Source organism: Acipenser ruthenus, chromosome 25 (genome assembly GCF_902713425.1).
Source record: "Acipenser ruthenus chromosome 25, fAciRut3.2 maternal haplotype, whole genome shotgun sequence".
Taxonomy (NCBI): Eukaryota; Metazoa; Chordata; class Actinopteri; order Acipenseriformes; family Acipenseridae; genus Acipenser; species Acipenser ruthenus.
Window position 1 is genome coordinate 9,105,778 of NC_081213.1, and position 118,149 is coordinate 9,223,926.

General features: G+C 41.1%; 4 protein-coding genes and 1 pseudogene across 4 annotated transcripts in view; all 5 read right to left on the reverse strand.

Moving 5' to 3' along the window:
- LOC117962870 (cytochrome P450 2K1-like) overlaps positions 1-4,059 on the reverse strand; it is a 13,598-nt gene extending 9,539 nt beyond the window's left edge. Inside the window, exon 1 of the mRNA XM_034906537.2 lies at positions 3,706-4,059. Within this exon, the coding sequence (XP_034762428.2) occupies positions 3,706-3,906 (201 nt within the window). The 5' untranslated portion in view covers positions 3,907-4,059. The remainder of the gene's footprint in view (positions 1-3,705) is intronic.
- Positions 4,060-15,387: 11,328 nt separating this feature from the next.
- Positions 15,388-27,166, reverse strand: LOC117964107 (cytochrome P450 2K1-like). The gene is made up of 9 exons (XM_059000494.1): positions 27,056-27,166; positions 24,604-24,727; positions 23,152-23,301; positions 22,567-22,727; positions 21,851-22,027; positions 19,999-20,140; positions 19,555-19,742; positions 18,782-18,923; positions 15,388-15,858 (listed from the first exon to the last, which is right to left on the reverse strand). Exons 1-9 carry the CDS (start codon positions 27,164-27,166, stop codon positions 15,674-15,676), a joined length of 1,380 nt encoding a protein of 459 aa, XP_058856477.1. The 3' UTR covers positions 15,388-15,673.
- Positions 27,167-29,693: 2,527 nt separating this feature from the next.
- Positions 29,694-70,324, reverse strand: LOC117414081 (cytochrome P450 2K1-like). Its single transcript, XM_034023755.3, has 9 exons — positions 70,061-70,324; positions 64,242-64,407; positions 63,525-63,674; positions 63,022-63,182; positions 33,412-33,588; positions 32,405-32,546; positions 32,004-32,191; positions 31,155-31,296; positions 29,694-30,476 (listed from the first exon to the last, which is right to left on the reverse strand). Exons 1-9 carry the CDS (start codon positions 70,259-70,261, stop codon positions 30,292-30,294), a joined length of 1,512 nt encoding a protein of 503 aa, XP_033879646.3. The 5' UTR covers positions 70,262-70,324; the 3' UTR covers positions 29,694-30,291.
- Positions 70,325-75,653: 5,329 nt separating this feature from the next.
- LOC117414083 (cytochrome P450 2K1-like) lies at positions 75,654-88,829 on the reverse strand. Its single transcript, XM_059000209.1, has 9 exons — positions 88,481-88,829; positions 83,046-83,211; positions 82,142-82,291; positions 81,552-81,712; positions 80,586-80,762; positions 79,568-79,709; positions 78,964-79,151; positions 77,819-77,960; positions 75,654-77,391 (listed from the first exon to the last, which is right to left on the reverse strand). The coding sequence occupies exons 1-9, from the start codon at positions 88,679-88,681 to the stop codon at positions 77,207-77,209; spliced, it is 1,512 nt and encodes a 503-aa protein (XP_058856192.1). The 5' UTR covers positions 88,682-88,829; the 3' UTR covers positions 75,654-77,206.
- Positions 88,830-98,501: 9,672 nt separating this feature from the next.
- On the reverse strand, positions 98,502-107,486 carry LOC131701551 (cytochrome P450 2K1-like; annotated as a pseudogene).
- Between the last annotated feature and the right edge of the window lie 10,663 nt (positions 107,487-118,149).

The following is a 118,149-nucleotide window of genomic DNA, read 5'->3' on the forward strand; positions in this document are numbered from 1 at the left end:
TCATGTCATTTCCGGGGTTTCCGGGTTGTAGGCAGACTACTGACACATAAGATGCAGTGAATAACTGCTTTATTCATTCAAAGTCCAAAACACAGCAATAGGGCGACTGGCCCTTTAAATGCAAACTGAAAAACACTGTACAAAATTCAAACAAAAACCTCTCTCTCTCTCTGAGCTCTACCTTAACTTGGGCGATTTCCCTCATTTAGTCCCTGACTATAAAAGGAGAGGGCTAATTCCTTCTCCCCTCTTTCTTAAACCAAAAGGCTGTTTATAGTTGTACCTTTGTATATCCAGTTTAGCTACCAATACTCCTTGGTTTCCTTCAGTAGAGTTTGCAACCACACTCCATGCGAACACCACCAACCAAGGACTGGTTGAACTGATCTTTTATACCAGCCCTTATTAGTTAATTGTAACATGCTGTATAATTAACTCATTTTTTTTATACCCAATTGGCCTCATTAGACCATTGTCTTCTGGGAGATGTAGTTTTCTGTCCCTCTGAACTGCTTCTCTCCTCTCCACTGCACCTGTAGTGATACATGGAGTACACACTCCTAGCAATACGGGGACCAATATATCTCCCTTCTGCTATCCTACCCCATTATTCTATACCACAAATATATATATATATATATATATATATATATATATATATACACGCACACACACACATATATATGTGTGTATATATATATGTGTGTGTGTATATATATATATATATATATATATATATATATATATATATATATATATATATATAGATTGTTAGAGTAGTGTTGTTCCTTTGGGATAACAAAATACTGAGCTCAAGTCATGTGATTTCATAAAAACGCCAGGTGCTCAGTGTTTTGTATTTGAGTTGAGTTAGAACTGCCAAAATGAGTTAAAAATCTGTATAAATAGCCATTCGAAAACACATGATTTTAATTAACGCATGAACAGCGAAAGATACGACCATGCCCCGCTTGAGTAATGAAGATCGCCTGGTTGCTATCAGCATGATTGAAGGTGGCCTGTCTGTGAGAGAAGTTGCCTGGAGAATGAGATGTTCTGCTTCATCAGTCAGCAGACCAGTCCAGAGAAACCAGGAAGCCCGCTCTGTGAGGGACAGGCCACGTCCTGGAAGGCAGAGGGTCACCACACCGGCCCAGGACCATCACATCCGACTGATTCATCTGCGTAATCATTTTCAGACTGCAGTGGCTACAGCATGAGAAATTCCAAGAAGAAATAACCCGTGTATCAGCAGAATGACCGTAGCTCTTGCCGTCTGCATGCTCGGAGGCTGTTCAGGGATAACATGTTGACAAAGGAGAGACAGAATCACGGTCTTCTGTGGGACAGAGAACATTTGAGGTGGCGGCAGAGAGAGTGGTGGAGTGTTTTATTCACCGATGAATGCCGTTTTGCTCTTGACAGACCTGACGGAAGACAACGTGTGTGGAGACGTCGTGGTGAGCGTTATGCTGAGTGTTGCGTTGTTCAAGCCAACCCGTGGGGCGGTGGAAGTGTGATCATGCGGTGAGGAATCTCCTTTAACACAAGAACACCTTTGGTGCAGATTGAGGGCAACCTTACTGCTCAGCGATGCATTGACAAAGTCCTTGAGGCAACAGTTCCTGCAAGCCAATCCTGAATTGTTGATTTTCCAGCAGGACAATGCAAGACCACACAGTGCTAGGATTATAATGGCATGAAAACAATGTCGAGGTTTTGACATGGCTAGTTTTTTCTCCTGACCTGAGTCCAATAGAATATCTATTGGACCAAATCGCCAGTGCCATCCACAGGAGACAACTGCGACCAGCCAACTTTCACCTGCTGGCTGCAGCTGCACAGGAAGAGTGCTGGAACATCCCACAGCAGTCTATCCAGAGGCTGATCAGGGATATGCGTCAACGCTGCCAGGATTGTGTTAATGCTCAGGGAGGTCATACCTGATACTAAGTTTGTAGTGTTTTCATTTTGACAGTGTGTCACGTTTCATACAGAAATCTTAGCATGATTCTTTGATCTGTATTTTTGTTCACGTTTTCTGTGATTTTGTTTGATATCTATGTTTAAAATATTTGGCACCATGCCAGCTGAGGGTCCCAAGGTGGGCTGGCACCATGTCAGCTGAGGTGAAGGTCATGGCGGTCCCTCAGCGCTGTCTGGATCGTTATAATATTTTTAAGGGTCTGGGCTGCAGTCTGAGTTCTAGGTAGAAAGTGTGGGTCAGAATCTGGGCCCACTTTGTTTTCTACCCCCTATAAGCAAATACTTGATTTTACTGTCCTGCTAACGATGGATCAGCTCCCTGTTGTGAAGGGAGGTGAATACAGAATGACAATTTCGAGAGTCAAAGGGTATTGTGTGAAAAACACTATTATACACTTACTGCATTAAAGTTTTACTTCATGTTTTAAGTTCTACATTGATTTACAAACCCCATGATAGGTCTAAGGTCCTTGCTAAGATTTTTAACTCAGAAACTCCAGTGCAAGTTGTTGATTTTCTATTCCGGGAAACATTATTGTGAAGACAGCGCCATAAACGTTGCTTTAATTCAGGCCTGTGCTCAGGGGAGCTGCGGAAGGCTTGTCATTTGTTTGTTTTCTAGTTGTTCATTTGTTCGAGTAAATAACAGTGTGAATCTGTGCCAGAACTAGTGCTGGGACAAATGCAGCTTGAAAAGCATTCAGTACCAAAACTGCCCATGTTTGTATTCGTTCATATAACAGAATTATAAATGACTAAAATATATCCTAAATAAAGAAATAAATGCATAAATGCTGTCTGCATTACTAACACACTGTACAGAAGAGTGCATCTCTCATTTCTTTAACAGGTCATTTGATGGGTCGTACCAGGGTTATCAAAATCCTTCAGGGTTTTTTTTCATTTTCTATTTTTGTACTATACTTCTCTGTTTTGCTATGATTTACTTATAATTCACTGTATTCTTGAATTTGATCTTATTGTACTTTCATAAATGCTTTTATCTGTATTATGAAACTCTGTAGTGTGATATTTTATAATGCGATACTTTATAACAATTGTAAGTCTCCCTGGATAAGGGCATCTGCTAAGAAATAAATGAATAAATAAATAAATAAATAAATAAATAAATAAATAATAGCCTATGCTTTCACTGTACTTCACTACACATGTCTATGTTTTTACCATTGTAACAATTGTCTAAAGGAATTGCTATATTACACATTCATATTTCAGATCAGATTTGGGCATGATTTTCCTCCTCCTGCCTGCATGTTAGATTTATTTTCAGATGTTATTGGCACTAAGACAGCTGATTTCACTGCTGAGTAGCTGCACAAAACACTTGTTTAAATACAACTACCAATTCCCTTCTAAATGAAGGCCAATAAAATATTGAACAAGAAATACTAACCCAATGCCAAACGGGTCCATGCATGATCGTGTTGTCAGTCTGTATGTTATGCATTTTGCATTGTACATTTACAGTAGGGATGGAGGGTCAGTAATCTATTGTTTATAACACAGTACTGTAGTTAATTGCTAAGTGAACCAGAATCAGATGCCTAAAATACTTCTTCTAAAATATCTAAACTTAAGGCCAATAAAATATACGTGTTTCTCTTTCTTCAGCCCTGATGTTAAATCTGTAAAAACCTTCCCAAACTACCCACTTCAATCCTGATCTTAATGCCCTGCCTGGTCCCCAGTGCCACTCACCTTACTCAGCGTTTTGTGTGGCTGGTGCAGGTCCAAAATGTTCAGGTTCCCAATAACAGGTAGAGCCGGCGGGCCGGGGGGGAAGTTGTAATTAGACGACTTGGAGGATTTCGAGTAAAAGTATAAAAATATAAAACCAGTTAAAACTAAAGCCAGAGACACCGTGGCGGTGTGTGCTAGGAGCAGGCTAATCACAGACATGTTTGTCAGGAACACAGACACCTGGGCTCTCTGTTAATTAGCTCAGCGTTCAGAATAACGCTCCTGGGTTTGGGCAGTGTTTAAATAGAGCAGCACACACAGTGGGCGTGGCTTCAGAAGGACTTCATCAAGGTAAAGGTTGTTGATTTTTTGGAATGATTTGTAACATTATAATATTTTGAGAATGTTGGGTAAACAGGTAAGATTTTTTGCTGTTGATGTTCTGCTTTACTTTTCAAACCCTTATGACATGGAGCAGGATATTATTATATACCTAATGCATCTAGGAATAATGTGTTGGTAAATACCATATTCAAAAAATGAAATGGTTAGAAAATAAAACACATTTTATTATGTTTAAAAAAAGAAATGCAGAGATACATCGACACCTTCAATTGCTTAAATAAAAAAGCAAAAAAGACATGATATCTTTAATGTATTTACAAAATAATACAGTTGAGTTATAATACCCTGGGAATGCTTGTATAGTTAATGTAATGCACGGAGCTTGTAATAATACAGTTGAGTTATAATACCCTGGGAATGCTTGTATAGTTAATGTAATGTATGGAGCTTGTAATAATACAGTTGAGTTATAATACCCTGGGAATGCTTGTATAGTTAATGTAATGTATAGAGCTTGTTATTATTATTATTAATTGCTTAGCAGACACCCTTATCCAGGGTGACTTACAATTGTTACAAGGTATCACATTATACATTATTTCACATTATACAGATATCACATTATTTTTACATACAATTACCCATTTATACAGTTGGGTTTTTACTAGAGCAATCTAGGTAAAGTACCTTGCTCAAGGATACAGCAGCAGTGTCCCCCACCTGGGATTGAACCCACGACCCTCCGGTCAAGAGTCCAGAGCCCTAACCACTTCTTCTTCTTCTTCTTCTTCTTCTTCTTCTTCTTCTTCTTCTTCTTCTTCTTCTGTTTGTGGACTCATAAAAGTATGAAATGCTGCCATGCCAAGAAACAAACAAACTGAGGAGACTTAACATGGTACAATTATACACACAGTGACAGGGAGGATTTGCATCAACAAAATGGATTATTAAGTGAAAACCTGATGTAAGTGGATACAAACCAATTAGATTAAACACTGATTTGAATCATTAATCTACTGGAACCCTACAGTCTGTATCCTTTCACCTAGTGCAGTGGGAGGGCTCATTGAGACCTGACACAATTAGCACACCCACTGTCTCCTAACCTACCTTTCACACAGTCAATAATCCTACTAATAAACTTCATAACATAGGCTGCTGTTAACTTTACCACAGTAAACTTCCAGGTAGGGCACAGGTATGGCACTTGTATGAAATCTTGAATGAAAGGAAGCTGCTGAATAAGTTGCTATAAATACTGTAATACAGGCACTTTACTGCAGTTAGGAATGAGCAGCTTTTCAGATTCTTCTGTTTATTCAGCTGTTTTTGAATGCAAGTTATTAACGGGAGGAAGGACTGTGTACTAAAGCTACCTCTATTCAAAAATGAAATGGCCTTCCTTTCTGTGTGAGAAAACAGAACATATTTTAAAAAGTGTGTCCCCTTATAAAAGAGTACCAAAATGCTGCCAGAGAGATGCAGCTTGTATATATTGCTGAATGCATTTAATTTGCAGAACAAACTGTTGTGTGAGGGACATATTCTAACACAAAAGTGTGGGCAGTATATGGCAGGTGCTTTAAGACACTGTGTTTAGATCATTAAACATTGACTCCAGTGAGTTTGTTCAGTTAGGTCACTCTTTTTTTGAAATGCAGGTCAGTGCTGGCGCCTTTTCCCCAGTGCAGTGTGCATGAGTCTGTCACATGCATGAGTCTGTCACACAGAGCCCTGGCACTGCTCTCAGGAATGTTCCATTGAGACCTTCACTCACAGGGGCCGCTGCTAGCTGCACTCATACCAACAGCAAAGAGAGGCTGTGTAGCATCAGACACAGCAGCTGCAACACTGACAATGTATTACCTCCCACCGTGATGAAACTTGCTATTGAGCACAATTTATTGGGAGTATCAGATTGTGAGGCTATAAGGAGGTGTCTCTGTCTGTACATCCATCCGGCTCTCTGTCACACTTACACTGTAACATGCATCTTGAGATCACAAGTTATTCCACTTACTGCAAAGCAGTCATTTTATTATACTCTGATACTAACATCTCATTTGTGTGCCTAATGAAGCTCTTAAATACCACTTATCCAATTCCAGTAAACTATTCATTGCTATTGTATTTCCTAATCTATACTATATTATACATTATGGGTCATGGTCATCAACCTTTTAATTGCACGGTTAGCTGAAATTTTTATTCTTTTTGTTTACTTGCTTCAGGAAATCTGGTAAAATTCCAGTCTGTGTTGATAAGCCTGTGTCAATGCACTATTACATGAGCTCAGGAGCCTCTTAATCCAGTCTGTGTTGATAAGCCTGTGTCAATGCACTATTACATGAGCTCAGGAGCCTCTTAATCCAGTCTGTGTTGATAAGCCTGTGTCAATGCACTATTACATGAGCTCAGGAGCCTATGAAAAAGACCTAGGAGTTTATGTTGACTCAGAAATGTGCTGACTCAGATATGTGGGTAAGTGTTGAATTTTCAGGCAAGTAATGTTAAAACTTTACAATGCATTAGTAAGACCTCATCTAGAATACTGTGTTCAGTTCTGGTCACCTCGATACAAAAAGGATACTGCTGCTCTAGAAAGAGTACAAAGAAGAGCGACCAGAATTATTCCGGGTTTAAAAGGCATGTCATATGCAGACAGGCTAAAAGAATTGAATCTATTCAGTCTTGAACAAAGAAGATTACGCGGCGATCTGATTCAAGCATTCAAAACTCTAAAAGGTATTGACATCGTCGACCCAAGGGATTTTTCAATCTGAAAAAAGAAACAAGAACCAGGGGTCAGAAATTGAGATTAGATAAAGGGGCATTCAGAAGAGAAAATAGGAGGCACTTTCTTTACATAGAGAATTGTGGAGTCTGGACGTGGCAATCCCCAAAACCAATGCTCAGGTGAGGTCTCTATGGAGTTAGCTGGTTATTACCAAAGATTCATCCCTGAGTATGCCACAATGGTCAATCCCTTAGCTGACCTCAACAGAAAAAGTGCACCAAATTCAATTAAGTGGTCAATAGAGTGGTCAGGGTGCTTTTGATATTGTTAAGCAGAGACTGCCACACCGATGCGTCGGATGTCGGTTTGGGTGCAGTCTTGTCCCAAACAGTAGACAGAGTAGAATACCCCATCTTGTACATCAGTAAAAAAAAATGCGCCCTCGGGAGCGCAACTACTCCGTGGTCAAAAATGTGTTTTGCCATTAAATGGGCTACTCACTCTTACTCGAAATTACCTGCTGGGACATTCATTTGATCTTGTCACAGACCACGCCCCTCTCAAGTGGTTAACTCATTGCAGCCCTTTATGCATCATATGATTCACCGTGCAGGGAAAGAACACCGAAATGCAGATTATATTTCCCAGGAGGGGGGAGTGATGGGAAAGGTAGATTCAGCCGAGTGTTCCTTTGGCTCCTCTCTGAGCAGTGGGATATGTAAAAGAGACAGAATGATTCTTTGTGATAAATCTCCCTCCCAACCTGTGAGGTGCTATGTAAAGGGAACAGAGTGCCCTGGATGGCCAGACAATTAATTCCCAGGGTTAGACAGAAGTCGGTCATCTAGAAAAGGGGCGGACCTACGATCCACTAAATCATCGACCCGGAAGGGAAACGACGTGGCAGCTGTGGATTGGAGGAGTGGTTGCACTAGTTAACCAAGAGGTCATGATTGACAGTACAAAAGGAGGCATAGCGACGTGATCTGTCCCTTGTTATGGTTAAACGCTAAACCAGAAGGAGACCTGTATTGTAATCGTGAGTGTTTTGTTTGTTTGTCGTGTCTAAAATCTGTTTGTTTGTTGTTATTAGATGGCTAACACGATCTGGAGCTGCCGCTAAAGGCCAGCACTAAACCCGGACAACACTTCACTATTGTTTCACGAATAACTGTATTTACACCATGAGCACTATCACACTGACTGTGGACTTGTGTTTGTGTTTTGTGTTACGTGTGGGTGACTAAATATTGGGACTGTTATTATTTCAGGACCAACCCATGGATTAAAACAGAGCAGTACACACTGCTGTATTGCCTGTTAGCATTGTTATTGTTTGCTGTATTTGTGTCATGAGACCATTGGATTTACAAATAAAATATCATTGCACCTGGATCATTGTCTGTCTGTCTGTTCATTGATCACTGCTGCATTCCTGCACCTGCACACTGTTAACCACTTTGCCACCAAACCTAACCTGCAAGTGGGGGTGCTATTACCTGCTGTCGGGTTCGCACGTACTCTTTTTATTTTTTTATATATATATATATATATATATATATATATATATATATATATATATATATATACTCTAAGCACACTCTTAAACTCAGGGGAGACATTCAGGAGGACATAAGAGATGTTTTGGACTCCTGTAAGTGTATTGTTCGTATCCTTTCATATCCAGATGACTTTTAATAATGAAGAAATTCACACAGACTCATTTAATTTGAAGTTTTAATGAATCAGAGTAAGTACCCCTTCGGTTTATTAACTGCTACAAAATGGATTGAGTAGTTACAGTCTATGTCGAATCCCACAGGCAAACTGGGCAGTCCAGTGCCTTAACAGTTGTTAGCATTAATACTTCAATACATTTATGGTTACAACATGATTTGCCCTAAGGCTACGCATGCATAAAACTATAGACGCCCACCGCTAAATCCTAAAACATCCAATATGTCATTCTCATAGACTAAAACATAAGTCACATACCTTATAACAATGCATCAATATAAGAGAGATATAGATTCCAAATATATGCTTACCTTCCAGTATATGGAAGTGTAGAGTATAAGGTAAGGACAGGAACAGTCTTCAAAGGCAAAGACTTCTGAACACGACACCAACAGCAATCAGCTCGATCAGAGATCTTCAGAGTATGGATCACACAACTTGTAGTTAGCAAGTTAGTGACACTTGACTAGGATTATACCTCGGTTTTTATAGAGTTTTGTGCCTCGCTTCGTACGTCAGAAGTTTCAATTAAGTCTTAAACATTAATCAGCCTTAACAGCTCCTGTCTCTCAAGTCAACAACATTCTTAAAACACCCGACATCTCCCTCCATAAAATTAATTAGCCCTCATCCCCTAGTCCACCTCTCCTACATCTCCAAAATATGTAAGGTGAACTTTTGAACTGATGTTATTCTTTCTTGGTACCAGAAGGTATAGATTAATTTCCTTCTTTTTGGCAAGCCTTCTATATGCTTGACACAGACTGGTACCATTCTGCCTTGACTAAAGTTTTTTCTTTAATTTAATTTTTGCACTCTCTTAGTTCCAATTTCTTATAAACCTTCTGCTGATAAACTTAAAAAATGACAAACCACTCCTTTAGTTCAATTCTAACTATCCCTGCACTTTTTGCTATTTTTATATAGAGTTTGCTCTCCTTTGCTCCACTGGTTTGGAATGCCAAAGAGGCTTTATGTTTATTTTCGAGATCCTACCTCTTGATAAGAGAGAGGCTCCAAGCTTTCAGCATGCTCGCATGATTTTCCAGTAATGAACCTTCTACACAGATTCCACCCAATTCCACTAATAACATTGTTACTGGTTACAAAGAATATTTTAAACAATAATACAGTAGATTAATAACAAGGTACATCATAGTATATTATTGTAAACTAACACAAAGAATATAGCATAATACATTTATAAGTAGGGTACTTCAACATCTTAGATTCTCCCATTGATGTCAAGCAAGTCAGCCCTGTTCCAGCAGGATTCAACTTCTCTCTCTGGTTCAGCTCTGAATGGTTCTGTGAAGGCCATGACAGGATAAGGTAGCCATCTTTTCACATCACAGGTATGAGGGACAATAGCCTTCACTTGATACCTGCAAAATATGTGGATACGTCTAGCAGGAATACCTTCTTCGCATTCCAGTTTACCCAAATGTGCCCATTTTACAGTATGATCAGTTTCTGCTCTCAGTGAGTTTGTCAAAGTCACCATAGGTGTGTCTTTAAAAGCCTGATACCTGCAAAAACTTAAATCTTGTTAGCTGGGCTCCCATCTCTACATTCCCATTACCATCATTAGTGGGAAGACTTCAAATAAAGTAAACTGTTTCTATCAAAGAGACATCTATCTCTGCTGCATACACCTTTCACTCAAAAAAGGTGATCGCACCTTGTACAAGGCAAGACAGGTTTTAGATTCGTTCGTGACACTGCAACACAGGAAGGAAATGACTGTGGAGAGGAAATCTTTGTGAAACCTATAGTGTTGTGGCAGGTTAAGTGTGCTTCACAAGTGTCAGAGTGAAGATGAAGAGGAATGGAAAATGCACCTTTTCAGAATTGTTAAAACTGTGCCCCTCGTCAGCCGTTAGCTGATCCGCGAGTTCTCTCCAGTCATGTTTGTAGAGAAAAGTAGCAAGCTGATTATCTGTCCCCATCATAGAACAACAGAATAAAGAAAGAATCCTTAAAATGTGACACGGGATCGACGCCCCAAGAGAAGTTAAGCAAAAACTATTTTAATATCTGCGTGAAGTCACATGTTAAAGAGCAACTTGAAATCCTAACTATTCTTGTTGATGACCAGATTCACTGTGTATCTGTTTGTATTTCAGTCATCATGTCCAGGAAACTTTATAATTATACTATTTAATGCACCCCTGTGGTCTCATTAGAGCTCTCAGAATCATGTCTGGCCTCCAGTACACCAGTGTAACCATTAACCTATAAGAACTACATCAGTTAGAAATACCTCAGAGAATACATATGGACTTTCTTACATCCACGAGGGGTGTTGCAGGGGGACAGGAGCTTGTGTGTTAGACATGATTCTGAGAGCTCTACAGGGATGCCTTACATGTCCCAGTGTGAGGACTGAAACAGAAAATGATACAACATGAATCTCAACTAGAGGAACCCATAAGCTAAGCTAACTGTGGAACTGTCCTTTAACTGTGAGACTGTCCTTTAACTGTGAGACTGTCCTTTAACTGTGAGACTGTCTTTTAACTGTGTGCAGTGACACATTTCAAACAAACGTTCCAGCACTGTGTGCAATTTATCACCAGAGGACTGTTACCTCCTATCAGATGACAGACAACACACTGAAATTCAGGATGCATTAGCCTTGATATGCGTAAAAATGTAAGAAATCTTTTGGTTATCAAACATGACACATAAAGCTTTTTTAATGAATCAATAAAGAACTGTTGCCATTTTTATCCAACCTGTGGCAGGCATGCTAGTCATTCAAAGCATTGGGATTCAGCCAGAACTGTGACGTCAAGCATACTTTAGCCTTATGCAACTGTAGTTTAAACATCTTGTTAAACCTCTATTATAAACTGCAAGCACGGGGAGCTTTCAATAAAGTCTATGAGGGCTGCTTCATCTTCAGTGTGATTTACTGGCCCTGTCCTTAAAGAAATGTATTTACCATACCAATCCCCATAATTATCCTCTTTTAAGAGCTCATATACATACAGCAAGAGCACTTGAAATGTAAGGCGTCCGACGTTACAATTGACCCCATGGCCAGGGTCAGTTGTAACGGACGGTGGGGTCAGATGTAACATTCTGTGAAGAATAATTTAAAAAAATACAAACACATTTAACTCAAGAATTTAACTATGAATGTTTTATTGAATAAGATCAATTTTCACATGAAGCAAATATGTTTGTTTTTATTTAACTCAAAAACTGAAAATCTATTGAAAAAAAAAAAGTTTATATTAAGGCCATTTTTTTGTCATACTTTTTGAACTTTAACATCCCTAAAATTATCGGCCTTTTCCATCAGGAACATCCCTCAGAGTCACAGTTGTGGTGTGTGCATTTTGTCTCCTTCAGTGCAAGCTTCACGTGCCCAAATATAGTTGAGCTAATGTTGTCTGGAGTCGACTGTCAGAACAATTCAATGCTGTACAGCAACTTAGCTACAAGCAAACTCTCTAATCTTATACCATTATTTTCCATAGTGATAATAAGAAGTGGTGTGGGCATCAGTTGTATGACTGATAGAGATTATTTATATGAGAGTGGGATAATAACCAGGTGATAGTGTAGAGAGAATACGTGTTTAAATACCTAATGAAGATCATTCATTAATATGGGTAATGGTATTACTTTAATGAGCACTCTTAGTTACAAAACATCTCCCAGCCGAGTTCAAGAGCTTAAATGCTAGGGTGGTGTAAGCAGGCTGAATTTCGTGGAATATTGCTTATTATAAAGACAGTTATTGAGAATTATATTGAGAACTTAGAGGTAATATTTTTAATTGCTTTTTACAAATTAAAACAAAAAAATGTCATAAGACAAAGGAGACATTGTAGTCGTAAGTAGGTTACGAATCCATTTTCAAGAACCAATTCTTGAAATAGAGGTAATTATGTGGAATTGCTTTCTCTGATCTCTGACTACGACAGCATGTTAAGCAATCGCTTCTCAATAGCCAGTGTTCTCGGGTACCTGTAACAAGATTCCAAACAGCTTCATCTCTTCCTGCCTCAGGTTCTGCTAGATGCAGAAGTACAAGAAGAAAGCCAAGTACGTAGCTATGGAAACAACCGATGTGCTGTGAAAATGTGTTGCATTAACTACAATAAAAATAATAAAAATGCTTTTAAAAAGACCAAATTCCCCATTGGTCTTATTTATTATTATTATTTTAAAGATTCTACAGATTTTTTAGTATTACTATGCAGGACAGTGGCTAGAATATCATTACCTTTATTAAAAATGTGCACAGATTAATCTACCGATTAATTAAGCGATAGTGCCCGTCGATGACGGCTCTATCGTGTGATAGTCGACCACGACGGGAGTTATGCTAACGAAAGTCAAGGTCAACTATCACACAGTACAGCCATCATCGAGAGGGCACTATCGCCATTAGAAAATTATTTACCATTTTTAGCTTTAAAACAAAACAAAAAAACCCTTAAAACCTAGATTTACCTTGATCTTGTACTGATTCGTCGGGTACCTTTCCGCTGAGTAAAGACGTTCTAAGAAAATTGTGCCGAACATGATTTTAAATAAAAAAACAAGGATGACATACATATAGAGAGAAAAACGATTAGTTTTTATTTAGTAAATCGATTTTTATTTATTAACTTCTTGTAGCGGGTGGGACCGAAGATGCCATGCACCTGTAGGGAATCAAGTAGTAATTGCACCTAATTAACTGGTGATTGTTGACATATTGATTCCCTGGAGTTGTGCAGCATAAGCTTTTTTTTCTGGGTCCGTGTGGTTTTCGTTGGAGCTGTAGCTGTGACCGGACGTGTGTGTTTCCCCCCATTATCAGTGCTACTACTAGGAGCGCAGGACGGACGTGGAGTGTGGTGGCCATAAACAGCCGTGTCCTCCCTGCAGGTTTAGTGTCAACCACCGTTTCTGTAATACGTTTTGTTTGCATAGTTTTGTGATGTTGTTTGTTTTTTTGTTTTTTGTTTTTTTTAGGGTTTTCCTTATTTGTATTTTCGCTATTGTAGGCTGGACATTGTTTCCCGTTGGCAAACCCATTATCGGGTTCTGGTTTAAAACTAAATACTGATGGTAGTATTTGCTAGTGTTTTTTACTTAAAATTGTGGCAATAATAGACACCGGCCACTATAGTAGAGTGGCTTGTATGGAAAGCATCCGGAAGCAGTGTCCTTTCATTTATTTTGTGTGGTTGTCTGCCTTTTGTATCGAACTAGTAATTTATTAGAATCTTGATTCTTTTTGCTGTGCAGTGCTTGGAAGACCGCAGCGATCATCTAGACCTTGCACCATTAATACTAGTGCTATTCCGTTTTTCACCCGGTGTTCTGACAATCTGAGCTACCTGCTCAGGGTGAGCTACTAGGTAGCTCAGATTGTCAGACTAGTCTGAAAAACTGTGCTACCCCTCAGAATGAGCAACCCTGATTGAAAAAGTATAGCTGAAGTTAATTCAAAATAAACTATACTCTGAGAAGCTTGCAGTCTATAGTGTCTGTAAATTTAAATTTTTTGAACAAAATATGATTAAAGGATTTTGAATACTATAAATCAGGTGATGCTTTGCGATGCGTCTGCGAGTTAAAGACCGTGGATGAGAGGGGTGTACTATTTCATGGGATGCACTTTTTCATGCTACACCGGTTTTGGACAGCCCATACATGCTTTCCTATCTATAGTTAATAGCAATATTGACCGTATTTGATACCTGTACAAAGTTATAAGCTAATATATTATAACTTACCGAAAATGGTAGCTCGGATTTATGAACGTGAATTGAAGAGGAAGGAAGTAAAGCCAAAAACATATCACGGCTCATGCGAATTTTGTGTGGGCATGCGTACTTTGTGTAGGTAGCTCATCTTGAGCGGTAGCTCAGATTGTCAGAACACCGGCGGTCTGTGACGGTAACTTGTGTTCGCGGGATCACTAGAGTGTGGTTTTATTTCATTATTTTTAGGTGCACGATTAGTATCGATGAGTTGTTTGTGCTTCATGATTTGGTGCACTGTGTATTTGATTTTGTTTCATGTGCTGCACTGTTGTGTGTTTGTGTAGTTTTTCTTTCTTTCTGTTTCTGTTTTTGTGTATTTTATATTTAGAATTCCTGGGCGCTGCTACAGAAGCCGGGACTGTTGGATGTATAATGTAATATGTAATCTCTACTTGGGTGCAACATCACTTTTTCATCTAGTGGATGCTAGCGGTATCGCCATTGTCTGGTTATATGTAAACTATTAAGCGTTTTGTTTTTATTTTGTGAGCAATAAAACCAATCTTTGTATTTTTTTTATACCAAATACCTGCCTCCTGGTTATTCATTTATTTGAATAGACTTGGGTGGGGAACATAATTCTATACTTTCCTGGGAACTAGTTCTCTCTAATAAAGATTCTGACATTGTTATCGGGGCTCCTCTTGCTCCTGGCAAATCAAAGAGGTGGCGTAGTTTTTATGGTTTTAAGCCCCTATTTATAATCATGGCATTGCCCGAGGAATGAACGGAGCAATTACTGGACAGTCCACGTACGATGGACTCTGAACTACCAATACAATCTCTCATTAAATACCACTCTAAAATGCCTCCTAACTCACCATGTTTCTACCTTCATCAAAGCCTTTCTCTCCTGAATCTATATGTGAATGGGGCAATATTACTGAATGTCCGCGTCTCGCTTTGTTGTTGTTGAAAGATGCTGTGTCTGTGCTGCAGTCGAGATGACCATCTGTGATTGGCTCTCGGCAGTTGTAGGTCCAGGATTGGTTGCCTTCGTCGATGCAAAGTATTGATTGGCTGGTTTTGGTGGATAATAAAATTATTTTTGACTAATTGTTTCTTTTAGTATTTACTGTCCAATAGATGTGAACTATGCTTAAATACAGGAAGTCAAAAAGTAAAAAGCCAGCACTTGCGCGGATTGATTTTAAATTTGATTCACAGTTGGTGCTGAGACGTTCCAGTGGGCATCTACCGTCTATTAGAGCCCGCTAGAACTGGAAGCTGATTGGCCGACGGTACTGAATCATTTTCTAATCCCCATAAATTAACCATCAAAAATTTTAATTGACTGAAGCCCTAATTTCAATAGGGTCCAGTGTGAGGGGTCAGTGGCTGTAGTAAGGTCTAGCAGATGCAGTAAGGCAGGGTCGCAGTATCACAGGGTCTCTCAGTGGCTCAGAGCACACAGTTGGAAGGGCTGGGGGCCGGAGGTGAAGCCAGGGGTGGGTGTGAGGTCCAGTTGCTCAGGGCTGACCTCCTGGGGCGGGCGGAAGTGAAACTTCTGCAGGAGCATGGTGAAGAAGAGGAAGAGCTCCATCTTGGCAAGGGTCTCTCCAATACACACCCTCCGACCTGGGGGGGGGGGGGGGGTCAGAGGATTACCGACTCATACTGCAACACTCACACACTACACCACACTATACACACACAGAGACTTCAGGTTTAGTATAGTAGATGTATGACAGTAGCATACCGATTTGTATACTGAAATGGAAGGGGGGGTTAGACCCAATCCTGTCTAACCTGGTGTCACGGGTGACCCCGAACCAGTTATTATGTGTAGTAAGAAATTGGATTCCTTTGCATGGAGAATTTCAGTGGCTAGAGTTCACGGCTCCTCGATTGATTCAGATTCAGTTGTATTAAGTCTGCCCGCTAATGATGTAGAGCAAAATAGGTATTGTGGTGTTTGCAGAGCCGACCCGAGCTGAACCCAAGACAGAAGTGGAGTCCTGCTGGGAAAGAGCTGAAACATTGGACATGGACTGGATGATTTAAAAATGAAATGTATTAATGAGATGATATGTGCTGTAACCATTTGTAATGTTTGAATAATCTTTAGTCTGTAACAAATACTGTAAAGTGCTCTCTCTGTAAGATCGTATAACAGAATCTGGTACAACTTGATACACTGGCCGGCCTTGAGCAGTCTCTTATCAAGATAGGCACAGCTCCAGACTTGAGGGCTGGAATTTTTAATACTTTTTCATCTTAAATACAGAATAATGCTATACTAATAAATACATGTTAAAATGTTTACTTTAAATAGTATAGATTGTTGTGGTAACATATAATCATAGGTAGTGATAATTATTGTTAGTATGAAATACTATGAACAATTGTTATGTATAAGATCATATGATTCACTTTGCTTAATATGATAGCATACCTGAAGCTGTTTTCTATCAAGATGAGCATAGTTAAAAACTGAGTCCTAATTCAATGAAAAGAATTACTGTGTGCTTACATTCAAGAATTATAACTTCTGAATATAAAGGGAAAAGGAGTTAGGAGTATTCTTAAGGGAAAGAGAAAAACAGAAAAGGATTAAAAGACCTCGCTTTGAGTAGGTTTCTGCTTGTAATTCAGTTTTAAAATAAGTAGGTGAGTAAGAACAACCTAGAGTAAAAAGCAGACTCTAACTTAAGAAAAATAAGCATTGTCAGAAGATACACCACAAATAGAGAGCAGAAAAATTGAATAAAATCCTATTGTAATATTGCGGATATACTGCTGCTAGCAGAAAGTAATAAGGTTAGCAGTCATACGCTATAAGGAGTAAGGTACTAGTTTGACTCTGAAGTTAAAAGATGCAGCATAAAAAGAAGTTGTGGTAAACATACAAAATAAAAGGATTGAATAAATAATGAAGAATAAAAGCAGGAGATTTTAGGAGAGTAAACTCTATGTGACCTGTCTTCTTGAACTCTCTATCAGCCTGCCCTTGGAGAAGATTTGTATTAGCCGATGGAAGGCCTCTTTGGTGGGAAGAAGCCGGAATTTTTTTATCAGAAGGCTTATAGTATCGGGCCGGACTGCAAAAATAGGGAGTTAGAATGGATGGTCTTAGCACCTAAGATAGTTAGTTGCCGGGCGGAACAAGCACGTAAGATACAGGTGTAAGGAAAGTTCTAGGGAACATTAATCACTATTAAACTTGGCAAGAAAAGAGGTGTCTCCAGCAAGCTGGTTTTAGCCAGTATGTGTATAGCTGAAAAATGCAGGGTCATCTGGATGTCAATTAAGTTCAAGCTACCAGGGGCCCATAGGAGAAAAACATTACAGCTTAAATAGTTTTCCATAAGGAGAAAACTCTACACTAAAAAGATATAAGATGGAAGTTCCCTATAATACCTGCTAAACACACACCTGTAAGGAAAGAAGGAAACTAATTTGAGAGTGAGATGACATGAGGGAATATATTTTTGAAAGCCAAGTTCATGTAATCAATTATAATCATTATAACTATAACTGTTATATTCTAATACAACTGTTGGTGTTGCATATATTTAAACACCACTCCTTTTTATAATGCACCCATATTAAGTAGTGAATCAAGGTAGCAGGGATTTTGTGAACTCTGCTTCACCTAACTTTTCAGATGAAGGAGGGGGGCCAAGAATGAGTGGATGAGAACATGGGCTAGTGTTGATTTGTTGGCATATGACTCCAGTTGAGTCTGAAGAGTTGGTTGAATTCTTTAGAGATTACTGTTTGCCAGGAGATAAGGACTGTCCATATAGATTGATGACTGGATCTAATTGGGGCTTCCCATTGCTTTCAATGGGACAAAAATTGTATAAAAACCCTGAGCCGATCACACTGAGACCACCACAACCAAGACTCAGCTTTGCAGAGCCACGTGGTCCATCCTTTGCAGATCTCCACAGAACAGTCCTTCTCTTTTGTTCACGCTACTCTTCCTTATAATAGGAGGTAAGCATATAAATGGTAATATTGTATCTTGCATGTATTGGTTATATTGCTATGAGGTTTTGAAACTATGTTTTAGTATTGAGAGTGTTATATTGAATGTGCTAAAACATAACAGTGGGTGCTTGTAGGCTTTGTGCTTAGCCAGCCTGAGGGCTGCACTGAATACATATAATTGTATTATGCTATTGAAGTATTAAATGCTGAAGCTTGTAATAAACTTAGGATTGCTAATTATTGTTACATGTTTTCGGGTCTTAGTGGTATGCGCAAACTACTAAACCAATATTAAAGGCATTTTAATAAAACGAAGGAGCGCTGATGTTGCTCTGATTCGTAAAACTTCGAATAAATGAGTCTGAGTGATTTTCTTGATTAAATAAAAGGTCTTAAGGACACACCGCTCGTCCAGTGCTCGAACACCACTAGGAGTTTTAAACATCTCTGTCCTCCTTAACGTCTCCCCTGAGTTAAGAGTGTGTGCAGAGCAAATAATATAATAAAAGAGAACGTGAAAAGTGAAAACATGACACTGGTCCCTGCTCCTCTCTGACACACTGACCTGCTGAGAAGGGCATGAAGGCGTCTCTCTTGACAAACTTGCCCTGCGCGTCCAGGAAGTGGTTGGGGTTGAACTGGTGAGGGGTCTCCCACTGTGTCTTATCAGAGAGCACGGAGGAGAGCAGCGGGATCACCGGGGTACTCTGGGACACACACATTTACAGAAAGGCAAGGCAAAAGCTTGTTCCAGACGGAGTACTACCCCCAGGAAAGAACCCACTGTACTTATGAATTACCCTCTTCAAAATGCAGAACACACTGCCTCCCCTATCTATCTCCAATCTACCTAACCCTAACCCTAACCCTAACCATCCCCTATCTATCTCCAATCTATCTAACCCTAACCCTCCCCTATCTATCTCCAATCCATCTAACCCTAACCCAACCCTATCTATCTACAGTATATCTAACACTAACCCTCCCCTATCTATCTAACCCTGACCCTCCCCTATCTATCTCCAATCTATCAAACCCAAACCCTCCCCTATCTATCTCCACCCTTGAAGCTATCACTTGGTCTACTTTCCAAACAAAGGACAGGTGGGGGTTAAGATGGGAATGGCAGAGGGTTAGGGTTAGGGTTACAAAGAGGCTTGCTGGTTTGAGATGGGAATGGCAGAGGGTTAGGGTTTGGGTTACAAAGAGGCTTGCTGGTTTGAGATGGGAATGGCAGAGGGTTAGGGTTTCAAAGAGGCTTGCTGTTTTCCATTTGAACAGGAATTTGCATGTTGAAGGTGTGGACCGGACCAGCCCTATACACTCTGTCTGGCTCACCTTGGGTATCCTGTACCCCCGGAAGGTGGTGTCCCCTGTGGTCTCGTGCAGCAGGTTCATGGGCACCACGTTGCCCACTCCCTGGATCTCGTGCAGCACGGCGTCCATGTAGGGCATGCACTTCCTGTCCTCGGCCTGCGGGGGGCGCTCCCTCCCAATCACACTCTCAATCTCCTCCTGGACTTTGTCTGTTAACAGGGAGGATTTACAAACACACTGCAATTACTGATATGAAGAGGTGTATCTGATTGAGAGAGACCCAGGAACACACTGCAATTACTGATATGAAGAGGTGTATCTGATTGAGAGAGACCCAGGACTGAATGTCATACAGGGGGTGTTCAGTTCAGAATTGAGGTGTTTTTTTTCCTCTTTGTCTGTGCCTGTGTCTCTAAAAAGCAAAACATGTTTCCCTCCTGAAAGTGGGGGTCCCCCCTCACTTACCCTGAATGTGGGGGTACTTCATCATGAGCAGCAGCCCCCAGCGCAGGGTGGTAGAGGTGGTCTCAGTCCCTGCAGCAAACAGGTTCCCCGCTGTGACGGCCATGTTATCCTCGTGGAAATACTTGTTGGAGTTTCTGGCCTCCTGTAAAACAATGAAGGGCATCAGTGACAACTCCTTTCCAAGGTAATCCATCTACAACTTCAAACACTCAGTGCTAAACTGTGCAGGTAAATCTACAACAACGACATTGTAACAAAGCACCTTCACAAAACTACTGTTAGAAACACAGGCCAAAACAGAAAAAACAACCTACACTAATAAAATGAATACACACAGTGCTACTGCCCTCCTCTAACCCTAACCCTAACCCTACACTAACACAATGAATACACACAGGTCTAAACAGTGCTACTGCCCTCCTCTAACCGTAACCCTAACACAATGAATACACACAGGTCTAAACAGTGCTACTGCCCTCCTCTAACCCTAACCCTAACCCTAACCCTAACCCTAACCCTAACACAATGAATACATACAGGTCTAAACAGTGCTACTGCCCTCCTCTAACCCTAACACAATGAATACATACAGGTCTAAACAGTGCTACTGCCCTCCTCTAACCCTAACCCTAACACAATGAATACACACAGGTCTAAACAGTGCTACTGCCCTCCTCTAACCCTAACACAATAAATACACACAGGTCTAAACAGTGCTACTGCCCTCCTCTAACCCTAACCCTAACCCTAACCCTAACACAATAAATACACACAGGTCTAAACAGTGCTACTGCCCTCCTCGGTGTTTCGAAAGCAGTGCCTGGGATATTGCACTTCTGAAAAGCTTGGTGGGTTTGACAAAATCTCCACCTGGTGGTGGACAAATATACTGCAGTTTGCATTCATTAACTGTTACCAAGCAATCTATTGCAGGGGCAGTTCTATCAATATATGTGTGACATACAGGTAGCAGAGTTACTGGAGTTCACCAATAACCTGGCAAAATGAGCATTAAAACACAGGGCAGCAGTGTGGAGTAGTGGTTAGGGCCCTGGACTCTTGACTGAAGGGTTGTTGGTTCAATCCCAGGTGGGGAACACTGCTGCTGTACTCTGGAGCAAGGTACTTTACCTAGATTGCTCCAGTAAAAACCCAACTGTATAAATGGGTAATTGTATGTAAAAATAATGTGATATCTTGTAATAATCTTAAGTCGCCCTTGATAAGGGCGTCTGCTAAGAAATAAATAATAATAATAACAACACTGAAGTGTTGATACAACAAATGTGTTTGTTTTGTAGTGGAATTTGTAAAATAAGTTTAGCACAGTATTATTTTACTATGCTTCTCCCATGGTTATGCTGTGCATTATCATAGTTTACCCTGGTTTGCCATGTTTATTAATATGCTTTACCATACCTCGCTATTCTTTACAGTGCTTCCCTATGCTTTACCATGCTATATTACACTTTGCTATGCTTTTACTATGGGAACCCTTTATAAGGGCAGCATTGCTTACAGTAGTGTTGGTTACTGTACAATCTGTACTGTATATGTAGATGGTAACACACACACTGCAGTGTCTATGCTATAGTGTGCTACTTTCTATATCTGAACTGTTCAGTTCTGTACAGCACCTTGTAAACTCTCTAGTCTTGATAATGATCAAAGTGATATGATCAGGAGCTCATCCTCATTCACTCCCATTATATTCTGACCATTAACAGGAGTGATATTGAGCTGGTTTCACTGTGTGAAGGCTTTTCCACTAGATATGCAGTAAAACTGCACTTTTAATGCACTAAGACCACACTGCTGGTCCCTGATAGAGGCTCTGCTGTGCTGATATTACCTCTTCTCTCTGCCTGGAGATGAACGTGTCGATGAAGCTCCTCAGGTCATTGCTGTCCACACTGTCTTTACAATCCTTATATGCATTTCTAAAGTACTCCTGCAGCATTATTCTGTTTGTTTGCACCTTCTTGTGATCAGACAGGAAGAAGCCCAGGAAAGGAAACATGTTATACAGCTGAAAGACAAGGAGGAAGAGGGGGAGTTTAATGGTGAAAATGGCTGTAATGATCCTCCATTAAAGGATTACTATATTACTCTACACAATGTCACAATGAAAAAAATACATCTGTGCCTATATTTATCATTCGTACGTGAATAAATTATTAGATTTTCCACATGCATAATTAAATCTTTTCTAAGTAAAGTTGTTCACATGTGGAAATTTTTCCATTCAGTAGACAGAGACGGACATCAGATATAACCTGCACATTAATTGAATGGTACTGTTTTCTGTTCACAATTAAATGAATTTCACTCTTTGTGCTTTAATTGCTACACGAGTACAGTCCATAGCACTTGGATTAGGGAACCCAGCAATTGAATGGAAATCCCTTTCTTATTTTATTGTACTGATTGTGGATCTTTAGAAGATTTAATAGGAGTTTGATGTTATCTTCATCTTATCTGAGTGCAGCTTTATAAATCAGACCTGAATGCAGCAGACACTAGCAACACTGATCAAATTGAACAGGAGCTGTAATCACTACTCTTTACCTGTGTCTTGGGGCTCGCAGCCAGCCTGAGGTTCTCGTTGACAATTCTTTGCAGATTCAGGAACTGTGCATCGCTGTAGTCGAAGCGGTCTCCGAACACGATGGAGCAGATGATGCTGGAGACAGTAGAGTTGATGATGATTTGGGGGTCAAAGGGTTTTCCTTAGAGTGGGGGAACAAGAAAAGCCATCCAACTTCAAATGCTTAAGAATCACAAGATAAAACTATACAAAAAAGAAAGAACGTATTTTTATAGCCGAAACATAAGCCTACTTTCTTTAAAGGAGAGCACTACCTGAAAAGTTAGTCTACTCGACTAAGTCACAACAGAAAAGAGCAGAGCAGAATGTGAACCTACTTTCTATGCAATGATTTTAAATAACAAATTACTAGCGACTAGAGATGTGCTAAACAGAAGGAAGTGTCTCAGAAGAGGTGGATATGAAAACACAGACCGGACACTGATTTGTCAAAACTTTAAGAGGCTTGGGGGGAAACACGCAGCTGCAGAATCTGGGTCTGGTCTGTGTTTCGTGCCCATTGAGGGTCAACCCTTTATTATCTCTGCTCTTTGTTTGGTCGTCACCTTTGTGGGACTGGAAGACTTTCACCAGTCTCTGGGACTCCTCGATGATCCGGTCCTCAATGGTCTTCTTCCCCATCCCAAAGTCCCGCAGAGTGGAGAGGGTGAATCGACCCATCACCTTCCAGGATTCCCCCTTACCGAAGATAATGCCTGCGTGAAACATGAACACAGTGCCATTGCTACAGTGATACAACATTCTCACCATGAAACCAGCCTGAAACTCAAACTCATTCCAGTATCAATCTGGAGCTGCCTGCAGCCTGGTCCAAGACTACAATATATAACCTGATCTTATAACACAGAGATCAATGATCACCTATCATAAATACTAGACTACTGTGGATGTAAGACATACAGCAGTAAGAACCACCACATAAAACAATGAGGTATTTCCTACATCCTCTAGGGGCAGAGGATGGCAGGGGGACAGGTTAATGGTTACACTCTGGTGGATCAGCTTTGGTGCTTTAACATTCAACACAATGATGTAACAAGCAGCCTTTAACACCTGACAACTGTAAAGTTCCAGATTTAATAAAACCTAAATTATTGCTCCAAATTTACATATATAGAAATTAGAGAACAAAAAAAACTGCTTGACAGTGTAGAAAGATTAGGTAACGTTGAGTAATAATATCTTCCAAAAAAAAAAAAAAATCACTTTAGTGCTTTGTGAGTATTATATTTACATTCAGAAATTGTAGTACCAAACTCATTAAGTGCAACAAAAGAACCAGAAATAATCTTAACAGACTTTGAAAAATGTTATAGTTGTAGATTTCCCGTCAATACCAAACTTCATCTATGAAAAACAGCCCTGGCTTGTTATTAACAGCATAAAAATAAACCCTGGACATTCAAAACAACAAACAATCAAATTTCATTAGCTTCACAGTTTTTATATATATCCAAAATTAAAAGTCTCTGATCCGTATAAAAATAAAACAGCTGCACAAAAAAAAGCCATCCCAAAATGCAACACCATGTGGAGAGAAAAAGACGAACAGCAATCAGTAAAGTAAAGTTTGATCTCCCCACACATTACTGCCGAGTTCGTAATCCGCAGCAGATCCTGGCGTGGAGTCGATCCTCTTAGCCTGGTTGTTGAAACAGGACAAGCCCCTCCCCCCCCCCCCCCTCCTCCCCCACTCCAATTGACCCGAGTGTCAAATGATGTCAAACGCCTAATGCACCACTTCAGTTGAAACGACTGAAGAAACCACTGCCTGGGGATGATTGGTTCTCTCCACAGAGGCTAAACTGAAAGCACCAATCAACACAAAGCTGTTTGTTTCTATTGTTTCAATTGGAATGGTAAATTAAAGCAAACAACACCACTGACTCTCACCTGTGAACCAGCCATTCCTGCTGTAGTTCTGGATGAAGGGACTCTGGAGGCATGTCTCTTACCATTCCCGCCTCTAGAGCTAGTGTTTGTGGTGTGCGTCTAGCCTCTCTCCGAGAAGTCGTCTGCTTGGGTTACTAGAGCCTCCTTGACCGCCTCATAGCCTGTCAAAACCATGTACTTCCTGGGACCCATGTGGAAGGTGAACACATTGCCGTACGTCTCCGAGAGCTGGAGAGAGAAGAGGAGGAGCGATGACTCTCAAAGCATTAGCAGGGAAGTTTGTCTACTTGTTAGAACTTCGAATTGAAGCTTCGCTCATTACAGTATCATCAGTAGTGCCCAGTTTTAAAAGATGTGTGCGGTGCACTACCAACATTTCTGTGCTGCTCCCAGAACTCTTCCTTTGTTTAGATGCTGCGTTGCCTAATAATGTATTCTGCATCAGCATTTTGTGACATTTGCGTTATATTTATCAGTACCAATTTATCAATGTGACATTTCAAAATCTAAAATTAAATACTGTACTATTATGTTTTTTTTTTTAATGATGTCTTAATCCTTAAATCTAGGTGATGCAAAACTTTTGGCCACAGCTGTATGTTACTACAGTATAGGCTTGCCTACTGTTGTGTAGTTTGGAAATTTGACATATGTACCCTGTGTGTGTTAGTGTATGTGTAATATATATATATCATAAATCAACTAATTTAGAGAAAACTATAAACTTACGTAAATAAATATATATTGTAGGGAGCTATGTCGGTACTCATGAAAGAAGAGGCAGGAATCCAGGTAAAAGAACGCTTTTTATTAAACATGAACTGGCAGGCAAAACAGCACTCAGCAACATCAACAGCAACACCACAAGGCTTACAGCACTACTTACAGACGTGCTCAAATTTGTTGGTACCCCTCCACAAAAAACAAAGAATGCACAATTTTCTCTGAAATAACTTGAAACTGACAAAAGTAATTGTCATCCACCATTGTTTATTCCATATTTAATAGAAATCAGACTTTGCTTTTGATTTTTTATTCAACATAATATTGTAAATAAGAAAACAAATGAAAATGGCATGGACAAAAATGATGGGACCGCTAACCTAATATTTTGTTGCACAACCTTTAGAGACAGTCACTGCAATCAAATGTTTTCTGTAGCTCTCAATGAGACTTCTGCACCTGTTAACAGGTAGTTTGGCCCACTCTTCCTGAGCAAACTGCTCCAGCTGTCTCAGGTTTGATGGGTGCCTTCTCCAGACTGCAAGTTTCAGCTCTTTCCATAGATGTTCGATAGGATTCAGATCAGGACTCATAGAAGGCCACTTCAGAATAGTCCAATGTTTTGATCTTATCCACTCTTAGGTGCTTTTAGGTGTGTGTTTTGGGTCTTTATCCTGTTGGAGGACCCATGACCTGCGACTGAGACAGAGCTTTCTGACACTGGGCAGTACCTTTCGCTCCAGAATGCCTTGATAGTCTTGAGATTTCATTGTGCCCTGCACAGATTCAAGGCACCCTGTGCCAGGCGCAGCAAAGCAGCCCCAAAACATAACCAAGCCTCCTCCATGTTTCACTGTAGGTATGGTGTTCTTTTCTTTGAAAGCTTCATTTTTTTCATCTGTGAACATAGAGTTGATGTGACTTGCCAAAAAGCTCCAGTTTTGACTCATCTGTCCAAAGGACATTCTCCCAGAAGGATTGTGGCTTGTCAATATGCATTTTAGCAAATTCCAGTCTGGCTTTTTTATGTTTTTCTTTCAAAAGTGGAGTCCTCCTGGGTCTTCTTCCATGGAGCCCACTTTCGCCCAAAAAGCGACGGATGGTGCGATCAGAAACTAACGTACCTTCACCTTGGAGTTCAGCTTGTATCTCTTTGGCAGTTATCCTTGGTTCTTTTTCTACCATTCGCACTATCCTTCTGTTCAATCTGGGGTCGATTTTCCTCTTGCGGCCACGCCCAGGGAGGTTGGCTACGGTTCCATGGACCTTAAACTTCTTAATAATATTTGCAACTGTTGTCACAGGAACATCAAGCTGCTTGGAGATGGTCTTGTAGCCTTTACCTTTACCATGCTTGTCTATTATTTTCTTTCTGATCTCCTCAGACAACTCTCTCCTTTGCTTTCTCTGGTCCATGTTCAGTGTGGTGCACACAATGATACCAAACAGCACAGTGACTACTTTTCTCCATTTAAATAGGCTGAATGACTGATTACAAGACTGGAGACATGTGTGATACTAATTAAAGAAACTAATTAGTTTGAAATATCACTATAATCCAATTATTTATTATCTTTTCTAAGGGGTACCAACAAATGTGTCCAGGCCATTTTAGAATATCTTTGTAGAATAAGCAATAATTCATCTCTTTTCACAGCTTCTTTGCTTTATTCTATGACATACCAAAGGCATGCAAGTATACATGATAAAATAGCTTTTAATTTCATCACTTTTCAGGAGGAATGAAGCATTATTTCAATGAGCTGTAAGGGTACCAACAAATTTGAGCACGTCTGTATATACAACATGAGCAGGCCTGGTTGTAACCCCTACTTCCAAACAGCAGGCTGGCACCATGCCAGATGAGGGTCCAAGGTGGGCTACCACCATGCCAGCTGAGGGTCCAAGGTGGGCTACCACCATGCCAGCTGAGGTGAAGGTCATGGCAGTCTCTCCACACTGTCTGGAATGTTACAATGTTTTTAAGGGTCTGGGCTGCAGTCCCAGTTCTAGGTAGAAAGTGTGGTTCAGAATCTGAGCCCAGTCCATGTTTTCTACCCCCTATAAGCAAATACTTGTTTTTACTGTCCTGCTAACGATGGATCAGCTCCCTATTGTGAAGGGAGGTGAATACAGAATGACAATTTTGAGAGTCAAAGGTTATTGTGTGAAAAACACTATTATCCACTTACTGCATTAAAGTTTTACTTTGTGTTTGAAGTTCTAGATTGATTTACAAACCCCATGACAGGTCTAAGGTCCTTGCTAAGATTTTTAACAGAGAAGCTCCAGTGCAAGTCATTGATTTTCTATTCCAGGACACAGAAGCTGTTAAAGGAGGACTAACCATGGTTTTACAATCTGTTCTCTTGCTTCTTATTCCCATTATCTCCAGTTCATGTATTCTTGTAGTGACAATCTTTTGGCTCTTCATATTTTATTATAGTTTTTATATGAATTTGGTATATGGGTCACTCCATGAATGTGATTTAGATGTTCTTCTACAGTGTTGTCTTTGAGATATCTACATAATGTCTGCAAGCAAAGATCTTCATAATCAAATGGGGGACACTCAGTGTTTATTTCTATTTACATGAAGAAAAATGGTACCCACTGAAAACCGTGGGAGAAACAGGACGTAGTACTGTGGACACGCTTCCCGTGGTTTTGGCTCCTAGTCCCCCATACATACCCTGAATAATGATATCTGATATAGATTCATTGCAGCATATAAAGAAATAAAGCTAATCACAAGTCAAGGCTCCTAGTCCCCCTGTACCTAAAAACACCAGCAGGGTGGTACACCAGGAGGTACACCACGTGGTCCAAAGCCTTCACAGCTTATTACAAAGGTTTCATTTGTGCAATATAAACGGTGGAGTCTGGAGATGCAACAACATGGCTTAGTTGCTGATTAACTGCTGTTCATGCTTAACGAAATTGACATGTTGTTTCAGGTAACACATTAAGAGACAGAGCCTGTACAGTCCATTACTGTAAGTGCGTGTGTGAAGAACCCACAGCGCAGGACAATGGGGAGCGTTTACTCAGCACTTGTTGTTTATTAAAGAGAGGACACTGAGAGGAGGGTCTGGGCTGCACAGGAGAGAAGAAAGGAGAGAGCCGTGCAGGAACACTGTAGAAGCAGGACCTGTGTTGAATGAATTGTGAGTAATAAGAAGGTGGCACTGAGTCAAGAAACTGCACAGACACAAGGCTGTGGGGACCCTTACTGAGCGCAGAGAGGCTCAGCTGCAGTAGAAGCACCGGCGACAGTGCTAGTGTAGGTCTGGCTCTGGATTACAGATACATTATTGTGAAGACAGCCCCATAAACGTTGCTTTAATTCAGGCCTGTGCCCAGGGGAGCTGCAGAAGGCTTGTCATTTGTTTGTTTTCTAGTTGTTCATTTCTTTGAGTAAATAACAGTGTGAATCTGTGCCAGAACTACTACTGGGACAAACACAGCTTGTACCAAAAATGCCCATGTTCGTATCCGTTCATATAACAGAATTATAAATGACTAAAAGATATCCTAAATAAAATAAATAAATGCATAAACACCATCTGAATAACTAATACGCATATTGTACAGAAGAGTGCGTCTCTGGTTTCTTTAACGGGTCATTTGATGGGTCGTACCAGGGCTATTATAATCCTTGAGAAGTTTTTATTCTAATTCAAAATTCAATAATATTTACCACTGCATTTACCGGTTCATTTTGTATTTTTGTTCCATACTTCTCTGTTTTCCTATGCTAGCCTATGCTTTCACTGTACTTCACTACACATGTCTATGTTTTTACCATTGTAACAATTGTATAAAGGAATTGCTATAATACACATTCATATTTCAGATCAGATTTGGGCATGATTTTCCTCCTCCTGCCAGCATGTTAGATTTATTTTCAGATGTTATGGGCACTAAGACAGCTGATTTCACTGCTGAGTAGCTGCACAAAACACTTCTTCAAATACAACTACCAATTCCCTTCTAAATGAAGGCCAATAAAATATTATTCAAGAAATACTAAAAGAAAGAAACAAACCCAACGCCAAACGGCCTTTTCCATCAGGACCATCCCTCTGAGTCACAGTTGTGGTGTGTGCATTTTGTCTCCTTCAGTGCAAGCTTCACGTGCCCAAATATAGTTGAGCTAATGTTGTCTGGAGTCGACTGTCAGAACAATTCAATGCTGTACAGCAACTTAGCTACAAGCAAACTCTGTAATCTTATACCATTATTTTCCAAAGTGATAATAAGAAGTGGTGTGGGCATCAGTTGTATGACTGATAGAGATTATTTATATGAGAGTGGGATAATAACCAGGTGATAGTGTAGAGAGAATACGTGTTTAAATACCTAATGAAGAGAATTCATTAATATGGGTAATGGTTTTACTTTAATGAGCACTCAGTTACAAAACGTCTCCCAGCCGAGTTCAAGATCACATAGACAATACAACACGCAACACCGTTCTCTCTTTAATGAATTTCAGCAAAAAGGAAAACACAAAACAGAAAAGAAAATGAGTATCAATACAACACAAGTCAGTATAATAATCTCAGCAGCAATAACATTCAGATAATATCTCAGCGTCAGTGTAAATATCAATTACATGTAAAAGCAAGCATTCCTCAAGTGTCTAGAATGTGTCTTTGTATAAGAACTAAGAAGTGACCAGATTCAATAATATGAATATACAAGCAGGGTAACAGTTTGTGTGAATATGAGTCAGTAAATATTTCAAATGAAATCAAGATCAATTCTAATCAGAGATTATGAAATCACTTAATATATATTTCGATTAGAATTCACAACTACAATACCCATTGATTTATTCTTAAGCACCTGTCATTCAATTTCATAGATCACTTTGTCATTATTCTAGGTGTTTAGCTACGAATTATTTTCATGAAAGATGAAAACTTTTGTTATTAAGCAAAGCATGACACACCCCTTTTACACAAGTGTGGTTTCTGTGGCTGAAGGGTCCAGTGTGAGGGGTCAGTGGCTGTAGTAAGGTCTAGCAGATGCAGTAAGGCAGGGTCGCAGTATCACAGGGTCTCTCAGTGGTTCAGGGCGCATAGTTGGAAGGGCTGGGGTCCTGAGGTGATGCCAGGGGTGGGGGTGAGGTCCAGTTGCTCAGGGCTGACCTCCTGGGGCGGGCGGAAGTGAAACTTCTGCAGGAGCATGGTGAAGAAGAGGAAGAGCTCCATCTTGGCAAGGGTCTCTCCAAGACACACCCTCCGACCTGGGGGGGGGGGGGGGGGGGTCAGAGGATTACTGACTCGTACTGCAACACTCACACACTACACTACACTACACTACACTACACACACACACACAAACACACACACAGACTTCAGGACTAGTAAAGCAGCTGTAAGACAGTAACATGCAAATTTGTATCCCGCAAATGGAAGAATCTAATGAGGTTGTCTTCTTGCTTTTAAATAATAAACTTTCGGTATTATTATTATTATCATTATTTTTTATTTCTTAGCAGACGCCCTTATCCAGGGCGACTTACAATTGTTATAAGATATCACATTACACATTATTTCACATTATACAGATATCACATTATTTACATACAATTACCCATTTATACAGTTGGGTTTTTACTGGAGCAATCTAGGTAAAGTACCTTGCTCAAGGGTACAGCAGCAGTGTCCCCCACTGGGGATTGAACCCACGACCCTCTGGTCAAGAGTCCAGAGCCCTAACCACTACTCCACACTGCTGCATGTTTTCAGCTGAATCTGAAGGCTTTGTAGCGATTGTTACCTGTTCTATATTCCATTAGGAAACTGGTTGCTGATTGCACCTCTATTGATAGCAGTTCCCTTTGCAGTTAAAATGCCGGGGTGGAGGGGGGTTAGCCCCAATCCTGTCTAACCTGGTCCCTGCTCCTCTCTGACACACTGACCTGCTGAGAAGGGCATGAAGGCGTCTCTCTTGACAAACTTGCCCTGCGCGTCCAGGAAGTGGTTGGGGTTGAACTGGTGAGGGGTCTCCCACTGTGTCTTATCAGAGAGCACGGAGGAGAGCAGCGGGATCACTGGGGTACCCTGGGACAAACACACACAGACACACACACACACACACACACACACACATTTACAGAAAGGTAAAATACCAAAGCTAACCTAATTTAAGGGCTGTACTGTCAGCTATACCAATGAGGATACATTACTGTACATTAATATCACTCCTACATTACTGATATTGCTGTATTAAGAGGAATTCTTTGGTAATAAAAGACAGACCATTAGTTAAAACAAGTGTCAATCTTACCCTAACCCTTCCCTATCTATCTCCACCCTTGAAGCTATCACTTGGTCAACTTTCCAAACAAACAAAGTTGGGTCAGTTTAAAAGGGGGGGGGGCGGTTAAGATGGGAATGGCAGAAGTTCCAATATGAAAGTTTATTTGAAGCACTTCGGTATACACTTCGTGCTCCCATGAGAATACACAAACTGGGTTTATAAACAGTAATGCCATGTTGACAGTACAGTCTTATATCTTGCTGTATAAGAGCCCTTCACTATTCACTGTTTTCAATATTTCATGATTTTCTGATGTGAAAGTCAGATAGTGAAATAAAGAGGCAGCATTGTATCATATAAGGAGTGTTTGAAGTTGGACATGGTGGAACTGCAATGCCCTCAAACAGTGTCTTTATTGGTTAATTAGTCTGAATGTTTTCCATTTGAACAGGAATTTGCATGATGAAGGTGTGGACCGGACCAGCCCTATACACTCTGTCTGGCTCACCTTGGGTATCCTGTACCCCCGGAAGGTGGTGTCCCCTCTGGTCTCGTGCAGCAGGTTCATGGGCACCACGTTGCCCACTCTCTGGATCTCATGCAGCACGGCGTCCATGTAGGGCATGCTCTTCCTGTCCTCGGCCTGCGGGGGGCGCTCCCTCCCAATCACACTCTCAATCTCCTCCTGGACTTTGTCTGTTAACAGGGAGGATTTACAAACACACTGAAATTACTGATATGAAGAGGTGTATCTGATTGAGAGGACCCAGGAACACACTGCAATTACTGATATGAAGAGGTGTATCTGATTGAGAGAGACCCAGGACTGAATGGCAGGCAGGGGATATTCAGGTCATGATTCATTCAGTCACACTCTCTCCCTGAAAGTGGGGGTCCCCCCTCGCTCACCCTGAATGTGTGGGTACTTCATCATGAGCAGCAACCCCCAGCGCAGGGTGGTAGAGGTGGTTTCAGTCCCTGCAGCAAACAGGTCCACCGCTGTGACGGCCATGTTATCCTCTTGGAAATACTTGATGGGTTTTCTGGCCTCCTGTAAAACAATGAAGGGCAAAAAGATACAATCTATTGCAGGGGCAGTTCTATCAATATATGTGTGACATACAGGCAGAAACTTGTAATATCACTTCAATAAAACTGATCAGCAGAGTTACTGGAGTTCACCAATAACCTGGCAAAATGAACATTAAAACACTAAAGTGTTGATACAACAAATGTGTGTGTTTTGTAGTGGAATTTGTAAAATATATTTAGCACAGTATTATTTTACCATGCTTCTCCCATGGTTATACTGTGCATTATCATAGTTTACCCTGGTTTGCCATGTTTATTAATATGCTTTACCATACCTTGCTATTCTTTACAATGCTTCCCTATGCTATATTGCACTTTGCTATGCTTTTACTATGGGAACCCTTTATAAGGGCAGCATTGCTTGCAGTAGTGTTGGTTATTGTACAATCTGTACTGTATATGTAGATGGTAACACACACACTGCAGTGTCCATGCTATAGTGTGCTACTTTCTACATCTGAACTGTACACTTCTGTACAGCACCTTGTAAACTCTCTAGCTTGACAATGATCAAAGTGGTATTATCATATTATCATCCTCATTCACTCCCATTATATTCTGACCATTAACAGGAGTGATATTGAGCTGGTTTCACTGTGTGAAGGCTTTTCCACTAGATAGGCAGTAAAACTGCACTTTTAATGCACTAAGACCACACTGCTGGTCCCTGATATCAAGGCTCTGCTGTGCTGATATTACCTCTTCTCTCTGCCTGGTTTCACTGTGTGAAGGCTTTTCCACTAGATATGCAGTAAAACTGCACTTTTAATGCACTAAGACCACACTGCTGGTCCCTGATAGAGGCTCTGCTGTGCTGATATTACCTCTTCTCTCTGCCTGGAGATGAACGTGTCGATGAAGCTCCTCAGGTCATTGCTGTCCACACTGTCTTTACGATCCTTATATGTGTTTCTAAAGTACTCCTGCATCATTATTCTGTTTGTTTGGACCTTCTTGTGATCGGAGAGGAAGAAGCCCAGGAAAGGAAACATGTTATACAGCTGAAAGACAAGGAGGAAGAGGGGGAGTTTAATGGTGAAAATGGCTGTAATGATCCTCGATTAAAGGATTACTGTATTACACTACACAATGTCACAATGAAATAAAAGATCTGGTCTCTAACTTTTCGATGCAAATTCATTATCTTACAAACTACAGTGGACGATTGTATCAGTATATACCTTTTTGTCTGACAGGCAAGAATTATAGATTTCAAAAGATGAACCGTATGAAGAAAAAAATAAATCTAGCTATATACATAAAGTGTACAATAAAAAAAAAAAAAACTGTTCCATGAATTGAACGTGTGTTCAACGAGTGTTCTGTAACAAATATTTCAGGATGTGGCATCTATGAGTAAAAAAATTACTATTGTTTTGCACCCAAACAGCAAGAAACTGTCTGCATACAAGCAGCGATGTGCAAAACTCTGTGGCAAGGCTTAGCATCAGGTCTGCACCCTTTGAAATATGAGACCCAGACACAGAGCTTTCTGCACACTTTTAATAAATCACAAATAATAGAACAAACAGAACACAGGAACAAAATAAAGGTTTAAACAAAGTACTTTTAAACTCTTCAAAATAAACCCCCAAAACCCCCCAAGCTTTGCTATCCCGGTGCTCTCCACTTTTTCTCTCTTCTACTCCACATTCTCTCTTCTCTCTCACCTCTCTCTGCTCCACACTCATCTCCACGCTCTCACTTCTCTCTCCTCACACTCACCTCCACGCTCTCACTGCTCTCTGCTCCATGCGCTCACTTCTCTCTCCTCCACACTCTCACCTCCACGCTCTCACTGCTCTCTGCTCCACGCCCTCAGCTCTCTGCTCCATGCGCTCACTTCTCTCTCCTCCACACTCTCACCTCCGCGCTCTCACCTCTCTGCTCCACGCTTTCACTTCTCTGCTCCACACTCTCACCTCCACGCTATCACCTCTCTCTGCTCCACGCGCTCACTTCTCTCTCCTCCACACTCTCACCTCCACGCTCTCACTGCTCTCTGCTCCACGCCCTCAGCTCTCTGCTCCATGCGCTCACTTCTCTCTCCTCCACACTCTCACCTCTCTGCTCCACGCTCTCACTTCTCTCTGCTCCACTCTCACCTCCACGCTATCACCTCTCTCTGCTCCACGCTCTCACTTCTCTCTGCTCCACACTCTCACCTCCACGCTATCACCTCTCTCTGCTCCACGCTCTCACCTCTCTTTGCTCCACACTCACTTCTCTCTGCTCCACACTCTCACTTCTCTCTGCTCCACACTCTCACCTACACGTTCTCAACTCTCTCTACTCCAAGCTATCACCTTGCTCTGCTCCACGCTTTCACCTCTCTCTGCTCCACGCTCTCACCTCTCTCTGCTCCACTCTCTCACTTCTCTGCTCCACACTCTCACCTCTCTCTGCTCCACCCTCTCACTTCTCTCTCCTCCACACTCTAACCTCCACACTCTCACTTCTCTCTGCTCCACGCTCTCACCTCCACGCCCTCACCTCTCTGCTCCATGCCCTCACTTCTCTCTCCTCCACACTCTCACCTCCTCGTTCTCAACTCTCTCTGCTCCAAGCTCTCACCTCGCTCTGCTCCACACTGACCTCCAGGCTCTCACCTCTCTCTGCTCCACGCTCTCACCTCTCTCTGCTCCACGCTCTCACTTCTCTGCTCCACGCTCTCACCTCTCTCTGATCCACACTCTCACCTCCACACTATCACCTGTCTGATCCATGCTCTCACCTCTCTCTAATCCACACTCACCTCCACGCTCTCACCTCTCTGCTTCTCGCTCTCACCTCTCTGCTCCACGCTCTCACCTCTCTGCTTCTCGCTCTCACCTCTCTCTGCTCCAAGCTCTCACTTCTCTCTGCTCCACACTCACCTCCACGCTCTCACCTCTCTGCTCCACGCTCTCACCTCTCTCTGCTCCACGCTCTCACCTCTCTGCTTCTCGCTCTCACCTCTCTCTGCTCCAAGCTCTCACTTCTCTCTGCTCCACACTCTCACCTCCACGCTATCACCTCTCTCTGCTTCACGCTCTCACCTCTCTTTGCTCCACACTCACTTCTCTCTGCTCCACGCTCTCACTTCTCTGCTCCACGCTCTCAATTCTCTCTGCTCCACGCTCTCATTTCTCTCTGCTCCACGCTCTCACTTCTCTCTGCTCCACGCTCTCACCTCCACGCTCTCACTTCTCTCTGCTCCATGCTCTCACTTCTCTCTCTGCTCCACGCTCTCACCTCTCTCTGCTCCACACTCTCAACTCCACGTTCTCACCTCCGTCTTCTCCACACACTCACTTCTCTCTGATCCACACTCACCTCCACGCTCTCATCTCTCACCTCCACGCTATCACTCCTCTCTGCTCCACACTCTCACTTCTCTGCTCCATTCACTTCTCTCTCCTCCACACTATCACCACTCTCTGCTCCACGATCTCACTTCTCTCTGCTCCACGCTCTCACTTCTCTGCTCCAAGCTCTCACTTCTCTCTGCTCCACACTCTCACCTCCACGCTCTCACTTCTCTCTGCTCCACGCTCTCACTTCTCTGCTCCACGCTCTCACTTCTCTGCTCCACGCTCTCACCTCCACGCTCTCACTTCTCTCTGCTCTACGCTCTCAATTCTCTCTGCTCCACGCTCTCACCTCCACGCTCTCACTTCTCTCTGCTCCAAGCTCTCACTTCTCTCTGCTCCACCCTCTCACTTCTCTCTCCTCCACCCTCTCACCTCCACGCTCACTGATCTCTGCTCCATGCCCTCACCTCTCTGCTCCATGCCCTCACTTCTCTCTCCTCCACACTCTCACCTTCACGTTCTCAACTCTCTCTACTCCAAGCTATCACCTTGCTCTGCTCCACGCTCTCACCTCTCTCTGCTCCACGCTCTCACCTCTCTCTGCTCCACTCTCTCACTTCTCTGCTCCACACTCTCACCTCTCTCTGCTCCACCCTCTCACTTCTCTCTCCTCCACACTCTAACCTCCACACTCTCACTTCTCTCTGCTCCACGCTCTCACCTCCACGCCCTCACCTCTCTGCTCCATGCCCTCACTTCTCTCTCCTCCACACTCTCACCTCCTCGTTCTCAACTCTCTCTGCTCCAAGCTCTCACCTCGCTCTGCTCCACACTGACCTCCAGGCTCTCACCTCTCTCTGCTCCACGCTCTCACCTCTCTCTGCTCCACGCTCTCACTTCTCTCTGCTCCACGCTCTCACCTCTCTCTGATCCACACTCTCACCTCCACACTATCACCTGTCTGATCCATGCTCTCACCTCTCTCTAATCCACACTCACCTCCACGCTCTCACCTCTCTGCTTCTCGCTCTCACCTCTCTGCTCCACGCTCTCACCACTCTCTGCTCCACGCTCTCACCTCTCTGCTTCTCGCTCTCACCTCTCTCTGCTCCAAGCTCTCACTTCTCTGCTCCACACTCTCACCTCCACGCTATCACCTCTCTCTGCTTCACGCTCTCACCTCTCTTTGCTCCACACTCACTTCTCTCTGCTCCACACTCACTTCTCTCTGCTCCACACTCTCACCTCCACTCTCGCACTGCTCTCTGCTCCACGCTCTCACTTCTCTCTGCTCCACACTCTCACTTCTCTCTGCTCCACACTCTCACCTCCACGCTATCACCTCTCTCTGCTTCACGCTCTCACCTCTCTCTGCTCCACACTCACTTCTCTCTCCTCCACACTATCACCACTCTCTGCTCCACGCTCTCACTTCTCTCTGCTCCACGCTCTCACTTCTCTCTGCTCCACACTCTCACCTCCACGCTCTCACTTCTCTCTGCTCCACGCTCTCACTTCTCTCTGCTCCACGCTCTCACTTCTCTCTGCTCCAAGCTCTCACTTCTCTCTGCTCCAAGCTCTCACTTCTCTCTGCTCCACACTCTCACCTCCACGCTCTCACTTCTCTCTGCTCCAAGCTCTCACTTCTCTCTGCTCCACCCTCTCACTTCTCTCTCCTCCACACGCTCACCTCCACGCTCACTGATCTCTACTCCATGCCCACACCTCTCTGCTCCATGCCCTCACTTCTCTCTCCTCCACGTTCTCAACTCTCTCTGCTCCAAGCTCTCACCACTCACTACTCCAAGCTCTCACCTTGCTCTGCTCCACGCTCTCACCTCTCTCTGCTCCACGCTCTCTCTGCTCCACTCTCTCACTTCTCTGCTCCACACTCTCACCTCTCTCTGCTCCACCCTCTCACTTCTCTCTCCTCCACACTCTAACCTCCACACTCTCACCTCCTCGTTCTCAACTCTCTCTGCTCCAAGCTCTCACCTCGCTCTGCTCCACACTCACCTCCACGCTCTCACTTCTCTGCTCCACGCTCTCACCTCTCTCTGCTCCACGCTCTCACTTCTCTGCTCCACACTCTCACCTCTCTCTGATCCACACTCTCACCTCCACGCTATCACCTGTCTGATCCATGCTCTCACCTCTCTCTAATCCACACTCACCTCCACGCTCTCACCTCTCTGCTTCTCGCTCTCACCTCTCTCTGCTCCACGCTCTCACCTCTCTGCTTCTCGCTCTCACCTCTCTCTGCTCCAAGCTCTCACTTCTCTCTGCTCCACACTCTCACCTCCACGCTATCACCTCTCTCTGCTTCACGCTCTCACCTCTCTTTACTCCACACTCACTTCTCTCTGCTCCACACTCTCACCTCCACTCTCTCACTGCTCTCTGCTCCACGCTCTCACCTCTCTCTGCTCCACGCTCTCACCTCTCTGCTTCTCGCTCTCACCTCTCTGCTCCAAGCTCTCACTTCTCTCTGCTCCAAGCTCTCACCTCCACGCTATCACCTCTCTCTGCTTCACGCTCTCACCTCTCTTTGCTCCACACTCACTTCTCTCTGCTCCACACTCTCACCTCCACTCTCTCACTGCTCTCTGCTCCACGCTCTCACCTCTCTCTGCTCCACGCTCTCACCTCTCTGCTTCTCGCTCTCACCTCTCTGCTCCAAGGTCTCACTTCTCTCTGCTCCACGCTCTCACCTCCACGCTATCACCTCTCTCTGCTTCACGCTCTCACCTCTCTTTGCTCCACACTCACTTCTCTCTGCTCCACACTCTCACCTCCACTCTCTCACTGATCTCTGCTCCACGCTATCACTTCTCTCTGCTCCACACTCTCACCTCAACGCTCTCAACTCTCTCTGCTCCACGCTCTCACTTCTCTCTGCTCCACACTCTCACCTCCACGCTATCACCTCTCTCTGCTTCACGCTCTCACCTCTCTCTGCTCCACACTCACTTCTCTCTCCTCCACACTATCACCACTCTCTGCTCCACGCTCTCACTTCTCTGCTCCACACTCTCACCTCCACGCTCTCACTTCTCTCTGCTCCAAGCTCTCACTTCTCTCTGCTCCACCCTCTCACTTCTCTCTCCTCCACACTCTCACCTCCACGCTCACTGATCTCTGCTCCATGCCCTCACCTCTCTGCTCCATGCCCTCACTTCTCTCTCCTCCACACTCACCTCCTCGTTCTCAACTCTCTCTGCTCCAAGCTCTCACCTCGCTCTGCTCCACTCACCTCCACGCTCTCACCTCTCTGCTCCACGCTCTCACCTCTCTGCTCCACGCTCTCACCTCTCTCTGCTCCACGCTCTCACTTCTCTCTGCTCCACGCTCTCACCACCACGCTCTCACTTCTCTCTGCTCCAAGCTCTCACATCTCTCTGCTCCAAGCTCTCACATCTCTCTGCTCCACGCTCTCACCTCTCTCTGCTCCACACTCTCACCTCTCTCTGCTCCACGCTCTCACCTCTCTCTGCTCCACGCTCTCACTTCTCTCTGCTCCACGCTCTCACTTCTCTCTGCTCCACGCTCTCACTTCTCTCTGCTCCACGCTCTCACTTCTCTCTGCTCCACGCTCTCACTTCTCTCTGCTCCACGCTCTCACTTCTCTCTGCTCCACGCTCTCACTTCTCTCTGCTCCACGCTCTCACCTCTCTCTGCTCAACCCTCTCACTTCTCTCTCCTACACACTCTCACCTCCATGCTCACTGATCTCTGCTCCATGCCCTCACCTCTCTGCTCCATGCCCTCACTTCTCTCTCCTCCACGCTCTCACTTCTCTCTGCTCCACACTCACTTCTCTCTGCTCCACACTCACTTCTCTCTGTGCTCCACTCTCACTTCTCTCTGCTCCAAGCTCTCACTTCTCTCTGCTCCACGCACTCTGCTGTACACCCTCACACCCCTCGTACATGCGCTCCACAAACAAACCTCTATTGTTCCTTTTTATACCTTGTGGTCAGGGGCTTGATTGATTCAATCAATCAATCATCCAATCACCACCTGGCCACATTCCACACTTTTCCATTCACTTTCAATCAAACAATCAATCATTCATTCAATCTAGCAATTAAACCATGTGGCTGTGCAAATGGTGGCCATCTTGGTTACAGGCTGTCCCTTCACCAAGATGGCCGCCAGCCACCAAGCTCTCACTCAGACACACTATGCAAGGTCATCCGGGTCAAAAACACGTTATTTAGTACACGTGCTAATTTGACTTTAGTACGTGTTGTAATTCTAATTATTGCACGTGCTAATTTGGCCAATCAGATCACTGAAAATGAAATGAGAACCAATGAATGTATCCAATTAAAAGTCACCTTACATCTGCCATTCCCACCCAATATATGGTGGTATATGGACTTGGCATTGGGTAAAGTCTAGTAAAAGATGGACAGACCAGGAACCTCCGAGACGAGCATCAACTGGCGGGTTCAGAGCCTTAAAAATCGCTTTAATTCAGTGGTAACCCCACTGGAACTAACATGTAATTTTAAACAAGTGTTGAAAGATCTGACATTGAATCTAATATTAGCAATACAAGTACCGTTAGCAGTTTAGTTTTGTTATATTAATAAATCAATTGAATAACTTGCTCGCCCCCCTACTCCCCAGGAATTTAAAAACCAGACGCCAATGAGATATGGTAACTTTTTGCTTACAGAATGAACTCCTGAGAATTTTATAAACAATTAATAAGACATGCAGGGTCAATTACAGCAAACTAAGCAGTGTACTAACTGGGGATGATCCCGTGGTTAGTACGGAGGATGGTACTAAACCTGTACGCAAGTTGATAACAATTGCAATTAACTAAGCAGCTCAATATAGTCCCCAGCTGCATATTAAAATGTTCTTATTTGCATTGAACCCAAAGTAACTGCTGTTGCCTATAAAGCAGTGGCTTTCCACTTGTGGTACTTGTACAAGTACTGGGTCGTGACAGGCTTGCATCTGGTACTATCCGGCAGGTTTTTATTACCATGTGATTCCTCAACCACAATGCTCCCGCAATCACACCATCGTAATGTATCGATCTGCTTGTACCACTAAATCACAGAGAAATTAGTAATTATGTTGCAGGGCTCCAGGCTGCGATAAATGGTTGGAAATGCGACAGTTTTTTCGGGGTTAAACATAAAACATTATGGTATATTAAGGAGATATATTAACACCAGCAGACTACGGGAACCACAGTTTCTTGCAACCGTTGTGATGGTGACCAAACGTGTGTGCTGTTGTGTAAAAATGTAGCTTAACATTAACAGTTACATTTAAGAAATGTAGAACAAGAACAGCTAAAAACAAACAAAAAACACACACTTGAGGTTTGTGTGTTGCACACGTGCCACTAACAAAATGCCCTAATAAATGTCTGTAATGTAGCAAAAAGCTCAACAATTAAACAGAAAAGGAAGTGAAAAGGTTAACGTAATGTAGCGATCTGTGTGTTTGTGTTTACCTCCCTGTATTCCTGCGTTTCTAATGTTTACCCTCTGTATTCCTGCCGCCGCCGCTGTATTTACCTCTATCTCTGTAAAATTCAGCCTGCTTGCTTGCGTTTGTGTCTCATCTGTGTGTGTTCCCATTGGTCTGAAGTGTGCAACCGAGGACCAATGGGATGTGTGTAAGCTCTGCGCCCTGATTTACATATGGGGCGGAGCTAAGTGTATAAAATGGCCGGCATTTGAAAGTGTGCAAATAAAGATCTGAAAAGAAACCAAGCACCTTCCTCTGTTTTCTGCCTCTTGCAAAACGTTACAGTACCAAGCTGAAAACAGTAATGCAGCAGGAGTTTTGTACTAAAGTAGAGTCAGCTGTTGCAGGGAAAACACAATTTATTTCTCAAACTGACCATTTTAAGAAACATGAAAGCAGAACACAAAGAAATACTGTAATTAGGAAGTGTACTGCTGAGAAAAAAAATGAAGGGAATTCAAAATTAAATGTACTGCAGCTATTGCAGTAAAAAAAAAAAGAAATGACTAAATTTAACTCTCAGATTGTGCTAATGAAAATATCTAAAATATATGACAATGTGCTTGCTGTGGTATATTTAATGTCATAAATATAGCAGAACAAACTCAATGCAATTTAAACTTGTTTTTACTGAAAAATAAACTAACATGTAATCATAAGAGCGGTCTGTGTTATATGCTGTCACATCAGGACTTAACTAACACTGAGCATGGGAGCTGCAGCATGCTGTCAGATCAGGACTCCACTAACACTGAGCATGGGAGCTGCAGCATGCTGTCAGATCAGGACTACACTAACACTGAGCATGGGAGCTGCAGCATGCTGTCAGATCAGGACTCCACTAACACTGAGCATGGGAGCTGCAGCATGTTATTCCCATATTACAACTGGACACAATTAAAGGTATCATCACCAATTCCAGACACAACACTTGCAAAATATATAGAATATAAACATGCTGAGTTCACTGCAGTCATTAAGGCAACAAACAAGTGAGTGTAGACACAACAAGTCTGTTTGTAATGGGGTAGGTCTCGGTTTTACAACAGCTGTTTAAGATTGCACCTGGTCCACCTGGTGTTCCCTTTTGGAAACACTGGTACTTGAAAAATTATATTAAATGATTAGAAATCTTCTGGGGGGAAAAAACTTTGCAGCAAAACCAGTTTAATCCTTATTCAACTTAACATTGGCTTATTTTATATATACCAAGCATCAAAATAAACTTATCACCATTATAACACATTTATTTTTGAAAAAATATATATAAATGATGGACATTGACAAAATGTTTTTGGTTTCTTTTTAATCACTCGATCATTCATCCTTGACCATGACATGCTTCAGTGACTATGACTGAAGCATATGCACTTAATCACCTAATTAGTGAGACAGTTGATTGGACACTGGATATGGAGTGATTTCAGCTGTGGAATTGCAAACTTGAATAAAAACAATAAAGAAAATCACAGAAAAAAAAACAATATGCCACGTCTGTCAAGAGAGCAGCGGCTTTGTGCAATTGGCATGTTGGAGGCTGGACTAGGTCAGCATACTGTGGCTCACCATCTTGGGAGCCAGCAATTTCAAACCTGTTGAGACGATATAACCAGAAACAGTCTGTCAATGACAGGCCACGAACTGGGAGACCAAGAGTCACAACACCTGCCCAAGATCGACAGATCCCTTTGCAGCATCTTCGTGATGTAAATTGTTAATAGTAGTAATATAACAACAGCTTACGTCAAAAGTCTGATTTATGATCCTTTTGAACTTTTGACCTTATGTGTGTGAAAATATGAATATATAATGAGGGGGCGTGGATTTATGGGTTTATGAATATATAATGAATGGTGTGGATTTTATATAAGAGCGGGTGTGGGATATACAGTATATATATATATATATATATATATATATATATATATATATATATATATATATATATATATATATATATATATATATATTATTTACGGTTGTTACAAGACAGATATGCTTATTGAATATAGGCATATATATGCCTATAAACTTATTGCACGTCTTTTATAAGATATGTACAAAAATCAGTGTTTAATATGTTATTTATGTAATCAGGGGATAGTGGGTACCCAAGTTTTATAAATGCTTGTTAACTTATGCTTGGTGCAGACAACATTAAAGTCTTAGTATTTTTTACATAAGACACTAAAAGCAAAAAGAAAAACCAAAAAAAGAAAACAAATTATTCGCCATTTAAAAGCATTTAAACATTACACACACAGAAATCATAGTAAGAGGGGCTGTGATTTTACATTTTATATGTTTGGTGTATACATATTTTTACCAGGCACCGTTAAAAGCAAAATATATTTTCACATATAAAAACCAATAGTTGAAACAGGAGAAAGTAGCGTATCACAAAAGCAAAAGAAAAATGCAGAAAACAACTTATTTGGTATTTAAAAATGCGTTTAAACAAGTATTACACACAAATCACAGTACAACTCGAGCGTTAGTCGTTTTAAATGTGTATCGCCAAAACAAAATAAAATAGATATTAAATTAAATATCTGTAAAAGAACAAAAACAAAACAAAATCTACCAGAGTACAAGTTCTGAAAAAGCTCTCTCTTACCGTCTTCAAAAGAAAACTCCCCGGACAAAACGCATAAGCCCTGCCTGAATTCTCTCTCTCTCTCTCTCTCATGCTTCTTCTCTCTTCAAACTTTAGCTGAGGAATGACTGCAAAAGATCGTTTTGTGACTTAAATAGGGGGCGGTTCCTTAGGCCCCAAACATGCGCGCAAAACACACCCACCCTACACTCCCACATACACAGACACACTCCCACACACACAGACACACCCACCCTACACTCCCACACACAGACACACTCCCACATACACAGACACACTCCCACACACAGACACACTCCCACACACACAGACACACTCCCACAGACACACCCACCCTTCACTCCCAAATACACAGACACACTCCCACACACAGACACATACACAGAACCCCTGCGGAGAAATGCTTTTTGAAATGTGTGAATCTTGGAGCCATGTAGTCTAGGTACGCTCTGAATGTTACATGTATTATCTCAACTTGCATATACAGACACCTTCAAAAAGATTAGAAAGAAATGTTTTAAGAACAAATAAAATAAAATTAAAATTATTATATTGCAAATAAAAATAAGAGAAAAATATTGTAAGTGTTTTTATCCTCAACAGATTTGAATAGACTCCTACACAACCAAACTATTCTGATGGTTTTTGCAAATCATTAATACGTATTTACTGTTTAGATTTTTTAAAACTATATGAGCATCGTACATCGTCATGTTTTTAATTCGATTAAACTAATGTTTGATGTTGTCAGTAGTTTATAGAATAAAACAAAAATGTTAATTTTACCCAAACACATACCTATAATTAGTAAAACCAGAGAAACTGATAACACTATGTAACACAATTTTTGTTCCTGGGTAGTAAGTGTTATTTCCTAATTGCTTATGTCTCAAAAGTATAGGAAATGGCTATTATTCCCCACAAACTTTGCTTTTGTGACCAGGAGTGATATTTTGAAATTTACCTATTTCCAATGAGAAAACGGGCGAATTTGTGTCTTTTCGTTCACATAAAGTCAGAAAAAAACAACATATGAATCCAAATTAATATGTATTTATACTAAAGTAATACAAAAATGACTACAAAAGATTTAGAAATGAGTAGTTTTTCGAGATTTACGATTATACTGTAAATCACTTTCACGAATCAGCCCCCAAATGTAGTCTCCCATCATGTTTTCGTTATACTGTCCTTCATTGAAAGCTCATCCAGGAGCCTCAAAGCCGTGCTGCTCCATAATGGTAACAAGTACCCATCTCTTCCCCTGGCTCACTCGGTGCACCTCAAAGAGGATTACAACAGCATCAAGACCTTGCTGGACGCCTTGAAGTATGATGAGTACGGCTGGGACCCCTGGAAGGTGCTGATGCCACCACTGCACATCAAATTGGGCCTTATGAAACAATTTGTCAGAGCTCTAGATAAGGAGTCGGCAGCCTTCAAGTACCTTCAAGACTTCTTCCCTAAGCTGTCTGAGGCAAAGGTCAAAGCCGGTGTCTTCGTCGGACCACAGATAAAGAAGATCCTGGAGTGCAATGAATTCCCCAAGAAGCTCACTAGTAAGGAGAAAGTGGCTTGGAACAGCTTTGTCGCAGTGGTTCGGGGCTTCCTGGGCAATCACAAGGCCGAAAACTATGTGGAGCTGGTTGAGACTCTGGTGAAGAACTACGGCACAATGGGCTGTAGGATGTCCCTCAAAGTCCATATCCTTGATGCTCATCTTGATAAATTCAAGGAGAACATTGGAGCGTACTCGGAGGAGCAAGGCCAGCGCTTCCACCAGGATATACTGGACTTTGAACGCCGCTACTGAGGACAGTATAACGAGAACATGATGGGAGACTACATTTGGGGGCTGATTCGTGAAAGTGATTTACAGTATAATCGTAAATCTCAAAAAACTACTCACTTCTAAATCTTTTGTAGTCATTTTTGTATTACTTTAGTATAAATACATCTGACTTTATGTGAACGAAAAGACACAAATTCGCCCGTTTTCTCATTGGAAATAGGTAAATTTCAAAATATCACTGTCCTGGTCACAAAAGCAAAGTTTGTGGGGAATAATAGCCATTTTCTATACTTTTGAGACATAAGCAATTAGGAAATAACACTTACTACCCAGGAACCAAAAAAAAAAAAAAAATTGTTACACGGTGTAATTTTGCAGTGGTCTCTTAATTTTTTCCAGAGCTGTACATATATATATATATATATATATTATATATATATATATATATATAGCATGTAACAGAATGATCCAAATATCCTCAGAATGTTACTGTTCTTTAAAAATCCAATCTAAATCTAGCATTGTGATTTTTTATTTTATTTTTTATTTTTATTTTTATTTTTTTACCTTAACATCTAAAAGTGTAAAAATATTTTCTTCAAAATGTAAGCTTATAAATCTGCGGGATAACTTTGGGGTTTAAAAGTTGTTGTCTTGCCATATATCATCTGTTAAGATGCATAGCTTTCTTAACATGGAGGTAAACAATTCAAAGAATGAATGCTTACAGAATGATTCTTTTTACTTCCAGGGAGGGAGGTGTGACCGTGTTTGGAACAGCCTGTCATTGAGTCTCCTTTATTTACCCTCTTTATTGAGATCCATTTACACCAAATTTAGCAAGCAGTTGGAATTCTTAGAACCACTTGAAAGTTGAATGTTTGGTCTTAAGCACAGCAGCAAAAAACTATTTTTAGACACAGTGCATGGATTAGGGGTAAATTATCAATATACCAAAGGATTTTTAAGGATGACAAATAATACAACCCAAATAAATAAATAAATAAAATAGAAAGAATTATCTGCATGGTGTTTAGATTTGCAGCCTTGCCACACACCATATTGTCTCATTAACATTAGGTTTTGATCAAAACGTACCCTTGTGTTGAAAAAAATAATAATAATAATAAATTGAATAGAAAGAGTGTTGCTATGGACCAGTGGGTTGTGGTGAAATGTAAAACCCAATGAGATGTTTCAGGAGGATGATGGGAGCATGAACCCTAACCACCACAGCTACCTGTGGGTTTAGTTTTACTGCTTCTGCCACCTGCCTGCTTATTTAACTTTAGCAATTGAGAAAACTGTAATCTCTGCATTTAGATTTTGCACCGAAAACATATTCCATCAACAGTTTCACTTCCCAATACAATCTTTCTATTAACCTGAAATATAAACAATTTAACACATTCAACCAGACCTCTAAATAGGTCAAGGGAAAATATCTCCTCTCAGCTGGGCCCCCTGTCTTTTTCCCTACAAGTAATAGTTCTAATATGGTTTGTCTTACAATAATTATTAGTAAAAGCATATGGTGAGTAAAGCAATTAAACATTTTCATTTAGGGACAGCCTGTGAGATGTTTTTACTATCGATCATAACACTTTATTGTTGTATGTCTTTCTATTGTCATGTGACCAAAAAACATGTTAAATGTATAAAAGGCAGGTTAGACAAATAGACAATCTATTGCCATTTAGACATTATATACCTATCTATGTATTATTAAAGCAGTTTAAAAAAGGGATGTGTTAATGAAGACGCTGTGGTACTAACTTGCCCGATGACCTTACCACGATAACATTTTTTAAGACGAGACATGTTCAGGTGCTAGACATGTACTAGCCTAGTAGGCTACTTGTAGTTAACAACTCTATATAATCAACAGTTTAAATATTGTCTTTCAGAAATTATCCTTTGTAATGAATTTATTATCTTTTTATACTGAAGCTATTCAACAATCAGTTTGTATTCCTTAATTTAGTTGCATATTATTACTCTCATTGCATACTACAATCGATAACTTGATGACCTATGATTAATATTATGATTATTTATTATTATTATTATTATTATTATTATTATTATTATTATTATTATTATTATTTACCGGCTGCCTTTATCCAAGGAGCTGTTTTCATACTAAATAAAAGCAAATACAATTGTATCTCCCAGCTCAACACCCCCAAAACACCCAATCTATTTATTCATTATTGCTTATTATGTGTTTATTTTGCTTCAGTCTCAAATAACTCTTAAGATATTTAAAGAGGTAGACTATAGTATTTGTAATGTTGGATTGATACATTAAGGTTTAGGCTTTTATTTGAATATGAACAGAAAGAAACAATATGAAACAATATGCATAATGTATAAAGACAGCAGATATCTGAACCTGCTTCTGAACAAGATAAATCTATACCTTATTTTTAACAGTAAAACATAAGAAAATAGTAAAAGAGAAACCTCCTGTAGTTCTATACTGTACATGTTTGATATGCATCAAATAAAAATAACCATGGCCCCAACGTTACATAAGATTCTTTAGTACCGACTGGTGTCAAAAAAAACTTTTCTTTCATAATAATACATCACAAAGTACCATTTGTAACACTTTGGGAAGTTTAAACAGACAGTAGACTACAATATACTATCATTATTCAAATATACACATAACTCTTCTCCTTGTTTCCCTCTTTATTTTTGTGGCTCTGGCATAGGACCAGTAAGTGGTATATAATCAGAATATGGTACGTGTACCACAACTTGACCTGTGTAACGTCAGAAAATGGGACGCTGTCCTTGCTTTGATTGACTACTGCATAAGTCACTAAGAACAAGCCAAATTATAGTTCAACTCCCAAATCCTAGATGTTTACAATGTAACCCTATTTGTTGCTCATCAGTTAAAGTCACATACATTTGATGAATAGTGAAATATTATATAAAAATTACTTTAAGGGACCAACTCAGTACATCGTACCCCTTTCAGGTGGACATTTGCTTGTTTTCTGAGCTAAAATCATATACACATACCCAGGTCAAGCGCAGTACAAGGTGGACCATTTTTAAACACCTACCCCAAAATAACACCAACCCGGTGTTACAAACCTACCAACATAACAATTTTGGGGGAATATGAAGTTAAACAAATCCATGCATCAATCCATTATTAAAAAATTAAAGTATGTATAACTTAAAGTATGGATATTTTTAACACAAACTTTGGGGCGACCTGTCATATTCTGACATTCACAATACCGGGGAGCATTTAATTATTTTGTATATAAATAAATTCAATTTAATGAGAGCTCAACAATCAAGAGTGTATACAATAATTTAAAGAAATAAGGCATTCTGAGTGTATAGATATCTGTGTTTATCATGTAAATAAGGATGTATTTATTTATGTAATTATTGACACCTAAGGTTCAAACCTGCATATCCACATGCATTAAAAAAATAAAACATAACACCTGGAGCACATTGTAAAAGCATATTGTAATTATGTTCAGTAAAATAACACATTGAAAACATATCTATAAAGGAGGAGTTTCTAATTTAAGGTACATAATGACTGCACCTATCATCTCACAAATACCAGGGTTTGTTCATGATTCTTAAATACACAAAGTAAAAATAATGCACTTGTGTTTTTTGGGTGTATATAGAGCGTACCAAATATTTTAAAACATGTACCTCAAGAAAATAAATCCATAATAAAGTATTGGAGACTGACCCATTTCTTTGGAAAGACATAGGCGGGTTCACCAGACCACTCCCCCGAAGAAAGGGATGTCCCTCATTTCAGAAAAGATCTTTGGTCAGGAGCTGGGGTCTCTCTCTAAAAAGCTGTTCCGTGCCTTTTTCAGGGAAGCTAAATACATTACAAAAACCGTAGGCCTTATTCTTTAGTGGAATGCTATACTTTACTTATATTTTCTTTAATCTATATTTAACGTGTTTAGAAAATGTTAAACTCTGTTCTGTTTTATTCATGTACACATGTGTTTAATTTTCCTTCATTTGTTTCTTACAGAATCATAACATTTTGTTTTTATTCAGTTATATTCAATTCAATAAGCTTTATTGGCATGACAAGAAAAAACAAGTTTTGCCAAAGCAATTACATATACCTGTTTGCTTGTTTATAGTTAAACTTTGGCTTAGTTATATCTATTTTCTTTACTCTGTATTACATGCAAAAAATATTCTCGCATTTGTTAATGCTCATGCAGTCTATTTTAAAACTTTTCATTTTAGCATTTTTAATTTTATTTGCTTCAGGATAAAAATGTTCTCTCATTTTTAGCTTTTTTTTTAAAAAACAAAAACAAAACAAAAAAACATGATTAAACAGTTTTTGTTTATAGAATTGTTTCCAGGTTTTAATCTTAACGAAAGTAAGCAATCTCCTTAATGATAATGTTTATTTCCGCCAAATAACCCCTTCAGTTGTATTTATTTAATTTAACCCAAAACTCTAATATATCTATTTGGAAGGCTCTGCTTCTCTTAGGCTCTGAAACAGCCCCGCACACATATCTGTCATTTTGGCTCAATGACCTTTGCCCCTTCTGCCTTTCTGGCTAATTTAGACCATATGTATTCTCCAGTTGCCTGTAAAAAGGGGTGGAGACCCTTCTGGTCAAATGCTGTGTTAACTCATAAGAGTGAATCCTCCGTGTCTCCCTTCACTCCTTTGGGTCCCGACAGGATAGCCTTGTCTGATAAAGCCATGCATTCTAAAAACCTCCTTTGATTTCCCTTCACCCATGTGTTGTTCTACCTTGCCTCCATGCTGGGCCTGTGAGCTAGGGCCCTGGGGCATCCCTATGATGGGAATACATGAGGACAAAATAAGTTTTTGTGCAGTAGTTCAAATGAACATTACCGTTAAAATGTAAGGATGTAGTTAATGCATACCCTATAAGGAACCTTTCAAATATTTATTGGAAGTATACGTGACTTTAAGGCAGTGTTGCATTTTTTATTCAACCAAAATACAGTTTATGCACATAGGTTAATATGCAATATAGTGTAAAGGGTTGGTTTAAGAAAACAAAAATGTGAAAGGGCCATATAATCCAACTGGATGGTGAACAAAGTACTCATATAATGGAAAGTGTCTGGAATTTAAACTAAAGAGGGGTTAATGAATACATTTGTAAATGATCATGGGTGTTAATTAAGGTAATGTAAAAAATAAAAAGTTTGCTTTAAAATAAATTATTGTACATATACAATACATTTGGGGCATTAGGACCCTGCAGAGATTATTAGAGTCACGGTTGATAACATTTTCAGAGTTGATAATAAAAATGTCATGTTTCAGGGTAAAAAATATTCTCACTCATTTGTTAATGTTTATGCAATCTGTTTTATAACTTGTTTCATTTTAGAGGTTTATTTGTTTATTTCCCCCAATAAACACAACTTCAGTTTTATTTATTTAATGTACCCAAAACTACTGATAGATAGATAGATAGATAGATAGATAGAGAGATAGAGAGATAGAGAGATAGAGAGATAGAGAGATAGAGAGATAGAGATAGATAAGACGAAATTTAGATAATATAACTTATAAATAAGTCATTACCTCAGGATGAACAAACATTAATCTAACCGATTTTACAAACATAACGCGGCACTAAGCTCATATAGTTACAAAAAAATCTAAACAGTAAAACGTATTAATGATTTGCAAAAACCATCAGAATAGTTTGGTTGTGTAGGAGTCTATTCAAATCTGTTGATGATAAAAACACTTACAATATTCTTCTCTTTTATTTTTATTTGCAATATAATACGTATTTCAATTTTATTTTATTTGTTCTTAAAACATTTCTTTCTAATCTTTTTGAAGGCGTCTGTATATGCAAGTTGAGATAATACATGTAACATTCAGAGCGTACCTAGACTACATGGCTCCAAGATTCACACATTTCAAAAAGCATTTCTCCGCGGGGGTTCTGTGTATGTGTCTGTGTATGTGGGAGTGTGTCTGTGTATGTGGGAGTGTGTCTGTGTATGTGGGAGTGTAGGGTGGGTGTGTTTTGCGCGCATGTTTGGGGCCTAAGGAACCGCCCCCTATTTAAGTCACAAAACGATCTTTTGCAGTCATTCCTCAGCTAAAGTTTAAAGATAGAAGTTTGAAGAGAGAAGAAGCATGAGAGAGAGAGAGAGAGAGAATTCAGGCAGGGCTTATGCGTTTTGTCCGGGGAGTTTTTTTTGAAGACGGTAAGAGAGAGCTTTTTCAGAACTTGTACTCTGATAGATTTTGTTTTGTTTTTGTTCTTTTATAGATATTTAATTTAATATCTATTTTATTTTGTTTTGGCGATACACATACCCTTTCCGGTCCATTGTCGGACTGGGTCCGACATTGCAATTATTCCTCACAGGTCCTTTGTTGGACTGGGTCCGACATCATTATAGCAACGCAAAAAACGGGTTTCTAGTCGTTTTTTCTCCGGAAAAACCCGAGAAAACCATTCAATTGCCGAGTGGGAGCGACAAGACCCGAGACAAGTTGAAAAAAAAAAAGGCGTATCTCATGAATAGTCATACATGGTATCTGGTATCAGATAACGGGGCGGGTCGTAAGTAAACAAGTTGGCTGACTGAATCAGCGCACAGAAAACACGGACATTTGCAGAGCTTTTTTGAGATGTTATAGTAATAAAATAATGACTTGGATCCCATTATTGAGGAGTTTGGTGATAAAACGAGTGATCCGGAGATGATCGATCGGTATGTACGACTATTATTATTATTATTTATTTCTTACATAGGTGAACGCTATAGCAAACGAAAGAGTGGGGCGGGGCTGGAGATGCCTAGTGAGTGCTTTGTTGATATGCAGGGCCATTTAAACCCGTTTGACTGTGGAAAAAAATACTTTTAAAACAGCGCGTCTAAAATTAACTGCGCGTGTGAAAATTAATTAGACCTGACGTGCCTGACGCGCGATTAATAAATGGACCGCAAAGGGTTAAAACGACTAACGCTCAAGTTGTACTGTGATTTGTGTGTAATACTTGTTTAAACGCATTTTAAAATACCAAACAAGTTGTTTCCTGCATTTCTTTTGCTTTTGTGATACGCTACTTTCTCCTGTTTCAACTAATGAAATTTATCATTAAAGTTCGGGAGGAGGGTCAGACACCAATCTCCGCATCACCAAATTGAATCATTCAATTTACACATTAGTTAATTAAATTGTTAGCACTATAAATACCCTCTTCACTTATCTCTCAGTTCCGTTTTGATTTAATCGTACATGCACGCATTATGGTCAGTATTCTGAATTATTCCGTTTCAGCGGAGCCGAGATCCAGTTCAAACAGCCCTCCCCCCGACAACTTCGGTCGACGGTATTACCACTCCAAACTTCTCTTCCCAGATGTCTGCTTCTCCTGTCTGCCATGGCTCCTGCCTGGCCACTCGTTCCTCCACAACTCCTGAAATCAGAGACTGGACGATCTCCCGGCTCCAGCTTTATCTTCGTAGCAACAACATCCCATTCAAATCTACAGCACGTAAGGAGAATTTGTTTACTTTATTTCATCCTTCCCGTCGCAGGCGCTGACGTCAGCACTGATCGTTGCTTTACCCAGTGTTGCCAAGTCTCACGGCAAAACAAGCCCAACCCATGTCAGTATGGGTGTTTTTACAAATTCCAACCCGCGACTCAAGAAGCAAGCCCAATTTCCGCGTATTATAAGCGGACTTGAAACACCTCGCCCGCACCGACTGCATCTCCACGAAGCGCGTCTACTACCGGAAAAATCCGAAAGCAGGACCATCGCACCTGTCAATCAAAGGCTCATTCAGCAGTTCCTGAGCATTCTGGCTCCAACTATAACCTTTCAGGTTACCTCCCCTCACTGCAGGCATCCAGCAGGCCCCTGCAGTGACCTCTTTGGCCACTATGGGCGTCCAGCAGGCCCGCATAGTGTAAGTCGCTTAAGTCGATTGTAAGTCGTCCTGGATAAGGGCGTCTGCTAAGAAATAAATAATAATAATAATAGTGGTCCTTTGTGAAATGCTTTTCTTTCTGCGCTTCAGCAGTTTTGAGCATTTGTATCCAGAGATTGTTTTGCCAGATTTGTAATAACTTCATTGAAGGAACCTGTGCTATTCTGCCTGTCACTTCCTTCATTTCCGCTCACCGTAACTCCATCACACCCAGCATCAACAGTCCCTCACAAAGATTGCTCCCTGCAATATGCAAATCGACCACGCCATATTCTTAATCAAAATTGCTGGGGAAAACGCATGAATGGCTAAAGCCAATATATCAAACACATTTAAAATCATGCCCATTGAGTCCTCAGAGGATTGTATTTTTTATATTTCCACTTTTCTGTCCGGTCCCCCTCCTACTAAACGCAATCTTCTGTCCCTCCTAGGCCATTTAAACTACATGGGAGCATGGGAGGATTTGCAAACAAGAGGAGGCCATTCAGCCCATCTTGCTCGTTTGGTTGTTAGTAGCTTATTGATCTCAGAGTATCATCAAGAAGCTTCTTGAAGGATCCCAGGGTGTCAGCTTCAACATTACTAAGTTGGTTCCAGACCCTCACAATTCTCTGTGTAAAAAGTGCCTCCTATTTTCTGTTCTGAATGCCCCTTTGTCTAATTTCCATTTGTGACCCCTGGTCCTGGTTCAAAAAGTCTCCTGGGTTGACTTTGTCAATACCTTTTAGGATTTTGAATGCTTGAATCAGATCACCGCGTAGTCTTTGTTCAAGTCTGAATAGCTTCTTTTCTTTTGGCCTGTCTGCATACGACATGCCTTTTAAATCTGGGAATTCTGGTCGCTCTTCTTTGCACTCTTTTTAGAGCAGCAATATCCTTTTTTTTAACGAGGTGACCAGAACTGAACACAATATTCTAGGTGAGGTCTTACTAATGCATTGTACATTTTTAACATTACTTCCCTTGATTTTAAATTCAAAACTTTTCACAATATATCAGAGCATCTTGTTGGCATTTTTACAGCTTCCCCACATTGTCTAGATGAAGACATATCTGAGTCAACATAAACTCCTAGGTCTTTTTCAAAGATTCCTTCAATTTCAGTATCTTCCATATGATATTTATAATGCACATTTTTCTTGCCTGTGTGCAGTACTTTACACTTCTCTATTAAATGTCATTTGCCATGTACTTGCCCAGTTCTGAATGCTGTCTATTATTATTATTATTATTATTATTATTATTTATTTCTTAGCAGACGCCCTTATCCAGGGCGACTTACAATTGTTACAAGATAGCACATTATTGTTTTACATACAATTACCCATTTATACAGCTGGGTTTTTACTGGAGCAATCTAGGTAAAGTACCTTGCTCAAGGGTACAGCAGCAGTGTCCCCTACCTGGGATTGAACCCACGACCCTCCGGTCAAGAGTCCAGAGCCCTAACCACTACTCCACACTGCTTGAATGACCTTTGCTGTTGCAACAGTGTTTGCCACTCCACCTATTTTTGTGTTGTGTGCAAATTTAACAAGTTTGCTTACTATGCCAGAATCTAAATCATTATGTAGATTAGGAATAGCAGAGGACCTAATACTGATCCCTGTGTTACACCACTGGTTACCTTGCTCCATTTTGATGTCTCCTCTAATCAGTAATTACAGTTGGGAGCGGCTGCTCCCGCGTTCCCCATCCCCTCATCACTGCAGGCATCCAGCAGGCCCCTGCAGTGACCTCGCTGGCCACTATGGGTGTCCAGCAGGCCCCCATAGTGCTCCCTTCACCTCGAACTATAACCTTTCTGGTTACCTCCCCTCACTACAGGCGTCCAGAAGGCACCTGCAGTGACCTTTCCGGCCACTATGGGCGTCCAGCAGGCCCCCATAGTGCTCCCTTCTCTGTCAAACGGTTTTCTACCAGCAGCGAGCTTCAACAGGGCCCCACAGCCCCCTTCTATTCCTTACCTCCGTGGTCTTTCAAATGTAACCTTTTAGGTTACCCTCCCCTCACTGCAGGCATTCAGCAGGTCCCTGCAGTGACCTCCCTGGCCGCCATGGGTGTCCAGCACGACCCCATAGTGGTCTCTTCTCTGTGAGATTATTTTCTTCTTTCAGCTTATCGGCAGTTTATTCAGACACTCTCAAAACCGTTCCCATTTCTTTGAATATGTCAGGGCCGCAATACTGCATACTCTGGAGGCCTTCTGTTTTCTACATGTTAACTACTCCCTAATCCACGTGCATGCATTTCCTCGAATCCCTACTGCGTTCAGTTTGAGAAATTAATCTTTTATGTAGGACTTTGTCAAAAGCTTTCTGGAAACTTAAATAAACCATGTCATATGCTTTGCAATTTGTACGCAATGAGGATAAATCCTCGAGGCAGAGCTTTTATCTCCTACCTTCTCTCTATTAGATCCTTTCTGTCGATTCCCTCAATGATGTCATACTCATGGTTTGGTTCCATTTTTTCGCAAGGAACTCCGCCTGTGGGAGCTCCTACTAAAAGAAAGGAATGGCAGTACTTTTACGACAACTGTCTCCTGCTGCACAAAGACATTCAACCGTTCAAAGATGCAGCTCCCTCTCTTGGCTTTGGAGGATACTACAAGGGAAAATTGGTTTTCTGCTCCATGGCCCAATGAATTCAGCATTATTCCTATAACCGATCACTCCTCGTCATTGCGCAAAATGTGTCCATTTGCTGTAGCCGCACTCCTTTTGGGCGTCTTCCTGGGCTCAAAATCCATTCTTCTCCACTCACATAATTCACCTACAGTCTAAATCTTTAACAAGATCGTTCATTCTCCCACCATCTAATGAGAATATTCAGAAGGATTACCTGTTTATCTGTTACTCATCAGTTCATTTTCAGAGCTCAACACATTCTCGGCCAGAGCATTAGCTCCCGAAGACGACCTCCTGTCAACTCAGATTCCTCCCTTTTCAGACCTGACATTCATGTGAGCCACCTGCTGCATTCCCTGATTCTGCAGGCTCAAGAAACAACTCTTCTCAGCATCACTCCCCGCTCACTGCAAATGTACTGGTCATCCTGGAATTGCTTTACAATTTCACTTTGCATTCAACATTCCTTTCCATCATTTTCAGTGCCTGTAGCGTCATCCTATGTTAAGTAAAACTGAACAATCGTCACCCAACATTTGTTGTTCTTTCACCTTTTCACCTGATTTATTTCCAGGTCCGGATTCGCAGCTGAGCAGTTTTCCGGTCATTCCTTCAGAATCGTAGCAGCTTCTTCCCACGGAGTTCCAGACTCTCTTATCAAACGGTTAGGTTGTTGATCCTCCAGTACTTACCAAGTTTACATTATAACAAATATTACGGAGCCTAAAAATGCTTTTACAGAAATGTGTTCTTAAGTGTTAGTAGCCTGCCTGGAGGAAGGGCAATCGAATCATCCATGGATTCCCAGAGGTTTATTTCCCAAAAATGGGTTTTGTTTTCCTCTCCTGCGTGCTGATGATCATTTGTTTAAGGTTGGCTAAACCTTCAAGTGGGCTATATTCAATTCTAATTGTGGCATTGAGACCGGCTTGTTCTTTTTGGGGGTCTCAGCCTCGTCCAGTCGGCCAGGCAGCGCACCCTCAAACCAAGTTAGGTTTGATGCCAAATGAATGTGTATATACAGCATACTTTTCTGTAAAATCGCATACTCCACATTCTCTACAATAAATATTCGTACTAAAACATTTTGTGATTGGTGTTTGTCCCAAACTACTGAATTGGTTTTAGTATGTGAAAATATCTTTTGCTTTTAACGGTGCCTGGTAAAAATATGTATACACCAAACATATAAAATGTAAAATCACAGCCCCTCTTACTATGATTTCTGTGTGTAATGTTTAAATGCTTTTAAATGTCGAATAATTTGTTTTCTTTTTTTGGTTTCTCTTTTTGCTTTTAATACACTATTTTAAACTTTCTCCTTTTTCATTAAGTGTCTTATGTAAAAAACTGCATGGGACACAGTAAACACAGATCTCTGCGTTGCATTGGAAAGATTAAGTGGAACAGTTGAAAAGAAGCTGGATAAATTTAGGGACATCATCTACGCATATGGAAGTGAGAGGTTTGGAGTTGAAAAAAGGAAGGAAAAAGTACAAACTATTCCTGGAAAGTCTAGACGGCAGCAGGAGATTGAACGCTTAGTTAGAGAAAGGAGACAGCTGAGGAACCAATGGAGAAGAGCAGAACAAAGTCAGAAGGAGGGACTCAATCTCTTACAAAGGGTCATAAAAGATAAGCTTGCAACATTGCGCAGAGCTGAGCGCCTACGGAAACGCTACAAAAAGAAGGAGTGTGCGAGAGCTAACTTTTATGAAGACCCATTCAAATTTGTAAAGTTATTCACCAGTGAGAAGAATGGCAAACTAAAAGCATCTAAGGTTGAGCTGGAGAGATATTTGGAGGAAACACATACAGATTCAAAAAGGCAGGAGCCTATGTCAATTCCGTCAGACATCCCACCTATCAATCCACCAGAATACCAAATGGAGGACTGTGCACCTAAGTGGAAAGAAATAGAGCAAGCTGTGAAAAAAGCAAGGGCTTCATCATCTCCAGGGCCTAATGGAGTTCCGTACAGAGTGTACAAGAGTGCTTCAGGAGTTCTACGAATTCTGTGGAAATTGATGAAAGTGGCATGGGAAAAACAGGTTGTACCAAGAGCATGGCACCGAGCAGGTGGAGTCTTTATACCTAAAGAAAAAGATTCTACAAGCATCAGTCAGTTTCGTCCCATTTCCCTATTAAACGTAGAAGGCAAGATTTTCTTCAGCATTATTGCTCAGAGATTGTCAGCTTACCTATTAAAGAACTGCTTCATTGACACTTCAATACAAAAAGCGGGCATTCCAGGTTTCCCAGGTTGCTTAGAACACATCAATGTGATCTGGCAACAAATTCAATCAGCTAAAAAGGAGAGGAAGGAGCTCCATGTGACATTCCTGGATTTGGCTAATGCATATGGTTCAGTGCCACATGAACTACTTTGGGCAGCATTTGATTTTTTCAGTGTACCGATGACAATAACAAAATTTAGTGAAAGCCTATTTTGGAGATTTGCAATTCAGTTTTTCAACTTCAGAATTCAGCACTACATGGCAATGCCTAGAGGTTGGAATAATGGCAGGATGCACCATTTCTCCACTGGCTTTTACCATGGCAATGGAAGTAATCATTAGGGCATCAAAATGGGTAGTAGGAGGAGAGCGCTTGGCTTCTGGAATGCGACTACCACCAATTCGAGCATACATGGATGACATGACAACCATGACTACAACAGTAGCCTGCACTAATCAATTATTGAGCAAATTAACCAATAACATTGAATGGGCATGAATGCAATTCAAACCCACTAAATCAAGGAGCATCTCTATAATTAAAGGCAAAGTAGTAGATAAAACATTCTTCATTAATGGTGAGGCAATGCCAACAGTGTCTGAGAAGCCAGTGAAGAGTCTTGGGAGATGGTACGACGGGGATCTAAAGGACACAGTTCATGTGGGAGAAGTTAGACAACAAGCAGTGGAAGGGTTGAAGAGCATAGACAGCTGCGCTCTACCAGGTAAACTAAAACTCTGGTGCTTTCAGTTTGGTCTACTGCCGAGGTTGCTGTGGCCACTGACTGTACGAGGTTTCTTTGACAACAGTAGAGAAGCTGGAAGCTTTAATCAGTTCTTACATCAGGAAATGGTTGGGAGTTCCACGCTGCCTCAGCAGAGTGGGACTTTATGGTAAAGGAATACTGCAGCTACCAGTCTCTGCTCTAACCGAGGAGTTTAAGTGCGCCAAGGTCAGACTGGAAATGACATTAGTAGAGTCACGCGATAAATGCGTAAGGGAGGCAGCACCTGTGTTGAAAACTGGAAGAAAGTGGGCGGCAAAGAAAGCTGTGGAAGATGCAATGGCTGCCCTTCGAATTGGTGATATCATGGGGCAAGTTCAGCATGGAAGAGGGGGTCTTGGTTTCAGTTCAGCTACTCCTACATGGCACAAGGCAGCCCCAGCTCAAAGGAGGAAGCTGGTAGTCAACGAGGTGCAAAAGCAGGAGGAGAGGATGAGGTGTATAAAGGCCATTTCCCAGGCCAAGCAGGGAGAATGGATGAGATGGGAGAGTGTGGAACAACGCAAGATTGGCTGGCAAGACCTATGGTCAATGGAACAGAGCAGGATCAGTTTCCTCATCAGGTCAACATATGATGTTCTCCCATCACCACAGAACCTAAACCTCTGGGTAGGAGAGGATCCCTCATGTCCTTTGTGTTCATCACCTGCAACATTAAGGCACATTTTGACAGGATGTAAGGTGGCTCTTAGCCAAGGACGGTTTACTTGGCGCCATGACCAGGTGCTGCGATGTTTGGCCTTAGCATTGGAAGACAAGCATAACATGACAAATAAGTTGCCACCTGTTCCATCAAAACATTACACACAAAAGACAACATTCCTCGGCCCAGGAGAGCAACCACCAAGAAAAGGTGTTAAAACCAATCCTCGCCCAGGACAACTGGAAGCTGCAAGAGACTGGAAAATGCTGGCAGATGTTGGTCAACGGCTTATTTTTCCACCTGAGCTTGCCACCACTAACCTTCGACCAGATATTGTCTTGTGGTCTGGATCAGCACGCCTTGTTCACCTGGTAGAGTTAACAGTGCCATGGGAGGATGCTGTAGATGAGGCGTATGAGAGGAAGAAACTGCGGTATGCTCAACTAGCCACTGAAGCGGAACAGCGAGGATGGAGAGTTCGGGTTTACCCAGTGGAAGTGGGTTGTCGAGGATTTGTGGCACACTCTACAACCCGGTTTCTCAGAGACGTCGGATTCAGTGGCCAAGAGTTGCGTCGCACAGTGAAGAACTTATCTGAGGCAGCAGAGAGGAGCAGCAACTGGCTGTGGTTGAGACGGAAAGATTCTGGCTGGGGATCTCAAGCACAATAGAAAGAAAGAAACGCTGATGTACAGCTAAGTAAGCTGGGCTGAGTTGAGTGGGGGACGGAGGGGGGTGATGCTGGGACGCCAGAATCACCGTCGAGCCCTCTTGAGGTGTCGTGGGCTAGTCGACGAAACACTGAGGATGGAAGGTGCCCACTTGAAAACCCCAGAGATGTACCCTACTTAGCTCAATCCAGACGGTTGTCATGCTGATGCGCTGGGGAGGCCGCACTGTGGTTGATCCCCGGAGCCAGCATCGCAGCCGTTGTGTGTGCTGATGCGCCAGGGAGGAAAAATAAGCTGATCCCTGGAGCCAGCATTACACTTCAGCCATTAACACCAGACAGAAGGATATCTACATCATCATATGGAAGGAAACGTAAATGGATGGAGACACACATGGATCACATTAGTTTACTGTAAAGCTACGTCTTAGTTGGTGCTTATCTTGGCGAGAGCCGAGTTCAAATCAGCATGAAGTTTTAACATCTACTCTCGTGTAATGGAAATCATTAATGTTTTATAATATTAATGTTGTATGCACTAAGCATAAGTTAACATAAGTATTTAAAAACTTGGGTAAACCACTATCCCCTGATTACATAAAAAACATATTAAACACTGATTTTTGTACATATCTCATAAAAGACGTGCAATAAGTTTATAGGCATATATATGCCTATATTCAATAAGCATATCTGTCTTGTAACAACCATAAATTATATATATATATATATATATATATATATATATATATATATATATATATATATCCCACCCGCTCCTATATAAAATCCACACCATTCATTATATATTCATAAATTCATAGATCCACGCCCCCTCATTATATATTCATATTTTCACACATAAGGTCAAAAAAAGGTCAAAAGGATCATAGAATCAGACTTTTGACATAAGCTGTTGTTATATTACTACTGTTAATCAGCACAATAAAACATCACTGCACCTGCTCTAAAACAGAGTATGTGAATTTTATCCAAATATAAGTGATAAGTTACTTTTGATGCTCAAATATAAGTGCTATGTTTCTTCTGATGCTCTATATATATCTCAAATAATAATTCCAGTACGACTTCCTTATTTCATGATGTTTGTAATTAATTAAACCTTAAACCGTAATTGTAATGGTGACTAACTGTGCTATAATACAATAAAGTGCATTCTTAAAGGTGGTGGTTATGTTGAAAAATACGCCCCTGCTATATACTTCTCACAATTTAAAATGATCGCAAGTTTCAGTTATTCTAACTCTGCGTTGCAACTGTTGCAGTGACCCACTTGAAAAAAGAGGGACATTTGAGTGAAATGTGTTAATTAGGACAACACAATTTTGACAGCATATTACAATTTAAAACAATCGCAGTCGCCACTTACACAACCATTATCAAAAGTAGTTTTTGTAAGCCTAAAGAAATGTGTCACTACGTGTCTTGCAGTTTAGAATGCTTTGAGAGGGGGTGAGGAGGAGATACTCTGCAAACAGAATATACAAACCCAGTGTGTCTTTCCTTGACAAAACAGATGAGGATGTTGAGAAGAGATACATACTTATAAAGGTTACTGCTGCCTTAACCTTTTATGCCATATTTGTGGAATGTGCCAGTCATCCGTGTCCAAATGCATCCGCCAGGTTACGATTGCTTTGGTCAAGACCGCAAATAAATACATTGTTTCCCTTGTACAGAAAGTGAAACAGGGATTTTTGCTACTATGCATCATTCCCAAGTGTGCGAGGCGCTGTTGATTGCACACATATTCACATTCGGGCAAAATTAAGACAAATACTGAAATAGAAAGTGTTTTCATTCAATGGACATGCAGCTAGTGTGTAATGCAAAGTGTCTTACCATTAATGTTGTTGCAAAGTACCCGGGCTTGTGTCATGATTCTTTTATATGGAACCACTGCATGGGGAAAAAAACAGCATCTTGCAATCGTTCTAACATTTGAAAATTGCAGGTAAACTGGGAGGTGGGCAAAAGAACCAGGGAATGCCCACAAAGTTGAGAGAAAGCCCTGGGACTTTGCAAGGCTATTTTTTCAACGCAACTCTGAAATTGAAGCTAGGACTTCTGTCTCAGATTGTTCTTGTGACAACAAAAAGGCACTCAATCTACACATTTGTTGCAATTGACCCTTGGTTTCTTCAGTTGTAACAATTTGTTGTAATAATTAAAAAATAACTCAAGCTTTATAAATCAGACCTGAATGCAGCAGACACTCGCAGAGCTGACCAAATTGAGCAGGAGGCCTAATCACTACACTGTACCTGTGTCTTGGGGCTCACAATCAGCCCGACGCTCTCGTTCACAATTCTTTGCAGATTCAGGAACTGTGTGTCGCCGTAGTCGAAGCGGTCTCCGAACACGATGGAGCAGATGATGTTGGAGACAGCAGAGTTGATGATGATTTGGGGGTCAAAGGGTTTTCCTTAGAGTGGGGGAACAAGAAAAGCCATCTGTAACTTCTAAAGCTTATAAGAATCATGAGATAAAACTATAAGAAATAAAAGAAAGTATTTTTAAGGCACTACAAGAAAGCAGTGGCCAAAACATTAGTCTACTTTCTTCAGAGGAAGGCACTAGTTAGTCTACTTGACTAAGTCACAACAGAAAAGAGCCGAACAGAATGACACACAGACCGGACACAGATTTGTTAAAACTTTAACAGGCGTGGGGGGAAATACACAGCTGCAGAATCTGGGTCTGGTCTGTGTTTCATGCCCATTGAGGGTCAACCCTTTATTATCTCTCCTCTTGGTTTGGTCGTCACCTTTGTGGGACTGGAAGACCTCCACCAGTCTCTGGGACTCCTCGATGATCCGGTCCTCAATGGTCTTCTTCCCCATCCCAAAGTCCCGGAGAGTGGAGAGGGTGAATCGACGCATCACCTTCCAGGATTCCCCCTTACCGAAGATAACACCTTCGGGAAATATGAACACAGAGCCATTGCTACAGTGATGCAACATTCCCATCATGAAACCAGCCTGAAACTCAAACATTCCAGTATCAACCTGGAGCTGCCTGCAGCCTGGTCCAAGACTACAATATGTAACCTGACCTTATTACACAGAGATCAATGATCACCTATCATACATACTAGACTACTGGTCCCTCTGCAACATTCTGCCTGTAGTGGATGTAAGACATACAGCAGTAAGAATCACCACATAAACAATGAGGTATTTCCTACATCCTCTAGGGGCTGAGTGTGGCAGGGGGACAAAGTTAATGGTTACACTTTGGTGGACAAGATGAACTTGGAGGTTAGACATGATTCTGAGAGCTCTATTTAGTGATAAATGATACAAAGTGAATCTAAACAACAAGAATCTAAATCATGAAATCTTCAAATTCATGTTTCTTTCTCCAAAGAACTGATATTTAGGCATCAATGATTTTTTTCCCTATTAACATAAAAATGTATTCAAGAAATTGTGTTTTTTCAAACTAGACCCAGTCCAGTAACAGGCTTTTAGACCTCTCTTACCATTCCCGCCTTTAGATAAATCTTCTGTAGTGTGCGTCTGGCCTCTCTCTGAGAAGTCGTCTGCTTGGGTTACTAGAGCCTCCTTGACCGCCTCATAGCCTGTCAAAACCACGTACTTCTTGGGACCCACGTGGAAGGTGAACACATTGCCGTATGTCTCCGAGAGCTGAAGAGAGAAGAGGAGGAGCGATGACTCTCAAAGCATTAGCAGGGAAGCTTGTCTACTTGTTAGAACTTTGAATGTAAGTTGCAAGATCCGCTCATTACAGTGGCATAGCGTTAGTAGTGCAGTTTTAAAAGATGTGTGCTGCTCCCAGAACTCTTCCTCTGTTTGGACGCTGCCCTGCCTAAAGGTTTGTAAAACGCTTGTAAGATATCTTCCCGTCGTTCCACTGAGGATGAGAGGGATTTTCCTCTCTGCCAGCCCGTTGCTCTCATGTTAGTCGTGTGTGGTGCTCAGAATCTCCTTTGGCTAGAGCTACGAATTCTTGTGTTTTTCTGAAGTCAGCAGCCGGTATGAGCCGGGAGGCAGAAGTGCCTTCAGTTTTTATGATTTTTTGTTTGATCCATCATGAAACAATTGCCAGGTAGCCAAGCTTTTTAAAATGTATTCTGCATGAGCATTTTGTAACATTTGCGTATATTTATCAATATCAATTTATCAATGTGACATTTCGAAATCTAACCTGAAATACTGTACTACTATTATGGCTTCCAGTAGACTTTTTTGCAATATCATTTTGTAGTTTCTTTGATTACATGATGTTAAATAAAATCCTAAATTATGCTCATATAGTGTATTTTTTATTTATTTTTTTAATGTCTCAATCCTAAAATTCTAGGTGATGCAAAACTTTTGGTCATAACTGTATGTTACTACAGTATAGGCTTGTGTAGTTTGGAAATTTGACATATGCACCCTGTGTGTGTATGTATATACAGTGCCTTGCGAAAGTATTCGGCCCCCTTGAACTTTGCTACCTTTTGCCACATTTCAGGCTTCAAACAAAGATATGAAACTGTAATTTTTTGTGAAGAATCAACAACAAGTGGGACACAATCATGAAGTGGAACGAAATTTATTGGATATTTCAAACTTTAACAAATAAAAAACTGAAAAATTGGGCGTGCAAAATTATTCAGCCCCTTTACTTTCAGTGCAGCAAACTCTCTCCAGAAGTTCAGTGAGGATCTCTGAATGATCCAATGTTGACCTAAATGACTAATGATGATAAATAGAATCCACCTGTGTGTAATCAAGTCTCCATATAAATGCACCTGCACTGTGATAGTCTCAGAGGTCCGTTTAAAGCGCAGAGAGCATCATGAAGAACAAGGAACACACCAGGCAGGTCCGAGATACTGTTGTGGAGAAGTTTAAAGGCGGATTTGGATACAAAAAGATTTCCCAAGCTTTAAACATCCCAAGGAGCACTGTGCAAGCGATAATATTGAAATGGAAGGAGTATCAGACCACTGCAAATCTACCAAGACCTGGCCGTCCCTCTAAACTTTCAGCTCATACAAGGAGAAGACTGATCAGAGATGCAGCCAAGAGGCCCATGATCACTCTGGATGAACTGCAGAGATCTACAGCTGAGGTGGGAGACTCTGTCCATAGGACAACAATCAGTCGTATACTGCACAAATCTGGCCTTTATGAAAGAGTGGCAAGAAGAAAGCCATTTCTTAAAGATATCCATAAAAAGTGTCGTTTACAGTTTGCCACAAGCCACCTGGGAGACACACCAAACATGTGGAAGGTGGTGCTCTGGTCAGATGAAACCAAAATCGAACTTTTGGCAACAATGCAAAACGTTATGTTTGGCGTAAAAGCAACACAGCTCATCACCCTGAACACACCATCCCCACTGTCAAACATGGTGGTGGCAGCATCATGGTTTGGGCCTGCTTTTCTTCAGCAGGGACAGGGAAGATGGTTAAAATTGATGGGAAGATGGATGGAGCCAAATACAGGACCATTCTGGAAGAAAACCTGATGGAGTCTGCAAAAGACCTGAGACTGGGACGGAGATTTGTCTTCCAACAAGACAATGATCCAAAACATAAAGCAAAATCTACAATGGAATGGTTCACAAATAAAACATATCCAGGTGTTAGAATGGCCAAGTCAAAGTCCAGACCTGAATCCAATCGAGAATCTGTGGAAAGAACTGAAAACTGCTGTTCACAAATGCTCTCCATCCAACCTCACTGAGCTCGAGCTGTTTTGCAAGGAGGAATGGGCAAAAATTTCAGTCTCTCGATGTGCAAAACTGATAGACATACCCCAAGTGACTTACAGCTGTAATCACAGCAAAAGGTGGCGCTACAAAGTATTAACTTAAGGGGGCGGAATAATTTTGCACGCCCAATTTTTCAGTTTTTTATTTGTTAAAAAAGTTTGAAATATCCAATAAATTTCGTTCCACTTCATGATTGTGTCCCACTTGTTGTTGATTCTTCACAAAAAATTACAGTTTCATATCTTTATGTTTGAAGCCTGAAATGTGGCAAAAGGTCGCAAAGTTCAAGGGGGCCGAATACTTTCGCAAGGCACTGTATATAATATATATAATACACCCTCGCTATAACGTCCTTCATTATAACGAACCTGGCCTGGAGAACCCCAAATTAACAAAATCAAAAAAGATAATTTAGAGAAAACTATAAACGTTCGTGTGTGTATATATAAATATATATATATATATATAGATATATATATATATATATATATATATATATATATTTTGCAGGGAGCTATGTGGGTACTCATGAAAGAAAAGGCAGGAATCTAGGGAAAAGAACGCTTTTTATTAAACATGAACTGGCAGGCAAAACAGCACTCAGCAACATCAACAGCAACACCACAAGGCTTACAGCACTACTTATATACAACATAAACGGGCCTGGTTGTAGGGTTAGGGATGGAAAAACAGCAAATCCATCATAATGTAATGTCTGTCAGCTTCCATACAACTCACAGTGATGTGTGAATGATCAGTGTGTGGAACTATACTCTGAATAGATTTTCATTGCAGCATATAAAGAAATGAAGTTAATCTCAAGTCAAGATTCTTCAATAAATCTAGGCTAGAATAAAAGCTTATAATAATAATAATAAAAACTATTTTATTCTTTAACTATCGTATTTTATTACTTGCACCTGGCTTAGTAAAAAAACATTTCAATTATTAAATATCTGTCCTTCGCTATTTCAGTTGGTTGTGGATTTAATGTGGAACCTGTTTATTTCTGGTTGACATGAATGTAATTGATGGTGTTTATTAAAGAGAGGACACGGAGCGGAGGGTCTGGGCTGCACAGGAGAGAAGAAAGGAGAGAGCCGTGCAGGAACACTGTAGAAGCAGGACCTGTGTTGAATGAATTGTGAGTAATAAGAAGGTGGCACTGAGTCATGAAACTGCACAGACACAAGGATGTGGGGACCCTTACTGAGTGCAGAGAGGCTCAGCTGCAGTAGAAGCACCGGCGACAGTGCTAGTGTAGTTCTGGCTCTGGATTAGAGATACATTATTGTGAAGACAGCACCATAAACGTTGCTTTAATTCAGGCCTGTGCCCAGGGGAGCTGCGGAAGGCTTGTCATTTGTTTGTTTTCTAGTTGTTCATTTGTTCGAGTAAATAACAGTGTGAATCTGTGCCAGAACTAGTGCTGGGACAAACACGCAGCTGGAAATGCATTCGGTACCCAAAATGCCCATGATCATATCCGTTCATATAACAGAATTATAAATGACTAAAAGATATCCTAAATAAAGAAATAAATGCATAAACACCATCCGAATAACTAATACGCATACTGTACAGAAGAGTGCGTCTCGTTTCTTTAACAGGTCATTTGATGGGTCGTACCAGGGCTATTAAAATCCTTCAGGGTTTTTTTAATTAAAAAAAAAAAAATTTAACTGTAGTATGTTATGAATAATACTTTTGTTTTCTAGCTAATTCAGAATTAAAGAATACCTTAATTTACCACTGCGTTCATTTTGTATTTGTTCCATACTTCTTTGTTTTCCTATGCTAGCCTATGCTTTCACTGTACTTCACTACACATGTCTATGTTTTTACCATTGTAACAATTGTATAAAGGAATTGCTATATTACACTGTGGCAGGAATGGCTGACTGGTCTGACGTCACGGCAGAAGAAGGCACAACAAAACAAAAAGGTATGGTGCAGTGGCACGGGCGCCGTTTTATTTAAGCAAACCAAAAATAAAATAAATATTTAAACAAAAACACTCGCTCACAGAGCAAAATAAAAGGGTAAACAAAAACAAATCACGAACACAAAATAACTGCAACACAGGTCAGGCTGGGCAGATGGGACCAGCAGGCACTCTCCCTCTGCTGGTGGGAATGGGCATAGCAGGCACCCCTCTGACAGGAGAGGGCAGTTGAGTGGAGAATGCCCCCGCTCACCACAGATGGGGCACCAGCAGTCATGCATGACCGCCCGGAGGATGGCATCCCAGCTGCTCTCCCGCTTGGTGGCCGCGGCTGGTAGCTCCCGCTTCTGGGGTCTCCCCCGGGGTATCTGGTCCTGGCTCGCTTGGGCAGCCCACTCCTCTCCCTGGTATTGGGTGGGGCAGATGGCCACGGTGTGCCCAAACTCCCCACAACCAGGGCACCACTCCTCCACCACAACAACCCCTGGTGGCCGCTGTTGCAGCTGCTTTTGCTGCCTTCTGCAGCTCTTCCTCCTCTCTCCTCTCATCTTTCTTCCTCCCATTCTCCTCTTCACTCTCCTTTCTCCACACACTCAAAAAAAACGAAAAAAAATGAAAAAGATGCAGTACCCTCTTCTGCCTGCGTCCTGGAGGCGCTGCAATCCCACGCAGGACACCACGTGTGGCAGGAATGGCTGACTGGTCTGACGTCACGGCAGAAGAAGGCACAACAAAACAAAAAGCTATGGTGCAGTGGCACGGGCGCCGTTTTATTTAAGAAAACCAAAAATAAAATAAATATTTAAACAAACACTCGCTCACAGAGCAAAATAAAAGGGTAAACAAAAACAAATCACTAACACAAAATAACTGCAACACAGGTCAGGCTGGGCAGATTGCCTTCACTGTTCCTATGTTTACTTTCTTTCTCTCTCGTTTCTCCGTCACTCCTCTCGCACACTCTCTCCTTCTGACACCCACCCTGATCTAGAGAGCTGCAGGCTTTTTATAACAGGTGACCATCTCCCGATTAGCAACAAATTAAATCACCTAATTAATTCGGGAGATGGCCACCTTCTGCACGAGTTTTAATTATTACTCCTGGCAGAGGACGAGCACCAATCTCGCCTCTGCCAGGACACGTTTTAAAAATAAACAAAACAATAACACGGCGCTACGCCGTCATAAATATAATACAATAAAACATACGGCGCTCGCCGACAAATACAATAAATCATAATAAACAAAAACAATAATCTGCACAGGGGCGGAGGATGAACCCTCGTTCTAAAAATAACACAAAACAATGTACAGGGCTGCTCGCCCTGTTACATACACATTCATATTTCAGATCAGATTTGGGCTTCATTTTCCTCCTGTCTGCATGTTAGATTTATTTTCAGATGTTATGGGCACTAAGATTTCACTGCTGAGTAGCTGCACAAAACACTTCTTTAAATACAACTACCAATTCCCTTCTAAATGAAGGCCATTAAAATAGAATTCAAGAAATACTAAAAGAAAGAAACAAACCCAACCCCAAACCTGTCCATGCATGTAAAAACCTACTCAAACTACCCACTTCAATCCTGATCTTAATGCCCTGCCTGGTCCCCAGTGCCACTCACCTTACTCAGTGTTTTGTACGGCCGGTGCAGGTCCAAAATGTTCAGGTTCCCAATAACAGGTAGAGCCGGCGGGCCGGGGGGGAAGTTGTAATTAGACGACTTAGAGGATTTCGAGTAAAAGTATAAAAATATAAAGCCAGTTAAAACTAAAGCCAGAGACACCGTGGCAGTGTGTGCTAGGAGCAGCCTAATCAGAGACATGTTTGTCAGGAGCACAGACACCTGGGCTCTCTGTTAATTAGCTCAGCGTTCAGAATAACGCTCCTGGGTTTGGGCAGTGTTTAAATAGAGCAGCACACACAGTGGGCGTGGCTTCAGAAGGACTTCATCAAAGTAAAGGTTGTTGATTTTTTGGAATGATTTGTAACATTATAATATTCTGAAAATGTTGGGTAAACAGGTAAGATTTTTTGCTGTTGATGTTCTGCTTTACTTTTCAAACCCTTATGACATGGAGCAGGATATTATTATATACCTAATGCATCTAGGAATAATGTGTTGGTAAATACCATGTTCATAAAATGAAATGGTTAGAAAATAAAACACATTTTATTATGTTTAAAAAAAGAAATGCAGAGATACATCTACACCATCAATTGCTTGAATAAAAAAGCAAAAAAGACACGATATCGTTAATGTATTTACAAAATAATACAGTTGAGTTATAATACCCTGGGAATGCTTGTATAGTTAATGTAATGTACAGAGCTTGTAATAATACAGTTGAGTTATAATACCCTGGGAATGCTTGTATAGTTAATTTAATGTACAGAGTTTGTTATCCAAAGAGATGGGAATCCTCTTATTATTGTATACTATGTGCTTATGTTTTGTTAAGCAATAAAGGTTTTTAAAAGTTTCCATGTGCTACTTGGCATTTATCCTAGACTGATGCATCTTCGGTGTGTTAAATATGGAATTTGCTGTAGTTCCGTGTTTAAGTTCTATTTAAAAGCTTGTTGGGGTTGTCATCATTGTAATCTTTTAAACACTGCAGTCTACCTGCTGTAGGCTCTGTCGTTTTGCATGAGAGGAATGTAAAAAACATTTGAAGCTCCTTCCTTTTCTCAGTTTTGTCACTCAACGTTGAGCGTCTTCCAGGAGTTAATATCACATATTTGTGTTTAAATTTTTTTTAAAATTGTTTAGATTATTATTATTATTATTATTATTATTATTATTATTATTATTTTACTGTTTGTGGACTCTATAAAGTATGAAAAGCTGCCATGCCAAGAAAAAAACAAACATGCACATATAAAACTGAGGAGACTTAACATGTTACAATTATACATACAGTGACAGGAAGGACTTGCATCAACAAGATGAATTATTGAGTGAAAACCTGATGTAAGTGGATAGAAACCAATTAGATTAAACAACTACTGGAACCCTACAGTCTGTATCCTTTCACCTAGTGCAGTGGGAGGGCTCATTGAGACCTGACACAATAAGCACACCCACTGTCTCCTAACCTACCTTTCACACAGTCAATAATCCTACTGATAAACTTCAGAACAAAGGCTGCTGTTAACTTTACCACAGTAAACTTCCACGTAGGGCACAGGTATGGCACTTAGCTCTTCATAAACCTTGAATGAAAGGAAGCTGCTGAATAAGTTGCTATAAATACTGCAACAGAGGCCCTTTACTGTAGTTAGGAATGAGCAGCTTTGCAGATTCTGCTGTTTATTCAGCTGTTTTTGAATGCAAGTTATTAACGGCAGGAAAGACTGTGTACTAAAGCTACCGCTATTCAAAAACAAAATGGCCTTCCTTTCTGTGTGAGAAAACAGAACATATTTTAAAAAATGGGTCCCCCTTATAAAAGTTTACTACAGTAAATTCTGGCAGAGATGCGGCTGGTATATATTGCTGAATGCATTTAATTTACATACCAAACTGTTGTGAGAGGCACAATTCCTAACACAGAAGTGTGGGCAGCATATGGCAGGTGCTTCAAGCCACTGTGTTTAGATCATTAAACATTGACTCCAGTGAGTTTGTTCAGTTAGGTCACTCTTTTTTTAAAATGCAAGTCAGTGCTGGCTCCTTTGCCCCAGTGCAGTGTGCATGAGTCTGTCACATGCATGAGTCTGTCACACAGAGCCCTGGCACTGCTCTCAGGAATGTTCCATTGAGACCTTCACTCACAGGGGCCGCTGCTAGCTGCACTCATACCAACAGCAAAGAGAGGCTGTGTAGCGCCAGACACAGCAGCTGCAACACTGACAATGTATTACCCCCCACCGTGATGAAACTTGCTATTGAGCACAATTTATTGGGAGTATCAGATTGTGAGGCTATAAGGAGGTGTCTCTGTCTGTACATCCGTCCGGCTGTCTGTCACACTTACACTGTTACATGCATCTTGAGATCACAAGTTATTCCACATACTGCAAATCAGTCATTTTATTATACTCTGATACTAACATCTCATTTGTGTGCCTAATGAAGCTCTTAAATACCACTTATCCAATTTCAATGAACTATTCATTGCTACTGTATTTCCTAATCTACACTATATTATACATTATGGGTCATGGTCATCAACCTTTTCATTGCACTGTTAGCTCAAATTTGTATTATTTTCATTTACTTGCTTCAGGAAATCTGGTAAAACTCCAGTCTGTGTTGATAAAACAGTGTCAATGCTCTATTACATGAGCTCAGGAACCTCTTAATCCAGTCTGTTCTGATAATCCTGTGTCAATGCTCTATTACATGAGCTCAGGAGCCTCTTAATCCAGTCTTTGTTGATAAGCCTGTGTCAATGCTCTATTACATGAGCTCAGGAGCCTCTTAATCCAGTCTGTGTTGATAAGCCTGTGTCAATGCTCTATTACATGAGCTCAGGAGCCTCTTAATCCAGTCTGTGTTGATAATCCTGTGTCAATGCTCTTTTACATGAGCTCAGGAGCCTCTTAATCCAGTCTGTGTTGATAATCCTGTGTCAATGCTCTATTACATGAGCCCAGGAACCTCTTAATCCAGTCTGTATTGATAAGTCTGTGTCAATGCACTATTACATGAGATCAGGAGCCTATGAAAAAGACCTAGGAGTTTATGTTGACTCAGAAATGTGTTGACTCAGATATGTGGGTAAGCTATAAAAAAGGCCAACAAGATGCTCGGATATATTGTGAAAAGTGTTGAATTTAAATCAAGGCAAGTAATGTTAAAACTTTACAATGCATTAGTAAGACCTCATCTAGAATACTGTGTTCAGTTCTGGTCACCTCACTACAAAAAGGATATTGCTGCTCTAGAAAAAGTGCAAAGAAGAGCGACCAGAATTATCCCGGGTTTAAAAGGCATGTTGTATGCAGACAGGATAAAATAATTGAATATATTCAGTCTTGAACAAAGAAGACTACGCGGCGATCTGATTCAAGCATTCAAACCTCTAAAAGGTATTGACATCCTCGACCCAAGGGATTTTTCAATCTGAAAAAAGAAACAAGGACCAGGGGTCAGAAATGGAGATTAGATAAAGGGGCATTCAGAACAGAAAATAGGAGGCACTTTCTTTACACAGAGAATTGTGGGAGTCTGGAACCAACTCCCCAGTAATGTTGTTGAAGCTGACACCCTGGGATCCTTCAAGAAGCTGCTTGATGAGATTCTGGGATCAATAAGCTACTAACAACCAAACAAGCAAGATGGGCCGAATGGCCTCCTCTCGTTTGTAAACTTTATGTTCAAATGTTCTTAATCCAGTCTGTGTCGATAAGCCTGTGTCAATGCACTATTACATAGACTGCAGTAACACGCTATCACTATGGGGTCATGTGTTCAGGTGCAGGACTGCAGTAACACACTATCACTATGGGGTAATGTGTTCAGGTGCAGGACTGCAGTAACACACTATCACTATGGGGTCATGTGTTCAGGTGCAGGACTGCAGTCTCCTTGGCAGGACAAAGGCGGCCCGTCTGCCTTGCCTTCCAGTGTGCAGACACTGAATAATAAATGAAAGTTAGTTCTGTTCAAGTATCTAATGTTTTGTTCTGTGCATATTATTGTTACTGGTAAATGTATGCTATAAAAGTCTGTGTAATACAGACGTGCCCGGTAGAACTAACCTTGTTGAATATACCATTATCTCTTCCCCAGGTGTTACGGTGTTACGGAGAAAATGTGTGTTTGCCAAAACAGAGAAGCAATATTTGGGATTTATAATGGGGAATGGAAGGGTGAAATCCGTTGTCACCAAGGTCCAGGCTTTGGTGGACGCGGCAATCCCCAAAACCAAGGCTCAGGTGAGGTCTCTACTGGGGTTAGCCGGTTATTACCGAAGATTCTTCCCTGAGTATGCCACAGTGGTTGATCCCTTAGTTGACCTCAACAGAAAAAGTGCACCAAATTCAATTAAGTGGTCAATAGAGTGGTCAGGGGGCGTTTGATATTGTTAAGCAGAGACTGCCACACCGATGCGTCGGATGTCGGTTTGGGTGCAGTCTTGTCCCAAACAGTAGACAGAGTAGAATACCCCATCTTGTACATCAGTAAAAAAAAAAAAAAATGCTCCCTCTCGAGCGCAACTACTCCGTGGTCGAAAATGTGTTTTGCCATTAAATGGGCTACTCACTCTTACTCGAAATTACCTGCTGGGACATTCATTTGATCTTGTCACAGACCACGCCCCTCTCAAGTGGTTAACTCATTGCAGCCCTTTATGCATCATATGATTCACCGTGCAGGGAAAGAACACCGAAATGCGGATTATATATCCCGGGAGGGGGGAGTGATGGGAAAGGTAGATTCAGCCGAGTGTTCCTTTGGCTCCACTCTGAGCAGTGGGATATGTGAAAGAGACAGAATGATTCTTTTTGATAAATCTCCCTCCCGACCTGTGAGGCGCTATGTAAAGGGAACAGAGTGCCCTGGATGGCCAGACAATTCATTCCCAGGGTTAGACGGAAGTCGGTCATCTAGAAAAGGGGCGGACCTACGATCCACTAAATCATCGACCCGGAAGGGAAACGACGTGGCAGCTGTGGATTGGAGGAGTGGTTGCACTAGTTAACCAAGAGTTCATGATTGACAGTACAAAAGGAGGCATAGTGAAGTTATCTGTTCCTTGTTATGGTTAAACGCTAAACCAGAAGGAGACCTGTATTGTAATCGTGAGTGTTTTGTTTGTTTGTTGTGTCTGAAAAATTTGTTGTTATTAGATGGCTAACACGATCCGGAGCTGTCCCTAAAGGCCAGCACTAAACCCGGACAACACTTCACTATTGTTTCACGAATAACTGTATTTACACCACAAGCACTATCGTGCTCACTGTCGACTTGTGTTTGTGTTTTGTGTTACATGTGGGTGTTTAAATATCAGGACTGTTATTGTTTCGAGACCAACTCGTGGATTAAAACAGAGCAATACACGGCCCTGTATTGCCTGTTAGCATTGTTATTATTTGCTGTATTTGTGTCATGAGACCATTGGATTTATAAATTAAATATCATTGCACCTGATTATCGTTGTCTGTCTGTTCATTGATCACTGCTGCATTCCTGCACCTGCACACTGTTAAGCACTCTTAGTTACAAAACGTCTTCCAGCCGAGTTCAAGATCTAAAATGCTAGGGTGGTGTAAGCAAGCTAAATTTCGTGGAATATTGCTTATTATAGAGACAGTTATTGAGAATTATATTGAGAACTTAAAAGTAATATTTCGAATTGCTTTTTACAAATTAAAAAAAAAATGTCATAAGACAATGGAGACATTGTAGTCGACTTGGTTACGAATCCATTTTCAAGAACCAATTCTTGAAATAGAGGTAATTATGTGGAATTGCTTTCTCTGATCTCTGACTACGACAGCATGTTAAGCAATCGCTTCTCAATAGCCACAGTGTTCTCGGGTACCTGTAACAAGATTGCAAACAGCTTCATCTCTTCCTGCCTCAGGTTCTGCTAGATGCAGAAGTACAAGAAGGAAGTACGTAGCTATGGAAACAACCGATGTGCTGTGAAAATGTGTTACATTAACTACAATAAAAAATAATAAAAATGCTTTTAAAAAGACCAAATTTCCCATTGGGCTTATTTATTGTTATTTTTTTTAAAGATACAATTTTTTTTTATATTAATTACTATGCAGGACAGCCGCTATAATGTTCTTACCTTTATCTACCGATTAATCAACTAATTAAGCAATAGTGCCCGTCGATGGCTCTATCGTGTGATAGTCGACCACGGTGGGGATGCGTCCCGAACCGAAGGCGAGGGTGCTAACAAAAGTCAAGGTCAACTATCACACAGTAGAGCCATCATCGAGAGGGCACTATCGCTATTAGAAAATTATTTTTACCATTGTTTTCTTTAAAAAAAAAAAACACCTTAAAACCTAGATTTACTTTGAACTTGTACTGATTCAATACATATAAAGAGAAAAACAATTTGTTTTTATTTAGTAAATCGATTTTTATTTTTTAACTTAAGGTTTTAAACCACTATTTATAATCTGGACATTGCCAGAGGAATGAACGGAGCAATTACTGAACAGTCCGTGTATGATGGAGTCTGAACTACCAATAAAATCTCTCATTAAATACCACTCTAAAATGCCTCCTAACTCACCATGTTTCTACCTTCAGCCAAAGCCTTTCTCTCCTGAATCTATATGTGAATGGGGCAATATTACTGAACTGTCCGCGTCTCGCTTTGTTGTTTTCGAAATTTGCTGTGTCTGTGCTCTAGTCGAGATGACCATCTGTGATTGGCTCTCGGCAGTTGCAGGTCCAGGATTGGTTGCTTTCGTTGATGCAAAGTATTGATTGGCTGGTTTTGGTGGATAATAAAATACATTTTTACCAATTGTGTCTTTGTTTAGTATTTACTGTCCAATAGATGTGAACTATGCTTAAATACAGCAAGTCAAAAAGTAAAAAGCCAGCACTTGTGCAGATTGATTTTAAATTTGATTCACAGTTGGTGCTGAGACGTTCCAGCGGGCATCAACCGTCTATTAGAGCCCGCTATAACTGGAAGCTGATTGGCCGACGGTACTGAATCATTTAAACATCAAAAATTTCAATCGACTGACGCCCTAATTTCAATAGGGTCCAGTGTGAGGGGTCAGTGGCTGTAGTAAGGTCTAGCAGATGCAGTAAGGCAGGGTCGCAGTATCACAGGGTTTCTCAGTGGCTCAGGGCGCATAGTTGGAAGGGCTGGGGGCTGGAGGTGACGCCAGGAGTGGGGGTGAGGTCCAGTTGCTCAGGGCTGACCTCCTGGGGCGGGCGGAAGTGAAACTTCTGCAGGAGCATGGTGAAGAAGAGGAAGAGCTCCATCTTGGCAAGGGTCTCTCCAAGACACACCCTCCGACCTGAGGGGGTGGTCAGAGGATTACTGACTCGTAGTGCAACACTCACACACTACACTACGCTACACTACACACACACACACACACACACACACACTTCAAGATTAGTAAAGTAACTGTAAGTGAGTGACGTTCTGATTTGTATCTCGAAATGGAAGAATCTAATGAAAACAGGTTGTCTTCTTGCTTTTCAATAATAAACTTTCCATATTGCATATATTGTATTAGTACAATAATATGCACCTGCATGTCTTCAGCTGAATCTGAAGGCTTTGTAGCGATTGTTACCTGTTCTATATTCCATTAGGAAACTGGTTGCTGATTGCAGCTCTATTGATAGCAGTTCCCTTTGCAGTTAAAATGCCGGGGTGGAGGGGGGTTAGCCCCAATCCTGTCTAACCTGGTCCCTGCTCCTCTCTGACACACTGACCTGCTGAGAAGGGCATGAAGGCGTCTCTCTTGACAAACTTGCCCTGCGCGTCCAGGAAGTGGTTGGGGTTGAATTGGTGAGGGGTATCCCACTGTGTCTTATCAGAGAGCACGGAGGAGAGCAGCGGGATCACCGGGGTACCCTGGGACACAGACAGACACACATTTACAGAAAGGTAAAATACCAAAGCTAATCTAATTTAATGAGACAGGCCTGTACTGTCAGCTATACCAATGAGGATACATTATTGTGCATTAATATCACTCCTACATTACTTGATATTGCTGTATTAAGAGGAATTCTTTGGTAATAAAAGACAGACCATTAGTTAAAACAAGTGTCAATCTTGCTTTCGGCAAAAGCTTGTTCCAGAAGGAGTACTACCCCCAGGAAAGAACTCACTGTATTTATGAATTACCCGCTTCAAAATGCAGAACACACTGCCTCCCCTATCTATCTTACCCTAACCCTAACCCTCCCCTATCTATCTCTAGTCTATCTAACTCTAACCTCCCCTATCTATCGATCTCCACCCTTGAAGCTATCACTTGGTCAACTTTCCAAACAAACAAAGAATGGGTGGGGGGGGGGGGGTAGGATGGGAATGGCAGAGGATTAGGATTACAAAGAGGATTGCTGGTTTGAGATGGGAATGGCAGAGGATTAGGATTACAAAGAGGATTGCTGGTTTGAGATGGGAATGGCAGAGGGTTAGGATTACAAAGAGGATTGCTGGTTTGAGATGGGAATGGCAGAGGGTTAGGATTACAAAGAGGATTGCTGGTTTGAGATGGGAATGGCAGAGGGTTAGGATTACAAAGAGGATTGCTGGTTTGAGATGGGAATGGCAGAGGGTTAGGATTACAAAGAGGATTGCTGGTTTGAGATGGGAATGGCAGAGGGTTAGGGTTACAAAGAGGCTTGCTGGTTTGAGGTGATAATGGCAGAGGGTTAGGGTTACAAAGAGGCTTGCTGGTTTGAGTGCCTTCCTAAGTCATGATAGTCAGATAGTGAAATAGAGGGAGCACTGTATCATATGAGGAGTGTTTGAAGTTGGACATAGAGGAACTGCAATGCCCTCAAAACAAGAATTTGCATGATGAAGGTGTGGACCAGACCACCCCTATACACTCTGTCTGTCTCACCTTGGGTATCCTGTACCCCCGGAAGGTTGTGTCCACTCTGGTCTCATGCAGCAGGTTCATGGGCACCACGTTGCCCACTCTCTGGATCTCGTGCAGCACGGCGTCCACATAGGGCATGCTCTTCCTGTCCTCGGCCTGCGGGGGGCGCTCCCTCCCAATCACACTCTCAATCTCCTCCTGGACTTTGTCTGTTAACAGGGAGGATTTACAAACACACTGCAATTACTGATATGAAGAGGTGTATCTGACTGAGAGGATCCAGGAACACACTGCAATTACTGATATGAAGAGGTGTATCTGATTGAGAGAGACCCAGGAACACACTGCAATTACTGATATGAAGAGGTGTATCTGATTGAGAGAGACCCAGGAACACACTGCAATTACTGATATGAAGAGGTGTATGTGATTGAGAGAGACCCAGGAACACACTGCAATTACTGATATGAAGAGGTGTATCTGATTGAGAGAGACCCAGGACTGAATGGCAGGAAGGGGATGTTCAGTTCAGGATTGAGGTGTTTTTTCTCTCTGTCTCTGCCTGTGTCTCTCTAAAAAGCAAAACATGTTTCCCTCCTGAAAGTGGGGGTCCCCCCTCGCTCACCCTGAATGTGGGGGTACTTCATCATGAGCAGCAGCCCCCAGCGCAGGGTGGTAGAGGTGGTCTCAGTCCCTGCAGCAAACAGGTTCGCCGATGTGATGGCCATGTTATCCTCGTGGAAATACTTGTTGGAGTTTCTGGCCTCCTGTAAAACAATGAAGGGCATCAGTGACAACTCCTTTCCAAGGTAATCCATCTACAACTTCAAATACTCAGTGCTAAACTGTGCAGGTAAATCTACAACAACAACATTGTAACAAAGCACCTTCACAAAACTACTGTTAGAAACACAGGCCAAAACAGAAAAAACAACCTACACTAATAAAATGAATACACACAGTGCTACTGCCCTCCTCTAACCCTAACCCTAACCCTAACCCTAACACAATGAATACACACAGGTCTAAACAGTGCTACTGCCCTCCTCTAACCCTAACACAATGAATACACACAGGTCTAAACAGTGCTACTGCCCTCCTCTAACCCTAACCCTAACCCTAACACAATGAATACATACAGGTCTAAACAGTGCTACTGCCCTCCTCTAACCCTAACACAATGAATACACACAGGTCTAAACAGTGCTACTGCCCTCCTCTAACCCTAACCCTAACCCTAACCCTAACACAATAAATACACACAGGTCTAAACAGTGCTACTGCCCTCCTCTAACCCTAACCCTAACCCTAACACAATAAATACACACAGGTCTAAACAGTGCTACTGCCCTCCTCGGTGTTTCGAAAGCAGTGCCTGGGATATTGCACTTCTGAAAAGCTTGGTGGGTTTGACAAAATCCCCACCTGGCGGTGGACAAATATACTGCAGTTTGCATTCATTAACTGTTACTCAGCAATAGGCAAAAAGAAACAAACTATTGGAGGGGCATCTCTATAAATATGTATGTGACAAAAAAAGATGTTTCGACTCTGTCCCTTCAGTTTTAAGAGCACTCCCCTTTAGCCACAGTGTTGGTCCCTTGCCAGTCCCTGATAGCGAGGCTTTGCTGTGCTAATATTACCTCTTCTCTCTGCCTGGAGATGAATGTGTCGATGAAGCTCCTCAGGTCATTGCTGTCCACACTGTCTTTACAATCCTTATATGTGTTTCTAAAGTATCCCTGGAACATTTTTCCGTTTCTACGAAGCTTCTTGTGATCGGACAGGAAGAAGCCCAGGAAAGGAAACATGTTATACAGCTGAAAGACAAGGAGGAAGAGGGGGAGTTTAATGGTGAAAATGGCTGTAATGATCCTCCATTAAAGGATTACTATATTACTCTACACAATGTCACAATGAAAAAAATAGATTTGAGCCTATATTTATCATTCGTACGTGAATAAATTATTAGATTTTCCACATGCATAATTAAATCTTTTCTAAGTAAAGTTGTTCACATGTGGACATTTTTCCATTCAGTAGACAGAGACGGACATCAGATATAACCTGCACATTAATTGAATGGTACTGTTTTCTGTTCACAATTAAATGAATTTCACTCTTTGTGCTTTAATTGCTATACGAGTGCAGTCCATAGCACTTGGATTGGGGAACCAAGCAATTGAATGGAAATCCCTTTTTACTCCAACCTGCATTTGTTCCCTGTATTGAAATTGAATGCACCGAGGACACAGTGAAATGACCGAGTCCCAAACCCCAGGCATCAATGTGTTAAAAGAGGCTCGTGAAATGACAGTTATATCTCCGATCTGCCTTTGAAAGCTACCAGTGGCCAAAAAGCCAATAGTAGCCAGAACCTGAATATGTGCAGCAATAGGATGTGCATTTGCAATTTCAGCAATACTTGCAGCAATAACAAACCTAATGAGAATTACATATTGCACTGATTGCAGATCTTTAGAATATTTAATAGGAGTTTGATCTTATCTTCATCTTATCTGACTGCAGCTTTATAAATCAGACCTGAATGCAGCAGACACTAGCAGCACTGATCAAATTGAGCAGGAGCTCTAATCACTACACTGTACCTGTGTCTTGGGGCTCACACCCAGCCTGACGCTCTCGTTCACAATTCTTTGCAGATTCAGGAACTGTGTGTCACCGTAGTCGAAGCGGTCTCCGAACACGATGGAGCAGATGATGTTGGAGACAGCAGAGTTGATGATGATTTGGGGGTCAAAGGGTTTTCCTTAGAGTGGGGGAACAAGAAAAGCTGTCCATAACTTCAAAAGCTTAATAAGAATTAGAAGGTAAAACTATAAGAAACAAAAGAAAGTATGTTTATGGCACTAACAAAAGCAGTAGCCGAAACACAAGCCTACTTTCTTCAGAGGAAGGCACTAACTAAAAACGTTAGTCTACTTGACTTTAATATAAGAAAAGTCACAACAGAAAAGAGCAGAGCAGAATGTGAACCTACTTTCTTTGCAATGATTTTAAATAACAAATTACTAGCGACTAGAGATGCGCTAAACAGAAGGAAGTCTCTCAGAAGAAGTGGATATGGAAACACATTTGTTAAAACTTTAATTTCAGCTACAGAATCTGGGTCTGGTCTGTGTTTTGTGCCCATTGACGGTCAACCCTTTGTTATCGCTGCTCTTTGTTTGGTCGTCACCTTTGTGGGACTGGAAGACCTCCACCAGTCTCTGGGACTCCTCGATGATCCGGTCCTCAATGGTCTTCTTCCCCATCCCAAAGTCCCGCAGAGTGGAGAGGGTGAATCGACGCATCACCTTCCAGGACTCCCCTTTACCGAAGAGAATACCTGTGGGAAATGTGAACAGAGCACCACTGCTACAGTGATACAACATTCCCACCATGAAGCCAGCCTGAAACTCAAACTCATTCCAGTATCAACCTGGAGCTGCCTGCAGCCTGGTCCAAGACTACAATATATAACCTGATCTTATTACACAGAGATCAATGATCACCTATCATACATACTAGACTACTGTGGATGTAAGACATACAGCAGTAAGAACCACCACATAAAACAATGAGGTATTTCCTACATCCTCTAGGGGCAGAGTGTGGCAGGGGGACAGGTTAATGGTTACACTCTGGTGGACCAGCTTTGGTGCTTTAACATTCAACACAATGATACAAAGTGAATCTAAACAAGAAAAATGCTTTAGTTAAGAGAATTGATGGAGTGTCAACAAGAACAGGACAAGCTGAAAGAAGCTCATGAAAGTCTTCAGATCTCATGCAGTGTCCCCCAGTAGTCAAGAAATGTATTTTTTTCAAACTAGACATGCAAAAACAGGCCTTATGGACCTGAGGGTCAACTGGTGTCAAACGTCTAATGCACCATTTCAATTGAAACGACTGAAGAAACCACTGCCTGGATGATTGGTGCTCTTCACAGAGGCTAAACTGAAAGCACCAATCAACACAAAGCTGTTTGTTTCAACTGGAATGGTAAATTAGTGCAATCAACACCACTGACCCTCACCTGTGAACCAGCCATTCCTGCTGCAGTTCTGGATGAAGGGACACTGGAGGCACGTCTCTCTTACCATTCCCGCCTCTAGATGCACGGTTTGTAATGTGCGTCTGGCCTCTCTCTGAGAAGTCGTCTGCTTGGGTTACTAGAGCCTCCTTGACCGCCTCATAGCCTGTCAAAACCACGTACTTCTTGGGACCCATGTGGAAGGTGAACACATTGCCGTACGTCTCAGAGAGCTGGAAAGAGAAGAGGAGGAACGATGACTTTCAAAGCATTAGCAGGAAAGTGTGTCTACTTGTTAGAACTTCGAATGTAAGTTGCAAGATCCGCTCATTACAGTGGCATCAGTAGTGCCCAGTTTTAAAAGATGTGTGCCGTGCACTACCAACATTTCTGTGCTGCTCCCAGAACTCTTCCTCTGTTTGGATGCTGCGCTGCCTAAAGGTTTGTAAAGCGCTTGTAAGATATCTTCCTGTCGTTCCAGTGAGGATGACAGGGATTTTCCTCTCTGCCAGCCCCTTGCTCTCATGTTAGTCATGTGTGTGCTGCTCAGAATCTCCTTTGGCTAGAGGTAAGAATTCTTGTGTTTTTCTGAAGTCAGCAGCCAGTACGAGCCGCGAGGTACCTTCAATTGCCAGGTAGCTAAGCTTTTTAAAAATGTATTCTACATTAGAATTTTGTGACATTTGCGTTACATTTATCAGTACCAATTATGGCTTCCAGTAGACTTTTGCGATATAATTTTGTAGTTTCTTTGATGACATGATGTTAAATAAAATCCTAAATTATATTCATGTAGTTTTTTTTTTTTTTTTTTTTTTTTAATTCTAGGTGATGCAAAACTTGGCCACAGCTGTATGTTACTACATTATAGGCTAGCCTAATGTTGTGCAGTTTGAAAATTTGACATCTGCACTCGGAGTGTGTGTGTGTGTGTGTGTGTGTGTGCGCGCGCACGCGAGAGAGAGAGAGAGAGATAGTTGTAGTCAAAAGTTTACATACCCCAATGGAAAATGAATAATTTCTCAAACAAATTATAGGAAAAATCTTTTGTAGCAAAAGTTTTGCTTTTGTTAATGAGGGGAAAAAAGTTACAAGAAATAGATGTCTACAATTATTTATTTCAGCAATCTTTTTGCAAAACTCCAAAAATGACAAATTCAAAAGTATTCATATTCTGACAAGGAAAATGAAATTAATAGCTAGTTGAGACACCTTTAGCAATAAGAACCTCTTTTAAATGATTAGGATATTTGTCAATGAACTTTTGGCATAATTCTTTAGTGATTTTTCACCATTCTTCAATGCAAAATTGTTCCAGTTCATTCAAATTCCGAGGAGTTCTTTTATGCACAGCCTTCAACTCATTCCAAAGATTCTCAATCAGATTTAGATCAGGACTTTGACTAGGCCATTCCAGAACCTTGATTGTATTCTTCTTTAACCATTCTGTAGTAGATTTTGATGTGTGATTTGGATCATTGTTGTGTTAGAAGGTCCAGTTACGCTTTAAATATATATATATTAGACACACACACATACTGATGCACAATAAAAACGCAACCATCTAAGTTTTACATCAATAGCTCATTGGGCACATACATAATGTTATTTACATTTTAAGTAGTAGCAGATAGGTTTGTTGATTGTTTGAGTAGTATTGTTCCTTTGGGATAACAAAATACTGAGCTCAAGTCATGTGATTTCAAAAAACGCCAGACGCTCAGTGTTTGGTATTTGAGTTGAGTTAAAATTGCCAAAATGAGTTAATTAAGACTCTGTATAAATAGCCATTTGAAAACACATGATTTTAATTAACACAAGAACAGCGAAAGATACGACTATGCCCTGCTTGATTAATGAAGATCGCCTGGTTGCTATCGGCATAATTGAAGAGGGCCTGTGTGAGAGAAGTTGCCCAGAGAATGAGATGTTCTGCTTCAACAAATCAGCAGACTAGTCCAGAGAAACCAGGAAACCGGCTCTGTGAGGGACAGGCTACGTCCTGGAAGGCAGAGGGTCACCACACCGGCCCAGGACCGTCACATCCGACTGCGTAATCATTTTCAGACTGCAGTGGCTACAGCATGAGAAATTACAGGAAGAAATAACCCGCGCATCAGCAGAATGACTGTAGCTCACCGTCTGCATGAAAATGATTTGCATGCTCGGAGGCCGTTCACGGGTAACATGTTGACAGCCGAGAGATGACATCTCCGTCTTCTGTGAGAAAGAGAACATCTAAGGTGATGGCAGAGAGAGTGGTGGAGTGTTTTATTCACCGATGAATGCCGTTTTGCTCTTGACAGACCTGATGGAAGATAACGTGTGTGGAGACATCGAGGTGAGCGTTATGCTGAGTGTTGCGTTGTTCAAGCCAACCCGTGGTGTTGGAAGTGTGATGATGTGGAGAGGAATCTCCTTTAAACACAAGAACACCTTTGGTGCAGATTGAGGGCCACCTTACTGCTCAGTGATACATTGACAAGTCCTTGAGGCAACAGTTTTTCCGTTCCTGCAAGCCAATCCGGAAGTGTCGATTTTCCAGCAGGACAATGCAAGACCACACAGTGCTAGGATTACAATTGCATGACTTCAAGAAAACAATGTCGAGATCTTGCCATGGCCAACTTTTTCTCCAGACCTGTCCAATAGAACATCTGTGGGACCAAATCACCAGTGCCATCCACAGCCAGCTGGCTTCAGCTCCAAAGGAAGAGTGGTGGAACATCCCACAGCAGTCTATCCATAGGCTGATCAGGTTTATGTATCAATGCTGCCAGGATTGTGTTAATGCTCAGGGAGATCATACCTGATACTAAGTTTGTAATGTTTTCATTTTGACAGTGTGTCACGTTTCATACAGAAAACTTATCATGATTCTTTGATCAGTATTTTTGTTCACGTTTTCTGTGATTTTGTTTGATATCTATGTCTAAAATATTTGGCACCATGCCAGCTGAGGGTCCCAAGGTGGGCTGGCACCATGCCAGCTGAGGGTCACAAGGTGGGCTGGCACCATGCCAGCTGAGGGTCCCAAGGTGGGCTGGCACCATGCCAGCTGAGGGTCCCAAGGTGGGTTGGCACCATGCCAGCTGAGGGTCCCAAGGTGGGCTGGCACCATGCCAGTTGAGGTGAAGGTCACGGCGGTCCCTCAGCGCTGTCTGGACCGTTACAAGATTTTTAAGGGTCTGGGCTGCAGTCCCAGTTCTAGGTAGAAAGTGTGGGTCTGAATCTGGGCCCACTCTCTTTTCTACCCCTGTAACAGGGCGAGCAGCCCTGTATATTGTTTTGTTTATTTTATTTTTAGATCGGGGTCTCCCCCTCCGCCCCTGTGCAGATTATTGTTTTGTGTTTGTTTATTATGATTTATTGCATACATGACGGCGAGCGCCGTATATTTGATTATTTATGTATTTAGGACGGCGTAGCCGAGTGTTTTGTTTATTTTTAAAACGTGTTCTGGCAGAGGCGAGATTGGTGCTCGTCCTCTGCCAGGAATAATTAAACTCGTGCAGAAGGTGGCCATCTCCCGAATTAATTAAGTGATTTAATTTGTTGCTAATCGGGAGATGGTCACCTGTTATAAAAAGCCTGCAGCTCTCCAGCTCGAGGTGGGTGTTGTAGGAGCGGAGAGAGCGATCGTGTGAAAACGAAACTAAATTATAACATACAGGAACAGTGACGGCGACTGCCCAGCCTGACCTGTATGCTTTATTCATTATTTATTGTTGATTTTGTGTTCGAGATTTATGTTTGTTTACTCTTTTATTTTGCTCGGTGAGCACAGTGCTTTGTGTTTGAATACTTTATTTATTTTTTGTTTGTTAATAAAAACTGCGGCGCAAGCCTTTCTGAACTGCAGTACTTCCCCGGTGTCAGTTTTTGTTCCTGCTTCTGCCTGACGTCAGACCACTCAGCCATTCCTGTCACAACCCCCTATAAGCAAATACTTGTTTTAACTGTCCTGCTAACGATGGACCAGCTCCCTGTTGTGAAGGGAGGTGAATACAGAATGACAATTCCGGGAGTCAAAGGGTATTGTGTGAGAAACACTATTATCCACTTACTGCATTAAAGTTTTACTTTGTGTTTGAAGTTCTACTTTGATTTAGAAACCACATGATAGGTCTAAGGTCCTTGCTATGATTTTTAACTCAGATGCTCCAGTGCAAGTCACTGATTTTCTATTCCAGGACACAGAAGCTGTTAAAGGAGTACTAACCATGGTTTTACAATCTGTTCTCTTGCTTCTTATTCCCATTATCAGTTCATGTATTCTTGTAGTGACGATCTCTTGGCTCTTTTCATATTTTATTATACTTTTTATATGAATTTGGTACAAGGGCATGTGACCGAGTGCTGTTGAGTGGCGTGTGAGTGGTGACGTCACGGACCAGAAACAGGAACCAAAACAAGGAATGGTGGTGGTGAAACTGCAGCGCTACGGCGTTCAGTGTATTTATTAAATAATAAAACAACAACAAAAAAAAGATTTAAACCAAACGAAGCTCCAGTGCAAGTCGTTGATTTTCTATTAAAGAGAAACATTATTGTGAAGACAGCACCATAAACGTTGCTTTAATTCAGGCCTGTGCCCAGGGGAGCTGCGGAAGGCTTGTAATTAGTTTTCTAGTTGTTCATTTGTTTGAGTAAATAACAGTGAGAATCTGTGCCAGAACTAGTGCTGGGACAAACACAGCTTGAAGTGCATTTGGTACCAAAAATGCCCATGTTTGTATTCGTTCATATAACAGAATTATAAATGACTAAAAGATATCCTAAATAAAGAAATAAAATGCTGTCTGCATTACTAACACACTGTACAGAAGAGTGTGTCTCTCGCTTCTTTAACAGGTCATTTGATGGGTCGTACCAGGGTTACTAAAATCCTTCAGGGTTTTTTTCATTTTCTATTTTTGTACTATACTTCTCTGTTTTGCTATGATTTACTTATAATTCACTGTATTCTTGAATTTGATCTTATTGTACTTTCATAACTGCTCTTATCTGTAATATGAAACTCTGTAGTGTGATATTTTATAATGCGATACTTTGTACTGTGATACTTTATAACAATTCTAAGTCACCCTGGATAAGGGCATCTGCTAAGAAATAAATAAATAAATAGCCTATGCTTTCACTGTACTTCACTACACAATTCTATGTTTTTACCATTGTAACAATTGTCTAAAGGAATTGCTATATTACACATTCATATTTCAGATCAGATTTGGGCATGATTTTCCTCCTCCTGCCTGCATGTTAGATTTATTTTCAGATGTTATGGGCACTAAGACAGCCGATTTCACTGCTGAGTAGCTGCACAAAACACTTCTTTAAATATAACTACCAATTCCCCTCTAAATGAAGGCCATTAAAATAGAATTCAAGAAATACTAAAAGAAACCCAACGCCAAACCTGTCCATTCATTAAAAAACCTACTCAAACTACCCACTTCAATCCTGATCTTCATGCCCTGCCTGGTCCCCAGTGCCACTCACCTTACTCAGCGTTTTGTACGGCCGGTGCAGGTCCAAAATGTTCAGGTTCCCAATAACAGGTAGAGCCGGCGGGCCGGGGGGGAAGTTGTAATTAGACGACTTGGAGGATTTCGAGTAAAAGTATAAAAACATAAAACCAGTTAAAACTAAAGCCAGAGACACCGTGGCGGTGTGTGCTAGGAGCAGGCTAATCAGAGACATGTTTGTCAGGAACACAGACACCTGGGCTCTCTGTTAATTAGCTCAGCGTTCAGAATAACGCTCCTGGGTTTGGGCAGTGTTTAAATGAGGTATGACTGGTTTTGATTTTTTCATGGTTTTGATTTGTCCATGTCTGTCACATGAATATGTCGTCACACGAGTGGAAAAGCTTGCAGGCATTTTTAACATTGTGATCAGAGAGACAGAGTGATCTGCTTTCCACAACCTTTCCATTAAAATATAATGTGGTATTACGCTGTACTGATATAACAAACTATGGGCGATTACTTTATATGAATTATCATGTTATGTGTAGCACCCACAAGATTTAAGTAAAGTACTTACGTGTTTAAACCTGTGTGATATCTGGAAAATGCCTATTTTTTGTGTAAACTAAAGTTCTGTAGTTTGGGAGGCAGCCTGTTGGTGGCGCCATTCGGGAGAGACTGATATAGATCTCTCACAGGAACACGGACACCTCGGCTCTCTGTTAATTAGCTCAGCGTTCAGAATAACGCTCCTGGGTTTGGGCAGTGTTTAAATAGAGCAGCACACACAGTGGGCGTGGCTTCAGAAGGACTTCATCAAAGTAAAGGTTGTTGATTTTTTGGAATGATTTGTAACATTATAATATTCTGAGAATGTTGGGTAAACAGGTAAGATTTTTTGCTGTTGATGTTCTGCTTTACTTTTCAAACCCTTATGACATGGAGCAGGATATTATTATATACCTAATGCATCTAGGAATAATGTGTTGGTAAATACCATATTCATAAAATGAAATGGTTAGAAAATAAAACACATTTTATTATGTTTAAAAAAAGAAATGCAGAGATACATCGACACCTTCAATTGCTTAAATAAAAAAGCAAAAAATACATGATATCTTTAATGTATTTACAAAATAATACAGTTGAGTTATAATACCCTGGGAATGCTTGTATAGTTAATTTAATGTACGGAGCTTTTAATAATACAGTTGAGTTATAATACCCTGGGAATGCTTGTATAGTTAATTTAATGTACGGAGCTTGTAATAATACAGTTGAGTTATAATACCCTGGGAATGCTTGTATAGTTAATTTAATGTACAGAGTTTGTTATCCAAAGAGATGGGAATCCTCTTATTATTGTATACTATGTGCTTATGTTTTGTTAAGCAATAAAGGTTTTTAAAAGTTTCCATGTGCTACTTGGCATTTATCCTAGACTGATGCATCTTCGGTGTGTTAAATATGGAATTTGCTGTAGTTCCGTGTTTAAGTTCTATTTAAAAGCTTGTTGGGGTTGTCATCATTGTAATCTTTTAAACACTGCAGTCTACCTGCTGTAGGCTCTGTCGTTTTGCATGAGAGGAATGTAAAAAACATTTGAAGCTCCTTCCTTTTCTCAGTTTTGTCACTCAACGTTGAGCGTCTTCCAGGAGTTAATATCACATATTTGTGTTAATTTTTAAAAAAATTTAGTTTATTATTATTATTATTATTATTATTATTATTATTATTATTATTATTATTATTATTATTTTACTGTTTGTGGACTCATAAAAGTATGAAATGCTGCCATGCCAAGAAAAAAACAAACTGAGGAGACTTAACATGTTACAATTATACATACAGTGACAGGAAGGACTTGCATCAACAAGATGAATTATTGAGTGAAAACCTGATGTAAGTGGATAGAAACCAATTAGATTAAACAACTACTGGAACCCTACAGTCTGTATCCTTTCACCTAGTGCAGTGGGAGGGCTCATCGAGACCTGACACAATAAGCACACCCACTGTCTCCTAACCTACCTTTCACACAGTCAATAATCCCACTGAAAAACTTCAGCACAAAGGCTGCTGTTACAACAGGTATGGCACAGGTATGACACTAAGCCCTTCATAAACCTTGGATGAAAGGAAACTGTTGAAGTTGCTATAAATACTGTAATAGAGGCCCTAAACTGTAGTTAGGAATGAGCAGCTTTGCAGATTCTTATGTTTTATTCATCTGTTTTTTTAATGCAATCTTTCAGTCAGTGAAATACTACAATGTCACCGTATAGCAGCGTGATGAAGTGTGAAACAGACTGGAATGTTACAGAATCAGAGTAATATTGTCTAAATACAGGTTCATGCAGAAAAGCGTAGAATACACCCCGCCCAAGAGAAGATAGAGATAATCACAAAAGCAGAGAACTGCTAGAGAATCTCCATGAAGAGCACCCTGGAATGTGTCGTATGAAGTCTTTAGCCTGAAGCTCTTTCTGGTGACCATGGTTGGATAAGGACAGAGGAAATTGTATAACAGTGCTCTGTTTGCATGGCAGTACGGAACATACTTCACCTGCAGCACCCTTACATCCCTGGAAATGGCCCACCCAAGTATGGCAAAGAATTCATATAGATCATATAGTGGACAGCCACTCAAAATGGCTAGAAGTTTTCCACATGACACAAATTACAACAGCAAAAAACATGGAAATTCTTCTAAGCCTGTTCTCTTCTTACAGGTTTCCGGAGGAACTTGTCTCAGACAACAGTCCTCAATTCACTGCTGTCGAATTGACCCAATTCCTGAAAATGAATGCAATCAAACCCACTTTGGTACCTCCATACCATCCATCCTCCAATGGTGCAGCCGAACGCTATGTACAGATCCTGAAGCAGGTGCTGGACTCTGAAAAGAAAAAATCAGACATATCTCTGCAACTAGCTGCTCACCATTTTTGAAGCACCCGTTTCAGTCTGCTGAGACCTGATTTTGCAAAGGTTGTGGAAACAAAGCAAGATTATCAGAAGCTCCAGTATGACAAAGGAAGAGTACGCAGCTGTGACTTCAATGTCCAGGTTAGTCCATGTCAAACATTGGAGGGGGGGAATGAGAAATAGTGGAAGGTGTTATTGTGGAAAAGCATGGACAGTTGACTTATTCACTTCAGAGGCGAGTCCCAAAGAGCTTTCAGTGAAGATACTGAATGGTGTCATTTTGAAATTGACAGCAGAGCTATGATTACACCAAACAGCAGCCAGGAAACTAAACCTGCTGAGTATGCTGGCAGTAATTCGTTATGCTGATATCAAAGCGTTTTCTCCAGTCTTTAATTTACAGTTTTTCCCAATTGTTTACACACTAAAATTGGAACTTGAAACGCAATCACCGAAACCTAAAATTCATGTACCAAATCCCTAAACCAAGTCTGCAAAATTGCAAGCACAATTCCTGCTTTACACTCAGTTTCCAATTCTATATCACACTTTTTGCAAAACACTACACACAGTTCTCTACATTAGGCACAACATTCAAAATTAAAATCTCTGTAGTCCCTTTGGAAAGCAACGCCAATCACAATGCCAAGCTCTATACACCAGTTGGCAACACCCATTCCTCACAGGTGTAAACACTAGTTGCTGAATTGTTCACTTAGAAATCAGAGCTTTAGCACTAGAAAAGGCCACAGATGAGCTCTCCTGTTTTGGAGGAAAATGGAAGTCAGTGGTGAAGCAAGAGCTAGAGGTCAAGGAGTGAGAGTAAGAGGAGGAAGAGGAGGACGAGGACGAGGAAGGACAGTTGTCTCAGATGAGATCAGGGCCACATTGGTTGACCATGTGCTCAACCATGGATTGAGTATGAGGGAGGCTGGGCAGAGAGTTCAGCCCAACCTGAGCCGCTACACGGTTGCATCTATCATCTGTACATTCAGAAATGAGAACCGGTAAGTTACCTAGCATCTACACTATGCTCTTTATGTATGTATACTGTAGTATACTGCAGTCCGACATATCAGTAGGCCTATGTTACTCAGTGATTGTTGGCCAATGTTACAGTAATGTCATTTCATATTGAAAGAAAATAGATTATTTTAGCTTACTGTAACCAATCATATCATATTTGTGGATCTTCTGCAGAACTGAGAGACGGCCAGGCCATGGTGGAAGACACCGGCTGTTCACACCAGAACAGGAGACCGCTATTGTGAACATGGTGGTGGCAAACAATACCAATTAGACTACGAGAAATCCAGAACCACATAATTGCAGACAACACAATATTCAATAACATTCACCAGGTGGGCTTGTCTACATTGGACCGTGTATTACAGCGCAACCGAAGCCGGATGAAACAGGTCTACAGGGTGCCATTTGAGCGAAACTCAGAGAGGGTTAAAGAACAGCGCTATGAATATGTGCAAGTAAGTACTATACTGTGAATTTACTATCATATCAGCACTGTATAGACACATTACAGTACTGTAATCCAGTGTATTGTGCCTCACCATATTGACTGCTCTAGGTCTATTTCACATATTGCCTTGTTGTCTGTTTCAGAGAGTCTTGGAGCTGGATGCCGCTGCAATTCAGCACATTTATATTTACATTGATGAGGCTGGCTTCAACCTAGCCAAAAGAAGGGGACGGGGACGGAACATTATTGGCCACCGTGCCATTGTGAATGTCCCTGGACAGCGTGGAGGGAATATCACCATGTGCGCAGCCGTTAGCCATCAAGGCGTCCTCCATCACCATGCCAACCTTGGTCCCTACAACACCACCCTTCTCATCACATTCCTGGACACACTACATGGCATCCTCATTCCAGCCGATTAGAGGGGTGGACCAGAGCAGCCCAGGTATGTTGTCATCTGGGACAACGTGAGTTTCCACCGGGCTGCTCTGGTCCGCAACTGGTCCACCCACATCGACCACCCACAATTTATTGTTCTATACCTCCCACCATATTCCCCATTCCTAAACCAAATTGAAGAGTTTTTTTCGGCATGGCGATGGAAGGTGTATGACCGCCATCCCCTCCCATGCATGCCTCTTCTCCAGGCAATGGAGGATGCATGTGGTGAAGTTGATGTGGGGGCTTTCGGCGGCTGGATCCGTCACTCCAGAAGATTCTTTCCCCGCTGTTTAGCCAGGGAGAACATCGCTTGTGATGTAGATGAGGTGCTGTGGCCAGACCAAAATAGGAGGCGGGATGCAGCCTAATTTCTTTTGTCTTACATTTTGCATGTGTTTTTGTCTTTTTGTGTTTAGTTTTGAAAGAATGAGCCACTTTCATTTTTTATTTTTGTACAGAAAACCCTTTATCTTACTGAATGTTTTTCCTGGTTTTCTCCTGTTGGGTATGGAAAGTGTTACATACAAAACACAAGTGTTCAAAAATACTGCATTTTGGAAATAAATGACAATATTTTTGTTACTGTATTGCATTTGTGTGTGTTTATTTATATATATTTGAGTAGGTATACATTACTGTGACAATTTTTTACAACCGGCTACAGTGTAACACTGAAAATGCAAAAGGCATAAACCTACTGATGGGATATTCATAGTAGTGTTTTGTGTTGAGCACATCAGTGTGTTGTTGGTTGGTGACAGATCTATTCATATGACGCGTGTGTGTGTCATTTTGATGCAAAAATACATTTTGGAAAGAGATAAAAACAGTTTTGAATGCAGTGTTTGCTTTTGCTAGAGATTTGTAGAGTTTTGCATTTTGTGTTTGTGGTTTTGTGTTTTGTGTTTAGAGTTTTGGGAAAATGAGCCAAAGATTCAGCAAACGTGTGTAAACAATTGGGAAAAACTGTAACTCCTGTGTTATTTTATTTATTTATTTAAAAAATGTAATCATCGCCAATTTTTTACCCTGGTTTTCTCCCCAATTTAGTATGCCCAATTATTATCTGTATCCTCGGCTCACCGCTCGCAACCCCCCCGCCGGCGGCTGGAACACGTGTCCTACGAAACGTGCTCCTGCCAAGCTGTCATTTTTCGCACTGCAGATCCACAACGATGCCACCAGACCTATAGTGCCGGAGGACAACACAGATCTGGCGACTCCACTGCAGAACCACAGGCGCCCTATTGGCCACAGAGGTCGTTGATGCGCGGTGAGCCGTGGATTCCCCTGCCGACCTAAGCCCTCCCTATCCAGGCAGCACTCGGCCAATTGTGTGCCGCCCCCTAGGAACTCCCGGTCACAGTCGGCTGTGACATAGCCTGGATTCGAACCTGCGATCTCCAGGCTATAGAGCACATCCTGCACTCCATGCAGAGCGCCTTTACTGGATGTGCCACTCGGGAGCCCCTAACTACTGTGTTATTAAAGGATTAAAAAAAAACAACAACTTTATTTTCGAAAATTTAAATCGATCAACTGAGCCATGCCATTCCAGCACTATTCAAACTGTTCATGTGGACTCTATACAGTACAGAAAGCTGCAGAGAAACAAAACAAAACATGTATATATAACACAGTGAAGCATAGATACTGATGAGACTTAACATGGTACAATTAAACACACAGTGACAGGGAGGACTTGCATCAACAAGATGAATTATTGAGTGAAAACCTGATGTAAGTGGATAGAACCAATTAGATTAAACAACTACTGGAACCCTACAGTCTGTATCCTTTCACCTCGTGCAGTGGGAGGGCTCATCGAGACCTGACACAATAAGCACACCCACTGTCTCCTAACCTACCTTTCACACAGTCAATAATCCCACTGAAAAACTTCATAACAAAGGCTGCTGTTAACTTTACCACAGTAAACTTCCAGGTAGGGCACAGGTATGGCACTTAGCTCTTCATAAACCTTGAATGAAAGGAAGCTGCTGAATAAGTTGCTATAAATACTGTAATAGAGGCCCTTTACTGTAGTTAGGAATGAGCAGCTTTGCAGATTATTCTGTTTATTCAGCTGTTTTTGAATGCAAGTTATTAACAGGAGGAATGGCCTTCCTTTCTGTGTGAGAAAACAGACCATATTTTAAAAAATGGGTCCCCCTTATAAAAGTTTACCACAGTAAATTCTGGCAGAGATGCGGCTGGTATATATTGCTGAATGCATTTAATTTACATACCAAACTGTTGTGCGAGGCACAATTCCTAACACAGAAGTGTGGGCAGCATATGGCAGGTGCTTCAAGCCACTGTGTTTAGATCATTAAGTTTGTTCAGTTAGGTCACTCTTTTTTTGAAATGCAGGTCAGTGCTGGTGCCTTTGCCCCAGTGCAGTGTGTGTGAGTCTGTCACATGCAGGTAGAGTTTGCCTGTCACACAGAGCCCAGGCACTGCTCTCAGGAATGTTCCATTGAGACCTTCACTCACAGGGGCCGCTGCTAGCTGCACTCATACCAACAGCAAAGACCGGCTGTGTAGTACCAGACACAGCAGCTGCAACACTGACAACATGCTACACCCTACACAATTGAGCTGGTGGGGGGCAGGTCTCCATACAGCCCTGTGCTGAAGGGGAAGTTCTGCATGCGCCGAGAGACTTATGCATGCATTCATATCATCCAGAATTGATTACTGTAATGCACTCCTCTCGGGTATCCCAAAAAGTGTGCTATTTTGACTCTGGTTCATCCAAAACACCGCCGCTAGGATCCTAACTAAAACTAGGAGAAGGGAACACATACCCCCTGTTCTGGCTTCTTTACATATCACACTATAAACTGCAAGCACTGGGAGCTTTCAATAGAGTCTATGAGGGCTGCTTCATCTTCAGTGTGATTGACTGGCCCTGTCCTTAAAAAAATGTATTTACCATACCAATCCCCATAGTTATCCTATTTTAAGAGCTCATATACATACAGCAAGAGCACTTGAAATGTAAGGTGTTAGATGTTACAATTGAGCCCATGGCCAGGGTCAGTTGTAACGGAGGGTGGGGTCAGATGTAACATTCTGTGAAGAATAATGAAAAAAAATACGAACACATTTAACTCAAGAACTGAATGTTTTATTGAATAAGATCAATTTTCACATGAAGCAAATATGTTTTTTTTTATTTAACTCAAAAACTGAAAATCTTTATTGAAAAAAAAATGTTCATATTAGGCAATTTTTTTTATGTCTTACTTTTTAAACTTCCCTAAAATTATCGGCCTTTTCCAGCAAGAACAAGTCCCTCAGAGTCACAGTTGTGGTGTGTGCATTTTGTCTCCTTCAGTGCAAGCTTCATGTGCCCAAATATAGTTGAGCTAATGTTGTCTGGGGTCGATTGTCGGAACAATTCAATGCTGTACAGCAACTTAGCTACAAGCAAACTCTCTAATCTTATACCATCATTTTCCAAAGTGATAATAAGAAGTGGTGTGGGCATCAGTTGTATGACTGATAGAGATTATTTATATGAGAGTGGGATAATAACCAGGTGATAGTGTAGAGAGAATACGTGTTTAAATACCTAATGAAGAGAATTCATTAATATGGGTAATGGTATTACTTTAATGAGCACTCTTAGTTACAAAACATCTCCCAGCCGAGTTTAAGATCTTACATGCTAGGGTGGTGTAAGCATGCTGAATTATATTGACAACTTCAAAGTAATATTTCAAATTGTTTTTTACAAATTAAAAAAAAAGAAAATGTCATAAGACAATGGAGACATTGTAGTCGACTTGGTTACGAATCCATTTTCAAGAACCAATTCTTGAAATAGAGGTAATTATGTGGAATTGCTTTCTCTGATCTCTGACTACGACAGCATGTTAAGCAATCGCTTCTCAATAGCCACAGTGTTCTCGGGTACCTGTAACAAGATTCCAAACAGCTTCATCTCTTCCTGCCTCAGGTTCTGCTAGATGCAGAAGTACAAGAAGGAAGCCAAGTACGTAGCTACGGAAACAACCGATGTGCTGTGAAAATGTGTTGCATTAACTACAATAAAAATAATAAAAATGCTTTTAAAAAGACCAAATTCCCCATTGATTCAAGATTCTATTGATTTTTTAGTATTACTATGCAGGACAGTCGCTATGATATCGTTACCTTTACTAAAAATGTGCACAGATTAATCTACCGATTAATCAACTAATTAAGCGATAGTGCCCGTCGAAAGTCAAGGTCAACTATCACACAGTAGAGCCATCATCGAAAGGGCACTATCGCTATTAGAAAATTATTTTTTACCACCAACTTAAAACCTAGATGTACCTTGAACTCGGGTACTGATTCGTCGGGTACCTTTCCGCTGAGTAAAGAGTGCCGAACATGTTTTTAAATAAAAAAAACTTGGATGACATACATATTGTAGCGTCGGGTCCCACAGGACTTATGAATGAGACATTTTGGTGCTGCATTGAACTGCTAGTGGTCAGGATTTGCTTGTAAATAGTTGTATACTGTGTTCACTTTCATGCTGTGTTGTGCGTCTGTCTGTGTGTGTAGCTGCGGAAACCTGGTTCCAACCAGGTCCGCTGTTTCCCGTTTGATTTCTCTATATAAGGTGCGGCTGCGTGCTGTTCTAGAAGTGTGCTGAGAGAGTGGCAGCGAGTAGAGCTGTATTTTGAAATCCGTTTTATTACCTAGTTTTCAAACCAACAGTACTTTTAAGCGCCAGCCCTAGCCCACAGCTAGTGCAATAAACGGCACTTACAAGCGCCAAATGAATATTTTGTAGTGAACTCACGGCAAGCCGCTGTCAGAATATAAAGAGAAAAACAATGAGTTTTTATTTAGTAAATCGATTTGTATTTTTTATTAACTTGTTAGGGTTTTAAACTCCTATTTATAATCATGGCATTGCCTGAGGAATGAATGGAGCAACTACTGGACAGTCCATGTACGATGAACTACCAATACAATCTCTCATTAAATACCACTCTAAAATGCCTCCTAACTCACCATGTTTCTACCTTCAGCCAAAGCCTTTCTCTCCTGAATCTATATGTGAATGAGGCAATATTACTGAATGTCCGCGTCTCGCTTTGTTGTTGTGGAAAGTTGCTGTGTCTGTGCTGCAGTCGAGATGACCATCTGTGATTGGCTCTAGGCAGTTGCAGTTCAATGATTGGTTGCTTTCGTCAATGCAAAGTATTGATTGGCTGGTTTTGGTGGAAAATAAAATTGATTTTGACCAATTGTGTCTTTGTTTAGTATTTACTGTCCAATAGATGTGAACTACCCTTAAAAATACAGCAAGTCAAAAAATAAAAAGCCAGCACTTGCGCAGATTGATTTTAAATTTGATTCACAGTTGGCGCTGAGACGTTCCAGCAGGCATCTACCGTCTATTAGAGCCCGCTAGAACTGGAAGCTGATTGGCCGACGGTACTGAATCATTTTCTAATCCCCATAAATTAACCATCAAAAATTTTAATCGACTGACACCCTAATTTCAATAGGTTCCAGTGTGAGGGGTCAGTGGCTGTAGTAAGGTCTAGCAGATGCAGTAAGGCAGGGTCGCAGTATCACAGGGTCTCTCAGTGGCTCAGGGCGCATAGTTGGAAGGGCTGGGGACCAGAGGTAATGCCAGGGGTGGGGGTGAGGTCCAGTTGCTCAGGGCTGACCTCCTGGGGCGGGCGGAAGTGAAACTTCTGCAGGAGCATGGTGAAGAAGAGGAAGAGCTCCATCTTGGCAAGGGTCTCTCCAAGACACACCCTCCGACCTGGGGGGGGGTCAGAGGATTACCGACTCGTACTGCAACACTCACACACTACACTAGACTACACTACACTACACTACACACACACACACACACACACACACACACACACACACACACACACACACACTACAGGGTTAGTAAAGTAGCTGTAAGACAGTAACATACCAATTTGTATCCCGCAAATGGAAGAATCTAATGAAGTTGTCTTGTCAAACCTTCGGTATTGCATATATTGTATTAGTAGAATAATATGCACCTGCATGTTTTCAGCTGAATCTGAAGGCTTTGTAGCAATTGTTACTTGTTCTATATTCCATTAGGAAACTGGTTGCTGATTGCAGCTCTATTGATAGCAGTTCCCTTTGCAGTTAAAATGCCGGGGTGGAGGGGGGTTAGCCTCAATCCTGTCTAACCTGGTCCCTGCTCCTCTCTGACACACTGACCTGCTGAGAAGGGCATGAAGGCGTCTCTCTTGACAAACTTGCCCTGCGCGTCCAGGAAGTGGTTGGGGTTGAACTGGTGAGGGGTCTCCCACTGTGTCTTATCAGAGAGCACGGAGGAGAGCAGCGGGATCACCGGGGTACCCTGGGACACAGACAGACACACATTTACAGAAAGGTAAAATACCAAAGCTAACCTAATATAATGAGACATGGCTGTACTGTCTGTCTCACCTTGGGTATCCTGTACCCCGGAAGGTGGTGTCCCCTGTGGTCTCGTGCAACAGGTTCATGGGCACCATGTTGCCCACTCTCTGGATCTCGTGCAGCACGGCGTCCATGTAGGGCATGCTCTTCCTGTCCTTGGCCTGTGGGGGGCGCTCCCTCCCAATCACACTCTCAATCTCCTCCTGGACCTTGTCTGTTAACAGGAAGGATTTACAAACACACTGCAATTACTGATATGAAGAGGTGTATCTGATTGAGAGAGACCCAGGACTGAATGGCAGGCAGGGGGTGATCAGGTCAGGATTCATTCAGTCACACTATCTCCCTGAAAGTAGGGGTACCCCTCGCTCACCCTGAATGTGGGGGTACTTCATCATGAGCAGCAGCCCCTAGCGCAGGGTGGTAGAGGTGGTCTCAGTCCCTGCAGCAAACAGGTCCACCGCTGTGACGGCCATGTTATCCTCGTGGAAATACGTGATGGAGTTTCTGGCCTCCTGTAAAGCAATGAAGGCCAATACAATCGATTGCAGGGGCAGTTCTATCAATATATGTGTGACATACAGGCAGAAACTTGTAATATCACTTCAACAAAACTGATCAGCAGAGTTACTGGAGTTCACCAATAACCTGGCAAAATGAGCATTAAAACACTGAAGTGTTGATACAACAAATGTGTGTGTTTTGTAAAATATGTTTAGCACAGTATTGTTATTTTACCATGCTTCTCCCGTGGTTATACTGTGCATTATCATAATTTACCCTGGTTTGCCATGTTTATTAATATGCTTTACCATAACTCGCTATTCTTTACAGTGCTTCCCTATGATTTACCATGCTATATTACACTTTGCTATGCTTTTACTATAGGAACCCTTTATAAGGGCAGCATTGCTTGCAGTAGTGTTGGTTACTGTGCAATCTGTACTGTATATGTAGATGGTAACACACACACACTGCAGTGTCCATGCTATAGTGTGCTACTTTCTATATCTGAACTGTTCAGTTCTGTACAGCACCTTGTAAACTCTCTAGTCTTGATAATGATCAAAGTGATATGATCAGGAGCTCATCCTCATTCACTTCCATTATATTCTGACCATTAACAGGAGTGATATTGAGCTGGTTTCACTGTGAAGGCTTTTCCACTAGATATGCAGTAAAACTGCACTTTTAATGCACTAAGACCACACTGCTGGTCCCTGATAGAGGCTCTGCTGTGCTGATATTACCTCTTCTCTCTGCCTGGAGATGAACGTGTCGATGAAGCTCCTCAGGTCATTGCTGTCCACACTGTCTTTACAATCCTTATATGTGTTTCTAAAGTACCCCTGGAATATTGTTCCGTTTGTAAGAGCCTTCTTGTGATCAGACAGGAAGAAGCCCAGGAAAGGAAACATGTTATACAGCTGAAAGACGAGGGAGAGGGAGAGTTTAATGGTGAAAATGGCTGTAATGATCCTCCATTAAAGTGTTACTGTATACAGTGTCACATTGAAAAAAAAAGATCTGGTCGCTGCAAATTCAGCCACATGAGTGGTACAAGTCATTATCTTACAAACTACAGTGGACGATTGTATTAGTATATACAGTATATACCTTTTTGTCTGAGAGGCAAGAATTATAGATTTCAAATGATGAACCGTATGAAAAAATAAATAAATCTAAAATGATAAAATCATAAAGTGTACAATAAAAAAAAAAATCTGTTCCATGAATCGAACGGCAGAGTGTTCTGTAACGAATATTTCAGGATGTGGCATCTATGAGTAAGAAAATTACTATTCTTTTGCACCCAAACGGCAAAAAGTCACTCCTTAAGGTCTAGAAGGCGTGGGTTGCATCAATACAAGCGAGTTCACTTTCAGTGAACGTGTAGGTGGTTTATTTTACTAAGCTATCTACATACAAGCAGCAATGTGCAAAACTGCATGTTCCTAATTCAACTCTATATGAGACCCTGGCACAGAGCTTTTTGCGCACTTTTAATAAATCACAAATAATAAAACAAACAGAACACAGGAATAAAATAAAGGTTTAAACAAAATACTACTCAAACACTTTTAAACTCTTCAAAATAAACACAATTATATATATATATATATATATATATATATATATATATATATATATATATATATATATATATATAATTGCAGTACATCTTCCAATATATTCTCAATTATTTCTTACAATAAGTGCATTCTTAAAGGCGGTGGTTATGTTGAAAAATACGCCTCTCCTATATACTTATCACTGAGATATAGCCATGCAATTCAAGATGTACTCCTTCAATATTGTGATGGTTTCCTCTTTGGAATTGAATTCTATGAAGAGTATCAACGGGAACTCATTTTAAAAGTTGTGTCATTATTCATTCCGATGTATTTCATTATTTCCAGCAAACTGTTCCCTTTATAAAGTGATCTCGCTGCCTCCGTCTGCATCGTCATTCAATATTTGTAAGGATGTTGAGCCACTATGTGAAAAATAAAATAGAAAAAGAAAAAGAAGGATACAGAGGGAGATAAATGACAGATGGAAAAGACACAGCAGATGAAATGTAGATGAAATTGGTATGTATATTAGATAGAATTCCAATTCGTTTCGATTGCTCGGGGCTGGAGCGTGGGGTGTATTTTTTTACTTGCATAGCAGAGTGCTCTTGAACATTCCCATGTTATCAGATAATAATTATGTAACCATTGGAGGAGCTTGGGGTGCAGGATGTGTGCTAGTGGCTATAAATATCAAATGAAAAGGGTACTGCCTTGTAATCCTCTGTACTGCGAGGGGTTACCCAATCCACTAAATGCAACGGTATTGTACTGCTATGAAGATTTCTAATGAATAAAAAGTACTCTGTTGAGACACAATTAACACGAGATTGCATTCTTCTACACAACTACACCTACACAGAACAGCCCCAGAACAGCCAGGGTCCTTTCCGATGCTCTTACATGATTGCTGCACACGCTGCCGCTCACACTGGCAGGGAAGATGAATCAGTCGCAATCCTTAATCGGAGGCAGCAGAAACAGACGTGTGATGGACGCAGAGAACACTTGCAATGATGTTGTTATTGCTTGAATGAGAATTGAACAAAACAAAATAAACAAAAAAACACCCTGTGAACAGGATGGCTTGTGGGTGTCATCAGGCAAGGAAGAGACTGACACCAGTACTGCAGGACAAAGTGCTGTGTCTGTATTTATTAAATAACAAAATAAAACATTTAGACAAAACAAAATAAAATACTTTACACCAAACAAAACTGGCACATTCTATACGTGAATTGATTTGGCAGGTGACAACCATGACTACGACAGTAGCCTGCATTTATCGGTTATTGGGCAAATTAACCAATAACATTGAATGGGCACGAATGCAATTCAAGCCCACTAATTCAAGGAGCATCTCTATAATTAAAGGTAAAGTAGTAGATAAAATGTTCTACATTAATGGTGAGGCAATACTAACAGTGTCTGAGAAGCCAGTGAAAAGACTTGGGAGATGGTACAACGGGGATCTAAAGGACACAGTTCGTGTGGGAGAAGTTAGACAACAAGCAGTGGAAGGGTTGAAGAGCATAGACAGCAGCGCTTTACCGGGCAAACTAAAACTCTGGTGCTTTCAATTTGGTCTACTGCCGAGGTTGCTGTGACCACTGACTGTGTACGAGGTTTCTTTGACAACAGTAGAGAAGCTGGAAGCTTTAATCAGTTCATACATCAGGAAATGGTTGGGAGTTCCACGCTGTGACTTTATGGTAAAGGAATACTGCAGCTACCAGTCTCTGCTCTAACCGAGGAGTTTAAGTGTGCCAAGGTCCGGCTGGAAATTACATTAGTAGAGTCACGCAACAATTGCGTAAGGGAGGCAGCACTTGTGTTGAAAACTGGAAGAAAGTGGGTGGCAAAGAAAGCTGTGGAAGATGCAAAGGCTGCCCTTCAAATCGGTGATATCATGGGGCAAGTTCAGCATGGAAGAGGGGGTCTTGGTCTCAGTTCAGCTCCTTCTACGTGGCACAAGGCAGCCCCAGCTCAAAGGAGGAAGCTGGTAGTCAACGAGGTGCAAAAGCAGGAGGAGAGGATGAGGTGTGTAAAGGCTGTTTCCCAGGCCAAGCAGGGAGAATGGATGACATGGGAGAGTGTGGAACAACGCAAGATTGGCTGGCAAGACCTATGGTCAATGGAACAGAGCAGGATCAGTTTCCTCATCAGGTCAACATATGATGTTCTCCCATCACCACAGAACCTAAACCTCTGGGTAGGAGAGGATCCCTCATGTCCTTTGTGTTCACCACCTGCAACATTAAGGCACATTTTGTCAGGATGTAAGGTGGCTCTTAGCCAAGGACGGTTTACTTGGCGCTATGACCAGGTGCTGCGATGTTTGGCCTTAGCATTGGAAGACAAGCGTAACATGACCAATGAGTTGCCACCAGTTCCATCAAAACATTACACACAAAAGACAACATTCCTCCGCCTAGGAGAGCAACCACCAAAAAGGTGTTAAAACCAATCCTCGTCCAGGACAACTGGATGCTGCTAGAGACTGGAAAATGCTGGCAGATGTTGATCAACGGCTTATTTTTCCACCTGAGATTGCCACCACTAAGAAAGCGACTTCGAATTGAATTAGAGAACTTCTCTGAGCACTTTGTCAGCTTTTCTCTTTGCTGATCATAGCTTTTAGATTTTTTTTACTTGGGTCAAGGTATGTGATTATAATAAGGATGATTAAATAGTATTCCTTTCTGAATGTACATTACATCTTTTCATCTGCAATCGGCAACACAGTTGGGAAAAACGGCTAGTTTATTTATTTATTTGTATATATATATATATATATATTGTAACACAGCAGGGAGGGGGTTAATATCCTCCCTGCATAAAAAAAAAACATGTGCAATTGCACATTGGTTGGGGTAATTGTTTTGTTAATTGTTTTATTATGAATTATCCCCTGCACCTGGTGATCATTGTAAATTAGAGCAGGGTATTTAAAGGCAGCAGCCAGTCTGTTCAGGGCTGCTGGTGTGTATAGGAGTCCGCTTGATAGTGAGCTCAAGCGTAAGAAGAAAAGGTAGTGTAAAAACCTTTTTGTTTTGTGTTAAACCTGTGTGGTGTGTTTTTGGTTGGCATGTAAACGGCTTAGCCGTCCTGCAAGATAGTTTAGGTTTCTGTGTTTTAGTTATTGCTTGTATAGAGCTAGATGTTTGTTTTTGTTTTGTTGTTTGTTTATTAAATATAGCGCGACAGCGCTTAAAATCAATTTCCTGTGTCCTGGGTCTGCTTTTAAAGGGGCAAACGAATATATATACACATACACATATATGTGTATGTGTGTGTATATATATTATTTTAATACAATGTGAGTGGAGCGTAGCGTCCCTATTTTTTCCTAGAGCGGAGGAGCTCTGCTCCGCTCACATTGTCTGAACACAACACAGATGCTCACCGTCAAAATAGCTTGCCTTTAACCCAGGATTAGGATATCACAGGAGAGTAGAAAAGAGTAAACTCTGTATCCCTTATACGAGAAGTGGGTAAACACTATATTGCCCAAATTTACCCTCGACTACACCACTGGTTCAAGTCACACATCCCTGCCGCTTCCAGTCGCCTGATGATGGGCATTAGCACACTGTTCATTGATTTCATCTTCATTCATTTGTGGTCCTACTTCAAAGTCTGGCTCTATACCACGATGTACTGCAATGTTGTGTAAAACAGGGTTAAAAAGGTCAAATTAAGCACATTATCAGTTCAATTGGGGTTTGAACTTAGTTGGAAATAAATGGGTAATTGTATGTAAAAATAATGTGTAAAAAATAATGTAACTGTATGTAAAAATAATGTGATAACTTGTAACAATTGTAAGTCACCCTGGATAAGGGCGTCTGCTAAGAAATTAATTAATAATAATAATAATAATAATGAAAACCAACAGACACAGTGGGCCCCCAGGACCAGGATTGGTAAACCCTGGTGTAATACACAGCGTGCCACAAAGGCATCACATACCACCAGAAGTGTCCAGACAACTGAACCGGCCCTTCAAAATACTAATAGTTCTTTCAATCACGCATTGGGTGGCACGGTGCACTATGTTGTGCACACTTTCCTCGGGTGTCTGTGAAACACTTACAAGACTCAGTAACCAAGGTTTCAAACCACAGCCACTGTCACCTAAGTGAAATCAAATATTCAATTAATAATACAGGATTAGGACATGTAGGTTGTGACGTAACTAATAAAGTCACTGGGTACTTACCTAGCAGCCATCCTTCACTAATGACATTCCTCTGGAATAGCTCAGACAGTGTGCAGTGGTTCCATATAAAAGAATCATGACACGAGCCCGGGTACTTTGCAACAGCATTAGTGGTAAGACACTTTGCATCGCACACTAGCTGCAAACACTTTCTATTTCAGTATTTGTCTTCATTTTCTGAAGGTGCCCGAATGTGAATATGTGTGCAATCAAGAGCGCCTCGTACACTTGGGAATGATGCACAGTCACAAAATCCCTGTTTCACTTTCTTTTGTTGTACAAGGGAAACTATGTATTTATTTGCAGTCTTTAGTTTTGTATATTCTGTTTGCAGAGTATCGGACTCCTCTTCCTCTCTCCCCCTCTCTCGAAGCATTCTAAACTGCAAGACACATAATGACACGTTTCTTTAGCCTTCCAAATAAATACTTTTGATAATGGTTGTGTAAGTAGCGACTGTGATTGTTTTAAATTGTAATATGCTGTCACAATTGTGTTGTCCTAATTAACACATTTCACTCAAACGTCCCTCTTTATTCAACTTTTTGGATCAGTGCAACAATTGCAAGTCAGAGTTAGAATAACTGAAAGCACACCTAACTAACTGACATGCAAACCAGCAACTTGCGATCACTCTAACATTTGAAAACTGAAGGTAAACTGAGAGGTGGGCAAAAGAACCAGGGAATGCCCACAAAGTTGAGGCAAAGCACTGCAACTTTGCAAGGCTATTTTTTCAACAGAACTCTGAAATTGAAGCTAGGACTTCTGTCTCAGCTTAATAAATCAGACCTGAATGCAGCAGACGCTAGCAGAGCTGACAAAATTGAGCAGGAGGTCTAATCACTACACTGTACCTGTGTCTTGGGGCTCACAATCAGCCCGATGTTCTCGTTCACAATTCTTTGCAGATTCAGGAACTGTGCACCGCCGTAGTCGAAGCGGTCTCCGAACATGATGGAGCAGATGATGTTGGAGACAGCAGAGTTGATGATGATTTGGGGGTCAAAGGGTTTGCCTTAGAGTGAGGGAACAAGAAAAGCTGTCTGTAACTTCAAACGCTTAATAAGATTTAGAAGGTAAAACTAAGAAACAAAAATAAAGTATTTTTACGACACTACAAGAAAGCAGTAGCCAAAACATTAGTCTACTTTCTTCAGAGGAAGGCACTAAGTAAAACGTTAGTCTACTTGGCTTTAAGTCAAAAACAGAAAAGAGCAGAGCAGAATCTGAAACAAAGACTGGAAACAGATTTTTCAAAACTTTAACAAGCTTGGGGGGGGACACACACAGCTGCAGAATCTAGGTCTGGTCTATGTATTGTGGTTTTGGTTTGATCGTCACCTTTGTGGGACTGGAAGACCTCCACCAGTCTCTGGGACTCCTCAATGATCCGGTCCTCAATGGTCTTCATCCCCATCCCTAAGGCTCGCAGAGGGGAGAGGGTGAATCGACGCATCACCTTCCAGGACTCCCCCTTACCAAAGATAACACCTGCGGGAAACATGAACACAGCGCCATTGCTACAGTGATACAACGTTCCCATCATGAAACCAGCCTGAAACTCAGACTCATTCCAGTATCAACCTGGAATTGCCTGCAGCCTGGTCCAAGACTACAATATATAACCTGATCTTATTACACAGAGATCAATGATCACCTATCAGACATACTAGACTACTGTGGATGTAAGACATACAGCAGTAAGAACCACCACATAAAACAATGAGGAATTTCCTACATCCTCTAGGGGAAGAGTGTGGCAGGGGGACAGGTTAATGGTTACACTCTGGTGGACCAGATGAACTTGGAGGTTAGATATTATTCTGAGAGCTCTATTTAGTGATAAATGATACAAAGTGAATCTAAACAAGAAGAGAAAATTAATTAGTTAAGAGAATTGCTGGAGTGTCACCGACAACAGGACAAGCTGACAAAAAGCTTATGAAATCTTCAAATTCATGTTTCTTTCTCCAAAGAACTGATATTTAGGCAACAATGATTTTTTCCCCCTATTAACATAAAAATGTATTCAAGAAATTGTGTTTTTTTTCAAACTAGACCCAGTCCAGTAACAGGCTTTTAGACCTCTCTTACCATTCCCGCCTTTAGAGAAATCTTCTGTAATGTGCGTCTGGCCTCTCTCTGAGAATTCATCTGCTTGGGTTACTAGAGCCTCCTTGACCGCCTCATAGCCTGTCAAAACCACGTACTTCTTGGGACCCATGTGGAAGGTGAACACATTGCCGTACGTCTCCGAGAGCTGGAGAGAGAAGAGGAGGAGCGATGACTCTCAAAGCATTAGCAGGGAAGCTTGTCTACTTGTTAGAACTTCAAATGTAAGTTGCAAGATCCGCTAATTACAGTGGCATAGCGTCAGTAGTGCAGTATTAAAAGATGTGTGCCGTGCACTTCCAACATTTCTGTGCTTCTCCCAGAACTCTTCCTCTGTTTGGATGCTGCTCTGCCTAAAGGTTTGTAAAGCGCTTGTAAGATATCTTCCTGTCGTTCCAGTGAGGATGACAGGGATTTTCCTCTCTTGCTCCCGTTGCTCTCATGTTAGTCATGTGTGTGCTGCTCAGAATCTCCTTTTGGCTAGAGCTACGAATTCTTGTGTTTTTCTGAAGTCAGCAGCCGATTGAACCGAGAGGCAGAAGTGCTTTCAGTTTTATATAGTGTATTTTTTTGTATTATGTCTCAATCCTAAGATTCCAGGTGAAGCAAAACTTTTGGCCACAGCTGTATGCTACTACAGTATAGGCTTGCCTACTGTGTTTTGTAGTTTGGAAATTTGACATATGCACCCTGTGTGTGTGTGTTTGTGTGTGTGTGTGTGTGTGTGTGTGTGAATATATCTATAACAAAAACATTGTCAATGTAAAAAAACAACTTAGGAAAACGCAACAGCTGTTTAAAATGGTGATATCAAACACAAAAGCCCAAGTTAGGAGAAGCAATTTGGAAAACCTTATCAAGCATCAAGCAAACAGGCACAATTGGAAAGGTGCTGGGGCCCAACATTCACACAATTGTTGCTTCTAACTTGGCTTTTTTTGATCGCTCCACTTTACAATGAAATGCTCATTCCCTTATCAGCTGGGTTTAACCAGAATAAAGATGCTGAGACACATGTGCCAAGGAAAGTGCTCAACACAGACTGAAGTGTTCTTGGTTATCCTTAAAAGCACTACTACAGAGAGAAAGACAGACAAGGAATGGGAGAGGCGTCATCACAGGTGCAGACAAGTATGCTTTGGGAAGAAACAAGGACAACATGCAGGTAAGGCACCGTAGATAAGGGCATACATGGACAGACATTTAGCCCATACATTCAAGAATACCTCAAAGAGCATGAAGCAGTCTGTTTCCAACAATGAAGGTGATGAACAAGACCAATAATGGTAACGAGTGCAAGGGATAATGAGAATGCAAGGTAAGTGTATGGGAAGTGACAGTTGATGGGGCAGGCATTGCAGATCTAGGGCTGGGGTGTTGGAGCCTTTTTTTTTGGTTGTGCATTGTCAATGTTTTTTGTTGCAGATGTGACTTTTGAGCTTTACATTTCAATGTAAAGTGGAGCGATGAAAAAAAGAAGCCAAGTTAGAAACAACAATTGTGTGAATGTTGGGCCCCAGCACCTTTCCAATTGTGCCTGTTTGCTTGATGCTTGACAAGGTTGCTCCAATTGCTTTTGTGTTTGATATCATCACTTTAAACGGCTGTTGCATTTTTCTAACTTGTTTTTTTCACATTGTTTTTGTTATAGATATCACTTCTTTTTTTACTTCATCAAATAATGAATAAAGCGAGGGAAAGATATTCAAGAATGTGTATGGTAAATAGACAGACAAACATTACAAGAGAATAATAAGTAGAGTAATATAAGAGAAATGAGAAAAGATTTGAAAGTAAAATAATGGTAGAAGGGACTTTTGGACAGTATTGAAAGTGTAAACATTGTATTCTTATAGTTGCATCAGTGGTGAAAACATTATAGATAAACATTATCTATTTTGGTAGGTATTGATATATTGATATTCACATAGGTACAAAATTACAATATTATGAATGGTTCAAAAGGTAAATATGCATGTCAGTGCTAAAGGGTAGTATACTAACACATTTTAATGCTGGAAAAAACAACCTTATTCTCCTTGATATAGTGGTGTTATGAACTTAGGCTAATGTAAGGCATTTGTAAAGCATTAGATCTCTTCATAAAAGGCCATACACATGTCCTTTGCATTTCTTGGCCATGGTTTGACTTCAATAAGTGCATCATTTCCATGCACCCATTTTCCAGTAGCACCCACAGCAAGAACAGACACATAGTGTCCTGAAGTAACACCCTGTCCTTGGTGTATGATAATAGAAGCTAATTGGTAATTCCACAGTAATTTTGCTCTTCTGCACAGCAGTAAACTTAGCATTGTGTCACTTTGTAACTGTCCCATCTGGTTTGGTTTCCCAAAGCATAAGTTGAATTGCAATCATTCTTCCTGCTGATTGAATAAGTTCACGTTTCACGATTGGAGAAGTTTTGCATTGCCTACATTTACTACCAGGAATCATTGCCCATTTGTCATTTCTATAAATGAGTTCTTCCAAACACATGGAATCTGTACCAGCAGGTACATGTAGAGGATAAACATACAACACCTCTCAATTTCATGAGCAATAGTTACATCTAGTACATAGAATGTCATGACTTATTGTGACTGAAACCATGCAAGATACTTCAGGACAAATTTCAGACAATTTGGTGAGAAACTCTGCAACATCTTGCTGCTCACCTCTATTGAAAGGTTTTCCTAAGTGACACATATATCCACAGTAGTTATTTTTTTATTTTATTTATGTATTCCTTAGCAGACGCCCTTATCCAGGGCGACAGTTGTAAACAAAAATACATTCAAGAATCACAGTACACGTATTAATACAATTAAGAGCAAGATAAAACACAATGACTTCATTTCTAGCAAGTCATTGTATTTTAGAGACGCAGTGGATAGCAAGTGATCATATTTGTGAACAAAGCTCCTGATAGCCTCTTGTTGACTGTGTTTTAATGAATCCTTCAGAGGTTGCAAGTGAAGAAGGCACTGCAATGTTGCATTTGCATAGCATGAGGTGAAATTGGGGTTGCTCAAGTCTCTGAATGGATGTGTAAGTGCAATGTTCTCTTAGAAGATTGAGGCTTTTGCTGTTCCTGAACATTAATGATGGCTCGGTGAATGAAATGCACACAATCTTTTACCTTGTGTCGCTTGTGCGTGTTAGTCTCCTTCAAGCTTATCAACTCAGGACAATAAATCCCTCTGAGCCGATGGTACTCTTCAACTGCAGTTTGACATGCGTACGTGCAGGTGGGGTCAAAGTTGATAAGGTGGATACTACTTAAGGAAGTAACTCTGGAAAGTGCAACTAAACTTTGTCCATAGGAGAAAATGGAGTTACCACGATCCATCATAACTGTTTTTAGAGTCATCCCCTGGCATTTGTGAATGGTGATTGCATGAGCACCAATGACTGGGAACTGCTCTCGAACAATGTAGACTCTATCTATGATTTCAAACTTTGAGCGTAAACGTTGAAAGGTATGGGTGACTCCATTGTTAAATTTGGTGATTATGGTTTTGACAATACTTGTGTTTTCCAGATAGTAGGAAACAGCTTGAAGCTTCCCTATTGCCCCATTGATGAGACCAGTGCCAATGTCAATGTTCTTGCGAATTTTGCTTAATACAAATGCAAATTTGATACATTTACTACCAAACTAAATACAAATGCAAATATGTGACAAATGCTAAATGGACTTCAAATATTTTCCCATACAACAAATGTTAATTTATTAGCACGTATTTGGCAGAGGCCTTTATCCAAGATGACATACAAGGAAAACAGTTTATATAATAACAACGTAAACACAGTAATCACGTAGTTCATAATAATTAACAGGTATGTACCAATATAGGAAGCAAGTTACATAAAACAGTGTTTACCAATCTTGGTCCTGAGGACCCAGTGTTTGCTGATTTGTGTTCTTACTGAGCTTTAAATTACTGAATTGAACCCTCAGTTGAATGAATAATTTATCTAATCAGAGCATTTGAATTATCTGTAGCTCTTAAATAGCTGGCTGCACAGGCCTCAATTAGCACTAATCTAGGACTACCTAATGTTAACTCAGGTAAGGTAGTCCAAGATTTGTGAAAGAAGCCAAAAGAGTTGGATATTTCAAGTTATTTCTAACATTTATTAAGCTTTCCCATGATTTTAAATTCAAATGCAAATGTTTATATATCAGAATATACAAATACCAAGTCAAATGCAAATAGTTCAGCAGATTGCATTTAAATTATTATTATTTATTTTTTGGCAGATGACCTTATCCAGGGCAACTTACAATTGTCACAATTACAATATATCACATTATGTTTACATACAATTATCCATTTATCCAGTTGTTTATACTGATTCTAGGTAAAGTCCCTTGCTTAATTGCAGTCCATTTATTAAATGCGCGTCAGGCACGTCAGGTCCAATTTACTTTCACACGCGCAGTTAATTTTAGACGCGCTTTTTAAAAGTATTTTTTTTCAGTCAAACGGGTTTAAAAGGACCTGCATATCAACAAAGCACTCACGAGGCATCTCCAGCCCCGCCCCACCCTTTCGTTCGCTATCGTTTTCACAGAGGCTAATAAATAAATAATAATAATAATAATAATAGTGGTACATACCGATCGATCATCTCCTGATCACTCGTTTTATCACCAAACTCCTCAATAATGTGATCCAAGTCATTATTCTATTACTATAACATCTCAAAAAAGCTCTGCAAATGTCCGTGTTATCTGTGCGCTGATACAGTACCATTCAGCTTGTTTACTTATGACCGCCCCGTTATCTGATACCAGATACCATGTATGACTATTCATGAGATACGCCTTTTTTTTTTTTTTTTTTCGACTTGTCTCGGCTCCTGTCGTTCCCACTCGGCCATTGAATGGTTTTCTCGGCTTTTTCCGGAGAAAAAACGACTAGAAACCCGTTTTTTGCGTCTCTATAATGATGTCGGACAGGGCCCGACAATGGACCTGATAGGAATAATTGCAATGTCGGACCAGGTCCGACAATGGACCGCAAAGGGTTAAGGGTACAACAGCAGTGTCCCTCACCTGGGATTGAACCCACAATCCACGAGTCAAGATTATATATATATATATATATATATATATATATATATATATATATATATATATATATATATATATATATATATATATATATATTTATAGAAAACTATAAAGTTTCGTAAATAAATATATATTGTAGGGATCCAGGGAAAAGAACGCTTTTTATTAAACATGAACTGGCAGGCAAAACAGCACTCAGCAACAGCAACTCCACAAGGCTTACAGCACTACTTACATACAACATGAAAGGGTCTGGTTGTAGGGTTAGGGATAGGGTTAGGGTTAGGGATGGAAAAACAGCGAATCCATCATAATGTAATGTCTGTCAGCTTCCATACAACTCACAGTGAGTGTGAATGATCAGTGTGTGGAACTATACTCTGAATAATATATATTATTATAATACCTGAAATAGATTTTCATTGCAGCATATAAAGAAATAAAGTTAATCACAAGTCAAGAGTCTTCAATAAATCTAGACTAGAATAAAAGCTTCTAATAATAATAATAATAATAATAATAATAATAATAATAATAATAAAACTATTTTATTCTTTAACTATCATATTTTATTACTTGCACCTGGCTTAGTAAAAAAACATTTCAATTATTAAATATCTGTCCTTCGCTATTTCAGTTGGTTGTGGATTTAATGTGGAACCTGTTTATTTCTGGTTGACACGAATGTAATTGATGGTGTTTATTAAAGAGAGGATACTGAGCGGAGGGTCTGGGCTGCACAGGAGAGAAGAAAGGAGAGAGCCGTGCAGGAACACTGTAGAAGCAGGACCTGTGTTGAATGAATTGTGAGTAATAAGAAGGTGGCACTGAGTCAAGAAACTGCACAGACACAAGGCTGTGGGGACCCTCACTGGGCGCAGAGAGGCTCAGCTGCAGTAGAAGCACCGGCGACAGTGCTCGTGTAGGTCTGGCTCTGGATTACAGATACATTATTGTGAAGACAGCCCCATAAACGTTGCTTTAATTCAGGCCTGTGCCCAGGGGAGCTGCGGAAGGCTTGTAATTAGTTCGTTTTCTAGTTGTTCATTTGTTTGAGTAAATAACAGTGTGAATCTGTGCCAGAACTAGTGCTGGGACAAACACAGCTTGAAATGCATTCGATACCAAAAACGCCCATGTTTGTATTCATTCCTATAACAGATATCCTAAATAAAGAAATAAATGCATAAATACTGTCTGCATTACTAACACACTGTACAGAAGAGTGCGTCTCTCATTTCTTTAACAGGTTTTTAACTGTAGTATGTTATGAAAAATGCTTTTGTTTTTTTAGCCAATTCAGAATGAAAGAATATTTACCTTTGCATTTAGTGGTTCATTTTGTGTTTTTGTCCCATACGTCTCTGTGTTTTGCTATGATAGCCAGTGGTACTCAAATCTGGCCCTCGAGATCTATTCCAGTCCTGGTCTTTAATCCAAGCATGTCCTAAATTAGTTAATTGCTTCTTAACAGCTTCAATTAACTACATTAGAACCTGCTTGGAGTAAAATCCTGGACTGGACTTCATCTTGAGGGTCAGAATTGAGTTCCACTGGCCTATGCTTTCACTGTACTTCACTACACATGTCTATGTTTTTACCATTGTAACAATTGTATAAAGGAATTGCTATATTACACATTCATATTTCAGATCAGATTTGGGCATGATTTTCCTCCTCCTGCCTGCATGTTAGATTTATTTTCAGATGTTATGGGCACTAAGACAGCTGATTTCACTGCTGAGTAGCTGCACAAAACACTTCTTTAAATACAACTACCAATTCCCCTCTAAATGAAGGCCATTAAAATAGAATTCAAGAAATACTAAAAGAAAGAAACAAACCCAACGCCAAATGTACCCATGCATGTTCTTGTTCTCAGTCTGTTTGTTATGCATTTTGCATTGCACATTTACAGTAGGGAGGGAAGGTCAGTAATCGATAGTTTTTAATAAAGTACTGTAGTTAATTGCTAAGTGAACCAGAATCAGATGACAAAAATACTTCTTCTAAAATATCTAAACTTATGGCCAATAAAATATACGTGTTTCTCTTTCTTCAGCCCTGATGTTAAATCAGTAAAAACCTACCCAAACTACCCACTTCAATCCTGATCTTAATGCCCTGCCTGGTCCCCAGTGCCACTCACATTACTCAGTGTTTTGTACGGCCGGTGCAGGTCCAAAATGTTCAAGTTCCCAATAACAGGTAGAGCCGGCGGGCCGGGGGGGAAGTTGTAATTAGACGACTTGGAGGATTTCGAGTAAAAGTATAAAAGTATAAAAGCAGTTAAAACTAAAGCCAGAGACACCGTGACGGTGTGTGCTAGGAGCAGGCTAATCACAGACATGTTTGTCAGGAACACGGACATCTCGGCTCTCTGTTAATTAGCTCAGCGTTCAGAATAACACTCCTGGGTTTGGGCAGTGTTTAAATAGAGCAGCACACACAGTGGGCGTGGCCTCTGAAGGACTTCATCAGGTTCCAAGGTAAAGGTTGTTGACTGATTTCCAAGCCTGGCTACTGGCAGCATTGTCGCCCATGAACCCCTTGTTGCCTCTGTTCCTGGCCCGAGACTTTGTGCAGGACTTTTGGGATTTTAAGGGGGGAGGTGACCGTTGAGGCCATGTGTGCTGTGCACAAGGGGGGAGATATGTGGTAGTGTGCCCGCCCCTGTACGTATTTTATGCTTATATGTTGCGTGTGGTGTGTTAATGTTGGTGTATAGGTCTTGGTGCACGGGATATAATGGGGCTATGTGGAGCATGAGTGATTTAAAATGTAAATTTGTATTTAGACATGAGGATGACACAATCACTTCACGTGTAGATTAAAATGTGTATAGTATGGAAGCACGGGGAGCACAATTAGTTCACATGCAGATGTACAGAGATTCCAATTGAATGATTGATTAGGAATCGAGTCTCGGTACAGCTGCATGAAGGAGGCAGTGTTTCACTCACTCAGGGTTGGGTGTTCAGGGAGAAGGAATGGGAGAGAGAGAGAGGACAATTTAAATCAGAATAATAACAATTGCTAAGTGCACTGGCTTTTAAACCAGCACAATACTTGTTTGTTGTTCATCCAGTGTTTGTTTGTTAGTGTCTGTTCATTTTGTCTGTCTGTTTTGGCCAACACGCCGTTTCTTTTACAAAGTGTTTTTGTCAGTTAAACTTTTTATTTTACAATAAATGTGCAAAAGCGCATTTTCATCACTCACAAGTACTGTCTGTATCTTGTGATCTTCCGGGTCTGACGTCACTGCTCAAGCCATTCTGTGACAAGGAAGTAAAGCTATCCTCCAGCGAGTGCTGTACATGAATGTGGACACCCTGTACCATTGCTGTGCAGATTATACACCCCCCCCCCCCCCCTTTATCATCTCCGGGGAAGGCGATCAAGTGGGGGAGGGTGGGAAGTGAGTGGGGATATGAGAAGAAGTTTCTTTGTAATCCCAAAAGGTTTGCACTCTGCTGTAAAGATCTTGAAATGTGACCCCTAGCTTTTGTGTTCAGGTATTTGGTCCATTATGACCCTTGAATGAAACTAAACTTGCTGAGTATGCTGGCAGTAATGCACTATACTGATATCAAAGCATTTCTTCCAGTCTTTAATTAACTCCTGTTTTATTCAAAGGATTAACCCTCATTTTCATGCACGCCAGGCTTTGATTTGCATGTTTCAGGTGAACTTAAGAATAGAATTGGTGTGCACAAATCAGCGTCATTGAAAAAGATTTTTACCAGCTTAGAAGCTGGATGGAAACCCAGCTCTGTAAACATTATGTGAAAAATAGCCAATGCACTAGCTGAGTCTTTCATTGATCCTTGACTGATAATCTTCCCCTGAGAAATGAACTGCAGGTTCACATGATGTCCAGTCAGGAGATTGAGAGCATTGTAAAATGTGCTACACTGTAGCTACGTCTCATTGAGCTGCACACAGGAGAGTCACATGAAGAGACTTGTTTATTGAAGCAGGGGATTCTCAAGACTTGAAACTCCAGCACCAGTAATACAATACAGCAGCAGATTCTGTCTTTCAATATTAAAACAGGAAAAAAAATTCAAACCAGCTCTCAGAACTAAATCCCAGCTGACTGCAGACCCCTCTGTCTCACACTCTGTATCTCTGAATGCATTTACACAATTATTAGCTCAGACATATTTCTCCAGGCTGAGGTTTTGCACTCCGACTGGTTTTCTTTTTGGTGTAACAACACTTTCTTAAGTCTCTTATTGTTTTGAAATTTTTTTTGCCACCACACCAAAAAGTTCACTTCCTTTCTGCGTAATGCAACCCCATCCGAGCCTTCCACTCCCATTCCATGCTACACTGCAAGAGGGGGTCCTATTACCTGCAACACAGGAAGGAAATGATTGTGAAGAGGAAATCATTATCAAACATATAGTGTTGTGGCAGGTGAAGTGTTCTTCACAAGTGTCAGAGTGAAGATGAAGAGGAATGAAAAACGTACTTTTTCAAAATTGTTAAAGAAACAAGAGAAATTCATATGTGTGTTAGTTACTCAGACTGTATTTATGCAGTTATTTCTTTATTTAGGATATATTTTAGTCATTTATAAATTCTGTTATATGAATGAATACGAACATGGACATTTTTGGTACCAAATGCATTTCCAGCTGTGTGTTTGTCCCAGCACTAGTTCTGGCACAGATTCACACTGTTATTTACTCGAACAAATGAACAACTAGAAAACAAACAAATGACAAGCCTTCCGCAGCTCCCCTGGGCACAGGCCTGAATTAAAGCAACGTTTATGGTGCTGTCTTCACAATAATGTATCTGTAATCCAGACCCAGACCTACACAAGCACTGTCGCCGGTGCTTCTACTGCAGCTGAGCCTCTCTGCACTCAGTAAGGGTCCCCACAGCCGTGTGTCTGTGCAGTTTCATGACTCAGTGCCAC

Coding starts and splice junctions, on each gene's coding strand:
- LOC117414081 (XM_034023755.3), bottom strand. CDS start 70,261: ATGTCTCTGATTAGGCTGCTCCTAGCACACACTGCCACGGTGTCTCTG. Junction 32,547..33,411: donor TCTCCAGGCAGAGAGAAGAG/GTAATATCAGCA, acceptor ATTGTTTTACAG/GAGGCCAGAAAACCCATCAA. Junction 31,297..32,003: donor GGGGGTACAGGATACCCAAG/GTGAGCCAGACA, acceptor TGTTTGTCCCAG/GGTACCCCAGTGATCCCGCT.
- LOC117964107 (XM_059000494.1), bottom strand. CDS start 27,166: ATGACCTTCACCTCAGCTGGCATGGTGGTAGCCCACCTTGGACCCTCA. Junction 24,728..27,055: donor TGCCAGCCTGCTGTTTGGAA/GTAGGGGTTACA, acceptor TTCTCTCTCCAG/CTCTCGGAGACGTACGGCAA. Junction 22,728..23,151: donor AGTCTTCCAGTCCCACAAAG/GTGACGACCAAA, acceptor CCCCACTCTAAG/GAAAACCCTTTGACCCCCAA.
- LOC117414083 (XM_059000209.1), bottom strand. CDS start 88,681: ATGTCTCTGATTAGCCTGCTCCTAGCACACACCGCCACGGTGTCTCTG. Junction 81,713..82,141: donor GGTCTTCCAGTCCCACAAAG/GTGACGACCAAA, acceptor CCCCACTCTAAG/GAAAACCCTTTGACCCCCAA. Junction 80,763..81,551: donor GTGTGAGCCCCAAGACACAG/GTACAGTGTAGT, acceptor CTTGTCTTTCAG/CTGTATAACATGTTTCCTTT.